Source organism: Ochlerotatus camptorhynchus, unplaced genomic scaffold (assembly GCF_037179485.1).
Source record: "Ochlerotatus camptorhynchus isolate MF236.1 unplaced genomic scaffold, CSIRO-AGI_Acam_v1.1 ptg000459l, whole genome shotgun sequence".
Lineage (NCBI taxonomy): Eukaryota > Metazoa > Arthropoda > Insecta > Diptera > Culicidae > Ochlerotatus > Ochlerotatus camptorhynchus.
In genome coordinates, this window is record NW_027040945.1 from 30735 (window position 1) to 174913 (window position 144179).

At 40.2% G+C, this 144179-nt stretch overlaps 1 protein-coding gene across 3 annotated transcripts; it reads left to right on the top strand.

Moving 5' to 3' along the window:
- The first annotated feature begins 17903 nt into the window (after positions 1 to 17903).
- On the top strand, positions 17904 to 96714 carry LOC135712160 (zinc finger protein 157-like). Of its 3 annotated transcripts, none has more exons than XM_065235125.1 (12): positions 17904 to 18616; positions 40262 to 40579; positions 56752 to 56880; positions 57215 to 57275; positions 57341 to 57424; positions 57876 to 58014; positions 58083 to 58129; positions 58435 to 58521; positions 94706 to 94789; positions 94857 to 94926; positions 94991 to 95368; positions 95453 to 96714. In XM_065235125.1, exons 2-12 carry the CDS (start codon positions 40397 to 40399, stop codon positions 96012 to 96014), a joined length of 1824 nt encoding a protein of 607 aa, XP_065091197.1. In that variant the 5' UTR covers positions 17904 to 18616; positions 40262 to 40396; the 3' UTR covers positions 96015 to 96714. The 3 variants fall into 3 exon arrangements, with proteins under 3 accessions (XP_065091197.1, XP_065091199.1, XP_065091198.1); XM_065235126.1 differs by lacking the exon at positions 17904 to 18616 and adding an exon at positions 18878 to 18965; XM_065235127.1 differs by lacking the exons at positions 57876 to 58014; positions 58083 to 58129 and having other exon boundaries at positions 17907 to 18616.
- The last annotated feature ends 47465 nt before the right edge of the window (positions 96715 to 144179 follow it).

The following is a 144179-nucleotide window of genomic DNA, read 5'->3' on the forward strand; positions in this document are numbered from 1 at the left end:
GTGAAATTACGATAGAAATCATTCCATATCGCAGTCATAGTTTTTAAGTGATAATCTAATGGAATCTATCAATCATCACATAGAATGAATAAATCTGCTGACATTGCTAGGTTATAAGATGGATCCAATAAACGGTACATGTCGATTTGTTTCAGTGCAGTTAGCCCATGCATTATCTGTAAAAAAAATCCGAAAACGTATGCATTGTGCGCCGGCCTTTAGAAGTGCTGATGCAGGTGGAAGCAGGTGGTGAATATTGAACGTAAACTCACCAAGATATCTTCCGATTTGGAGGAAAGTCAAACGTCGTTGTTTTTAAATCGAATTCGAGAGCTCTGCTGATCAATTCTATTCTGGGTGATATGAGCAGACTAGCTTATACAGGCACAAATCAGCTCCATAAGGCAATATTTGCCTGCATAAGCTGATCTGCAAAAATTGTTTGTTGGGATGGGTCTACTCCAGGGCTCATGTTTAAGCCCTCTTCTTTATAAATTTTATGTAAAAGACATTGATGGTTGCCTTGATGAAAATTGCTCGCTAAGGCAGCTTGCAGATGACGGCGTTGTGCCCGTTATAGGGCCAAGTGCACCGGACCTGCAAGGACCATTGTAAGATACCTTGGACAATTTTTCTACTTGGGCTATGAAGCTGGGCATCTAATTCTCTCCGGAGAAAACTGAGTTGGTTGTTTTTTCTAGGAAACATCATCCTGCACAGTTACAGCTTCAGCTAATGGGTAAAACAATCACTCAAAGTATTTCTTTTAAGTATTTAGGTGTCTGGTTCAATTCCAATACACATGGGGAAAAAATATTGCGTATCTGAAACAAAAATGCCAGCAAAGGATTAATTTTCTTCGTACAATTACCGGAACTTGGTGGGGAGCCCACCCGGAACATCTGTCAGGTTGTACCGAACAACCTTCCTTTCGGTTTTAGAGTACGGTAGCTTTTGCTTTCACCGCAGCAGAAACACACATCATTAAGCTTTAACGGATCCAATACCGTTGCCTTCGTATTGCGCTAGGCTGTATGCACACGACTCATACGATGAGCCTCGAAGTACTCGCGGGTGTTCTCTCACTGAAAGATCGTTTCACTGAGCTGTCTTTCCGGTTTCTCATCCGTTGTGAAGTAATGAATCCTTTGGTAATAGAAAACTTTGAGAAGCTGTTCGACCGAAATCCTCAAACAAGATTCATGAGTTTGTACTATGAGTACATGACGCTGGAGGTTGGTCCTTCTTCATTAATCTTCAATCGTGATTACTTTCAAGCAAGGTTGCAAAGACTCATTTCAGCTAAAACAATGTTTTTCTAAATTATGAAATAATTAGATGCCATGATCAAATTTTGAATTGGTAGGATACAAGAAGAGGTTGCAAAGAATGTGTTTGACATATTAAACCTGTTTATTTCACTTCATGAGAGTCACAATCAGCCATTTTTCACAAACTCACTCACTCACTCACTCAGCGATCAGCAAATCGCTGATTGTGACACATAGAAAGCAAAATTTACAAGTTTTATGTTTCCAACGCATACTTTGTAACCTCTTCTTGTAAGTTACAAGTAAAACATGCCATCATACCATCTTTTGGTTTTATTATTCCGAAAAACATTATTTTAGCTGAAATGAGTCTTTGCAACCTTGCTTTCAAGCCTTCTATAGTTCCTCTTTAAATTTTGATCTGACTATGATGCAAGAAATCCATGGAATACCAGATCCCCATCGGTCGATGGTTGTTCCCTCAATTTTTGCAATCAAGTACCACCATGTAAGTAACGATAAACAAAATTTCACAGATGGGTCTACTATAAATGCTTCCACTGGATTTGGGGTATTTAATCAATTTCATAGCGCCTCCTATAAACTGCAGAAACCATGCTCCTTATACGTTGCAGAATTTGCAGCCATATTTTACGAAGTAGAGCGAATTGCCTCACTACCTTCTGACCATAATTTCATTAGTCTTAGGTCATTGGAGGATATTCGTTCAATGAGGCCGATGAAGCACTCCTCGTATTTCCTGTCTGAAATACGATCTAAACTGAGTGCTTTATCCAACTGCTTCTATACTATTACCTTAGCTTGGGTTCCATCTCATTACTCAATTCTGGGTAATGAGAAAGCGGACTCGTTGGGTAAGGTGGGCATAGCGCCATGTTCCATAGCGGAAGGCGTTATTTTTGAGCGACAAATTGCCTTCAACGAATTTTTCTCCATTTCTCGTCAGCAAGTCCTCAACGGCGCCAGTAGTGTAGTGGTAAGCGTGATTACCTCTCACCCCAGCAGGCCTGGGTTCAATCCCAGTCGGCGCCGCCGGGATGTTCTGAGGCATAACATCTCTGATCACGCCTTCCTTCGGAAGAGAAGTAAAGCCGTTGGTCCCCGGTTCATGAATTGATGGGTCGATAGATAGGTGGGTCCCCAAATGTGGGAGCTGCCTCCCTCGCGTCGGTAGAATTGGTGCTCAGCACGGAAAACAAGATCGGCGGAAACAAACCAAAGGAAAAAAAAAGCAAGTCCTCATCAGTTGGCAACAAAAATGGAATGATGGTGATTTGGGAAGATGCCCAAGTAACCAAAAGTTCCGCATTCAACGAATAAAATCACTTCCAAGTTCCATAAAGTTCAAATAAAGTTCCGACCGAACCTTCAAGTCTCATAAAGTTCAAATAAAGGTCCGACAGAACTTTCAAGTTCCATAAAGTTCGAACAAAGTCCCGACAGAACTTTCAAGTTCCATAAAGTTCAAATAAAGTTCCGCCAGAACTTTCAAGTTCCATAAAGTTCGAATAATGTTCTGACAGAAGTTGCAAGTTCCAAAAAGTTCAAATAAGTTCCGACAGAACTTTCAAGCCACATGAAGCAATCCGCACAAGTCTTTATTAGTAACAAAATTTAATGGACGTAAATATGAAATGATCAGTGGCCCAAATAAATCATAATTCTTATATTTATGCAGTGCATCAACATTTTATCCAAGCATAAAAAAGAGTAATTTCCTGGATTCGAACCCGTGTATTCGGAATGCGATCTACGATTGCTAACCACTGCGCCACAAGTGTGTTGGAATACCATGCGGGCAAACACCAATTTAAAATTCATCAAGGTGTTGTGTTTCGTATTCAAGTCAGTGCTGGGGCTCTCACGCAGAAGGACTTGGTTTAATTCTTCAAACAGCTCCAATTGTACTACTAATGCTGATAAATCAATACACATTAAAACCTGCTTTTAGAAATAACTTTAATGAAAGTGCGAATTAAAAATAGAATTGGTGTAGAGGACAAAAACCTTTTTAAATTTATTTTCTAAAAGTTCTGTTCAAGTTCCGCCAGAAGCTGCTTAGAATGCTCTTCAATTATGGTACCGGAACTTTCAAGTTCTTATAACGACTTAAAAATGAGGCTGCTTAGAATTCTATAGACCACCTTCAACCAAGCTGCTTAAGCCTCAAATAGCCTTTTATCAGAACTTTTGGTTACTTGGGTGGTTACATTATATTCTCCCACAGGTGTCGAAAAAACCATTGTTCAAAGGGTTGGACATTATGCGCGACATTATACGCGTTATGTCAAGGTGTTGTTCGTTATACTCGCACTTATATCGAATTGGGTGTGCGTGTGGCAGTGGTTATCACGATATCGAGCATGTTGTTGGGTCATGTACCCTACACCGTATTGCCAGATCTGAGTTATCCACATCCCTCAGGGCCCGAGAAGAACAACCCGCGATACCCGTTAGAGATGTCTTGGCTAGCCGAGATCTCGACTATTTGAATTTAATTTATGTGATCTGAGGATTTAGTAGTAAGTGTCATCTTGTGTTCTCCCAAGTTGTTAGCTGCACATCGGTGTACCCCCATGTTTGGCTTTGTCGACTATACTAGGGTGCAAATCAAAAAAATATGTGTGGTGAAATAGTGTTAGGTTTTGAACACTTGTAACTTTGTCATTTATAGATGAAATTAAAATTAAAATACACCAATCGATAGGATATTACTTAAAAAATAATTTTTCAATTTTTAATCAAAAAACTTTTGAAAAATGAGCAAATTATAATTTTATTACTTGTTGCAGGTTTCCTCAGTCGGCAGAGCTGAGCTACCATAGGACACACAAAACAGAACACTAATGGGCAAGTGCACCAACAAAACAAAATGGGACCGAATGTTAGTTTAGCATTGTTTTATTCGCACCCAATCTCCCACATTCCTTCTCCTAATTCACGCTTCCTGCCACCTTCCTCTCCCTATCCTTCTTCCTTTTTCTCTACTAATTTCCTACACGCAGAAAAAAATATTTTAAACGTAATAATATTTGACGTAAATTTAATAAGAATTTCATTTTGTTTTGGCTGCAAAATGAAATCATTATTATTTCAACAATCCAGTATCTTTGTTTTTAAAAACCCATGGATTGTTAAATCAAAAAGAAAATCTTTTCGAATTTGCAAGAGCTTTTATAGTTTTGGCAGCTGGGTCAACAAAAAATATGTTTGTTTTTAAAAGAGATTTCTTGTTGATTCAATCATATTTATTTTATTAAGCCTAAAATTATACGCAGTAGAAATAAAAATATGTTTATTGATTCAATTTTTAATAATTTGCTATTGTTTTTATGTTTTGTTTTCTATTTGTTACCAACAGAATTACAATTAAATTAAAAAAAAACTTTCTGAGGCATAAAATCTCTCCGATTTATGAGTTGATGGGTCGATAGGTAGGATCCAGATGCGGGAGCGGCCTTCCTGGCGTTGGGAGCATTGGTACTCAGTACTGAAAATAAGATCGACGGAAAAAATCAAGGAAAAAAAGAAAAACTGTTTATATTTATTTTGCAACAGCAGCATACTTACTTACCTCTAGAGCTGAATCAAACGAGAAATTTTTTGTTATTGTTTACATTTTTGACCGGGTTTTCACGAGGGAATGGTAGGTAGTTATTTTTGCATTCATGGCCCGGGGAATTGACACAACAAATAAATGTTAAATTAAAATTAACTATTGGTGGCTTGATAAAAGAATATTGTTATTTTTACAATAGTTTCAGTTGAAGAGTGGCTTATGAAAACAAAAAGAATCTTATTTTGAATTTATTTGAATAAATATTATCGAAACAATAAAATGCAATATAATTTCAACCGGAATTGTTTGTGTAAATACAAATAAAGTTTTTTTTTGGTTCAATGCAAACAATTTTCTGTCCGTGTAGCTTATCGATATTACTCACATACATATCTTCTTCTTCTCGGTGCGGGGCCCCATCTTCGTTGCCGTACACATGACACACAGCACCGCGCCGTTCTCTTGCCTTGATCCATTCTCGACGACTCCGATGATGGCCTATCGCCCCTCCGACGTGGGTCTCGCACGACACGCCAACGTCGCGGGACTAAGACCCAGTGGCACAATCCACAAATCAGCTCCAATTGGGTCTCGCACGACACGCCACTGTCGCGGGACTAACACCCTGTAGACGCTTTTCCCACGCGATCCGCAAAACACAGCTCCAAAGTGGGTCTCGCACGACACGCCACCGTCGCGGGACTAAGACCCTGAAAGCACTCGCCTGGTATTGGTGCTTTGTTCAAGCCAAGGTAGAAAAAAGAACCCTAGAAAAGTGGGCTAGTTTACTTGTCTGAAGGCATTTTCCTCGAGTTATTTCTTATCTCCGTGGAGGGCCTCTTTCGCTCTGAATCCGGTCTGGTCCTCGCTTCTCTGCGTCAGCAATTGGCTCTATTCAACAGGAAAACACGTTAGTCGAAAGGCGAATTACTGAATGGTTTTCGTTACCTTATAATTTGAAGACAGCAGCCACTGAGCAGTTGCTGTGTTAGTGCTACGTCTGAACGGTAACTAGCAGATCGCAGATCGCCGGATTGTTTGCTGTGAAGTAATAAGCATGTTTTGAGCGTTGTTGGAAATCGCAGTAAATACGCGTATTAACTTTTCTGATTTGTTGCAACTTTCCTCCCGGGATGCGTTCTCGCCGTGCCGGACGAACGTTGCTGGACAACCACACTGACGTCGTTCAGGTGGAATTCTTCTCATCGTGCAAAATGTCACGGATTGGCAATCGCACTCCCGTCGTAGAGAATCGAGAAACCGCACTTCTCTTCCGAACAATTTAACGCCACGCGCTTCTTTCAACCAGCCAATTTGGTTTTTTGTTAACTGCGCTCACCGACGAAAAATTACCTTCTGCTGACCGGAAATCTTCCTGCTGTTGATGTGCGTGAGGAATTTCATCCACCAAGCAAATTCCTAGTATGTGCGACGTTTTTCAGCGGGTGTGTGTCATGACAGCCCTGTTCTTCTCTCACTTGTGTTTACGCGTGAAATATTTCGATTACGAACTCGAAATGATTCGCTTCCAACAAACGTATACGTAACACACTGTTTTCATAAAATAAACGTTTTCCCCAAACCCAGTCATCATAAACGAGTACCACTTGGTTGCACATCATTCTGCTTGAACCTAAAAAGATATAAAACAGCGCTGCTTTCCTGCCTCTGCTAATTACCGCTTCGGACAGCGTGGCACTAGGTTCTGCAGCAAGCAGGTCAGCGGTTCACATATATGCGGATAGTGTACTAGCACTGTGTCTAGCCATCCATCATCATGTAAGCAGTGCATCAGCGTCTACCAGCATGTGCTAATTGGCTAGTACACTAGCACTAGCTAATCCACACAGATTTAAAGATTCCCTAGAGGCTGTTGGCAATTATCCCATACCACTTTAAATTTTTTTGTATGGTCAATTGTCTACGCAGGGGATCGATCACCTTGACAACGATGTCGAAGGAGAGACGGTAACTAGTATGAACGACGGAAATTATGTACACAAAAAACACCCCCACTCTTACCCCCATAATGGCAACCTGAAAAAAGACATGAACTCCACCCGCTTGCCCTGACAAAAATTGTTCACCTAGGTCGATGATATTCTGTTTATAAATAAAATATATCAGGTACCGTAAAACGGGGTAACATTTATAGTTTTTCGGATGTTAACTTAAATGCATATACCGTGCATCACAGAAAAAGAAGTGCGTGGGGAACTTGATACGGTAGATGTATCTGTTAGCGGAAGTGAATAATCACTGAGATTATTTCTAATATAGTAGTTTGCGGTAACACACTATTCCTCTCAATTTTTTTTTTTTTTTTTTTTTTTTTAATTATAGTCACTTTAACACTCTTGGGTCATTCGTGACTTGTCCGGGGGTGAGATTTGAACTCGTGACTTTGGCGTGAGAGGTATGGATGTTAACCACTACGCCGGGGTCGCCCCCCCCTCTCAAAAATAATTACAGTGAATATTCACTTCCGCTAAGAGATACATGTACCGTTTCAACTTGCCCCGGTGTACCTTAACTATGAAGCTTACTATCAAAACATTGAACAGGTGGAGAAACTGTATACGAGCTGTTGCTCTGACTTTGAAAATCAATAACTGAATCCCCTTAATTTTCAATTGATGTTATACTAAGCTCCTACTTATTGGAAACCAAACGTTTGATTTGAGAAAAGTCACAGTATTCTATTTTGCATCATTCTACGAACACGCTGTTAAGTACATAATGATGATGCATGATAATTTTATGTTATGGAGAACAAATAGGTAACAACCGACGAACCGACAAGCTACTTTCAAATTCGTGCCCAAGACGCCATATTTAAAATACGTTAAACACTACCGACATCTACTCATCCGATCGCGTCATACCATGAGCACGAACACGAACCCACATATAATTTATATTGCCTTGGCTTGCGTCTCACCTCGTTTGACAGATCTGATCGCTCGTTTGAAAGTTCGAATCGCTCGTTTGACAATTCGAATTGTGGACAAAAGAAATGCTCCTGTGGCATGTCGGTGCTTTAACCCCGTATGATCGTTATACCCCTTCCTCCCCTACTTCGCTGACATATGCACTGATACAAAATCCATTGGCAAAAATACTATATTGCTGGTTTAAATTAAATACCCTCACCAATAGATTTGTGCAGAAAACAATTTCATTTAATTTTACTATTATTTCTATCAAAATTACTATGCATTTTGAGCAAGCATAGTAGTTTCGTCAGAATCATAGTAAATTGTTTTACATTCGTAGTCAACTATACTGAATTTATAGTAGATTTAACAGTAATAAGCGCGGTTATATTGATAATAAGTGTTTTCTGCAAAATAGTATTTCTAACTATGATCCTTGTTTCAGTGTGAACCAACATTTTGTTCAATATTGAAAGTACCGTCTTCTGATACACGGTAACCGCAAAATACCCAATAATGACTACAAAGTAAGCATTTTCGAGGGAAACTGGGACTACCCATTAAATGAGTAAAATTTTACCCATTTATGAGTAATTACAACTACAAAAACAAGTAGTAAGTATTCATTTTTGAGTAACAAATACTTATAAATGGGTAATATTTTTACTCATTTAATGGGTAGTCCCAGTCTCCCTCGAAAATGCTTACTTTGTAGTCATTATTGGGTATTTCGCGGTTACCGTGTAGGGAAAACTATAGATACTATTGGAAAATTGGCGTAAAAGCTCAACGCAGATGTCGCCACTGCAAGATGATGATAATGTTGACAGACTGCATATAAAATTCGTGAAAATTAGCATTAAATCATAATTTTCATCAAGCATGTGTAAAATCCTTCCAATATAACATTCGAATTGAAGAAGAAAACGTTTTTACGATCAGACTGATGTGCATCTTTGACTTTTCCAGTTGAACTTTCATAAGATATATTAATTTCATTTCGCGGCTGCATCAATGCTGCATCGTAAATATGATGGTAAACAGAAGTAAATTGCTCAATTACTCAAAATAAAGATGATTTGTCATCATGTTATCACATTAAAGACCATCTAGCACCATTTTATAGTATGGTGCGTGTTGAGTAAATCAAGTTCCGGTGCGTTTTCCGTCGAAAATTGTGAGTATCAATATGTTTGCTTAGAAAAGGCCAAAATGAACATTTATTGAATATTGGCGTCCTATACAACCAATTCTCCATTACCACCAGCATGATACAACCTTTCCTAAGTAAATTAACTTAATTTCCACTTTCATCCTAGTGGAAATCGCACATATTCACCATTTTCCGAAAAATGCAGCTGCGCAGGAGGTAACCTCTCGCTGTGGGTGCAAACTTGTTATGCATTATTTTCCATGAAAACCTCTCCGATCCATACCGAAATAATAACAATTAGTTTTCAAACACGTTTTCTTACACGATTCAAGCAAAAGTTTTCATGGGAAATTATTAGTTTTTCTTTATGGACCGTTTTGCCGCAAAAAGCGTCTGTTTTACTTGGAAAATTTGGAAACTATCCTCTTTCTAGTAGTTCTCACTTCGAAATGTAGGAGGCGAAAGCTTGGAAAAGTTTCACTGCAAGACGCCAATAGATTCCATAGATAAGCGGAGGCAAAGTATAATGTAACCATACGAACTGTGTGTAAGTTTAGCCAAACGAGCATGACGTCATCAGGGTGTTGTTTGAGGGAGAAGTATTGTAATATTATCAGCACAAAACGCTTTCCACTCTCCACATTCCGATTTATTTCGCAGACAACGGAAGAAGGACAGATAAAGTCGATAAAGTAAACTATTCCTCGATTCATTGTTGCAAAGATTTGCTTTGCACTTCATTTTGAACTTTTGCGCACGAAACAAAACAAAACTGCACAACGAAGAGATGATAGCATGAATTTTTTCCACAGATGCCAGTAAGATCATTTATTTTTCATTGTTGCCAAAACATCTTTTTGTGCCTCCGCTTATCTATGGAATATATAGTATCTATAGGGAAAACAGCTGCCTGTTGCTTTATCATAAAATGCAACCTTCACTCTTTTCTCTGCTTCAGATACCTAATTCAAAACTTTTAAATTGTTTTATCCCACAACATGCATGGAGGTATTATACTGAGGTGCAAATCAACAAAAAATGTGTGACGAAATAGTGTCAGTTCCTATTGTAGTCGATGTCAAATTTAGTGCACATTGATCACAGCGAAATAGATCGACATTGATCACAGCAAAATAGATCGACATTGATCAACCCTATGTAGTTATGTAGGGAAAATTCTGTCAATTCTTAACCATTACATTAAATTTAAATACATTATGATGAACGGTGGTGCTAACATGAATTGTCGCGAGTTTTGAACCATAACGGAAACATTGAAATACTTGAAAAATTTAAGATAAAGTATAAAAGTCGAAAATGCATGACATATATCAATTTGACGTAGTTCTACGTCATACTGCGGTCGTGTCTAGGACACAACCCTTTAATTTTTTCATCAGTATGTCGCACATTGCTCTCCAAACCTTGTGTTCTCAATCCCTATCCTGCCATCCAATTGTTACAATTTGTTACCCCGCATTACTAACGATAGTTTTAAGTAATTTTGTGGTTTAAACAATGAATATCGGCTCCACAAAGCTACAGCAAATGAGCCTGGAAAAATAAATGCATTATAAAAAAAAATCAAATTGACAAAATCGCAAACCAAATACGGGTCCCGATGGAAATCCCGTAGACGGATCCCGATGGGGATTCCGTAGACGGATCCCGATGGGGATTCCGTAGACGGATCCCGATGGGAATTCCGTAAACGGATCCTGATGAGGAATCCATAGACGGATCCCAATGGGGATTCCGTAAACGGATCCCGATGAGGAAACCGAATATGGGTCCCGATGGGGAATCTTTAAACGGATCCCAATGGGGATTCCGTAAACGGATTCCGATGGGGATTTCGTCGATGGATTCCGACCAGGATTCCGTAGACGGATCCCGATGGAGATTCCCTAGACGGATTCTAATGGTGAAACCGAATACGGGTCCCGATGGAGATTCCGTAGACGGATTCCGTAAACGGATCCCGATGGGGTTTCCCAAGACCAATATCATTCATTCGTGATTCATGGTTACTTGCTGTGCTGCATTTACAGTGTAAGAATAATAAAAGTCGACCTAGTCAATTCCTATTAAATTAATTCCGTCTACTGACACATAGGTGACAGCACGGCTTTGCACACGGCAAGGTGTTTTTAAGAAAGGGTGTGTACCTGGCGAAGCAAATGCAAATCAATTTATGAAACCAACGGTACAGCTTTGTGCTGGCGTGGGGTTTTTTGGTGCTCGCATTTGATTAGTTTTGTGTTCCAGGCGCGATAATTTGATTTGGAATGGTGATGTTGTTTTCCCTCTGTTGCTAAGGTTCCTGGTGTGCTCTCGCTTCCCTTTGTTGCCGGTGTGATGCTAATATATTGTTAGATTTTTGTGATGTACATTGCTTTTGTACACAGAGTGATTTGAAAAATAAAAGTGATATTTAGTTATTGTGTGGTTGGAATGGCTGGAAGAGGTTTTTTGAAATTACTAGAGGAAAATATGTGTGGAAATATCGGGAACACGCTCCCGGATATATTTATTTGGTGAGTACGTCCCAGTTGTTCTTGTACATTTCTGGATTGCATTTTCGAGGGGACGTGTATGCTTTTGTGGCCAGCACGTTTGATGGTCGGTGTGGTATGTCTGGTGGCTTGCCCGCGCGTGATGGCACCCCTATCAGATAGAGGAAAAATTTCCTATCTGATGGTGGTGTTGGAATGCGTTGGCGGGATGCCGTTTGTGCTGGATTGGGGTCGCATGCTTTGTTTACGGGAGCGGATGCGTTCCTTCGAGGGAGTAATCTAGATTTATTTTCATAGTTTCCCATTTTCCAGAGGGATGACCTCGATCGCTTGAGGCATGTTCCTCGGTTTTTACGGTTAAGTGCCTACAAATAATGCATTATGATCTTTTTTCATGTTGAAGCATGATTCGTTAAAAAAATAAATGTCGTGCTTAACACGATCATGAGGGCCGTGGATGAAGACTTACGGTAGTCACGGCAGGTCACGTTTGATTATGTGGTTTGGTGGTTTTGATGCAGTCGTTTTAAAACGCAATAGATTTCGGTCGAGATAACTTAAAAGATGTGTAATATTTGTACGCTGGTAAAAACATCGCGTTAGTCGTAGTTTACTTTGTGAAGTAAGGGGCACGGTAGCCCAAAATGTGGAAGTTTTATGGATTCTGTTCCCGTCTTACATAAGGACAAACAATGAACGTACAGCGTTTTAAACGCTGGCCAGACTGAGCAGTTATAACATGTTATGACGGTTGTCAAATAATTGCAACACAGAAACCACCATCAAGATAGCGCAAAACCTTGAAAGCTCTTGTAAATTCGAAAAGATTTTCTTTTTGATTTAACAATCCATGGGTTTTGTGGAACAAAAATACTGGATTGTTGAAACAATAATGATTTCTTTTTGCAGCCAAAACAAAATGAAATTCTTATTGATTTTACGTCAAATATTATTACGTTTAAAATATTTTTTTCTGCGTGAATACTTATAACATATAAATCAATACCGTTTTACTTATTTAATCTTGTAATCTATTAAATGTACAATTTGAGGTACTAGCTTAAATCATAGACCGGTGCATTAATATAAAGAAACTGATATCGTAAGTATAATATACCGAAAAGTTACTTGTAATCATCGAACAGAATGATTCTTCTTACTAAAAATATAATTTCAATGCAAATGATGCGTGCCACAATTTGGCTTTAAGCACAGAACAGATAGGTAACTCAGAGCAAACGGTTTCATCTGAAACTGAGCTCATGCTTTTCATGTAATTTTTGGTATTCCTTTCTATTTTCATTTCGCAGTGCACATGATGATTTCAAATCTTGTATAAATTGGTATAATTACCGTTAAAACATTTTGCTTACAGTACGCTTCTAATTGTTTGAACATGCAAAAATTAAATTTTCTTTTTTTCAATGCTTGGCAAAAATAATCATTATTGACGCAATTCTAGCGGTTTTGTTGGAATACGTGAATAGGGTATTACATTGCTTTGCATTAAATTACTATTAGTATCACAATTTGTTTGAACCAATTAAAAACATATTTGATGGGATGTTGGTGAAATGTCTCGTTTTTAATTAAGGTGATTGCAAATGTGTTTGTGTAACAACTATGTATGTATGTACAACTATGCTACTTACTGTTCAGACTCTGTATGATAATAATAATAAGGTTCGGTCAAGGTATGGTCAAACAATTGGTGTATTATTTGTTCAATTCAACTACACAACAACGAAAACGCAACGTAAAAGTTTAAAGTCCGTACGCGGACAAAATGATATGGTTCAAAAGATCTGTCTGCAGGTTTGTGCCAAAGAGGAGTCTCAGATTTTTTTTAGAAACTTTGCCCACAAGTTTACGGATTTTTACATTCGTCACTTGCTTTGCAATTTTGCCTTGAGGGTGGCATTGTAAAAATAATGTTTTATATTCAAATTTTCAATTAGTTAGATTTTTGATCTTAACACAAAAAAATAAGAGAATCCATCCTGAAGTTTTCACCAGTGAAAGATAAGAAATCTTCAAGTAGGGTAAGTGTGTCAGTTTTAAAACTAATGCTCCAGTTTTGTGCTCTAACATTGTAGCGAAATAAATAATATAATGAATGAAAAAATCTGAAATTCAAAATAGGGCCAATTAGATGACAACTAGGGTTAAAAACTGTCACACTTATCCTTCGAAAAAATATTGAAAAAAATTGATTACTTAGAAAATGGTTCTTTCGGTTTTTCTTTGCAACTTTTCTCAATTTTCATGGAAAATATTTTTCAAATTATATTTTTATGAATTTCTGAGATAATTTTCACCCCTATATTTTGACCATAACACATTCCCATTACAAGTGCAAAATAGTACATTTTACTATGTTTTATTAATTCGGTATGTTCTTTGTTCAAGTTACAGATTATAAAACTATAAAACATGAAAGAAACTGCACAATATTTTGAATTACATCTCATTCACCTGCAAAAATAGGTAAGACCCAAATCAAAAGCATCAATGATCCACTAATTTTCTTGCAACCGCTGATTATATATATGAGACCGGTAGAATTTTACTGAATTTTTGAACATCTAAATAAGTCGATAAAATATTCAAATTTCCGTTACAGGTGAGTAATCAGTCAAATTGACAAGTTTTATTTTTATTTTTTATTATTAAATGGGGTTAACTAAACGAAGTCTGTAAAAAATAATAAATTTATACGGAACATATACATACAATGTTCCGAATAAATTTATTATTTTTTTAATTTTTCACTGATTTTTAAACTTTTACTAAACAAACCGTAGTTCAAAAATTTACCGAACAGTGGAGGCCTGGAATAGTGTGCACGTTTTTTTCTGAGAGAAGTGTGTTCACTCCATTGTAATTTGGTATAAAACCTTCTAGATCGTCAAAAAATTGCACTATCTACACAATAATCTTCTCTGAAAACGATGATTAAAAAGTTACAACTGTTATTGTGTGTGCACTTTTTTCGGAGACAATTCTTAACGGTTTATTTTGCTTCAACAACAAACTCAAAAAATTAAATAACTTTCTTATTTTGCAACCAAAATTTCTGAAAGTTTCATAGCACATTAAAAAAAATGCAATATTTGTCTAAGAAATAAGCAAAGCTCCACGAATCAATAGCAACAAAACTAAACCAATTTCCTTACATAACCACTGATTTCAATGTTAAAAGTGTAAAGATTTGTTTAGAGAGCCGTTGTTCTGTTGAGTGTAATAAGGGTGCGTTCCATTAATTTAGCATGAAACAAATGTTTTATGTCCACTAATAAGCTAAAGCTATACAAATATGCTAATAAAGATCATGTGTCAAATAAGCTGTCCATGCATAATATAATTATAATCCGTTGCGTTTGGCTTTTCAATACTAGCAATCTTTAGTAAAAAAATAATTTAACGTACTTTAATAAAACGGTAAAGTTTTCATTTGATTCACACAAACAAAATATTAGGATAGTACTGTACGATTCTTGTTGTCCATTATACTAGTACCAGCAATGCCAGATTGAAAGAAAAATATTAAATCCTAGTACACAACTAACCTTGGATTCAAAAATGCTAAAGCCACTATGTACTGATGAGCATTCAAATGTTACATGTAAAAGAAACATGACAACATTTATTTAATTATTTCATTGAATTATTCGATCAAAACATCAAAGGCGTTAAGCAAAGGAATGCAAAAAATATTATTACACACGCAGCGAATCGAAAAGTCTGGGAAAACTAGCAACAAGGCGCCACTGAGTTGCCTATATCGAGTGTATAGTGTCCCACTAAGGGAGCATCCATAAATGACGTAGCATATTTTTGATCAATTTTAGACCCCTCCTCCCCCCCTCGTAGCGTATTTGGCTATATCCAATACATGGCCGGTCACAAGTTCTGAAACCCCCACCTTCCCCCTCAAATGCTACGTCATTTATGCATGTTCCCTAACTGCTACCAGGAGGACTGAAAGAACAAAAGAGACGGCATGTTACTATATGCTACATGACTGATAGGCTCGTATTAGCTTTCCCTCTCATAAATCCTAAACAATGGGGTCATCCGTCGTGAATGTAACGATTTTTTTCTACGACGAAATGCATTATGATTTCACTTTTTCTGGACGACGGTTTTTACGCATAAAAAATGAAAGACGGAAGATGTTTTGCTTTTTAACACAAACGCACACGGCCATGAGAAATGCCATTGGAGTAAAGAGAGTTTCCCTGCCATTCCTTCGACATATCCTCTCACAACCCAAGATATTTTCTAATCCTATAGGTAGAGCGATCTGCATGTGTATTGAATATAGTTTTGAGAATTCAGGATGAATGAAAGATTGGATATTTTTTAATTAGGGGGAATGTCAGCTTCGGCACTTCTTTCCCTTTTATCGCAACGGGGTTAAATGAAGTCTTAGAGTGTTAATTGTTTGCAGAACAATACATTGGAACATGATGCAAATAAATACCCGCTGATGATAATATTTCCTATCGTTAAACTTCGGATATGTCTTATTCTAATTGTGTTTTTGAATATCAAAGTGTACGGAATTATGATAATCGTACTAGAATTAGCAAAACAATCATAAATACAGTTTTTCTTTTATGTGATCGTCTCACTCCACAATTAGCATTTTACTTACCCTTTGCTTTTGCAGGAAGCATTGATGAAATCTGTGGGTAGGAAGTGATCTGAGCTGTCAAAGACTCGTGCTTATTCCTGCTTACACTACACCAGTGCTGCACCGCAAAAACGAAAACGACATAAGCTCAGAGCATGCAATAAGCTTATATGCAATAAGCAATAAGTTTAAATTCGAAGAAGAAGAAGAACAAGAAGAAGAAGAAGAAGAATTCAAAACAATCATATAATCTAAAAAATAAATAAGATTTTCTCATCTTTCCTAAAGACACTCTATACATAAGCACCAACAGAAGTGTACACACCTTTCAATATATGAATCTTGGGTATGTTTGGTATAAATGGTAAAAAGTGGTATAAGTGTAAATAAATTTTGAGTGTAAAAAGCGTTCTCTCCACCGCTAGGTGTCACTACCAATTGAAATTTAAATGGCTCCGTTTCTGATTCCCATGTTACCTATCTGTTCTGTGCTTTAAGCGAAGACAACAAATCAAGAAGACTGGCAACTCTTCCATTTTCTCATACAAACGCTGTGAGACAGGTACAATCGCGTCATCTGCTGCTCAAATGTAAATGCTTCGAACGAATTTGATAGCAAAGATTACATCCTCAGAAGAAGGGTTTGTGTATTTGCTCATTTTTCTATGCGTTGCTTCCACCTTCATTCAAGCGCAGCGCCACTGTGTCTGTCGCTTGGATTCTGGCAAAGTTGCCAGTCTTCTTGATTTGTTGTCTTCGCTTTAAGGCACATTCAAAAGATATATAATAGGAATGTTTTTACGAATACAAACTGCTGAGGGGCTGTCCATAAACTACGTAGACCGTTTAGGGGGGGTTGGCAAATATCCACGGTCCATACCAATTTTTTTGTATGGACCGTTGTATACGCAGAGGGAGGGGGAAAAAACTTTCAACGTAGTTAATGAACAGCCCTTGATTACATCTGAAAATGCATTATGAATCATATTCAATACTTTCTAGAGGAATTCCGTCTCCAAAAACGTTTTCAACCTTGTGAATACGCAAAATATCGAAAAGCGCGTATATCTGTGCAAAAATTTCAAATTCAAAACATTAATTTAAAAAAAATGAAAATACCGTTGAATATGAGCTTAACTAAGGAAAGGTATGCTCTAACAAACGTGCAAGACTACTGAAAAAGTTCCATTCACGGGAAAGTAGTGTTTTTTTTTAAAGCGAATGATTATGTTATGTGTATGGAAATGTTTTCATCATAAGCATAATGGCCCACCGAATACAATGATCAGATTGTATTTTTTCCTCAAAATGTTGATTTTCTAGTAGCGTTGAATCATGAAATACTACGTTGCTTAATAAATGAAGCACTAAAGGGTTAGAGTTAATCTATTAAAAAGAATGCCTTGTGTAGATGGTTGAATTCTATAAGATCTGTGTGTGAATTTAATGAAATCCAATCACCCATGTCTGTACTATTAAATAATCAAAGAACGCTGTATAAGTATGATTACTAGACTAACTAGTGGCACTGGAGAAGTTATTTAGTCTGGAAAAGATGATGATGTATGTGACTACAAGTAGTAGTAGGCACGAATCGAAAACATTTCAACACAAGCATGATCTGAATTTGACGGCATGCCGCCGCTCGCCAGATAATCACCATGCTCTCGTGAAGCATTCTCTACTATACTGTATTCTATTGCAACGCGCATGGCAAATTAAGACTCCAGTATACATCAATATTATTTGTTTACAGTTTTTCTTCGCGATTCGGTCGAAAAACAGTTCTAAGCGTTTTTATGTTGTTCGTTATTTAGGGAAAATAATTGAAAAACCAACCCAAGTTTTTATTAGCCAGGTCTTGCGTTGCAATGCATCTGTGATATGAGAGTTTATGAAATGCATGATGCTTAAAGTGGATTTATAAATAGTTTTGGGTGTACCTGTACTACTCTTATACATCGCTATAGTTCGTTGGTGTGTGTTTGCATTAAATAACAACTACATTCTATACATATAATATCGAAAAATTATGTAATCAGTAATCCAAAATTATAAAACCGATAGATTCCAACAATTAATAGTTTATGTCGTACGGGGCCATATATCCAGAACAGCATAGTAGAACGAAAAGTATATCGCAGCGAGTATTGTGAGAGTATTCGGTTGTATCATCAGTAACGAGAATAAGTGGCAAATTTGCACATTCTCGACACGGATACTAAACACGTTCAGAGAGAAGCGATACTATGAAATGAAAACTATGAGCGCAGTGAACAGTGTTTGCTTGTACAAGTACATTTGCTACTAATGTGTGATATTAGATTTGTAGCTCAGCGTGAATCAAACAGATCTCGAAGTGACACTACTTGCTATAGTTACAGTTCAACGCAAGTTGATTTTCTAGTTAATTAACAAAAATATTCAAGTGTTTCCTGTCCAGAAACGGAATGGGCCCTTATGAGTGAAAGGAGCAGCCATATCGATTTGATCGAATGATGAAATTCAACGAAAATGAAAGGTACGATGAGTGCACTTTAAGAAATTTGCACTTACTGCAAACGTATCCAGCGAATGTGATAGTGCGTTTGCTTCTATACTATTAAAATCTATTTTAATTACATCAAGCTCGTTTCTGCGAATCTCACCACTTTCAAAAGTTGCAATTTACAAGGTGAAAAATGTATCTATGCCGGCATTACTGTGAGCTGTAAAATTATCGATTTTTTATTACATCGTCGTTGAAATCGATGTAAGTGTCACAGTAGGGATCTAGTGTATAGGTAGTTTTCTGAATAATTGAAAAATACCAAACCTCAACAATAGTTCATCAATTAGGTACATGAATCTAATGGAGATACATATTTTAAGTAAGTTCTTCTATGTATTTATTTTTTTTATTTTAGAAAAGACTAGATAACATTTGTACTATCACCTCGGTATGAGATACATAGGGAGCATCCATTAAGTACGTCACGCTCTAAGGGGAAGGTGGATTTTACAAATGTGTCACAAGCAATGCATTAGGTATAGGGAAAATGTGACGGGGGAGGGAGGTTTGATTTTCCCTAAATTTCGCGTGACGTACTTAATGCATGCTTCCATATGTAATTATTATTTTTAATACAATGGTGTACGCACACATTTATGCATTTATGGTCTTGTTTCGTCCCTAAGTCGACTTAGTGCGTTAACTAGGCTCACAACTATTTATCCCATCAATTTCCTACACTATTATCTATATTTTATGCATGCAAAATAGAACGATACGCGTACGATTTACGATAAGTTGCAATGTTTTGTGTGCAGGAATTATCTTAGTAAATAATGAACTAACCATGGCAGATAAGAGTATTTCGCCTATAATGGTAGACATCAATGTATCAATGTGTATGGAAACTATTGCAATCGCAACCCGAAGAAGCTATGAAGAAAACAAAATCTAAGCAACTCTTCAACAGGACAAATCTTCAGATTAAGTATATTCATTCAGGAAGCCTTAGTATTTAATGCAAAGAAAAAGTATAGAGGAGGGTAGTGAGATGGCAGAAATAATTAATCACAATAGCTTTGTACTCTAATTAAAGCGACTGACGAGCTTCTTTGAACACCATAGAAGATTTGTTGTCTAATTCTGATGATTTTGTTATTTATTTATTAGCACATAACATCAAAAAGCCATCAACATTAGCGGCGCCGGTGATGTAGTGGTAAACGTGATTATCTCTCACCCCAGCAGACCTGGAGGTTGCTCTCACCCCAGCAGACCAGGAATTGCCTATAGTGGGGCAAAAGTTCGAGTCGTGTCCCAAACCTAATGTGGTCATATATAAACACATATCTAAAACATATTTATTTACTCTAAACTATCATAAATGGAGCACAAAGTTTGCAAACTGGGGCAAAAGTTCATTTTGAAAACTTTTCTGAAAAAAATCTAGCAACGAATAGAGGGAAAACTCATCAAAATACTGTAAAAGAAAGTTGTAAACCTTAAATGAATTAGTTTGATTCCAAATGCTTGGAGTTTTGAGAAATTTAAAATTTTACAGCTAATTTCAAACTTTTACCCCACCTTACTTTACTGATTTCGTATGGACGTAAACAATGCCAACGAAAATAATTCGTGATTCGCGTATAGTACAAAACTATTCGTCAATCTACGAAAATCGCGAGTTATTCGTGAACGTTACGAATAGACATCATTTGTGGTACACAAATTATTGACAGCCATAGCCAGAAGTTTTAAATATATATGTGACTGTATGTGATAGTGTGTACAGTGCGGATTTTTGTATTCGTTCGACTCCATTATATCAGCCTTTTACACTCCAAATAGTAGGTTCACGAATCACTCGGTACTAAATGTTCAATCAGCTAGACCTCGGTGGTTTCGCAACCAATTTTCAAAACTCTTTCACAAATGTCTCACCCATCTCTTCTAGTTTAAACCTAAAGAACATTTTGGGTTTTTTTGGGTGTTCAAATTTCCTCTGATGTGCAGCTGTGAGCGTGACAAGTACCAAATAAAACTACATATTATTTATATAATAGGTATGCCTAATTTTACTGAAATCGTCATCTAGCTCCACAGATCTTCCATACATTTCACTAGGGCAGCGTGAGGACCCGAACGCTGTATGGGATCTCGCAGCTACCAGCTGCCACTATAAAGAGTCTCACCATGAACCATTGACCAGCGTTCTGGGATCAGCGAGATGCCCCCAGGGGAACCAGTAGTATTGGGCAAATGAAGTTTTCACGAAAAAAATGTTCGGCGGCTCTATCTTAATGTTTTTTCCATTAATAGGCTATTTATATTCTTGAAATGGATCATTGACTCTCGCACCTGGGGAACCTATAGTGGGGGAAAATTACAGTTTTTTACCGAAACATGCATTATTTTTCATAAATAGGCTATTTATTGACTTTAAACAGGCAATTGACAACATTCGCCATTCCAGGGCCACCGGAAAAACCTGTAGTTAGTATAATTACAGTTTTCAGTTGTGATGACTTATATGTCAGACACATACTTAATATGTGTAAACATAAAAGCCATGTGTAACTACACATAGGGTAGAGAACTACTTCGGCCTAAGCGCCCATTTTGGGCCTATCAAGCAGAAAACATCAAATAAATCCATGATTTCGGCGTTAACAGGTAAATTATGCTTTTGGTACGATACTTTAGTTCAAATGCTACCGAACGAAGTCAATAAGAACGCGTGATATGAATGTTTGCACCCAATATTCTCAAAAACAAATGAAGCGCTCCGACCGAATCAATCTTTATCTTCATCCGATAGCCCGAAGTGAATGCATTGGCGTTTCAATGCATTAGGCCGAGTTTAGAATCCGTAGGCCGAGTTTGGCGTCAAGAAGCAGTGTTAGACTTTTAACAATATCTCAACAATTTGTTTCTCTTTATCAAATCTTACGGTACGTACGGAATGGTCAATAAATTTAGAAGCCATCAGTTATAATAACATTCCGTTTGGTGCTCTACTACGCTAGATTAACACTCCGAATACGGTGGGTAAAAAACTTTACGCCGACTACGAAGCCTCAGAAAAACGTGTACCGTAAAACGGGGTATCTTTGATAATGCGGGTAACTTTGATAGTATAATGTAAAGATTAAATTTATTCGCTACGCTTTTTCCAAATTAGAAACATTGATTCCATATTGTAGCTTATGGTATTTCCGTTGATTTCGTATATAGTTTTTATATAGTATGTGTTACATATTTAACAAATATATTAAAAGACAATTTTCGTGTTTTTCACCTGTTTGAAAAAGCACTCAAACCATCACTTATGAAATGTATTTCCGATATAGACGCATTTCGCGCCAAATCGTATTCGGAGCTGGCAGCACCCTCTCAGATTTCAATGAAACTTTCTGGATGTGTGGACCTTGACTAAATATGCCACTTTGCATACTTAGCTTTTCCAAAGTTTATCTAGACTAACATTTGAGAAGGGCCAAACTTTATCTGCCGATTTTTTTCAAAAAAATATTTTGGAAAAATGACAACTCCTACAAAAATATGTTGTATCGATGACTTTTAGGAAATTGTCCAAGTTATCGAAAAAAAAAATACTGGAAAAATTTCATTTGAAAGTTACACTGAAAAAAATCGATTTTTAAAATTTAAAGTCGATTTAAAAAAAATGGCCATGTTTGATTTGAATGAAACTTTGCCTCAAGATAGGTAATTATGTTTACTACCAACCGTCCATACGTTGCGAGATGGGCACTTTTAAGGAAAACAAGTTTTTCTTACAAAAACTTTTTCATGTCTAAGCTGATTTTTTTTATTTGCCATTTTCACACAAAACTAAACCGGTGAAGCTCAAAATCATCTCAGAATCCAATGAAGCTCAATTTGCGATTCAATTTTATCTAATCAGCACTTAAGTTCACTTTGATTAATCGAGAATTTTATATAAAAAGGGCTCATGATGCATTTCTCGCCAAATCGTATTTGGAATTGGCAGCACCCTCTCAGAGTTCAATAAAACTATTTGGACATGTAGACCTTGTCAAAAAAAAATATCATTCCTTTATTCTGTTGTCTATTACTTATGCCAAATTTGATAATATGTGAGAGAAAACAGACAAGATTTTTCATATATCATTTATTTATATATTTTCAATGTTTTAAACCTATTTTCATACATGCTATTTTTTCCTTTTTCCAATCAAGTTAAATATTTTTGGTTCATCTTCTGAATTAGAATACCTTTTTGCCGCTACTTTGTCACCAGTTATAGGCACAAAACTGTGGAATTTCTGTGTGTCAGATATTGTCTTTGTGCTGTTATATAGTTCTTCGAGTTCTTCTGACATTTCGATGTACTGTTCAGTGGATATGTACTCGAAACGTAGTTTTGTGATATTTTTATCTGTTTGTTCAACTGCCCAGTTATATAATTCTCGTGGAGTTGTTATGGTGTTTCCATAATCTCGAGCAAGACTAGCTCTCTTTGCCATTCGCTTGAGAGTGCCACCAATGGCATCACAGGGACCTTTTCCATGAGACGTTGCAAAAAATGCCATTCTGCTTGAAATCATGCTTTGACTGAAATCTACACAGACTAGCAAAGTTTATTTTTATTTTTGTATTATGATGCTGCCCCATCTGACATAAAAGTAATTTTAGAAAAATCTGTCGATTGTTTAATAAAATCTATCATTTTAGAGATGAACAACTGAACTGCAACTGTATCGTGAGTCATTACTTCTGATATGATAATGAAGCTAACATTTTCAAGTTTATTGTCTTTCTTATAATAAACTTCAAATGGATGTATTGTTGCTTGAGAATTATTCCAGTGATATCCTTGAGCAGCGTTTTGGATAATGAATGAACAATTTTCAGAAAAATTACAAATTGCTAGAATTTTGCCTTCTTTTAATGTTTTTTTTTTTTATTTCTTAGAAAAGATGACTGTTGTTTGTAAATAAAGTCATGAGTTATAAGTTTGTTAATTTTATGAATGAGATACGGAACAAATTCATCAACAGGCTTGATAATCGTTTCCAAATTACAACGATCAGTATTCAGCCACTGTTGAAACACAACATCTTGTTTGTCATTTGATTCTAATAGCAAAGTAAGTTCCTCTTCAATATGTTCATTGGAAGCACACTTTTTGCAAGCACGGAAAAAGCAATCAGTTATTCTAGTAGAAATATTACAAAGCATTTTTTCTATTATTGAATCTTGTGACATAATTCTTAAACTGTTGATCATTAATTTTACATTTTCATGAATTGTACAAATACATAAATTATGTATACCAGTAGAATCAAGCAAAATGCAATGTTTTGGTCGGAATTGTGTAAATACAGTGAAACCAATATTAATATCTTTATATTTATCAACAAAAATCATGTACGCTTCTTTGAGGGACATCATAAACAGGTGTTTTTGAACGTGTTCTTTTCGTCCATTTCTAAACTCGGAAACAAAATCATTTGTTCCGGGCATAGGGCTACTAATATCATTGTCATCAAAAAATTCCCTTACTAGTTTTTTTTGTATCATCGTTGATCCCATGCCCACTTCTTTTGTTGGGTGTGCTTAGAATACCCTGCTCATTAACAAGGCTCTTCACTAGCCTCACCATGTACGTTGGTGCGTTGAATTCTGCTACAACTTTATTCACGGACCAAGACTTTGGCAATACTGATAATACTGTTATCTGATCTTTTCTGTCAGCTGTAGGGGAATTGAACTTCTCCTTTAGCTGTACAATCATTTCTTCGTATGCCTCTACTCTGCTAATGTCTGCTGTATCTAGGCCAAATATATTTTTTCGCACTGCTTGTGTAATTTCTAGAGATTTTATTTGACGATAATCCATGCTCCTCATGTTCCTCGATGAAATTGGAGATAAATTCAACGTTTCCACTGCTTGTATGAAATCAACCTTAGTTTTATAGTGCTCATAAGTAGAATGAAGTGGTTGGTATATAATGTTAATGGTTTAGCTATAAATAACAGAAGGGCCTATAGAATTATGATGCGATACGTTGACTTCCCAAATCGTTGTTGATTCGAAAGAAGATCTCAATTTAAATTTTATTCATACCTAATTCTTTATGGATAATTTGAGTTAAGAATTCTAGGTTGCTATAGGAGTATCGAATTTTGCCTCAGTAGTAGACAATATAATCAATTATATTATTTTCTAATGATATAAGCCCTTTTTATATGGAATTCTCGATTAATCCAAGTGATTAGTTGCTGATTAGACAAAATTGAATCACAAATGGAGCTTCATTGGGTTCTGAGATGATTTTGAGCTTCACTGGTTTAGTTTTGTGTAAAATTGGTACGTTAAAAAAATCAGTTCAGACATGAAAAAGTTTTTTTAAGAAAACTTTTTTTCCTTTAAAGTGCCCATCTCGCAATGTATGAACGGATGGAAATAAACATAATTACCTATCTTGAGACAAAGCTTCATCCAAATCAAACATGGCCATTTTTTTAATCGATTTTAAATTTTAAAAATCGATTTTTTTCAGTGAAGGTCTCAAATAAAAAAAAATTTCAGTATTTTTTTCGATAATTTGGACAATTTCCTAAAAGTCATCCATACAACACATTTTTGTAGGAGTTGTCATTTTTCCATAATATTTTTTTTGAAAAAAATCGGCAGAAAAAGTTTGGCCCTTCTCAAATGTTAGTCTAGATAAATTTTGGAAAAACTGAGTATGCAAAAGTGCTTATTTAGTCAAACTCTACACATCCAGAAAATTTTATTGAAATCTGAGAGGGTGCTGCCAGCTTCGATTCGATTTGGCGCGAAATGCGTCCATAGTAATTCCCATACAAACTTCAAATGGTTTGTGCCATCTCAGTTACTCACCAAATGGGTTCAAATTGTGAGAGGTTAGTCAGGATCCGATTTGGAAGCGTTTAAGTATTGTGGAGCGAAAATTTCAAATTTTTCATCACTCTAATGGCCATCCAATTCTGTCATGTATCACAGTTCCTAATGTTTTTGGAAAAAAAAAACTGCGGAGCTCTAGGATCAGTTTCATTGATTGACCTCTTTTACGGATGTTTTGGACTTACCAGAGGATGGCCCCATGGCCATTTGGGTCCATGTTTATTTCATGGCCCCAAATTCTTTCTTATATCGCAGTTCTACATGCTTTCGAAAAAACCGTGGAACTCTAGGATCAGTTTCGAGGATTAGCATAGCATAGCATAGCATAAACCAGGTTGCACAATGTCGTAGGTGGTACGAGCTCCAAACTGTTGTTAAGAAGGAGACCCACCTTCATCCGTTGCTGTTAGATAGTAATTTGTGATTAATTACTACCTCTTGGATAAAGGATGTGTCTCCTACATAGCAGAGCTGTCCTGGCCACGTCCTTGCATCTGGTGGGGAAAGGGGAGGAATGTTAGTTCGACACTTACTTAAGAGAGATGCAGAGAACTCTACGACCCCTCATAAGTGTCACGGGAAGGGTGGATTTTTGTTAGTAGGGAGGGTAAGCCATAGGATACGCCCAGCAACGCCGGCAATCGTTATATCATGCATTTAATACATAGAAGCTGTAAGAAGTTTATATGTCCGTATTACCTAAACATGTTATTCAAAACAGTCTTCAGATTATGGAATTAAGAAACGTTATCAGTTCGATCCTGTTGCTCTTTTGGGCCTGAAAATTTTTGTTGATCCTAAACATATGCACAATTAATTCTGATGTGTAAAAGGTTATTAATAGTATGTGGAATCATAGTATTAGGGTATTATGCTCGGTATTATGGATTAAATGTGCATGGAATCATTTCTTATGAATGCAAAGAAGCTTTAACCCGGGAGTTAGAAGGTGACAGCTCTACCGCAGCTACAATAGCCCATTTCAAGAACGCAAGCATTCCGAAGCCACTTTCACATACGATAAGCCCCGCTCCAATACATTATCGATGCAAATATACACCATTGATAATGTACTGAAACTTTCAATCAAGCAGTAGTGCAATACTTGATTGACGCGTATTTAGTAAGTTTTGAAATAATCGTCTTGAATTAGATGGATATTTCCTATCTAGGTACATGTTTATGTCACGACCGCAAATTAATTTATATATGACAGTTCCAAGTGTTTTCGAAAAAAACCGTGGAGCTGTCGGATCAGTTCCATACACTTCCACTTTCCACTTTCACGGATGTTCCGGATCTTCCAGAGGACGGTCTCACGGCCATCAAGGTCCATGTTTATGGCACGTCCCAAAATTCATTCTATCATCTCAGTTCTTAGTGTTTTTCAAAAACTTGGAAGCTCTAGGATTAGTTTCATGGATTGACCACTTTTACGGATGTTCCGGATCTTCCGGAGGACGATCCTATGGACATTCAGGTTCATGTTTATGTCACAACCCCAAATTCTTTCTATCATCACAGTTCCTAATGTTTATAAAAAACGCGGAGCTCTAGGATCAGAATCGTGGATTTACCACTTTTACGGATGTTCCGGATCTTCCACTGGACTCATTCTTATATCACAGATCCTAATGTAAAACAAAAACGTGGAGCTCTAGGATCATTTTCATGGATTTTACACTTTTAAGGATGTTCCGGATCTTCCAGTGGACGGTCCCATGGCCATCCAGGTACATGTTTATGTCACGACCCCAAATATTTTTTATATCACAGTTCCTAATGTTTTCAAAAAAACCGCAGAGCTCTAGGATCAGGTTCATGGATTGACCACTTTTACGGATGTTCCGGATTTTTCGAGGACCGTTCTGTTGTCTCCAGGATCCATATATAGGAACCATGACTGTATTTTGGCTAATTGTGAACATTTGTGCCCATTAATCTAAATTACAGATCGTGCGCCACTTGCAAAACCCTACAAACACACCTTTAAAAAAACGTGTAACAACTCGTTTCGCTTTTTAAAAAAGTAGCCGACTCTATTTCCAATCTTCCAACAATCAAAATCATCTATAAACCTTAGGAATTCTAAAGGTACCATAACTTGTGAAATTCATTAAGAAATGGCTAAGTTATGCCATTGCAAACTTGCCGTTACACGTTTTTCGGAGGCATCGTATTCGGAGTGTTAAGAAAGACTAAGTGCAGGTTGTGCTTAATATGCCGGAAATGGGGTAGTTAGCCCTACAATTCATTTGACTCATAAATTTCATATGTGCTTCTGGGTGAATTCTGTTTATGTGTGGTCACATGAAAATCATGTGAAATTTCACATGGAAATTCGTCAATACAAATGTGTGGAATTTTATTAGTGTATTACAGTTTTTCGCCGAAACATGCCTTTCGACGGTTTTATCACAGACAAATAGACATAATTCTTAGAAGAAAATTAAACAACATCTCTGATCAAGGGAAGTAAAGCCGTTGGTCCCCGGTTCATGAGTTGATTGGTCGATAGGTAGGGTCCAGGTGTGGGAGCTGCCTCCCTGCCTTCTGTGTACATCATACAGCGTAATATTACACAACAAGCGGAATGATCAATCGACTGTTTGAGTATAATTTTCAACAACTTTTTTCTGTTTTCGTCAGATTAAAGCCCGATTCAAAGTAAATTTGGACGCATTCAAGGGATCATAACTCAAGAATTAAACAACATACACGGTTGATCAAAACGTCAAACAAAAGGGTATTTATTCAGATTTCAAACGATACATAACAAGTTATTACATTTCACCGTTTCGAACGAACTGTCGCACTTTACCTGTGATCGATGCCATCATGATCTGCAAAGTCGCTGGTGACACTGTACCGGCGAACTTATTCCACTTTAAACGCATTTGTTGTGCATTTGTCACTTCTTTACCGCATCCTCGAAGTTTTCGCTTAACAATTGCCCAATATTTTTCAATCGGTCTGAACTCAGGGCAATTCGGAGGATTAATCTCTTTGGCGACGAAATTAACATTGTTTGTAGCATACCATTCTAGTACCTCCTCCTTCGGCCAAAACATAACGTTGGTCTTGTGTTGCTGAATGAAGGTTAAAATCCGCTTTTTCAGACACTCTTTAATGTAAACCTTCGACGTCATTGTGTAAGATGTGATGAAAACCTTGGTTTTAAGGCCACAACTGCAGATTCCTTGCCAAATCATTATTTTCCGATCAAACTTATTTGCAAAAACAAATTTATACCTGGAAGGAACATCATCACGACCAGTTACCAGGTAAAATTTTGTCCGGGGATTTGTTTATTATATATTTTGACATAAGTTTCGTCATCCATTTAAAAACAGCCATCAAATTTCGTCAAAACTCGTTCGTATAGTAATCGTGCTCGCTTTTTGGCCACTAAATTTTGTTTCCGGGAGCGATTCGGATGTTTACTGGCACAAAAAGACTTATATCCTTCTCTTGAAAGGATGTTACGCACGGTGGAAAAGTTGGAATCGTATTTCTTTGCCATATTACGTATGGAGACACCTGCGTTGTTTTTCACGTACCTCAACACCTTTCTCCTCAGCTCTTTGTCCCTAGTGCCACTTTTATGATAGATGCGCTGTGCTCTATTCACACTCAGAGTATCCTTGTAACGTTTGATTACAGGACTCACCGTTGACTTTGGGAATTTCAACACTTTTGCTATTTTTAAGGCAGACCACGAAGGGCTCTCTAGATTTTTGAGCACAATTAATTTTCTTTTCTCAAGTTCCATGATCCGTTATTTCGGGATGCGTCGATCAATGGAGAAAAACTTTTAACCAATTTCTTCGTCAATGAAACATCAACAAATGCCTGTCAAACATTTTTTGTTCCAACCACCAGGGGCACGGTGGTGTATTAAGCCGTACGTCCAGATTTACTTTGAATCGAGCTTTAGTATGTGGTACAGTAATGACCCGATTTTGTCGATCCCTCCGCGCATTAGACTTTTATCATTAAATAATTTCATAAAATCGCAATTCCAAATCATTCTCATGCATATTCAAGATGGGTATTTAAGGTATACTTTGGTCCAATAAGACCACTGAAAAAGCTCATGGGTTACGTAGAACATTAGAAAAAAAAAATAAAAAAGGGGCTGGCAAAATCGGGTCATTCCTGTGTATGTCTCCAGTGGGATCCCTTGGACCCTTATCTTTATCAAGAGCTGACATATACTAAATTTGAAAAATAACTGGCATTACTGATAAGTTCGAAATGTAGTGGCTTGCTTAACGCTTCAGTGGCGCCACCATGACAAATGCAAGCACATTCCCAACTAAAACCTTATTTGCGAAGAATGTGATGGTGAGTGTTATGTCTGTTTGTCTGTGGTTTTATCTTCATGGTTTTTTATGACTGTGGAAATTGTGCGGCCATCCATTGCTCGTGAGGCTAACCTAGACTTGCCTGTGCAACTGCTGGAACGAGAAAGAGGCCGAGAAAGGAAGATGTGGTTTCACGTACCGGTCGTTCGTTGTTGGCGCGTACCCGAAGTCGGTTGGACACGACGTTGGTGATGGATGCCGAATCAAGAGCTGTCAAACGGTGGTAGCAGCGGAGGGATAGGACACCGCATTCTTGCTATCCCACAATGACTATGCTATGTATGGACTTTAAACGGGTAATTAATTATATTAGCCGATCCGGACCACAGGGATGCCTCCGGGAGAACATGTAGTAAGGACAATTGGGTTCTTTAAGGGTATTGAGGTAAATGCATATTCGTAATCTGCATTAAAAATGGAATCCAAACCCAAAATTTCATCAATTTTGGTACACTGGAACTATTTTAAATAAGTACGATTACATTTGCAAAAATCACCTTATTAGCGCCCCTCGGTGCCACTTTGTATGGGAGCGAGCTGTCAGTTTGTTAGTTTAGTGTCAAACAGTGAAGTTATTATTTTGCTTTAAATCTTGATTTAAAAATCGAGATGAAAGTGTGTGGGTTCGAAAAAAATATCGCTGTGCTCCGAAAACGAAGCTCTTTCAGATGATGTATAAAAAAACGATACATTTTTCAAAATTAAAGAGCCCAATTGCAGTTTTCACCGAAACATGCTCTATCTTGTTACCAATTGCTTACCAACATGACTTTCCAGTCTCTTAGTCCACAAACATGTTAAAATTCTTCTTGTTTTTTTTTCTATTCAACTTATTTGAACATATTATGTAATTACGATCTTTACACATTATTCATGGCTTTTTTTTTGGAGGTGAACCAGTCCAAGGCTGAAAGCCTCCCTAATAAAGATAAATAATAATAATAATTATTCATGGCTCGTATAATTATTATTTGATTATTTTAAACTAGATAAACTTTTGATGAATTAATGAAAACAAAAATATGAAATGCTTTGTAAATTAGTGTTAAGAGTTATGGGACTTTTTCTATCATGGGATTTGGCATCTCCTCTAAGTAGAATGAATTCGATGGCTTTGCGTGACAATCGAAGAGGCACCAAATTAAAAAAAAAAAAACTATTTGTAGGGCGCCCATGGCTATATAAAAAATTGTTAAAGTACACTTAAGGTGAATCGCTGTGACATCCTTACTATCGGAACCACTTCGAAACTTTAAGTGCACAAATATCAGCTTCTACGACACATGCTACATTCAAATTGTTACTCCACGTTTGCTGCACTGCAGCATACATGAAGTAACAATTTCAGGTGAAATTGGGCACTGATTTCCGAGATTTTTGTGATTGAAAATTCAAAGTGTAAGTGCATGTATAGCCTACGTGGCGGCCATTTGTGGACTCTACAAGGAATCACCTTAACACAAACTGAACTAAAGTATAAATAAATATCCTTACAAATAGTCAACCAGCAATAAAAATAAAACACATTTGTTAACCTTTGCATGTAGGACAACATATAACAACAACAAAAATATGAATATAAAGTTCGTTTTCTTAGTTTGTTCCATCGTTCACCTATGTAAATAACAAAGAAGACGGCAAAGCTCCGCAAATAAATTTTACCACCCTATTAAAAATTACTGACGCCTGAACTGTTCGCATCTCTACCTCATCATTGACGAATTCGCTGAGGATATGGATAAGCGATTTCGTCGCATCGAAAAGAAGGAGGAGGAAGAAAAAGGGAGGCCAGGCAGTGGATTTTGGTAGAGTCGGTGTATAATGAGTCACGCCAAGAGAAAAACAGTTGAACTCGCATCACGGTTTTCGAAAGATTCCCTTTCTTTTCACTTGGCAACAGAGGACTTCTGCATCAACTTCAAATGACTTCTAGCTAGGAAAAAAAGTAACGACTGTAGTACATCATTAAATTAGTGATTTTGTCGAAAAATAGTAGAAATTCTTTATACTGACCATTACAAAACGTATCGCATGACAAATGTAATGCCCACTGCGTGTTTATGATCATTTCTTCGATTATATTTTATATTTAATTGCAATACCTTTCGTGGACCTTTCATAGCATCGTAATGCTTGTTTACTTTGCACGATAGGTAGCCGGTTTGACAGTTCAATAGGTAGACTTGGCTTCACTCTTGGCGTGACTCATTATACACCGACTCTAGATTTTGGGCCCGACCAGTGAAGACGTCAAAAAGGTGACTGTGCGGAAAAAAGAGTAACTTTGACTCGGGGCTATTAGAGGGCTAGAGACCGACCGCGAGTGTATTACGCCGCGTTTGTAAACTCCACGAAGAACGCGTCTAGGATCAGCGAGTTTCACCTGTATCCGAACGAGTTGACGGAACATAGTTCTTTTCGAAGCAGTAGATAGAATAGAATGTAAGCTTGTTATAGATATGTAAAATAAATTAGATTTTAATGCTAGTAGTAAACTGTATTTCTTTTGCGTTGTAAAAATGAGGTGAGAAATGCTTACTACACATCTCGGAATTTAAGTGTTAAATTGATTAGTGTTGATTCAAATGTTAAGGTTTACCTAATCTTCGCATATTTATAGTATGAGCCTAATTTATCAATTACTTTAAAGAAAAATAAATTTCAACATCTGAGTGAAAAGTTATTACCAAATTAGCAGTTGGTGTGTACAACTGTGCATGCCCACACCTGGACCCTACCTATCGACCCATCAACTCATGAACCGGGAACCCCGAAGGAAGGCGTGATCAGAGATGTTATGCCTCAGAACTTCCCGGCAGCGTTGACTGGGACTGAACCCAGACCTTACCACTACACCACGGGCGCCGCTGCTCTCTAGAGTTGTAATCTTGTAACCAAACTTGGAAGCAGGGGATACTCTAAAGGGTGATACGGTCAAAATTTGGTCAAGGGAAAACGCGTGTAAATCGGTGAAATCGTTTATTTAAAAAATCAAATTAAATTTCTTTTTCAAGTTCAATTAGCATAAAATTCAGGAAAAATATTCAGTTAGGCTTCCGCTTTTCCAAATCCGAATTGCCGGGCCTTGCGCTTGACCCCTGCCATCAGATTTTGTACAGCCACCTTGTCCATCTTCTTCGCCGCAGAAAGCCAGTTTGCCTTGAACTGCTGCTCGCCCTTAGCAGTTTTTTGGTCTTCTTTAGGTTCCGCTTGACAATAGCCCAGTATTTCTCAATTGGGCGGAGCTCTGGCGTGTTGGGAGGGTTCTTGTCCTTGGGAACCACCTGCACGTTGTTGGCGGCGTACCACTCCATGGCCTTTTTACCGTAATGGCAAGATGCCAAATCCGGCCAAAACAGTACGGAACAACCGTGTTTCTTCAGGAAAGGCAGCAGACGTTTATTCAAATACTCTTTCACGTAAATTTCTTGGTTGACAGTCCCGGAAGCTATGAAAATGCTGCTTTTCAAGCCACAGGTACAGATGGCTTGCCAAACCAGATATTTCTTTGCGAACTTTGACAGTTTCATGTGCTTGAAAACATCTGCTACCTTTCCCCTTCCTTTTGCCGTATAAAACTCCTGTCCCGGAAGCTGCTTGTAGTCGGCTTTGACGTAGGTTTCGTCGTCCATTACCACGCAGTCAAACTTCGTCAGCATCGTCGTGTACAGCCTCCGGGATCGCGCTTTGGTCGTCGTATTTTGTTTATCATCGCGATTTGGAGTCACTACCTTCTTGTAAGTCGATAGTCCGGCTCGTTTTTTGGCTCGATGCACGGTTGTAGACGATACACCCAGCTTATTTGCGGCATCTCGGAGAGAGAGGTTAGGGTTTCGCTTGAAACTACCGGCAACTCTCTTTGTCGTCTCAGCGGCTTCCAATTTTCGATTTCCCCCCGATCCAGACTTCCTGGCTGTCGACAAACGTTCCCCAAACATTTTAATTACATTTGTAACGGTTGATTTGGCAACTTTTAGCGATTAGCCAACTTTGCGTGCGAGTAGCTCGGATTTTCGTGATGCGCGAGCAAAATTTTGATACGCTGCTCTTCTTGCTTGGACGGCATTTTGACAACTGAAGAGTGAATTCCAAAATCAAAATAGGAGCAACATTCTACACACACACACCTTCAAAATGAGGGGTGTTCAGGTTTTTTAAATGCAAAATTGAAAGAAATACGTCAAGTTGATATTGACCAAATTTTGACCGTATCACCCTTTACATAAATTCTATTCTAACTCTTTTCTGAAATGAACTTGATGGCCCTGAAAAGGGCCGTTTTGTTACATTGGCGATAAGTTTTAACCTCCGAACCGTACAGAATGCGTCCCTGTCGCTTCAGAGCGTAGATGACATCCATGGCCGTGACGGTTTTGCGCTTGGCGTGTTCAGTGTAGGTGACGGCATCACGCATATTTTCTAGGAACACCTTCAGCACACCTCGGGTTTCCTCGAAGATCAGACCGGAGGCGCTTGACATAACCACGTCGAGCCAGACGCCGAAAAGTTATTCCTATTTCCAATTAAACACATATAATCTCATAGTGATAGCAATGTTTAACATATTTAGCAGGGTTTTAATCATACAAATGTCACAGTTGACGATCTGATTTTCTAGTAGAAAGACGCTTTGTTTGCTTGCTGTGCTGTTGTTTCGCGCTAGTGGTAATAATTCGTGCACAGAAAAATGTCGAGTGGTATTTCGGTTACAAACACCCTTGGTTTCCTTTTTCCGGACAATGCTGCGCAGCCAAAACTGGCTGAGATGGTCCGCTTTGTAAAAGGACTTGCGGGTAACCAGGGAACGATGGATACAGCCTACAAAAATGCAGAGGAGAGAATGGTTTATATAAAATACAACTCTGAGGAGGGCATGAGAGAAGCCCTTGCGCTCAATGAAAAGAAGCTACTTTCCATTATTCTAATGGAAAAAAAGTGGATGTCTACATGTCAGTAGCCGGTAGTAACATTCAATATGTACGAGTGTTTGACCTACCGCTGGCACTAATCAAGTACGGAAAAATCAAACGCTGTGTTCGAGAGAAGTATCCCCCAGAATATCAGCTTGATTTATTTACTGGTGTCCGTGGAATCTACATGGATGTAGAAAATGAAATCCCATCGGTGTTGTACTTCCACAATAGACGGGAGAGAATTTTTTATAATGGAAACAAACTTAAATGTTTCGCTTGTGGACAGGAGGGGCACCTAAAAAATGCATGCGGAAAGAGGAAGAACAAATCGACAGGAGAAACAGAAGAAGGTGCTGGGCAAAAAAACAACACATTTGCTGCCGTTCTCGCAGGCACGAGTACTTCGGACAAGCAGACAGTAGAACTCGAAATAGAGATGCTAGAAGAAGAAAAAGAAGCAGAAGAAGAAAAGGATGCAGTTGTAGCTCCAACTACGACCATGGACTTAGAAGTGGATAACGGAGGGCAGCAGAATAATCAGCAGAAACAGACGGTCCTACACTACCAGCAGCGACATAAACAAACAGTTGGAAATTGGACAGAGCACGTGAAAATACACACCAAACTGATCAAAGAACAACAAAAACTACAGAAGCACGCCAGTGAAAATTCACCACCGAGAAAAACTTTACGCCCCAACTCTCCACGCTCCGGCTCTGAATCCGAATAACTTTTAATTCTAATGAACTGTAAACTTATTCCCTAGACTATTGGCTCCGTAGAGTTGATTTCGACAGTTGAGCCTAACAAATAAATAAAATGAATAAAAAAAAAATCATACAAATGCAAATCGCTAGCTACCTAACTAATAATAACCAAAGATTTAAGTAAAGTAAAGGAGCAAACTCTATTCAAATCTCTTATAAGGAAAAGTTTCCAAAGGCTTGGTAGCCATCATTATGAAGTAATGAAATTGGGTTGTTAGCGGAATGCTTAAATAAAACAGCAAGAAAAGATTATCTTCAATTTAATTCCACTTAATTAATTTTGGTATCCATGACAGATACGTTTTTCGACTACAATGTACAGTCTTCATCAGTGTCATTCCAGCGGCGCCGGTGATGTAGTGGTAAGCGTGATTACCACTCACCCCAGCAGGCCTGGGTTCAATACCAGTCGACGCCGCCGGGATATTCTGAGGCATAATAACTCTGATCACGCCTTCATTCGGAAGGGAAGTAAAGCCGTTGGTTCCCGTTTCATGAGTTGATGGGTCGATATGAAGGGTCCAGGTGTGGGAGCTGCCTCCCTGGCGTCGGTAGCATTGGTGCTCAGCACGGAAAACAAGACCGACGGAAAACAAATCAAGGAAAACAATTAGTGTCATTCCCACCAATGACATATTGAAAATTCAAAATAATGGAGCAGTAAGTTCAGTTGCTAAAGTTTTCATAAAAACAGGGCCAGGACCTTTAGATGCATCTAAATTTTTTAAACCCTTTAAGATATCTTGAACGTTGACTTGACTTACGCTGCTTTCACATGAAAATTCTGTATAAATGTAGTATAGATTTCTTGGAAGAAATTTGCAAACAAATTGCATATATCTTCCGAGTTCTCACCTACACTGAAGAAACTTTAACTACGATTTTCATAATATGTTTCGTATGAACGGTCATTTTGAGCTCTGGAAATTATTATATACAACTCGTATGGTTTCCATAGAATGCTTATGCAAATCACACGACTCAGTAACGATTTACATTCAAAACGCTTCTACATTTCATACGAGGCTGCAATAAAATTTATTAGTTGATCTTTCATTTTTCATTTTGCAGCATTTGGTGGGGCAATTGGAGCGCAAGTCAATCCAAAGCCGAGGATAAAGGACGGGTAATGGCTGAATAGTCTATGCGGACCACTTGAACGCCATGGGAAAACGAAGGGATTGAAGAGGCCGGTTATTGGGGGATTTTGAGGAAATGACACATAGTGATGCTAAATGTAAAGAAACCGAAAATCCATCTCCCACTGATTCATCTTTTCACATATATACCAAATTGATATTTTAAAACAATAATCAAAATAAACAGACAATACATGAAAAGGCTAGTTGCCAGTTGCTTTAAAGGCTAGTTGCCTCCCTAAGCGGACCCTCCGCATCCTAACTCTTCTGTTAATCCACTTAATGCTACTAGGCTGTCTAAATTTTCTTATTTAAGTTCGTTTGATGATTATGATATCTCTAGTCTAATTTAATAAATAATTGAAATCTCTAATCTACCTACCATACTTTATTAAGTACCTGCACTTGTGAATGTAATCTAAAATTTAACGTGTTTCAAGTTGTTTTTGACTTTGACCTATATTTAATATATATTAGTTCGTCCCAGGTGACACCTTCAAGTGACTAAAATGCTTCACTTTGAAGTTAGTTTCCTAGCTGATTTTTAAATTACATAGGGTACATGCTTCAACTACGCTCACACGTTTCCACTATGTCGCACCACAAAAATACGTATGGTTATGTCACAATAGAAGCACGCCACAGTGGAAATCCCGAGCCATAGTTCAAACACTTATCCCAAATCAAAATGAAGCACATATAAGATTAATTGCAATACCATGTACAAAAATGGCGTTTAACATTGTTCCCTGAGTAATACCTCAATACGAAAGCTTGTCACGCAAATAGAAGGAGCTGTAACCAGTTGGTTACAATCCGTGGATTTTCGTTTGTATGAGTTGTTGTTGTTTGGAAAATTCACGTTTTGTTAAACCTAAAACAGTAGACACACACAAGAGCGAAAGGGTTTGTGCCGCTGCAAACAACAACGTAACGTTACTGAAGGGAGGAATATCTTGGCTTTAAAATAACAATGGATGCGCAAATTGGATGATGAATAGCTAGCCATCTTAGATTTGGAAGATTAGGCAGAAGTAACCAGGCGACCGTGTAGACCAGTTAAGTGTTAAGTGTAGTGAATATATAATACAATGTGAATATTTCTGTGTTTCATACTTTGTCCGCGGAGCCCCTCGGAATACCCAGTAGCATGCCGGCCCTGCGACACAGTTCAGGGGTCTCATGCTACTGAGCTAGTTACCCGGGAGTGCCTGGTCATGCAATAGTCACAGAGCACTGTTGGGCACTTTCTGAAATATTTCAATAGTTTAATTCCCTTGTAAACCCAAATAAATCTATCTGCGTAAAAATAAATAAAATAAGAGTGATTTGCGGCAAAACCCGCCAGTATCGCACCCAACGTCAGTGCCTATACGTAAGCGTACTACAACGCGGCTTTCAAAAAAAAGGAGTAACAAGTGTGATACTATCACTTCAGGCTAGAACTTTGGTTCTCTTATGCAATGGTTCATCAGAGAGGGGAAGCTCAGTAATCCTCATCGCATGCTCATGACGCTATTCTGTCACGGCATGAGCCAACGAGGAAAATTGTCAGATTTTTAATTGCATAATTGCTTTGGTAAGCAAATACAGGGGATACTCAAAATAACTAGGATATTCAAATTTTCGGTCAACTGTGATGTTTTTAACTTCGTAAAATGGTCCAATTTTATTTTTTTCAAAAGCATTCGACTGTGTAGCCACGAAAATAACCTTTGTCACCGGACACCGGAGATATTCTGGGTTTCCGTAGGGCTTGTCTAACTTGCTAAAATGAGATGATATGATAAAAATCGACATTTATACTAAATACACAGAAAGAAGAACCATTTCCCAAGCGAATGATATGCCAAGAATTAAAATCGGTCTATAATCAACCGAGATAAAGCATTTTTTTCTTGGAATTATTTACTTGAGAACAATATTTGCTTAAAAAATTCTTATATCAAAATAACACTTTTTCCTCTCCTCTCAACTTTATGTGGCTCACGTAGAATGTATGTGATTTACCTTGAATTTCACAGGGAGTTCCTTTTTAACACAATGAAATGTATGTGATTTTCACATAACACTGAGATTATGTGCGTTTCACGTAAAGCTTATGTGATTTCCACATCTAAAAAATGAGTGGTACGTAGGTACACTCAGAGCGTTGCAAATCATGGTGGCATCACGACATCCTTTGTTCCGTATTTTTGAAAGATAGTGGCAAGATGTAAGTATAAAATTATGCTTATGACATTTATAAGTTTATTTGCCTCATTGTATTGGCGAATCAAAGTTAGCCCCCATAGAGAATAGAAGAACTACACGGATAGAAATCTCCTTATACCTTTTGGCAAATTTCTATTGCTGATTATTCATAACATGTATAAGTCAACTAATAAGCAGACGACTTGCAAAGAGTTAATGAAGCTCATGTGTCAAATGAAATGTATAAGCGGTCACACATACCTTTTATGCATTCTTATAGGACCTATGTGGTTTGTCTTATGGAATGTATAAGACTGATGTTTTGGCAAAAATGTATAAGTGAAACACATGAATAAAATAATTGATTTTCGTTTCGTGTATGAAAATGATAGATTTAAAAATTTCACACTTCTGCATTATCCACAAGAAACATCCTTTCGCTACGCTGTTCCTCGAAAATTTTCAAGATAAAATTTGGAAATTCTAAAATATTTTTTTATCGAAAAAACGACTAAGTGCTTGTAAACAGTACCACCATAGAGGTAACTCTAAGACCAGAAGGTCCCGAAGAAACGTGCTTAACTTTTTGGCTCAGCTCTGGTACTCTCTTCGGTTCCAAGCTAATCGATGCACCCCTCAAAACATAGAAAAATCCACGAACCCCTCATTTTATCGGTCAAACTTTCATAGCGAATCAAAACAAACATAGTGTAGTACTAGAATTTCGAGTAGAATGGGGTACGTCAATCGATTTGCTTGGGACCAACAGGTTAGTCAAGCATACTATATTGTACGTAGACACCAAGTTGCACAATTCTGTCCCAAAAAGTTGCGGTAACTTGTTTATAACTGAAATAAGTCATATATAAGTTTTCGAGACCAATTTATAACAAGGGTGTTACTAGGGCCCCCTCTTATCTAAGGGGCTACCCCCTATGACCTCCACATGCCAAATTTAGATCTTTTGCTTGATTAGTTTTCGAGTTATGCAGAAATTTCTGTTTCATTTGTATGGAAGCCCCCCGTTACAGAGGGGGAGGGGTCTCGAACCATCATAAGAACCTTTCCCTGCCTCGAAAACCCCTGCATACAAATTTTCACACTGATCGGTTCAGTAGTTTCCGAGTCTATAACGGTCAGACAGAAATTGATTTTTATATACATAGATAGACATTTATTTTCCAACAAATATGCAAAAATAAGCACGTAAAACCAAAGAAATGCCAAAATATAAAGCAACGATTTTTTTAATCGGCAATCTCCTCGGTGATTATTGCGTAATTGAAATTCTCAACGCAAAACTCGTGGGCGAATAATCTCATGCATGAGATTTGATTTTTCCATATGATTAATGTTCGATATTGTTTTGACTAATTTCAGCTTGGATAACATCATCTTCAACTACATTATGGGAACGTTATAAGAGATCAACAATTCAAGATTAGTTTTCCTAGTCATTGGGGGGTCGGGCGATTGCCTGTACCCCCTACCACTGAGATTTTAGCTACAATTAGTATGTTCGAACAAATAAAAACCGAACCAATGGGATTCTACACCGCTTATCCACCACCCCAGGCTGCACAGGCACCAATTACAACAACTGCACGCGACCAAACCCAACAAACAGTAATAGCTGTCAATGAGAGCAAACCCACGGTCAACATTAATGAACCAGTAGTGTCTACCCAACCGGTAAATGTAAGTAATAATAATATGAAAACCATAACTTGCAAACCACCAACTTTTTTTATCGTATATTTTAAACACTTATTTTTTGATTCAGCAAACAATCTCAGTAAGGGGCTGTTCATTAACAACGTTGACTTTTTTTTTGGGATTCTTGCCCCCCCCCCTCCCCCTGCGTAGACAATTGTCCATACAAAATTTTTTAAATTTGTATGGGCCGTGGATAATTATCAACCCCCCCTAAAATGTCTACGTAGTTTATGAACAGCCCCTAAGATACTGGCACGATCGATTTCAGCAATCCACCCACCCGTAGATTCCTATTAAATGTTGTGGATGTAAAACCTTCTTTGTAACTTTGTATACTTCATCCTATAGACCTTTTCGACGTTTAATCGTCTTTCTCTATCTAGCGCACATCAATGAATTGACGGTTGGTTTTCCCACTAATCTGTTTCCCTCTTGCTCGCACTCGTTCGATTTAAATGGTGCAGTAGTGTGCGCCGATTAAACGTCAAAAAGCTCTATCGGATAAATCTAGACTACCATTTGAAAACGGCTGTATTTGTTTTCGATTTTTCTATAATAAAAATAAACAAACATAAAAAATTTCAATCCTTCACTGTAGAAAACTTTCAAATCTAAAAAGTGATATATTCGAAATTTTTTAAATAATTGTGCTGTGAAAACGTCATTTCTAATCATGAGGCAAAGTTGTTTGGAAAAATAAAGTCTTTCTAGGAAAAATTGATAGTAATTTCTTATCAGTTATTTCGGCTTAAAATTAAATAAGTGATAAAAACTTAAAAAAACTCATACGTCCTTGTTCAATATATTTTTAATATTATTATAGTAAAGTTTATTATAATGCACACTTTTGAATATTTAAAACTTTGGACACTTAAAAATTTACAAAAACGGCAAGACAATCACTTTTGATAATGTATTTTCAACTGTTGCCGATACAACAGGCAGCAACAGGAATTCTCTCGGTGTAGATCACGTAGATGCAGATAGAACGACAGTGAAGGTACATATGTCGCTTGGTGGAAAGTAGGGTAAAATGACGATTGGTCATATGGGGCAAATGGGTCATTAAATCACAACTTTTGACAGTTAATTAGGTAGAAATGTGTCTAAGCCACCTCGTTAGTAAGTCGAGCTGCTTACAAAATGCCCTATTAATTAAGTTTAAATCGGAGGAGTCTCATATATGACATATGTCGTCTGGGGGTGGCAAAATTCAATATGTGCGAGTGTATGATTTGCCACCAGAGGTACCGGATTACTACTAGTACTAGTTTTGGTGTTGGGGAAATACGGTGTTAAAAGCGTGTTATTTTATAAAACAAGGACTTTTTGAGTACCTAAAGTTTTTATCACGTTTTTTTTTTAATTTTTAATTAGAAATTACTGATAAAAAAAATACCGTTATGGCACTAGTGCTCTCCTAATTGGCCATACACCAAAATAATGAACAAGGCCACATTCAGTTATTTAAGTAAAGCACAGTTACGACAAATTTATGACAATAGTAAAAAAATATATCGGACAAAATTAAAGCTATAGTTGTTAATGAACAGTAACATTTCATGAAACATAAACTCTTTGACGGCTTCGTCCACTTAGTGAACTTTGCATACTTGTTTATTACAAAAATAAATAATAGGTTTACTGTACACTGAAGTCGTTTTTTTTTTTTTTTTATCTAGTTCGTTTATTTGGAAGGCTCAATCGCGTTAGCTTTACGGAGCCGATAATTCATTGTTCACTGTGTGTAACAAAATTCACTTAATTCTATGTCTAGTAGGAGTTGGGCCGATTACTCGCGGCTTATTCGAGGTTAGAAGGGTACATTTTCGAAGGATAGGATCAGGGGAGGAGCTTGGGGTAGGGTTTTGTTGTCTCATCAGAGCGTTGTCGCCAGTATGAACGGTAGTGCTGTTCTAGCTTCGTCCGGAGTTCGACCGGCTATGGTGACCATTGGGCGACGATGAGACTCATCGAGACGGGGGGACAAGACAAACAAAAACTAATAAAGAGAGACAAAATACAAAAGGAATTAAATTCTTATACTAGACATTTGAAGAAAAACATAAACGGACTGCATATAGCAGAGATCACGGGTTGCCAACACGTCTCTGATAGGAACATAGGGTTGTCTTCCTTGGGCCTCGAGGGTATTCAAAAGTCGCTCTCTGGCGGCGTCATTATCCGTACATTGCCAAACTGCGTGTTCGATGTCATCGTAACCGTTTCCACACCGACAGATGTTGCTGTCCACGAGGTTTATTCTATTGAGATGAGCATCTAGCGAGTAGTGGTTGGACATAAGTCTACTCATCACGCGAATGAAGTCACGACTTAAGCCCAAGCCTTTAAACCACGCTCTCGAAGAAACATTAGGAATAATTGAATGTAACCACCGTCCAAGATTTCCAGTGTCCCAATCGGTTTGCCAACTCGAAAAGGTACTCTGACGCACTAAATGGTAAAATTCATCGTGTGAAATTTGCCTGTCATACAATTCGCCTTCCTGCGCGCCCACCTTTGCGAGAGAGTCCGCCTTCTCATTGCCTGGGATTGAGCAATGTGAGGGGACCCATACAAAGGTAATCATATATGATCTTTCGACCAGCACACACATCTGCTCCCTTGCCTTTGAAAGGAAATAAGATGAGTGCCTACCTTGTTTCATCGACCGAATAGCCTCAATCGAACTGAGACTATCCGTGAAGATGAAGTAATGGTCTGCGGGCATGTTGGAAATCATCCCCAATGCGAAGTTGATTGCTGCCAGCTCAGCAACAAAAACGGAACAAGGTTCCTGAAGTTTGCGGAAGGCGCTAGAGTTTTCATTGAAGACACCGAAGCCAGTGGATCCATTGAGACGGGACCCGTCTGTAAAATATCTTTTCATGCAATTGACTTGTTGGTACTTTTCAGTAAAAATACGCGGAATAATAATAGGTCGAAGTTGATCGGGAATCCCATGAGTTGCTTGTTTCATGGTCAGATCATATTCAATTGAGGAACTGCGATTGGTGAAGTGAACACGGTCTGGAGTATAACAAGCAAGACACATATCTGATGATATGTAGTGGTGGTAGATTCTCATAAATCGAGATTGTGTGTTCAGCCTAAGAATTTCTTCAAAATTAGCAATTATAAGTGTGTTCGTCACTCCGCATTTGATTAGTATTCTGAGAGAGAGCTCAGAACCTCGAGATTCATGTTATGCGTTGAGTGCATACAGCCTAGAGCAATACGCAGACAACGATATTGAATTCGTTCCAATTTTATTAGGTGACTTTTTCTTGCCGAGAGAAAGCAGAAAGAGCCGTACTCTAGAACAGAGAGAATAGTTGTTTTATAAAGCGTTATGAGGTCTCCCGGATGAGCACCCCACCATGTGCCGCAAATTGAACGGAGAAAGTTGATCCTCTGCTGAAATTTTTGCTTCAAATACGTAATATGGGCATTCCAAGTGCACTTTGAATCAAACCAGACCCCAAGGTACTTGAAAGACAATGATTGGGTAATGTTTCTGCCCAAAAGATTAAGCTGCATTTGGGCTGGGTACCGCTTTCGAGTAAACACTACCAGTTCAGTTTTCTGCGGTGAGAATTCGATCCCTAGATTCATAGCCCAAGAAGACAAGTTATCTAAGGAATTTTGCAATGGTCCTTGCAAGTCCACGGCATGTGGACCTCTTACGGAAACCACACCGTCATCTGCAAGTTGTCTTAGCGTGCATTGTTCTGCCAAACAGTTGTCGATATCTTTGACATAAAAGTTATAAAGAAGAGGGCTGAGACATGAGCCTTGGGGCAGGCCCATGTAACTAATTCTGGAAGTTGTCAGTTGTCCAAGAGAAAAGTTCATTTGCTTTTCTGACAACAAATTGTACAAGAAATTATTTAAAATTCCAGAAAGTCCACATCTGTGCAGATTGTCTGACAGAATTTCAATGGAAACTGAATCAAAAGCCCCCTTAATGTCCAAGAATACTGAAGCCAATTGCTCCTTGTGCGCAAAGGCCAGTTGAATATCTGTGGAAAGCAGCGCTAGACAATCGTTTGTTCCTTTGCTCTTGCGGAACCCAAACTGTGTATTTGATAGCAAGTTATTTGTTTCGACCCACTGATCGAGTCTCCGAAGGATCATTTTCTCCAACAATTTCCTAATGCACGAAAGCATAGCAATCGGACGGTATGAGTTATGGTCAGACGCTGATTTGCCAGGTTTTTTAATGGCTATTACTTTGACCTGTCTCCATTCAGGCGGTACAATGTTGTTTTCTAGCAAGGAATTGAATAAATCTAGCAAGCGTCTTTTAGCGATATCTGGGAGATTTTTCAGAAGATTGAATTTAATCATATCGCTTCCCGGTGAGGAGTTATTTGATGAAAGAAGAGCCATAGAGAAATCCAGCATTGAGAATGGTCTATCCAGAGAGCCGCCGCTAGGAGACGCTTCTCGAAGAATATTTTGTGCTGGAACTGAGTCCGGACAGACCTTTTTAGCGAAATCGAATATCCATCGGTTGGAGTATTCTTCACTCTCATTGAAAGATGAGCGGTTACGCATGTTGCGAGCCACCCTCCACAAGGTGTTCATTGAGGTTTCTCGTGAGAGTCCCTCGACGAAATTGCGCCAATAACCGCGTTTTTTTGCTTTGATTAATTGTTTCAGCTTTGTCTCAAGCTTTGAATATTCCTCGAAGTAAGTGGAGGTTTTGTGTCTACGAAAAGCTTTGAAAGCATCAGATTTTTCTACATACAATTTTGTGCATTCCAACCAGGTGTGGCTGGTCTCCTTTTAAAGGGTGCACTTGGAACTTTTCTTTTTTGAGCTTCCAGTGAGCTTTTGTAAATCAAATCGGCTAGGAATCGATATTCTTCCAATGGTGGAAGCGCATTTATTGATTCGACACCGATTGTCACCGCCGTTGCATATTTCTGCCAGTCGATGTTCCTTGTAAGATCAAATGGAACCCGAGATGGTTCTGCAGAGTGAGGGCCACACTTTATTGAAATGATGATTGGCAAATGATCGCTACCATGGGGATCATTGATAACCTTCCACTGACAATCCAATGATAGCGATCTTGAACACAAAGATAGGTCGAGTCGGCTTTCTCGAGCCGGAGGTTTTGCTATACGTGTCGCTTCACCAGTGTTCAAAATAGTCAAATTGAAATCGTCACATAAATCGTAAAAAATAGCCGCTCTATTGTCGTCATATAGATCACCCCACCCAGTACCATGGGAGTTCATATCACCCAGAATTAATACTGGGGATGGAAGAATCGAAACTAGATTCCAGAGTTGACTACGGCTAATGGAGGTTCTTGGTGGAACGTATACTGAAGCTATGCAAAGATCTTTGTTCTTCACATTTATTTGGCAAGCGACGATTTCGACGCCTGATAGAGCAGGAAGGGAAATTTTGTAGAAAGGGTAGCACTTTTTGATCCCTAAAAGTACTCCTCCATAAGAATCGTCTCTATCCAGGCGCATAATGTTAAAATCGTGGAAGTTGAGTTCTTTATCGGAAGAAAGCCATGTTTCACAGAGAGCAAATATATCACAATCAGAATTGTGAAGTAAAAATTTGAACGAGTCTAGTTTAGGCACTAGACTACGGCAGTTCCACTGTAGCACAGTGATCATATCTTCAACCTCGTTCGACGAATTATCCATCGAAAGATATGATTGATGCAAGGAGGGGCCATGAAACAGTCAATTGCTTAAGATATGATTCTAACGTTGGAAGCAAGGCAGAAACTAAGCTTCTTAGAGGGTCTTGTATGTTGAACATGTTTAATATGAATTCCACAATGTCCGAAAAAGCTAGCAAACCTCGTTCGGACTTGGATTTCTTTTGAGAAGTTTGAGGAGCAGCTTTTTTATTTTTTTTATCTTTGTTGGGCAATGGCGGAAAATTCTTGCTGCATCCAGGTATTGGATCAGCAGGAGCCTTCGGTTTTGTTTTTTCATCCCCATTACCCTGGGAATTTGGCAATCTTCTGGAGGTGATTTTAGTTTTCTTACGGCGCACTTTCGGGGAGGGGCATTTTCTTTTTGAGGATCCGTCCATTTTTGAAGGTGCGTGTACCACCGTAGAATCACCTTCATCCGATGAGTCAGAGTCCGATTCTTCAGCTGACAAAATCGAAAATTGGTTTGCATCTTGGACGGCTGATGCAGCCTTCAACATTTGCGCATAAGTCTGCTTGGAGCGTCCAGAGATTGAACGCTGCACTTTATCGGAGTGCTGCTTGTACATCGGGCACTCCTGCAAGGGGTGAGGATTCTCGCCACAGTAAGCGCATTTTACTGATTCTTTGTGGCAAGAATCCTCTTTGTGGTTTTCACCACATTTGCCACAACGAGTTTTGTTGCCGCAATGGCTGGCCGAGTGTCCCAGCCTTTTGCAGTTGGTACAATTATATACCCTCTGTACAAACAGCCGCACTGGAAAAAAAGCACCATCAATTTTAACAAAGTTTGGGAGAACTGAACCTGCGAAAGTCACCCGGAACGAGTCTGAATGTTGATAAACTTTTTTACCGTCTAGCAAAGATGCTGAATGCAGTTGCCTTACATCCAGTATCTTCACTAGCGCGGTAGCGAATGTCGAGTTTTTAAAAGTTCCCGAGGCATGTTTCAAGTCCTCGACAGTCAGACTCGCGTCGGAGACCACGCCTTCTATCTCCACATCTCGAGAAGGGATGTAGATGTTGTACTCAACACTAAACAACTCGTGATCAGCAATTTTATTTGCCACATCATAAGTCGGTGCTTCTACACGCAGTTTGTTGAATCTTTCTTTGTGTACCAAGATTCCCGGATACTTACGCAGCAAATCTCTCGTTATGTCGAGAGTTTTCAAAGGTTTATTTTTGGGCCGAAAAAAGACAACCCATGGTCCTTTCGAAGACGGTTCATAGTATCTGGTTCGCGTAACGTAGGCATCGGAAGATGCCATAAGTGTTGCGCAAAAGCGGTGCGCAACCACTTAAGAAGGAAAAAAAAAATTTAAAACCTTCACTAATTAATTAATTTTAATTACTAGTAATTAAATTTTTTGCCCGACGTACGAACAAATCAAAAAGAAAAAAAAAATCGAAACAAAAAAAAAAAAAAAAACTTATATCTACTTGCAAAAAGTTGTCTCACTATGACCCATACTCCCCTACCAGGGGTGAGAGACAGAGTCACGCGCCACGAGGCAAAATTAAACTACAATAGGGAGGCAATGGACTTGCAAAATGTATTGTCTAATACTTATGCCGGTTGTAAACAACCTATCAGCCGTTGCAGCTAGATGGTCCGTTTGCTGCTGCTGGTGGTGATGATTGGTGTTGGTGGGTCGGCACGATGATGGCTTGACGACCGGATGGATTACCGGGGTGAACTAAAGCTGGATGGCAACTCCAAGGGGCTCGGCCCATGGAATTCCACTTCCTCTGTTGCACACTGGTCACTTGGGGCACCCAATGGGGGGGTGAAAAAACCGCTCGGGCGGAAAAAAAACACCGAAAAAAACTAGATGCCGCGCGACTGAGACCGGGACGTTGTTAACCGACTGAGTGTTCAACTAGGAATGAAGTCGTTTTTTACACGGTTTGTTTTACGCGGTTTTTTTACACGGTTTTCCACGATTTACAAGGTACGTTTTTAACGATTTCTCGACAACGATACAACCTATCGATTTGCTTCCAATCACATTATCCGTTTCAAACTATAGGTAATCGAATGGCATACTTAAAAAAAATCACAATTTTTGGTGTAAATACAGATTTTTTTTTTAAATATGTCTATATGGACCATATCATGCTTTAATTACAAATGGCATCAAAATCCGATTTTTAAAAACATTTAAAAATGCGAAAAATCAAAATCTCGTAGGTTTTTTTTACACGGTACGTATCCCCCGTGCAAAAAAAGACCTGAGTGTATTTGTGTTTATGTGTTTGGGGATTCGATATTTCCGTGAAACGAGATTTACGTGATTTTCAAGGAACGCAAAAAAGTCAATATGGCGTCACCAAACGTGGTGGAAGAACACCTCAAAAATTCAAAATTTCGCAGCAGCTTGCTACAAATATTGGACGGTAATTTAATTCATTTACATTAATTTATTTATAATTATATGTAGCCTTTTGTAAAGGGTGATACGGTCAAAATTTGGTCAAGGGAAAACGCGTGTAAATCGGTGAAATCGTTTATTTAAAAAATCAAATTAAATTTCTTTTTCAAGTTCAATTAGTATAAAATTCAGGAAAAATATTCAGTTAGGCTTCCGCTTTTCCAAATCTGAATTGCCGGGCCTTACGCTTGACCCCTGCCACCAGATTTTGTACAGCCACCTTGTCCACCTTCTTCGCCGCAGAAAGCCAGTTTGCCTTGAACTGCTGCTCGCCCTTAGCAGTTTTTTTGGTCTTCTTTAGGTTCCGCTTGACAATAGCCCAGTATTTCTAAATTGGGCGGAGCTCTGGCGTGTTGGGAGGGTTCTTGTCCTTGGGAACCACCTGCACGTTGTTGGCGGCGTACCACTCCATGGCCTTTTTACCGTAATGGCAAGATGCCAAATCCGGCCAAAACAGTACGGAACAACCGTGTTTCTTCAGGAAAGGCAGCAGACGTTTATTCAAACACTCTTTCACGTAAATTTCTTGGTTGACAGTCCCGGAAGCTATGAAAATGCTGCTTTTCAAGCCACAGGTAGAGATGGCTTGCCAAACCAGATATTTCTTTGCGAACTTTGACAGTTTCATGTGCATGAAAACATCTGCTACCTTTCCCCTTCCTTTTGCCGTATAAAACTCCTGTCCCGGAAGCTGCTTGTAGTCGGCTTTGACGTAGGTTTCGTCGTCCATTACCACGCAGTCAAACTTCGTCAGCATCGTCGTGTACAGCCTCCGGGATCGCGCTTTGGCCGTCGTATTTTGTTTATCATCGCGATTTGGAGTCACTACCTTCTTGTAAGTCGATAGTCCGGCTCGTTTTTTGGCTCGATGCATGGTTGTAGACGATACACCCAGCTTATTTGCGGCATCTCGGAGAGAGAGGTTAGGGTTTCGCATGAAACTACCGGTAACTCTCTTTGTCGTCTCAGCGGCTTCCGGTTTTCGATTTCCCCCCGATCCAGACTTCCTGGCTGTCGACAAACGTTCCCCAAACACTTTAATTACATTTGTAACGGTTGATTTGGCAACTTTTAGCGATTTTGCCAACTTTGCGTGCGAGTAGCTCGGATTTTCGCGATGCGCGAGCAAAATTTTGATACGCTGCTCTTCTTGCTTGGACGGCATTTTGACAACTGAAGAGTGAATTCAAAAATCAAAATAGGAGCAACATTCTACACACACACACCTTCAAAATGAGGGGTGTTCAGGTTTTTTAAATGCAAAATTGAAAGAAATACGTCAAGTTGATATTGACCAAATTTTGACCGTATCACCCTTTAGTTTTATAATTTCAGACGGTGGCATCAGTATTTTGAGTCTGCAACAGTTATTAATGTTTTGACAGATATAAAAAATCTCATTAACATTTTTAACTACACATTTTATTTTTAGTAGTCAATAATTTGCAATATTATGAGTAGATATAAGTATCCATTTAAACACTTGGAATTTATATTTGTTCGATGAAAGTGCATAATATTGACTGCTTTTACATATAAGTTCCATTATTCTCATGCAAAATTCACGTAAAAACGACATGAAAAGCATTTTAAACAAAACGGAAAATCACGTAAAAGTTACCAGTAGTTTTCACCTCGATTTCACGTAAGCAGTACGTGGAAATCAGGTCTTATTAACCTGAATAATCACGTAGATAATCGAAGCTGAGTTTTGGTCGGCTACGTGGAATTCCGGTAAAAGTTGTATGTATGTATGTATGTATGTATGTAAGGTAGCCACCATCCCTTCAAAGATCTAGTCTTGTATGCAGCTCCACTTAATAGCAAGATCAATTTGAGCTACCGATCTGAATTCACAATATCGCTGTATGAAGGGCCAAAAACGGAGGTGCGGACCCGTAGGCAGAGACACACGAAATCCACGGAAATTTAAGAATCTCATTCCAACGATACGATCCAACAAATCGAATAACACAATTCGCAATACTTATTAAGCTTCCTACATGATGGTTTGTAAAGAAGGGCGCGACAATCTCACTGAAACTGTTGAAGTAGGATTCACATCACCACAATCGAATCGGTAGGATAAAGAAAATGATAGTGTTTATTCCCTCCTAGACTCCGGTTGTCATACCACTCCATCGTCCAGTCCCAGGTCAAATGATACCCTGATGCTCCCTCCCAACCCAGTATTTATTTATATAATGAAAATATATGTAGTGGAGAAATGAAATATATCAAAACATTAAATATGAAATAATGAATATAAATTTATATAGATAAAATAGTTGATATTCTGCAATGAAAATAATAATTATTTTACATATAATAAGATGCAGCTCTATGTTTCCTCAGCTCACAATATCAAGTGGATGTAACACTGAAATTTCAAGGTTATATTAAGCAAATATATATTTTTATCTCTAATTACTAATAATGTAAGGATGTAAATGTAAGGTGTAAAGTGTGATGTATAACTAACATGACTAACAATAAAATGGGATTACGAGAAAAATAAAGGAAAGATCTCATCCGATATGTTGCAAAGGAATCCATGACATCACGATGATTTCAAAGAGCTCCAATAGATATGCTGCCGCTACTTCTTCAACCGGTGTTAAAAACAGCACTCTCGCCTTTCGGTTCCCACACAGCAGAGCAAACCCCATCAACCACGAAATACACTCTAGAGGGATCTCAGCAGAGAAAAAAAGGACTGCATCCACTTTCCATCACCAATCACTCGCGACGGCAGCTCATCACCGGCCCAATCAACTCGCGACCAACGCCGAAATCAGAACCAAACCAGGGATGTGTTCATATTTTATTATATAAATAATGCTCATGTTTAAAGTTTGCCATACAAGTGTATCCGCGGCATTACACTGACCAGCAGACGATCACTTTTGTAAGCCGTAAACTCGCTGATTCACGGTAACGTCGACCACCGAATCACCACCAAAACTCGCGACGGACACATTATCAGCACTTTGCCCGGCTAATTTGCCAACCGGACCCGTGTTCAAACTCGCACACGGTGACGAGACTTTCGGTAGAACTACACGATGAAAGCGTGACATCCGAACACGGTGAACCGGACTCCCGGGGGCAATCGCAGGCACACTTACGCTAGTTACAAAAAAAAACATCCGTGCAAAGAAACGGTGCCAATAAACGTCACTCTCGCGAAAGCACACCCGTTGTCGTCGAACGGCACAAACGAAGTGACAGACGGAGCGGCTCGAAAACTTTGGTGACGAACCTGCTATTGCAATTTTTCAGTGTACCACATGGCAACACCACTACTACTGGATTGTACCACATGGCAACACTACTACCATAGAGGTAACTCTAAGACTAGTAGGTCCCGAAGAAAAGTGCTCAAGTTTTTGGCTCAGCTCTGGTACTATCTTCGGTCCCAAGCTAATCGATGCACCCCTCGAAACATAAGAAAATCCACGAACCCCTCATTTTATCTGTCAAACTTTCATGGTAAATCAAAACAAACATAGTGTAGTACTAGAATTTCGACAAGAATGGGATACGTTAATCGATTTGCTTGGGACCAATAGGCTAGTCAAGTAGTGAGTCAATTTAAAATCGATAGTTTCGTATTGATTGTTGCTACTACTGGATTGAACTAGCATTTTCATCAAATGTACTAGAATGTTTTGGTTCTATTTCTATCCTTTTCACTCTACTCAAAACTGAAATGCATAAAAAAATGAAAAAATTATACACTCTTTGCACACTGTCAAAGAATCATTGTACACAAAATCAACTTTGAGCAAAACCAAAACAAAAATACTATCCCATCTGGTGGATGATGGCACAAGCTTCTAAGAAAATTCTATTACAGCGAACCACATTATTTTAATTGATTTCTTCGTCAGTTAGTCGTCTGTTACTTGGTTTGTGGTGATACGGAATTTCCACAATAAACCGGGAATGCACGAATTTCACCACATCCAACTGCGAAACACGTTTAGGAGCACTTTTGGTACACTTTGGATCGAACACACTTAACTTTTTTTTTCAATAATAGTTGCGAGTGAACCAACATCATCACCGCGTAAATAAACTAAAATTAAAATTATCACTCGCGATGCCACAAATTTCTGGTCCGGGAGAAAAAATCAAACAACGCAGATAGCGTCAAATCTTCTGTTGCTTGCAAACATGATGAATCATGTTTTCTTTCTCGATTCTAAAACATCTCGGAAAGCGAGAAAACCACCAATCACACACGTATAACCGTCCGAGAGCAAGTCCGGGAGGCAGAGTGCCATCGCTAATCCGGCAAATGCAACCGAAAGTTATGAATGCGAACAAACGCACAAAATAGAGAACAAACTTAAAACACAACCGTATCCAAAGGCGTTCGAAACTGACGTGCAATTCCGGTAAAAGTTACGTGAAAAATAGGGTGGACGAAAACCACCTATGTTTTCACGTAAATCGGACGTGACGAATTTTCAAAGTGCAACACAGAGCTTTTTGACGTTTAATCGGCGCACACTACTGTATCATTTAAAGCGAACGAGTGCGAGCAAGAGGGAAACAGATTAGTGGGAAAACAAACCGTCCATTCATCCATGTGTGCTAGATAGAGAAAGATGATTAAACGTCAAAAAGGTCTACACGGAGAAGAAAAACTACTCAAAATTAAGTACTTTTTCCTCAATTCCGGGGTTCAGCCCAATAACCCAAATTTGAGTAAATCGCATATAGTAGTTTCCATTCAACACCAGCAAAAACATTAACTACTTTTAAGTATATTCTACCCAAAATTAAGTTTAATTTACGTAAATTTGAGAATATGCAATTTACTCAAAAGTAACTTATTGGGCTGAACTATATCGTTGGGTCGAATCTCTTGTTCCTTTTTTGACAACAATAACGAGTGCAAGTGAGAGGCTGAAGTCAATATTAAGTAAAAAGAACTCAAATTTTGGGTAGTATTTTTTCTCCGTGTATGGTGTAGTTAACCGTTCCAACCCGACGGCGGTGCCCCTTTCACCTAGGGTTACCATATGGTATCCTAAAGGAGGACATGTCCTCCTTTTTCAATAGTTTTTCTACATCCTCCTTTTGCCCGAAAATGTCATCCTTTTAAATCCTTGTATTTTTGCCAGTAACAGATTCATAAAATTGTTTTCAAAGACCGTTGTTTGCAGAGCTTATTTTTTTAATTATGTCGCAACCCCATCTTATCTAGCAAATGCCATTAGATGGTAGCGTAGGACTAAGCTCGGGACTAAAGCTGGGTTTAAACAGGGCAAGTCAATTGATCAAGTCAGTTGAATTCAACTGACTTGAACGCGAATTGAACGTGTAAACCATGCCATTCAACTGACTTGATCAACTCATTTGAATTGAAAAAAGTTAAACCAGGCTCAACTTTGCAAGCCAATTGAATTCAACTGAGTTGATCATTTGACTTGCCTAGTCTAAACCCAGCATAAGAGTGTACTACAGCTGTCAATCCCCCTACATTTAGGCTGTGTTCCATTTGGCGAATTTTCACTTAAACTTGACAGATGGAAAATTTCCAAATTAACCTGCTATTCCAGCAGACTTATATCTGACAGACAAGGAATCAATTTTGACACACACCTTCTCGAAAATTGGCCGATCAACAACAGAGGGATTTTCGAACATTATAATTTAGTTTCGAAGTGTCAAATTTAAGTGAAAATTCACCAAATGGACCACAGCCTTAGGCTGCGATCCATTTGGTGATTATTTTCGAAGTGTCAGTGAAAATTCATCAAATGGAACACAGTCATTACATTACATTTTTCTGAATGTTTACATAAATTTTATATTTCGAAAATAAATTATAATGTTCGAAAATCTGTCTGTTGTTGACCGTGTGATTTTCGAGGTGTTTGTCAAAATTGATTCCTAGACTGAAAATTTTCTATCTGTAAAATTTAAGCTAAAATTCATCAAAATTTAATGAATTCAACATGTGCTCGATTTTGACGTTCTGGTACTATGGTATTTTAGGTATTTTTTGTTTAGGCCGCTACCATACTAAGAGCGAAGAGGCACGCGAATCGTGAAATCGAATGTAAGGAATAATATCAATAATAGGAACTCTTTTGTATAGAACGCTAAGCGCGCCTCTTCGCTCCTACTATGGCAGCGGCCTTCACTTTTGTGCTGAATCAATTGTAAAATTAGCAGGTTGCTTAGATGTTCCATGAACATGGTAAACATTGGGATGATTCTAAGGCTGTAAAGCTGTAGTTTTCATGCAAATCAGCTAGACTAGATCATTAACAAGTATCAAAAATTTATTATGAAGGCTAGTTTGATACATTTTTCAAAAGTATAACGAGAAGATGAATTGAATTGGTAAATACTACAATTTATGAACAATCTCAATTGAACCTTAGCAAATCATGAATTTTGTGATAGCGCACATATTATTAAAACGATTGATAAAAACTCAGTGTCCTCCTTTAATGTTAAGAATGGGAATCATTGTCCTCCTTAATCTCCAAGCTTCAAATGAAATGTCCTCCTTTTCAAGTTTTTAATATAGTAACCCTACTTTCACCAGAACAAGCCGCGATGACTGACGATGAAGCTACCAAAAAGCACTTATGCCTTCACTAAATTCTACTCGATTTTCGTTATTTCTATTTGGTCTTTACGTAAGAAGAGAACAGTATTTATAAAGCCTTCATGTTTGTCGTTGATTTTTGATAATAAATTTCAATATTTTTCGATAGCGTCTTATAAATCTAATGGTGTGGAGTCAGTTGATCTAAAACTGAACTTTTCGGAACATGCTTTCCGGAATTCCGAATTATGTTTCAAATAACTGTCCGAACAATAAATCTCGCACGATTGAGGTCATTTCGCCGGGAACAAATGAAAATCAAGAACAATGGTGAAATCATTCATTTACACGAATGTTTTTCAACTGGAAGAAACTCACCATTATATGGGGTTTTACCAACAATCAATACGAAACTAACGATTTTAAATTGGCTCACCACTTTAGTAGCCTATTGGTCCCAAGCAAACGATTAACGTACCCTATTCTAGTTGAAATTCTATTACTACACTATGTTTGTTTTGATTCGCTATGAAAGTTTGACAGATAACATCAGGGGTGTGTGGATTCATGCAGAACATGCAGGGGTGAGTGAAATAGCTTGGGACTGCTTGGGACCGTTGTTCTGGTACTGAGTGAGCCAAAATAATAATGATTTTCTTCGGGACCCAGTGGTCTTAGAGTTACCTCTATGGTTTTACCCAGTTAAATTGGCTTTTCCCCATCACATTCATTAAGATGACAGAAAGTCAGATAAATAATGATGATAAATAAATGCCGAATAATGATCCCAAAATGCGCCACCGTTGAACTCACTTGATTCAGAAATGGTAGAAAATGATCCGGAACCCGTCCAACATATACAAAATGTATAAATTGTGCATAATCAGGACTGGTAGTGGGTACGTAATATAATAGTAGTGACTTTAGTGACTAAAATAACGAAAATAGTGACCAAATAGACCAATAAAAGCGTGACTAATAGTGACATGTATTGATAAAAAAATGGTATTCCATTTATTGCGATCCACCCGAGAAATTTTCTTAACTCACAATCACAACCCATTATTAGTATTTTTAATGCAGATTTTTAAGGAAAACAAATAATAATTTCAGAATGCCATAAATTTGGTCATAAAAAATTATTATTGGCATAATTATTATTAGGTAATCTTCAATAATTTTATTAATTCAATAAGCAAGTGCATTGCCCATTGGCGAAAAATCCAGGCACAGAAAAAAGGGAGACAAATTAGGATGTTTGGAAATATTTGATGATATTTTCAAATATATCTAAATTGTCATGCCCCTTGGAATACACCCTTTAGTAGAATTTCCCAATACTTTCCTGTCAAAAAATGTAATACATTGATTTCAACTGCAACTTTAATGTCTTCCTGAATTATATGAGCACAATTTGTTAGACCTATTAAACATATTTTATATCTCTTTCCAGAGTCATTCCACCGCACCAAGCCGAAGTAAAAGGCAAACCTGCAAAGTTTGTGGCAAAACATTATCTTCCCCCAGCAGCTATTACGTGCACATGAAACTACACTCGGGAACAAAACCATTTGCTTGTACCGTAAGTTGTAAAATGAACATTTCGACATTGAGCATGCATAAGGACGTATACGCTATGATCGATTATCTTCATCGATTTTCTCTTTGCTAAGCATTTCTAGAATTTATTCAATGCAGAGTTGTAACAGGTTGTATTGGCTATCAAAACCGTTCATTCTAGCGAGTTATTAACAAAAGAGAAAATCGACGCAGAGAATCGAAGTATTACGCCCTTATGCATGTGTTTACTTTTACTAGAGCAACCATTGCAATGATAGAGTTAAATAATGCGGCAATATCCAGCCGTTATGTATAGAAAAGATACGAAATAAATTAACTTTATGTTTTAATTTCAGGTATGCGATGCTGCATTTTGTAGAAAACCTTATCTTGAAGTTCATATGCGGACACATACAGGTAATATGATCGTATCTGTTTAATTTGTGTTGATCTTACTTATTTATTAATGCAAATTATTGCAGGAGAACGGCCATTTTCTTGTGATGTATGCCTGAAACGGTTTAGTCAAAAATCTTCGTTGAATACACACAAGAAAATTCACATGAGTAAGTAGTCTATTTTCATCTACGTAGTTTTCGCATTCAATTTTATTGTAAATAATAAAAGTTCATCAACGCTTGTGTTAGCATTTTGATTTTTATGACTTATTTAATGATTTGTAGCAAAACATTTAAAGTTTATTATGTACATAGTGCAACGATTCAACAGTATTGTAAAGAGCTAAGATTGGTCGTCCAAACAAATTTAAAAATTAGTTTGAAATGTTTATGTTATTTAAAACATACATGAACCGGAATTTCATTTGACTAAATGTATATTTTTGGTACATTTCACATCGTTGAAAGCATTGATCTCCACGAAGTCAAGCTACCGAGATTAAATCCAATAACTCACATTATTAACAACAAAAGTTCCCTTTAAGTTACGGCTGATCAATGGTGACAAGCAACTAATATAGTTTCTCTCGTATTCTTTCTGTTTCGACTATTGTTCCAGGATATTGGAGCATTCATAAACCGTTCCAGTGTAATCAGTGTAGTGCATCTTTTGGCCGAAAACCGTATTTAGAAATCCATCTTCGAACCCACTCCGGTGAACGTCCTTTCGCTTGCGACAGAGAAGGTTGCGATAAAAGGTGCTATGCCTATTATAGCTCAAGCATTGCAGAACATGTCAAATGAAATTTTCATCTCTTGTTTATAGGTTTTCACAGAAATCGACTTTAAACATTCACAAGCGTGTTCATGACCGTTAGTATATTTTCCTACTTTTTGAATCTTAATCCTTTAGTATCTTCGCATGGCCTAATACTCATTTTCTACGTACAGAGTTGCTTGTCGCCATTTATTAGCATAGTTTATCAATATGTTTTCAAGTAAATGGTCAAATCACTTATACATATAGCACAGTGCTAAGTGCTACAGCATTTTCGCTGACCAATACTATACACATAAGCTCTGGTTATATATTTTTTAGTTTAATATCGATGATTGATTTATATTGGAGCTACCTGTTCAATATATTTGCCAATTAATGTACACTTTTTAATCCATAGCGAACCATCGACCTTTTACATGTGAACATTGTCCAGCAACGTTTTGTCGGAAACCTTACCTTGATATTCACATACGATCACACACAGGTAAGCAAATCTGTTCTGACCTTAATTTTCATGAATTTCTCTACCCCATAAAAAATCCTCCCGATTTTCCCCAAGATTTAGTTGGTCTGCGTCGGTATGATCGACCTATTTTGGTTTGTACGAAGTTGACCGGTTGCATTGACGTATATGGGATTTTACAAGGAGAGTCTGCTGATAAAACTGTTAACAAAATCGACAGATGCAATCGACGTAATTTATCGACTAAAAGCTACTAAGGCTGTGAACCATTTGCCGAGTTAAATTTAACTCGTAGTTAAAAGTGACATTTCGCAAGTTATTTCTTATGTTCGAAAATCCCCGTGCTGTCGATCGACCGGTTTTCGAGCCACGGTCGTCAAAATTTAACTTCTTGTCTGTCAGAAATAACCACGCTCGGATAGCAGGGTTAATCGATAACTTTCCATCTGTCAAATTTTAACCAAAAGTTAAAATAATCCACCAAATGGTTCAGAGCCTAAATAGGCCGATTGGTTGGTGCACCAGTAAACTTTCGTAGAACCGACATCACTGACTTCCATCTGTTTTGTTTTTATTCAACATAGCTGACGCATTGACAGAACGAGGGAAAAGCAACTAGTGAAAAAATTACATGCTCTGGTTGCTAAGCAATGCTTCGGAATGTGCATGATAGAGGGTGCTAGCAACCGGTGGAAACTAACGATTTAAAATTGGCTCATTACTTGACTAGCCTATTGGTCCCAAGCAAATCGATTAACGTACCCCATTCTAGCCGAAATTCTAGTACTACACAATGTTTGTTTTGATTCGCTATGAAAGTTTGACCGATAAAATGAGGGGTTAGTGGATTTTCCTATGTTTCGAGGGGTGAATCGATTAGCTTGGGATCGAAAATAGTACAAGAGCTGAGCCAAAAAGTTAGAGGTTATTGGATTTTCCTATGTTTCGAGGGGTGAATCGATTAGCTTGGGACCGAAGATAGTACCAGAGCTGATCCGAAAAGTTGAGCACGTTTCTTCGGGACCTACTAGTCTTAGAGTTACCTCTATGGTTGAACGTACCCCATTCTAGTCAAAATTCTAGTACTACACTATGTTTGTTTTGATTCGCTATGAAATTTTGACCGATAAAATGAGGGGTTAGTGGATTTTCCTATGTTTCGAGGGGTGAATCGATTAGCTTGGGATCGAAAATAGTACAAGAGCTGAGCCAAAAAGTTAAGCACGTTTCTTCGGGACCTACTAGTCTTCAAGTTACCTCTATTGTCCTATCCCTTGAAAAAATATCACATTTAGTCTCGGAGACCTCTCGATTAGGAAATTTTCAATTATTTTAGTCATCCATCAGGTCATGACAATTCTTACTATTTTTAGCATACTTTACCATCCATCAGGTCATGGTAATTATTTTTCAAAATTTCTTCAAGTTACTTTTCCATCCAATTATTTTGCCTCAGAGTCCTGATTATAAATCAATCATAAATGCATATTTCCAAATATTACTAAATACGCGCCAGATTTCGCAACATCACTTTTCGAAATCTGGAGGTGTGTTTGCAGTACCATTATTCATAAGATAACGGTAGTGTTTACTTGCGGGGCTTATTGTATGTGAAAGTAAACTCGGAGTGGACGTGAAATGGGTTGCTGAATCTGCAGTAGAGCTATCACTTTCTAACTCCCGGACTAAACTTGCTTTAAATTATTACATCAAGGATTGTTGTATGCAAATTTCTTCCATAATGATTGAGTATGACGAGCACCTCGCTAATACACCTTACTACAAAAGGGAACTACGGAGAAAATGCATTTGAGCCACCTTTGTTGCTATGCAGCTTGAGTGCTATTTTTTCCTTTTTTTTTGCACACTGTACTTATGAATAAAAATAAACACATTTCGCTTGAGTTCCGTCGCATCTATATTTATGGGGTGTTTACACTTATGCTATTTCACTAGCGCTAATGAGCTAGCTGCTAGCAAAAAAGCTCACTAGCATAATGTAAACAGGGCATCAGCGTCTACCAACATGAGATTTCAGGAGCAACTGATATTCGTACTAGTTCTTTCTTCTTTCCTTTATTTAACGTCGGTCTCTGTTCCGCAATCTAGTGCCAATCACCGACGGACATCGATTGCCATCCATTGACGGCAATCGAATGAGCAGGAAGGCAGCTTCCACGCCTGCGTAGGATATCGCACCCATTCAACAACACACATTGGCCGCGACCAACGGCTTTACTTCCCTTCCGAAGGAAGACGTGACCAGAGATTTTTATGCCTCAGAAAAATCCCACCGACCTCGGCTGGGATTGAACCCAGACCCATCGGGGTGTTTGAAAGCAGTCACGCTTACCACTACACCACCGGCGCCGGCGTATTCGTGCTAGTTGGCGAGTACACTGAAGTGTTTTGGTGGAGTTCTGGTATTCCGGGAAGTTTCTGTGTATGCTTTCTGAAGAGATTTGTTGCGGCACGATACCTAGTGCGGAAGTGAAAAGACAATATGACCGACGGCTGGAAAGCATCGTTTGCTAACCTCGGCAGTGGAAATTATGCCTCTTGGAAGTTCGGTATGCGATCTTTGCTGGAACGTGAGGATTTCTGGGATACGATCGATCAACCGAAACCGGGAGAGATCGATTAAGAATTTCCGCAGTGGAAGAAAAACGATATCAAAGCGCAAGCGACCACTCTATTCGTCGAGGACAGTCAACTCCGCTTTGTAAAGAAATGTGAAACGGCTCACCAGATGTGGGAAAATTTGCGAGTGTACCATGAGAAAGCCACCATCGGTAACCAGGCAATATTGTTGCAGCAGTTATGCTCAAATAATTGGTGCGAGGGCAGTGATGTCGAGAAACATCTCGAAGAAATTGAGTGTATATATGAGCGCTTCGACAATGCAGAGGTGTAACTCGGTGAGCTGTTGTGGCAAAATAAAATGATGTTGCGCAGTCTCCAGCCATCGTATAGTAGTTTTGTAACGTCGTTGGAGAATTGGCCGCAAGATGATCTCATGATGGATCTACTGGTAGCTCGATTGCGTGACGAGGAGCAAAAGCGGGTGGGTCACAGTGGACGTGGTGACAACAGTGAGAAAGCACTGCGGGTTTCCGATAAAGAAAAACGTGAAAAGAAGTGTTTTTATTGTTCGAAACCAGGACATTTTCAGAGAAACTGCCGTAAATTTCTCGCGGAGAAAGATGGTGAAAATGGAAGTGAAAATCGTAAACCGACAGGATCCAACCTGGCTGCTAACCAGAAAGTAAAACAAGCCCAAGCGGAGGGCGGCGGTGGTGATCGTTCGTAGCTAGCGTTAGTGGGTAATGTTGGCTGTGGAGTCGTGTGCTTTATGGTCGGTGACGTTATTCCTGGAGCGTGGACGATCAATAGTGGCTGCACATGCCACATGACCAACAACCGCGAATTTTTCATGGAGTTCAAACGTGGAGCCCTCGTGAATGTGACCCTGGCGGATGGAACGACAACAAAATCGACCGGAGTAGGAAGTGACGTAGTTATGGGCGTGAATACCAAGGGTGAACGCATTGCAGTTACTCTCGAGAACGTGTTGTTGGTTCCCTCGCCTCACACACGGACAGAAAATTGTATGCATTGAACCAAAAAAAAACTTTAGTTTTATTTAAACAAACAATTCCGGTTGAAATTATATTGCATTTTGATGTTTCAATAATACTGATTCATATAAATTCAAAATTGGATTCTTTTTGTTTCAATAAGCCACTTTTCAACTGCAACTATTGTAAAAATAACAATGTTCTATTATTAAGCCAACAATAGTAAATTTTAATTTGATCAGTTTTTCGCATATTTTTTAACTGTACCAAATCAAACAAATATTAGTTTTCACGTGTGGATAAGTGTAAATTAAGATCTATCACGTCTTAAGAAGTTTTTTTTAGTGATATTGTAATTAACGTGAAAAATCTGGGACAAGAATTTGTTTCGAATAGCTGTGTTGCTGTGGTGTCGCGTCGGATTTTCATTTCGCTTGTTTTTGGTGCTTTGCCTCCCTCCACAGAAGAGTTTTACCAGAGAGGTAACTCTAAGACAAGTAGGTCCCGAAGAAACGTGCTCAACTTTTTGGCTCACCTCTGGTACTATCTTCGGTCCCAAGCTTGTCGAATCACCCCTCGAAACATAGGTAAAACCAATAACCCCTCATTTTATTTGTCAAACTTTCATAGCGAATCAAAATAAACATTGCGTAGTACTAGAATTTCGACTAGAATAGGGTACGTTAATCGTTTGCTTGGGACCAATAGGCTACTAAAGTGGTGAGCCAATTTAAAATCGTTAGTTTCGTATTGATTGTTGGTTTTACCATAGAGGTAACTCTAAGACCACTGGGTCCCGAAGAAAATCATTATTATTTTTGGCTCACTCAGTACCAGAATAACGGTCCCAAGCAGTCCCAAGCTATTTCACTCACCCCTGCATGTTCTGCATGAATCCACACACCCCTGATGTTATCTGTCAAACTTTCATAGCGAATCAAAACAAACATAGTGTAGTAATAGAATTTCAACTAGAATAGGGTACGTTAATCGTTTGCTTGGGACCAATAGGCTACTAAAGTGGTGAGCCAATTTAAAATCGTTAGTTTCGTATTGATTGTTGGTTTTACCGGGTATTTTTTTTTTCTTTTCTTGGTACTGGCGTGCTGGCGTTCTGCCTACCGGAGGATGCACGCGAATAAGGTGTCAAGCAAAAATTCGGTGCAAATGAAAAACTTCGAATGTGATTCAAAATGTCGTGTTGGGTTGTAAAAACAACGCGGAAGATTTTTTCGATTACCGCGAGTGAACAAACCGGTCCTTTTTCGGAGGCAGAATTTGGTGAAATCCATCTGATTTATAATAAATCATAAATGCATATTTCCATATATTACTAAATACGCACCAGATTTCGAAACATCACATTTCGAAATCTGGAAGTGTGTTTGCAGTACCATTATTCATATGATAACGGTAGTGTTTACATGCGGGGCTTATTGTATGTGAAAGTAACCTCGGAATGGACGTGAATTACCAGGCATTCTGAAATGGGTTGCTGAATCTGCAGTAGAGCTATCGCTTTCTAACTCCCGGACTAAACATGCTTTAAATTATTACATCAAGGATTGTTGCAAGCAAATTTCTTCCATAATACCACTGCCGGCCAGTGGGGGTTACATTGAATACACACATACACACACAACAATAGTAAATTTTAATTTAGCATTTATTTGCTGTGTCCAACTACCAACCATTCCCTCGTTTTCACCCGTACAAAAATGTAAACAATAGCCAAACTTGTGAATTTCGGGATATAAGTGCAAAATTTCCGAAAATCTTGAGACTTGAGGTAAGTAAGTATGCTGCAGTTCGAGCTGCAGTTGCTAAATATAATCAATTTTCTGTTTTTTTCTTTTCGTTTTTCCGTCAATCTTATTTTCCATACTGAGTACCAATGCTCCCGACTCCAGGAAGTCAGCTCCCACACCAGGACCCTACATATCGACCCATCAACTAATTAACCGGGGACCAACGGCTTTACTTCCCTTCCGAAGGATGATCAGTGAAAAAGAAAACGAAACATAAAAAAAATGCCATATTATTTCCGGAGTGATTTGAGATTTGGGCGTAATTGCATTTGTAAACAAACACGTCAATCACCGATTTCTCGCGAATAAAAGCTCAAATCAATTGAATCAATAAACATATTTTTATTTCTACTGCGTGAATTGTCAGACTTCATCAAATAAATATGATTGAATCAACAAAAAATCTCTTTTAAAAACAAACATATTGCTGGATCAACAATAGAAAAGGGCCCATCAGCATTTGTAAACAAACCGTTCCAAAGCCCATTCCTCACAAATCGAAGGTCGGCCACACAAACCAACACCATAATCGTGTAGGTAGAAGTTTCCCCTATCCGATGATGGTGTTGGTTTGCGTGGGTGGCCTTCGCATTGTGAGTAAAGGGCTTTGAAACTGTTTGTTTACAAATGCTGATGGGCCCTTTTCTATTGTTAATCCAGATTTGTGTTGTTGACCCAGCTGCCAAATTTGACAGCTTACGTCAAAACCATGAAAACTCTTTGAAATTCGAAAAGATTTTCTTTTTGATTTAACAATCCATGGGTTTTGAGGAACAAAAATACTGGATTGTTGAAACAATAATGATTGCTTTTTGCACCCGAAACAAAATGAAATTCTTATTGATTTTACGTCAAATATCATTACGTTTAAAATATTTTTTTCTGCGTGCAGTAGTCTTTGAGGCCACAGCACAGTGGTTCCTGGCTGGTCAAAACCTCAAAAATTAAAGTTGATATTTTTTTATTTCAATATTTTTTTATCATTTTTAGATGTTAATAGTATCTTAAATTGAATGATTTGTGCAGTTCTGTTGATAACATATTTGTTTATGGTTTTTATAGTGTAGCGATATCACAAATTTTTGAAAAAAATCGTAATGTTTCTTGTTACTGTTTTGCTCAAATATAGCAAAAAATATTGTGTTTATCAACTTGGTTGCTTGAGAAGAAATGTTCCTCGGCTTATTTCACGTCAAATGGATGGTAAAAAAGAGTGTATGCACTGTTTTAAGTGACAGTTTCAAATAAAAAATTAGCAAAAATATTCTTTTTTCACATTTAGACCAAGCAAAACATATGACGGACCCATCCGCCCACTATCCTTTAGTAACCAAAAGATAGCTGGAAAAGCTAGCTTTCAGATAGGCTTTATGTGTTTTGCGATTTTTTGCGAAAGATGTTGAAATTAGGAATAACAAGTAAAGTGTTCTTTGGAAAATATCCGTTTCTAAGTTAAATAATCTGCGGTGTATACTGTAGCAAGCTTCACAATGCCTTTTCAAAGCACACCAACACGCACACACATACACACACGTACCATATATCAATCTCTTATGGTTCATGCGTTATGACTTTTTTAAACAAGCAGGTTAGGGTGGCCCCTAGAAAATCGGCATTCTTTAAATATCTTTTTATCGTTCATTTCTCGTGATATTTTTATACTAGACACATTAAGAACTTTTTATGGCACATATTTTTGCTTAGTTGTTATCTCTTTTATTTGAAAAGTTATGGCAAGCTTTTGCTGAAAAATATTACTGTTTTTTAAATTAAATTAAATTAAAGACATCATATCAAGAATACTGACCACTTTACCAGAATCCAAGCGACAGATACAATAGCGCTGCGCTTGAGTGAAGGTGGAAGCAACGCATAGAAAAATGAGCAAATTCACAAACCTTTCTTCTGAGGATGTAATCTTTGCTATCAAATTCGTTCGAAGCATTTACCTTTGAGCGGCAGATGACGCGATTGTACCTGTCTTATAGCGTTCGTATGAGAAAATGGAAGAGTTGCCAGTCTTCTTGATTTGTTGTCTTCGATTAAATGCTTTAAACAGTAAAAGCTCTTGCAGTTTTTTACAAAAAAAAAATAAGAAAAAACGGTGTTTCCTATGAAATTAAATGTTTGAAAATCGGTTTGCTCCATTTTGAGATATTGACAATTGAAAAGAGCAATTTTTTCGAAGAAAATAGCCTTTAAGTTTCTAATCAAAAAAGATAGTAACCTAGTTGCTTGAGAAAAAATATGCGTTATCAAAAGTTCTAAATGTAATCAGAAAAATGTTTTTACGAGAAATTAACGCATGAAAATATATTCAAAGAAACCCGATTTTAGTGGCCACCCTAACCTGCTTGTTTAAAAAAATCATAACTCATGAACCATAAAAGATAAAAACGTTGTGTCTTCAACAAAGATGCTTTGAATTGAATGTTCTACAACTGTTTAGAACACTGCTTTGGTCTATCTCAAATAATAAAAAAGTTTGTATTTTTAATTCACCAATTTTATGGACCACCCTAATTTTACGAACATTAAAAGATTGAACAAAACATATGAAGCAAGTTTACCTAAGAAACCATATACCTAAAACTGACGGTTTGGGCGCAAACATTTTTGTCTTCCTAAATACGGCTTTGGGACCATTGTGCATTGGTTCTGGCTCTACTATACTCCTTTTTGTGACGTCTTGTATGTCAAGTTTTCTTCGTACAGCTGAAAAACATCTATTTCAACTGTTTTATGCCTATTTGCAACAATTTTGAGGTTTTGGCCAACTTTTGTTCTAAGGGAAACCACTGTGCACAGGCTGCTCAATTAAAACGACTGATGATACCACCCTGGAAGTATGCGAGCTGGACAGCTGCTAGTACAAGCTAAAGCTGGCAGAGCAGTGTTTGTCGGTCAGTGCTGTCAACAATGGCAATTAATCATGTTTTGTTGTTTTTGACATCATCCACATCCAGAGGGCCTGTCACTTCGAATGTATGGGAATGGTAGGAAACCATTTGGAAATGCATGAAAATTTTCAGTTTTTATTCATTATCGTCTTTATGGGCAGTTTAGGTGCACAAAAATTGCACGAGTACATTACTATGGTGATAAGGTAAACACTCGTTTATTTGTTTCCTTCTGTGAAAGCATGTTTAGTCACAAACCGTGGATTTTCTGATATTCTCCACACTGCAAAAATGATTTTCCTACCACTAAAGGGGCGACATCTCTCGGATCTTCAGTATAGCTACTACTCAAATCATATAATTAATTGATGAGATATTGGTCTAGCACTGAATTTCACTTCCGACACTGATATTCATAGTAAGCATAATATCAGGCGTACGGCTTTGATATTATCCTGGAGGTAACTCTAAGACTAGAAGGTCCCGAAGAAACGAGCTCAACTTTTTGTCTCAGCTCTGGTACTATCTGCGGTCCCAAGCTAATCGATACACCCCTCGAAACATAGGAAAATCTACGAACCCCTCATTTTATCTGTCAAACTTTCATAGGAATCAAAACAAACATAGTATAGTACTGGAATTTATAGTAGAATGGGGTACGTTAATCGATTTGCTTGGGACCAATAGGCTAATCAAGTAGTGAGCCAATTTAAAATCGTTAGTTTCGTATTGATTGTTGATATTACTGTCCATATGAATATCACTAGGGAGAAGTTGGAATTCTTACTTTTATCTCGATAAATAAACAACCGTTGCATTGTTTTAATATTACTGATGAGTTTTCTAAAGAACGGTCCTCGATTAGCTGGCGTTTATGAGAAACATTTGCGGCAGAGCTTTGAATATCAGTGGTCTCTTCACGATGTCAATGTCATTTGCGCACTGACATTGAGGAGAATGATATTGATATTTTAACTGTGTGAACTGATACTGACATGAGGTGGCTAGTGAAATTCAGTATTTTGTAGGTATTGATATTGATATTTTGCAGCACTGGGTTAAACCAACAATCAATACGAAACTAACGATTTTAAATTGGCTCACCACTTTAGTAGCCTATTGGTCCCAAGCAAACGATTAACGTACCCTATTCTAGTCAAAATTCTAGTACTACGCAATGTTTGTTTTGATTCACTATGAAAGTTTGACTGATAAAATGAGGGGTTATTGGTTTTTCCTATGTTTCGAGGGGTGATTCGACTAGCTTGGGACCGAAGATAGTACCAGAGGTGAGCCAAAAAGTTGAGCACGTTTCTTCGGGACCTACTTGTCTTAGAGTTACCTCTATGGTTAAACTGCCTGCATACGTGGCATAGGCGAATTGACCATTGTGACATTAGTGTTGTGAATGCAATCGTGACACAAGGTTTGGCCAGCGGAACAAAACTGACGGATTGCGGAGAACGGTTGGTGTGTGAGTGCTGTCTGATGGGTAAGTTGGTACGAAAACCGTTTCCACAGGTTCTAGAACGGAAGTCGAAGCAACCGCTGGACATCATACACACCGATCTCTGCGGGTCCATGGAAAATCCAACACCAAGCGGCAACAAGTATTTTATCACCCTAATCGACGATTTCAGTCGGTTTTGCGTGGTATTCTCATAGAGGTAACTGTAAGACTAGAAGCTCCAGAAATAACGTGCTCAACTTTTTGGCTCAGCTCTGGTACTCTCTTCGGTCCCAAGCTAATCGATTCACCCCTCGAAACATAGGAAAAACCAATAACCCCTCATTTTATCTGTCAAACTTTCATAGCGAATCAAAACAAACATTGCGTAGTACTAGAATTTCGACTAGAATAGAATACGTTAATCGTTTGCTTGGGACCAATAGGCTAGTCAAGTAGTGAGCCAATTTAAAATCGCTAGTTTCGTATTGATTGTTGGTATTCCTGCTATATAGTCGAAGGATGAAGCAGCCGATAATATTGTGGAATATGTTCGATGGGCACAAAATATCTTCGATAGGAAGCCTTGTGCACTGCGATCTGATGGAGGAGAAGGAGAATACGTAGGCGATAAGGTTTTGCAGATCGGTGGGCATACAGCAGCAGTTCTCGACTCCCTCCCCTCTCTATTGGGGAGAAGCGATTCTAACGACCCCGTTCATCCAGAACCGGCTTCCATCCAGAGCAGTTAATGGGACGCCATTCGAGTTGTGGACAGGCGTATGTTCGTATACCAGACGCAAAAAACAAGAAGTTTGATCCTCGATCGAAGAAGCTTGTGTTCGTGGGCTATTCAGGCTGCTATAAAGTTTATCGCTTTCTTGATGTCGAAACCAACCGCATAGTCGTTAGTTGATATGCTGAGTTTCTGGAATTCCCGAAAGGATCGGAGCAGCGTGGGAAGCAAGCGTGCTTCCGGATAAGCAGCTAGATGAGTGGATGGATCCAGATAATCCAATGACGGAGAGTGAAGAAAACCCAGTGATAGTGTTCGAACATGGTGAAGATAGAAAAACGCAGGAAGAAAAGATGCAGAAGATTCGATTGAAATTGACTTTCCTAGCTTTGAAGAACTGAGTGATGCACTGTAAGTGCCAGATGTATCAGTGTTGGACCGCCAATACAGGCGTACGCGTGGTGTATTATCAAGCAGGTATGAGGACTTTATTGTTGGAAAAGTCCTACATGGCGAAGAACCAAGTGACTTTCGTGATGCATTGAGTGTACCTGTTTGGCAACGCGCTACACAAAAAAAAATGTAATATCGATCAATGTAATTCAAGCTGATGTATGAAATAATGATGTAATAGCAAAAGGCAGATACAAAGCAAAATCGATGCTCATCGTACAACGTTATATTACACAACCGATGGATTGACCTGGTTGCAGCAATTTGGATGTAATATTCAACAACTTTTTTTCTGTGTATGCAGGAAGAGATTTAAGAACACACAGTGAACAGTACGTGGGAAATATTGGATCCTTTTTTTTTCCTTTATTATAGAGATTTTTAGCCATTGGCTAGTTCATCTCTTGAAATATTGGATCTGCCACCGTCCATTGGATGAGATGGGCAGCATAGTGAAGCATAAGGCCCGTATTGCCGCACAAGGATACTCACAGTATTTCGGTGTGGATTTCACGGAGGTGTATGCATCAGTCACGCGGCAGGCTACGTTACGTGCACTGCTCGCCGTTGCAGGGAAGAACCAGCTGTTGTTCCTGAAGCAGTACGATGTTCGAACGGCCTACCTAAACGGGACCGCCGAAGAAGAGCTGTATATGCCGCAACCTCCAGGTTTTGCAATTCCGGGACACGAGCAAAAGGTATGTAGACTTTGTAAAAGTATATACGGGCTGCGCCAGTCCGCAAGGTGCTGGAACTTATCATTACACTCTGTGCTCCTCGAGCAAAAGTTCAAGCCAAGCGCCGCAGACCCATGTCTCTACATACGATATAAGAAGCCGTTTGCTGTTATTTTAATCTACGTTGACGACCTGTTGATTGGCAGCGCAAGTTAGTCCGATATAGCCAAGGTATATGATAGTCTCCGCACGTTACTTCACCAGGCTCCGTGCGTCATTTTTTGGCTATGAGATTGGGAGAGAGGGACGTTTCTACACGTTAAAGTTGTCAGCGTACATTGACACATTGACTAGAATGGGATACGTTAATCGATTTGCTTGGGACCAGTAGGCTAGTCAAGTAGTGAGCCAATTTAAAATCGTTAGTTTCGTATTGATTGTTGGTACAACAGTGTACTTTGTATGTCTGTACAAGGTATTAGATCTACGCCTGTGTAATGCACCGCAACTGCAGAGCAGATGTTCCGAGGTTTCACGTTCTATGCTACAGAAACGGCAGATATCGCTCTGAACCCGACCAATGTTCTTCAAATGATATCTACTCGGATAGTGCCCAGTTACTAGGTCAGTGTATATACTAATAGCCCGTTAATTGAGCTCCAAGAGCTTTTTGGTATGTGTTACATTTGAAGATATAAATCTTTTCGACTGGTTGCACTTCGTGACGGCCATCCAGTTGGCCATCACCCTTTGTTCTTCCCAGCGTTTGAGTTCCATTTTTACCGTACAGTTTGATATTCCACAGTATGGTTCTGGGCCAATAAACGGTGAATTGGAACCTAATTTTGCGAGATCGTCTGCCCTTTCATTTCCTTCAATGCCACAGTGTTCAGGAACCCAATATAAGTCTGCTGAGTTCTGTTTGCACAGCTGTCGCAACAAGAGAATACATTCCCAGACAATCTTTGATGTACATTTGTAAGCACGAAGCGCTTTTAGCACAAACGAAGTGACAGACGGAGCGGCTCGAAAACTTTGGTGACTAACCTGCTATTGCAATTTTTCAGTGTACCACATGGCAACACCACTACTACTGGATTGTACCACATGGCAACACTACTACTAGATTGAACTAGCATTTTCACCAAATGTACTAGACTGTTTTGGTTCTATCTCTTTCACTCTACTCAAAACTGAAATGCATGAAAAAATGACAAAATGATACGCACTAGACTGATGCAAAATTTGACTTTTTCGCTCTACAATACTTAAACGATTCCAAATCGGATCCTGACTAACCTCTCGAAATTCGAGCCTCTTTGGTGAAAAACTTAGATGGCACAAACCATTTGAAGTTTGTATGGGAATTACTATGGTAAAACCAAGATTTTTGTTCATGTCTATCTAATAATTCACCATATCGGTCTGCTTCAAAAACTTTCAACTTTACTTGTAGAAAATTTTCCCAGCTACAACTTTGCCGAAGACCACTTTTTGATTAAATGCAAGGATCGAAAGTTATCAATGGTTCAATGCGCTGATGTCTAATGATCATGCTCAATCAACTGCTCAGCAGGCAACATTGCTGTTTCTGGGGCGTTGAATAGGACACAAAAATCATGGCTACTATGTCACACTGCAAAATACAGTGTTGCCTACAGAGCAGCTGCTTGATCATGTCATAAGTTTACCAATCTCTTAAATAATTAATAACTTTTTCCTGTCTCGTTTTACATAGAAACGATCTTCAGCAAAGTTGTAGCTGAGAAAATTTTCTTTAATAATGTCTATCGAACTGTTTCGCAGCTCAATATGGAAAAAGACTAGAAGGCAATGAACAAAAAGTTGAGATTTTCCATAGTAATTTACATGTAAACTTCAAACGGCTTGTGCGAAGTCTGTTTCTAACCAAATGAGTTGTAACTTTGGGAGACTAATAAGGACCTGATTTGAAACCATTTTAGCACTGTGGAGCGAAAAAGTCAAATTTTGCATCAGTCTAATACGCACTCTTTGCACACTGTCAAAGAATCATTGTACACAAAATCAACTTTGTTCAAATCAAAACAAAAAAACTAACCCATCTGATGATGGCACAAGCTTCCAAGAAAATTCTATTACAGTGAACCACATTATTTAAATGGATTTCTTCGCCAGTTAGTCGTCTGTCACTTCGTTTGTGCTTTTAGTGCTGCTTGACTGTCAGAAAAAATACAGATATTCGCACATCTACATTTTCTCCTTAGTCAAACACTTACACAGTCAAGTATAGCCACGATTTCGGCTTGAAACATTGTTGGACAATGTCCCATCGCTACTGAAATATTTGTCCCAGGGCCAAAGATTCCTGTACCTGTTTGTGTTCAAATTTTTGAGCCATCTGTGAAAAATAAGATTGAGCCTTGACGAACGCTAGGACCACCGACTTCCCGATCCAAACGCAACATTTCACATACGTTGAAGGGAGTGTCATAATTGTCCTCTGGTTTCACCAACTTTTTTATACCTTTTGAGCCTTAGAGCACTTCTTTCCGCTTCTAGTTGCACGTATTCATGCAAGGGCAGTAGATTGAGAATTGCATCTTACGCTTTTGATGGGGTGCTGCGCAAAGCACCCGTTATAACAATACATGCTATACGTTGTAGTTTTGCTAGCTTCTTCTGTGCGGTAGCCTCTTTCGTTTTTGGCCACCACACTAACGAAGCATAAGTTACTTTTGGACGGATTACTGATGTGTAAATCCACATTGTCATTGTTGGTTTCAAACCCCATTTTCTACCAACAGTTTTGGAGCATAAACACAGGGCACTGGTTGTTTTGTTGATCACAGAATCAATCTGAGCATCCAATATAACTCCTAGGTATTTGACCTGTTCACTAAGATGGATCTGTTCTCCTCCAAGCTTGAACTCCTTTAGGTTGAACTTCCTCTTTCTAGTAAAAGGAACAATTACTACTTTTGGCGGATTAATATTTAGGCCCTCCTTAATACACCAAGATTGGGTAAACTTTAGAGCTTGTTGCATTCTTTCTGAAATTATAGCGTCAAACTTTCCTCTAACTACAATGACTATATCATCCGCAAAGCCAACAACTTCGAAACCTTTCACCTCTAGGCTTCTTAGAAGATCATCTACAACTAAAGACCACATTAGTGGTGAGAGAACTCCTCCTTGAGGACAGCCTTTCGTTGCCTTTACTGTTATAGATGAGCTTCCCAGCCCAGAAGTGACTTTTCTTTTTGCAAGCATAATATGAATCCAGTTGATGATTGCGTGTCGAAGTTCCTTTTCTTCATTGCGTCAACTTGTAACGAGTTGGTTACAATCCGTGGATTTTCTTCTGTATGAGTTATTGTTGGTTGGGAAAATTCACGTTTTGTTAAACCTAAAACAGTAGACACACACAAGAGCGAGAGGGTTTGTGCCGCTGCAAAGAACAAGAACGTTACTGAAGGGAAAAACTATTATACAACATCTCGCACAAAAATGGTTGTGCGAAAAGAGGGAGAATGATAATTATTGGATATATTGGAGAGGCCATCTTTCAGTGGAAGATTAACGACAAACAAACAGGCGTCCGTGTGCAAAAGACCAGTATTTTTAAGTGCAGTGCCATTTAGTGTACCCCCCCCCCCTTGTGGGGTTTCTGGAATGTTGGACTGCCTCCGTTCAGGTAAATGGGTTAAATTATTGTTATCAACCAACCTGACGGAAATATTATCCTACAATAGGACCTCGTACCGTAAATAAAACGGTCTTACACGGCTCGGCTCTGAAGTCAAGATGGCTTCCGAGCCTAATAGTAAATGATCCTCAATCGTCCGTCAGGGACGATTCCCTCAGGCCGGTGGCCTTAATTACCAAGGAAGGTCCCGTCTCGACTCGACCAAGGTGGCCATGCCACGGTCAGCCGATGCCGTCAACGAAGGAAAACGCCTGCCAACCAAACGAGCCAGCAACGCCTGCTGAGCCGTATGTGGCTGATGAACGCCACCAGATCCGCCATTCTCCTAAAGCGGCAACAACACTGTCTGCAGCCCGCGCCGCAAGTTTCCGGCCACACGGTAGTGCAGGAGCAGCCGTGTGGGCCAACGCCAGCGTCGCGACGCCGAAGGAGAATCTGCTGCAACAGTGAGTACCGTACCGTTCATAAACTCTCGCATACACGCCACATATATGTGAAAACCAACACCCACACGCCACAGAATAGGGCAATAAATGTTTTAGAAAATGTGAATGTTCCTGGTTTCATACTTTGTCCGCGTAGCCCCTCCGAATACCCAGTAACATGCCGGCCCTGCGACACAGTTCAGGGGTCTCATGCTACTGAGTTAGTTACCCGGGAGTGTCTGGTCATGCCAAAGTCACAAACTATAGAAGAATAGGATGCGTTGTCAAAAGCTCCCTCAATATCCATGAAAGAACAAAGTGCGATTTCTTTAACTGAAAGTGATTTTTCGATTTTAGTTACCAAAGTATGGAGAGCAGTAACTGTTGATTTACCAGATTGATACGCAAACTGAAAATTAGATATTGGATGCTTTAACATGTAAGTTGAATTGATGAAGTCATTCAACACCTTTTCCATAGTCTTCAGTAAAATTTATGAGAGACTAAAGGGTGTCCACGATGAAATTGCCACACTATGAAATTGCTCTAACATTTTAACCGTTGGGTAGAATTTAATGAAAATTTGGGTGGATTTAGTTCATAGTGCATTATTTACATCCTGCAAGTTTTAAAGTCCTGTGATCAAAACTCGCGGAAATGGAGTCGAAAGAACAGCTCGTGCGTGATAAAATCTTGCGCATTCATCACGAGAACAAGGATCTCTCGCATCGTTCCATCGCTAAAACGTTGGGAATCGCGAATTCCATGGTGTCACGAGTGATTAAGCGGTTCGAGGAACGGTTGACCACCGATCGGAAGCCCAGAAGTGAAGGAAAAAGTATTCCGTACAACACCAAAAATCACAACCGCGTAGTTGGGGCCTTCAACCGAAATCCGAACGCCTCCGTTAGGGATGTGGCTAAGAAGCTGCACCTAAGCCGAAGTTTTGTCCAGAAGGCCAAAACTAAGGCTGGGCTTCGAACGTTCAAGGTACAAAAGGCCCCTAATCGCGACGAGAAGCAGAACAAGTCCGCCAAAACCCGTGCCAGGAAGTTGTACCTCAACATGCTGACGAAAGTTGAATGCTGCATCATGGACGACGAAACATATGTGAAGGCCGACTTCAAACAGATCCCCGGCAACCTGTTTTTCACGGCCAAGGATAAGTTCAGCGTTCCGGAGCATGTCCGCACTCAGAAGATGTCCAAATTTGCGAAGAAATTCCTGGTTTGGCAAGCCATCTGCACGTGCGGGAAGCGGAGTGCACCTTTCGTGACCCAGGACACGATGAACGGACAGGTGTACATAAAAGAGTGCCTCCAGAAGCGGCTGCTTCCTCTCCTGAAGGCCCACAACGTCCCAACAATCTTCTGGCCGGATTTGGCCTCATGCCACTACTCCAAGGACGTGCTGAAGTGGTATGCGGACAATAAGGTCAATTTCGTGCCGAAAATGTTCAACCCTCCCAACACTCCGGAGCTCCGCCCCATCGAGAAGTACTGGGCGATTATGAAGCAGCACCTTCTTAAACGACCTAAGGTAGTGAAGACAGTCGAGGAACTGAAGAAAGTATGGGTTTACATGCAAAAAACGGTTGATTCACAGGTTGTGCAGAATCTTATGGCCGGAGTTAAGGCCAAGGTGCGGGCATTTGCGTATGGACTGTAAATAAAATACGAGTAAAATGGTAAAATGAAGTTTAATAGTTATTTCTCAATCCCTGAAAATTTGATGGCAATCGGATGAAAACTCGAATTTTGCGAATCAATTTTGTGTGTGGCAATTTCATCGCGGACACCCTTTAATGGGCCTAAATGCTTTTGGCTGCGTTTTATCACGCCTCCCGTTTTTCGGTATGAATATAACTCTTACCAGTCTCCATTTTGATGGAATGTAGTTTAATCTTAAACTCGCCTTATAAATCTTAGTTAGAGACGTAATCAGCATTGCTTCACCGTTTTGAAGTAGTGGCGGGAATATGCCATCCACACCCGCAGATTTAAAAGGCTGAAAAGATCTCATAGCATTCTCCACTCTGGCAATTGTGAAAATTTCATCAGCTATACACAGCAAAAAAATAATTTTGATATCACGTCAAAGTGGATGCACTACAATCATGTCGAAAATATGGTGTAATATTACTTGCTAAAAAGGACAAAATTATCATTAATACAATGCATGAACTGACATTACGCTGCTTTTACTGCATTTGTTTATTTATGTGGTCATAAAAATTACATGAACTTTTCGACATGATTGTAGTGCATCCACTTTGATGTGATATCAAAATTATTTTTTTGCTGTGTATCTGGTATGGTGTTTTCTGTTCTCTGAGACACTGGCGAGGTCTCTATAGAACACATTTCACCAACATAATCCGAAATATCTGATTCCACACACAATACCGAACCTGGAAAATGTGTATCCATCATTAAATTTAAAGTTTCAGAGGGAGATTTGGTAAAACCTTCATCATGACATTTAAGATTACCAAGTTCAATTGTATGGTCTTTCGCAAGAGTTTTCTGTAATCTCGCGACTATAGGAGTACTGTTTATATTTTCACACATTTGAATCTAAGATCGCCTATTTGATTTCCGTATTTCATTATTATATTCAGATAGGGTTTTCTTATATTGAGTCCAATCAGAAGTGATTTTCGCCTTATTGAACATCTTACGTGAAACTTTCCGAAAGCGTTCCAATTTCAAATTCCACCACGGCACATCCCTGTTAGAAGACGACCGTTTGACAGGACAGCTACTGTTGTAGGAATTTATAATTCTTTCGTTTACCTTTTCAGAAAATGATTCCAATTGTTGGATAGAATCAATCTTTACGTCGTTTGTAAATATATCTGAATCTAAGCACTGTGCATATTGATCCCAGTTTGTTTTCCTAGGATCTCTAAATGCAGAAGGTGGTAAATCACCTCCACCCCATTCAAACATAATGTGTTTATGATCAGAAAATGAGATTTCATCTGACACACGCCAATTTCGAATCTTCTCAGAAATTGCAGTGTTGCAAAATGTCAAGTCTAAAACTTCCTGTCTAATGGCATTTGAAAAAGTAGGTTCATTTCCTTTGTTGCATTTGTCTATATTATAAGATACGAGAAATTCCAAAAGGCACTCACCTCGACTGTTGATGTCCGTACTACCCCACACGGTATGATGCGCATTTGCATCACAGCCAATGATTGGACTAATGAGGCGATCTCAGGAGGAGGTACCTCAGGAGCATCACCAGGAAAATAAGCCGAAGCAACTACAATCTCGGTTTTTCCCTTGGTGGTTGGTACCTCAACCATGACTGCGACGATGTCCCGTTTGATGAATTCTGTAATAGGGTAGTATTTCAATGTTTTATTAACCAGAATAGCAGTTCTAGGTGAAGTCTGCTTTTTGTCATATTATAACTTACATACGTTTATTTCAATTCCTTGTATTTTTTCTCTGTTGGACCATGGCTCTTGAATAAGCGCCATGTCCAGCTCCTCCTTTTTGAACCTCCGACTCAATACAGCAGAAGCACCTTTTGCATGGTGGAGGTTCACTTGCAGGAACTTAATGGGTTTCATTTTGTTTCTCATCTTTGCCTTTGGGGCGAGCGATATACCCATCGTTTGATACTCGAGTTTTGATTTTCCTTAGCTGCGTTTCACTAAATCGGAAGTTCAGTACAAAGTCACGTTCCGACAGTGTCTTTAGCGAATCTGCATCAACATTTAACGTCCACTCGGCATGTTTGTTTGCGTTGGAGCGATTCAATATTTTCCAGCCATTCGTGCTTAAACCATCATTTTGACTCTCAATGAGTCTCTTAAGCCTCTCATCACTGAAGTCATCACTTAGTGGGAAGAATGCGTGCAATAAGCTCGGCATTTTCCCAAGGAGTGAGTACCTTTGTCACATCTTTGAGTCAAGTCGCTGTTGTTTGATCCTTGCAAACCAGGGACAAATAACCTTGCTTGTAGCTGCATTTAGTGAACTTTGGTTTTATATTCTCATGCCTTTGCTCCTCGATTTTTAAGAGCAGAGCATCCTGTACAGCATCGAGTTGTCCTGTGTTCATTTGTTGTTCCAGGTATCCTTTTACGATTATTCTAATCTTAACTAAACTTGCAACATCTTTGAAGGAGCGACCACCTGAGTTAGAATCAGCTGACGAACTTTTGGATATCCTGAAGCTCCTCCATTTCCATCAGCTTTTCCTTCAATCTGGTCAGCCTCCTTCATTGATTTTGCCTGATTGCCAGTGTTGAATAATCCAGCGCGCACTTTTGAGCAAAGATTCGACTTTGTCCTCTTAACGCCCGGCTTTTCTCCACTGCTACCTTAATCGCTATCTCTTGATCACTTAGCAGTGTTTGGAGTCCCAGAAACAGCGTTAGCAAAAACTTGTTTCCGAGCTTCTTTCATGCTCATCCCTGATTCAATGCATTTATTAATTTTGTTTCTTTTTGTTTTCGAAAGATTTTTGCGCCACTTGATTTTCGACGCACTTTCAGTGGAAGGGTTACTTCCACTCCCACTAACGATAACCGACTTTATGGTGACGTTTATTCCATCATCATCTTCGTCACTCTCGCTTAACATCGGACCGTCTTCAAGTCGTCGCGTTTTGGAGTATCGAGGATAGAAGAGGAACAGGATTGCAACTCTGAGACAGAATCACTCAAGAGTTGATTCTCCATGAGCTCATCGGTACCAACGGATGTCTCAATCTCCATCTTTTCAGATTGAGGTGGGCAGCTTGTAGCTTTTCCGTTTTCAACAGTATTCATGTTGAAATCCTCCAATTGCGGTATCGAAATATGTTAGCTTAAAGCAACGATCTGTTGTAGCTGAAAATAATAATAATGCGATGGAATCGAAATTAAACTTAAACTCTACAAAAATAATATGATTGAACGATAAAATGTACCAGATGAATTAATATGTCTATTTCCGTGTTGAATTTGTTATCTACACTATAATAGTGCACATCCAAAATCAAAAACAAAACCTATTTTCATTTATTTATTTATTACTATTATTCCGCTTAGCACTTTAAGGTGAAACTCGCAGCACTGATTTGATGCAAGTTCCAACTGGAATACCATCTTTGCAAGTTTGCATGCAATATTCCATGTACGCATTTGACAGTTTTGTACTACAAGAATATTCTTGCAGTTACACCTTTTCTTGCATAATGGACGTTTTCTTTTCTCGGTTCCTTTCCTCTATTGTACAGTTAACAGAGGAAACAACACTTTATATCACTGTTTCTCACCTGTACACTCGTGATAATCTGCAACAGTAGCACCAATATAACCTTTTTCACTACCACACGCGATTTAACTTTTTGCAATTCACCGTGAAAAAACGATTTATAAAGCGAGCCAACACAGAGCCAAGGAAGACACTTGCGTACTTTGAGAACAGTGTTGTTAAATTGCAACCTAACCCTTACTATAATGATTAAAAAAACACACACATACAAACACTGGGCTACAAATAGTGAGTTGACAACCTAGCTCTGGTCCACACAAGTTCCTACCTAACACCTCAAAAACACACACACACACACACACAGATACCGAAGGAATACAATATTAGTTGTATCTGAGAACTGCTAATACCTCGGGCTAATACCCTATAACTACACGCTTACAATTATGTGAAATTCATCATCAAAGGTTGCCGACTGAGGGACTCGAACCACGAACGTGGCGATTATCAGACCTGTGCTTTCTCAACTGCTCTCTCTATGCTCATTTCCTCGAATACTCAACATCGTTTGCTTTTTTTCTGCTGGAGAGAATCTAAGCAAGTATGTGCGTCGTTCTACTATGTTATACATAAAAATCAAGGCAAATGCTTGCTTGTGTAGGTGAAAGCATACACCTCTATTCCCGTTTTCGTACGAATCGTTCGTTCGTACGAACGACTCGATTCGAACGAGTTCGAAAACGGCATTCTGGTTTTCGTACGAACCCGTTCGAACGCAAGCTTTTTCGAAAATAAACAGTGTTAGTGGTACCAGATGCACTTTGACATTTCTTAACAATTCGAAGCATAGACCGCGCACGAAATTAACATTATTCGGTCAAGTGGACTGTCAAACGATGTCAACAAAACAATAACATTGTTGAAATTTTTTGGTTGAAAATTTGAAAATCTCACTGATTTGAAAAGATAACTTCCTGATGTCTTCTGAGAAGTTGTTAAGCAGAAAGTTGGCCACCTTTTGGGATGATTCAGTTTCCGGTAGGATACAAGTCAGATCCTGTGGATGATCCGGAATATCCGTAAAAGTGGTCAATTCATGAAACTGATCCTAGAACTCCGCGTTTTTTAGAAACCACTCATAAACGTCTTATCAGAATGAATTCGGAGTTGTGACCGAAATATGGACACTGGGGACTACAGGATGGTCCACTAAAAGAACCGGAACATCCGTAAAAGTGGTCAATTCATGAAACTGATCCTAGAGCTCCGCGGTTTTTTCAAAACCACTCATAAACGTCTTATCAGAATGAATTCGGAGTTGTGACTGGAATATGGACCCTGCGGACCACGAGATGGTTCACCGGAAGATCCGGAACATCAGAAAAGTGACGTCTTATCAGAATGTATTCGGAGTTGTGACCTTAATTTGGACTCTGGGGACTACATGATGGTCCACCGGAAGATCCGGAACATCCGTTAAAGTGGTCAATTCATTAAACTGATCGTAGAGCTCTACGGATTTTTCGGAACCACTCATAAACGTCTTGTCGGAATGTATTCGGAGTTGTGTTCAGAAATAAGAATATGGAGACTACAGAATGGTCCACCGGAAGATCCGGAACATCCCTAAAAGTGCTCAATTCATGAAATTGATCCTTGAGCTCCACGATTTTTTAGAAAGCACTTATAGACATCTTATCACAATAAAATCGGAGTTTTGACCAGACAGTTTATACTGGGGACCACGGGATGGTCCATTAAAAGATCCGGAAGATCATCAAAAATTCCGTTAAAAGTGTCTAGAAGTTATTAACTACTTAAATACCACCTAGAAATCATCCATGATAATAAATAAAAGAAAATGTGTCTATGAGCAGTTCTGAAAACCATAGAGTGCTTAGATCAGTTTTCTTAACCTATCCACTTTAATGGATGTTCCGGATATTCCGAAGGACCATCCAATGGACCCTGGGGTCCATTTTCCAGTCACAACTCCGAGTTCATTCTGATGAGTTGTCTATTATTTTCCAGAGGAGCGTTCATGGTCTCCAGGGTCTGTTTTCCAATCATAACTCAGAATTCATAATTATAAGACGTCTATGAGAGTTTACGAAAAAAACGGAGTTCTTGGATCAGTTCCATCGACTGAGCCTTTTTACGGATGTTTCGGATCTTTCGGAGGACCATCCACAAAGCCGTATTTAGGAAGACAAAAATGTTTGCGCCCAAACCGTCAGCTTTAGGTATATAGTATCTTCGGGAAAGTTTCTTCATATTGTTTGGCCGATCTTTTTATGTTATTGAAATTAGGGTGGTCCACAAAATTGGAGCTTTGATAATACATACTTTTTTTTAATTATTTGAGATAGACCAATGCAATTTTCTAAAACTTGTAGAGCAATCAATTCGAAGCAATTTTGCTCAAGACACCAAATTTTTATCTCTTAAGGTTCATGAGTTATGATTTTTTAAACAAGCAGGTTAGAATGGCCCATAAATAACAGATTTCTTCGAATATCTTTTCATAAGTTCATTTCTCGTAAAAACCTTGTTTTGGTTACATTTAGAACTTATGATGACGCATATTTTTGGTAAAGCAACCAGGCTGCCATTTTTTTTTTTTTTTTTTTTTATAAAATTAATGGAGATTTTCTTCGAAAAAATGGTTCTATTAAAATGACAATGTCTCTAAATGGAGCAAACCGATTTTCAAGTTTTCGATTTCATTTAAAAGATCGTGTTTTTTTCCAGTATTTGTGGAAAAACTGTGAGAGCGTTTTTTGTTTAAAGTATTTAATTTAATTAAAAAAAAAAATCTTTTTTTATCAAAAACTAGCCATAACTTTTAAATAAAGGAAATGCAAATTAAAGGGTGATACGGTCAAAATTTGGTCAAGGGAAAACGCGTGTAAATCGGTGAAATCGTTTATTTAAAAAATCAAATTAAATTTCTTTCTCAAGTTCAATTAGTTTAAAATTCAGGAAAAATATTCAGTTAGGCTTCCGCTTTTCCAAATCCGAATTGCCGGGCCTTACGCTTGACCCCTGCCATCAGATTTTGTACAGCCACCTTGTCCACCTTCTTCGCCGCAGAAAGCCAGTTTGCCTTGAACTGCTGCTCGCCCTTAGCAGTTTTTTTAGGTTCCGCTTGACAATAGCCCAGTATTTCTCAATTGGGCGGAGCTCTGGCGTGTTGGGAGGGTTCTTGTCCATGGGAACCACCTGCACGTTGTTGGCGGCGTACCACTCCATGGCCTTTTTACCGTAATGGCAAGATGCCTAATCCGGCCAAAACAGTACGGAACAACGCAGCAGCAGACGTTTATTCAAACACTCTTTCACGTAAATTTCTTGGTTGACAGTCCCGGAAGCTATGAAAATGCTGCTTTTCAAGCCACAGGTACAGATGGCTTGCCAAACCAGATATTTCTTTGCGAACTTTGACAGTTTCATGTGCTTGAAAACATCTGCTACCTTTCCCCTTCCTTTTGCCGTATAAAACTCCTGTCCCGGAAGCTGCTTGTAGTCGGCTTTGACGTAGGTTTCGTCGTCCATTACCACGCAGTCAAACTTCGTCAGCATCGTCATGTACAGCCTCCGGGATCGCGCTTTGGCCGTCGTATTTTGTTTATCATCGCGATTTGGAGTCACTACCTTCTTGTAAGTCGATAGTCCGGCTCGTTTTTTGGCTCGATGCACGGTTGTAGACGATACACCCAGCTTATTTGCGGCATCTCGGAGAGAGAGGTTAGGGTTTCGCTTGAAACTACCGGCAACTCTCTTTGTCGTCTCAGCGGCTTCCGGTTTTCGATTTCCCCCCGATCCAGACTTCCTGGCTGTCGACAAACGTTCCCCAAACACTTTAATTACATTTGTAACGGTTGATTTGGCAACTTTTAGCGATTTTGCCAACTTTGCGTGCGAGTAGCTCGGATTTTCGCGATGCGCGAGCAAAATTTTGATACGCTGCTCTTCTTGCTTGGACGGCATTTTGACAACTGAAGAGTGAATTCCAAAATCAAAATAAGAGCAACATTCTACACACACACACCTTAAAAATGAGGGGTGTTCAGGTTTTTTAAATGCAAAATTGAAAGAAATACGTCAAGTTGATATTGACCAAATTTTGACCGTATCACCCTTTAGTGACTTCTGCAAAAATATGCGTCATAAAAAGTTCTAAAAGTATTTAGAATAATGTTTTTACGAGAGGTTAGGGTGGCCCCTAGAAAATCAGGTTTCTTTAAATATTGTTTATACGTTGATCACCAATAAAAATATTTAAAGAAAGATTTTCTAGAGGCCACCCCGTAAAAACAGAACCGTAGAGGTACAATGAAATGTGTTGTAACCATACAATAGAGTTCATTGTATTTACAATAAATCTTATTCTCCACAAAGATAAAATAACAATAGAATGTATTGTGTCCACAACAGAATCTATGGTAAATGGGGTAATATACAATGGAACAAGGGGGTCGTTATGTATCTTAACCATACGAAAAATCACTTTTTCCCGAACAAACTTGAGCCATTTACCATTAATTGAATTGTTGTTCTATTGTTGAAAACTCTTACTAAATAGTACGTATTATACATCTAATGTAATAACAATATGCTAAAATTTCGTGTACTATATACGCACAATAAGATCGATTGTGGCCAATAGGTTTGCTTGTAATTGTATTTTATGTTATGGTAATTGTATGGTTATTTTTATCCGGGACTCTAACCTATGTGTTTAAAATAACCATAAGTCATGAACCATAAGAGATAAAAATTTGATGCCGTGAGCAAAGTTGGTTCAAATTGATTGTTCTACAACTTTAAAAAAAACTGCATTAGTCTATATCAAGTAATAAAAAAGGTTGAATTTTCAATTCACCAATTTTAAGGAGCACCATAATTTCAAATCGGCTAAAAAATACGAATAACCTTTCCCCAAGACACCATATATCTAAAAGTGATGATTTCGGTGCTAATATTTTTGTCTTCATCAAAACGGTTTTTATGGATGTTCAGCACGGATAGAAATTTCCTTATACCTTTTGGCAAATTTCTATTGCTGATTATTCATAAAATGTATAAGTCAACTAATGAGCATGTGTCAAATGAAATGTATAAGCGGTCACACATACCTTTTATGCATTCTTGTAGGACCTATTTGGTTTGCCTTATGGAATGTATAAGGCTGATCTTTTGGCAAAAATGTATAAGTGAAACACATGAATAAAATAATTAATTTTCGTTTCGTGAGGATCTTCCTGGTGTACCATCTCGTGGTCCCAAAGGTCTATGTTGGGGAAACGGTTCACTTAGTGGCAGGATGTGGCCAATCTGGACCCTACTCTTCGGCTATGGCTCGCCACAATTAGTCAAATGGTCATCGATAGACCAAGCTCACAAAAATCCACTTTTTACACCACCGTTTAAACTTCAGTTTATTGGTTTCACTCACTTTAAATTGACTACAAATTTGGTTCTTGATCTTCACTTCTTGAGCTACTGATAAGGAATGTAATTTATTACTGATACTGTCGACTTAAATCTAATAGGAACAGCTGATGATGTGTATGTATTGTAAACTGCACGAAAGAAATGAACAGCAATAACTAAACTAACGTAGAGTTCACACTAGAGTTGGATTCTGCTTTTAGCTATATACCCGCTACTGAACATCGCCGCCACCTTGAAATGCTCAATTTCAAAAAGGATTAAATTCAAAATTCTAATACTATTTCTACCCGCTACCAAAAAACTACATCAATAATAGAAACAAAAGAGAACATAGTGTAAATGCTGCTTAACTATCTGTCACAATTTTCCTTTTCTTCATCATTTGGATTGCGGCTACTTCTCACCTCCGTTGAGTTCTCCGTCTTCGCTGGTGGTTGCAGAGCTGTCATCTCGGTCGGCGTCATTTTGTTTGTTGTTTTCTCCGGTTGGGTTATCCACGTCGTCATCGGATGGAAGAAAGCAAATTTTTGTAATTGGCCGCTTGATAACCCCACGAGACGTCTTCAGGGTCACTACACGAGTCAGCTGGTCGCGGCCAGGATGGATATCGATAATACGAGCGAGTGGCCACTTGACTGGATGCAAGGATTCATCGACGACGATCACGAGACGACCGGGAAGGATTCCTTTGTTCGGCTTGTTGTATTTGGTGCATAGCTGCATCTCGTGCAAATATTCCTTTCGCCAATGATGCCAAAACTGCTGAAACGTCCTTTGAATTGCTTGATATTGGTTGAGAATACTCATCGAGAAATTTGTGTAATCCGGCTCAGGAACTGCGTGCATCGTTGACCCAATCAAAAAGTGAGCAGGAGTTAGGCACGATAGATCGTTGGGATCCTCCGACAGGGGTACAAGTGGCCGGCTATTCATTGATGCTTCAATTTGAGTTAGAAGCGTCGCCATACCCTCGAACGTAAGGCGAGAGTTTCCCAGCTGGCGGTACAGATGTTTTTTCGCGACTTTCACCGCAGCCTCCCATAATCCACCAAAGTGAGGCGCTTTTGGTGGACTACATTAAACGTTTAAACTTCAGTTTATTGGTTTCACTCACTTTAAATTGACTACAAATTTGGTTCTTGATCTTCACTTCTTGAGCTACTGATAAGGAATGTAATTTATTACTGATACTGTCGACTTAAATCTAATAGGAACAGCTGATGATGTGTATGTATTGTAAACTGCACGAAAGAAATGAACAGCAATAACTAAACTAACGTAGAGTTCACACTAGAGTTGGATTCTGCTTTTAGCTATATACCCGCTACTGAACATCGCCGCCACCTTGAAATGCTCAATTTCAAAAAGGATTAAATTCAAAATTCTAATACTATTTCTACCCGCTACCAAAAAACTACATCAATAATAGAAACAAAAGAGAACATAGTGTAAATGCTGCTTAACTATCTGTCACAATTTTCCTTTTCTTCATCATTTGGATTGCGGCTACTTCTCACCTCCGTTGAGTTCTCCGTCTTCGCTGGTGGTTGCAGAGCTGTCATCTCGGTCGGCGTCATTTTGTTTGTTGTTTTCTCCGGTTGGGTTATCCACGTCGTCATCGGATGGAAGAAAGCAAATTTTTGTAATTGGCCGCTTGATAACCCCACGAGACGTCTTCAGGGTCACTACACGAGTCAGCTGGTCGCGGCCAGGATGGATATCGATAATACGAGCGAGTGGCCACTTGACTGGATGCAAGGATTCATCGACGACGATCACGAGACGACCGGGAAGGATTCCTTTGTTCGGCTTGTTGTATTTGGTGCATAGCTGCATCTCGTGCAAATATTCCTTTCGCCAATGATGCCAAAACTGCTGAAACGTCCTTTGAATTGCTTGATATTGGTTGAGAATACTGTGAATCCGAAATTTGTGTAATCCGGCTCAGGAACTGCGTGCATCGTTGACCCAATCAAAAAGTGAGCAGGAGTTAGGCACGATAGATCGTTGGGATCCTCCGACAGGGGTACAAGTGGCCGGCTATTCATTGATGCTTCAATTTGAGTTAGAAGCGTCGCCATACCCTCGAACGTAAGGCGAGAGTTTCCCAGCTGGCGGTACAGATGTTTTTTCGCGACTTTCACCGCAGCCTCCCATAATCCACCAAAGTGAGGCGCTTTTGGTGGACACAGGTGCCAGGTTATGGATTCGTTAGCGCAAAAGGAATGGATTTGGCCAGCTTGCTCGTTCTTCAGTAAACGGTAGATTTCTTCCAGATCGTTCTTCGCGCCCTCGAAATTCTTGCCGTTGTCCGAATAGACGTCGGACGGTCGGCCTCGACGGGACACAAATCTCCGAAATGCTGACAGAAAGGCTGGGGTTGATAAATCTCCTACCAACTCGATGTGTACAGCTTTTGTACTGAAGCAGACAAAGATGCAGATGTAGGCCTTGGCTGGAAGTGCTCTCTTGTGGATTGCTCTCAAGTAAACAGGTCCTGCGAAATCTACTCCGGTGATGCTGAATGGACGACTGATACGATGAACTGGAAGCTGTCCAAGTTGTTGGGTTGCTGGAACGGGACTTGCTCGGGCGCAGCGGAAACATGCGTGTATGATGCTTTTGATGAGTCGTCTTCCGTTGATAGGCCAGAATTTTTCTCTCATGGAGGCCAGTGTGAGTCGGCCGCCACCATGAATTAATCGTAGGTGGTGAAGTTTAGCAAGAAGGCGAGTATAGGGGTGAGGATTTGGTAGGAGGACAGGGTGTTTGTTTATGTATGGCTGCTCTAGTAAATTTAATCTCCCTCCCACTCTAATTATGCCGTCAGGGTCGAGAAAGGGGCTTAGGCGGCGAATCGGTGACTTATTAGATACTGCGTTGCCTCTGCGAAGATCCTTCAGCTCTTCTTTGAAACCATCGGCCTGGACTAGCCTGATGAGAATGGATTGGGCAGTACAGAGCTCATCTCGTGTTAGAGGACTACTGGAAAGCGGACCAGTACTGGGGGGCTGTGTACGAAACTTTTCACGACAGTGACGGACAAAGCGCAGACAGTATGCAGTTATGCGGATCATTGCAGTGTGCGTCGAAAAGTGAGCGAAGTGGGGATTGATAATGGATTCGGTTCTTGTTACTGCTACGACGAGTTTTCGGCGCTCCTTTCCGTTCTTTGAGTAGTCCTGTATGTTGTCACATGGCCATTGCCGTTCGGGAAGAGACAACCAGTTGGGTCCGTGTTTCCACAAGGTGCAATTGACGAAATCTTCGGTCTCCATTCCTCTCGATACCATGTCTGCGGGGTTTTGTTTGCCGGCTATATGGTTCCAGTAAGCTCCGTGAGTGGCTGACTGTATTGAGGAAACTCGATTGGCCACAAACGTTTTCCAGGTGTTGGGTGGAGCCTTGAGCCATTGGAGCGTGACTGTTGAGTCAGACCAAAAGTATGAAGCGGAAATTTCAATTTGCAATGCCTCGGATACTTTGACGAAGAGCTTTGCAGCTAGGTCAGCGGCACAAAGTTCCAATCGGGGAAGGCTGACGCGTTTCAGTGGCGCCACTCGGGATTTCGATGCAAGTAAATGTACAGCAACATTACCATAGGAATCAACGGATCGTGCGTATGTGCATGCACCATAGGCAGTCTCGGATGCATCGGAGAATGTGTGCAGCTGGATGGTAGCGTTTGGAAGCAACGCGTAACGTGGCACCCGGAACTCGGAAAGTTTTGTTAGTTGCTCGGCGTAATTCTCCCATTTCTTCGCGATCGATTCTGGAACCTCATCGTCCCAGCCAAACGATTGCAGCCACAGGAGTTGCATCAGCATTTTGCCACGGATTACTACAGGAGAAACTATTCCGAGGGGGTCGAATAGCTGCGATACCCCAGATAAAATGCTTCGTTTAGTAGGCGGTCCTTGCGTCGGTCGAATGATGGTCTCAAAACGGAACACGTCGATTTCAGGTTCCCAGCTGATTCCCAACGCCTTGATTGTTTCGTCCTTGTCGAATTTCAGAGCGGATTGAGTACCGACTTGGTCAGCAGCTAGTCCCTGCAGCACTTCCAACTTATTCGACGTCCACTTTCGCAAGCAGAATCCACCCTTCGCCATCAATTCTCCCAATTCGGTCCTCAACTGGATTGCTTCTTGAACCGACTGAGCACCACCGATGAAATCGTCAACGTAAAATCCCTTTCTGAGCGCTGGTCCTCCCAGCGGATAGGCATCACCTTCATCGTTGGCCAACTGCAGTAGTGTACGAGTTGCAAGGAAAGCAGACGGAGCCATACCGTACGTAACGGTAAGAAGTCGATAGGTTTGTACTGGGTCGGATTTGTTGAAACGGAATAGGATTTCTTGAAGCGGTGTATCCTCTTCATGGTTCAGGACCTGGCGGTACATCTTCTCGACGTCACCCACAACCGCTACAGGAAAGGTTCGAAATCGCAGGCTAATGTTAAGTATATCGTCCTGTACTACGGGGCCTACGAGCAGCGCTTCATTCAGAGAGTGTCCTGTAGACGTTTTGGCGGAAGCATCAAAGACGACACGTACTTTTGTCGTTGTGCTGGCCTCTTTCAGCACTGGATGATGGGGTAGAAAACATTCCTTCGACCTGCCTTCTTCCTCCTCAGGAACCAATCGCATATGCCCTAAATCCAAATACTCTCGCATGAACTTGCAGTATTCTTCTTTCAGGTGTACATCTCGGTCGAGCCTGCGCTCGAGAAGTTCAAAGCGTCGTAAAGCAGTGGCCTTCGATTCTCCAACTAGTTCGTCGAAGTTTGATTTACGTGGTAGTCGCACTATGTACCGTCCTTCGGTGTTTCTGGTAACCGTGGATGTGTAGAATTCCTCACATTTCTTCTCCTCTGGTGAGTAGGCAGATCGAGCTGGCAGCTCTTCGATTTCCCAAAAGCGTTCTAAGCTTTCTTCGAGGGACATTAGTGAAACGGTCGTAACAGAGCAGGCAGAAGAATCGGAGGAATTTTCAGCAGCGTTGGCGGTTCCAGAGACGATCCACCCGAAGACACTATCAACTAGCAACGGAAGGGAATCGGACAATTGAATTCTAGCAGCGGTCTTGAAGCAAGAGAAGAAATGCTCGTTGCCGATTATTAAATCAATCCCGGAGCTCTTGTGGAAGTTTGGATCGGCGTAGAACAGGTCCTGTGGTAGATTCCAGCCTTCAACGGAGACGTCACGGGACGGAAGGTTCGGGATGACCTTGTTCAGCACCAAGAAGTCGACATCTAGGATGAATTCTCCTTTCCGGGAACGAACTTGCGTACGGACAGAGTTGCGGGCATGTTGCGGTTTCTCTCCTACTCCATGGATCAAAACATTCACTTTGTTTCGTTTCAGCCGCAAAATTTGGGCCAAGTTTTCGGAGATGATGTTCGGTTGGGAAGCGCAATCCAAAAGAGCTCTGGCAAAATGCTCTTCACCATAACAGTCGACGATTTTCAGCAGTACGGTGAGCATGAAAACGTTTCTACCGCAACTTTGCATCGGAATACTGCATACTTGCTCTTGAGATTTCACCAATGTCGATGCAGACAGCAACGGAACGGCCTCGGAAGTGGCTATGTTGGTTTGAACGGATGCCCTAGAAGAACTACCAGAAGAGGAAGCGTTGACATTTGTGCTGGATTGTTTGGAACTATCCACGTAGGCTGCATGGATGAGGGAGTGGTGGGTTTCTGGCAGAACTTGCAGCTGTACTTCGACGAACAATTTCGAGCGAGGTGGTCATTGCGGAAGCAATTGAGACAGAGACGCTTGGCATTAAGAAGGTTCAACTTTTCGGAAATAGGAAGCTTCTCGAATTTGTAGCACTTTACTAAAGGATGACGTTGATCGCAGGCGTAGCACTTCATAGGAGAATTTTCGACGGCAGCATGGGACGAGACTTTCGTTGGAAACGATCTTTTCGAAAACGGAGGTTTGAATTGGGTTTCGGCTGGGACAGACGAATAGTGTTGGTTGACGGAAATCGATTCCAAGACGCGCATACGACGTTGCAGGAACTCGATCAGTCGCTCGTAGGTTACTGCGTCCAGAGTGGAAGCGTGATCCTCCCACGCCTTCAGGGTGTCATCGTGCAGTCGCGTACAGAGGACGTGCTCCAATATGGTACTCCACGAATTTACTGGCTCACCCAACTGACCTAGAATTTTGACGTGTCGCTCGAAATCATCGACGATGGTATGCAAGATGGACGCTGACTCTCTCTTCATCTTTGGGCACTCCAACAACGCTTGAAGATGACGTTTTCTCAGGAGGTACTTGTTGGCATATCGGTTGACAAGAGCTTCCCAAGCGAGCGAATAATTAGCAGCACTGATTCCAATTGATTCGATTAACTGAGCTGCTTCCCCTTTGATAGCAGCCCGTAGGTAGTGAAATTTCTGGATGTCTGCCACATCCGGATTCGCATGGATAAGAGCCAGAAAAGTGTCGTGGAACGCAAGCCAGTCTTTGTAGTCCCCAGAAAATTCAGGCAATGAAATGGTAGGCAGTTTCAGACCCTTTAGAGTGTTAGCCCCAGAAGCAGTATGTTGAGGGAGATTGTCGTGCAGATTGATTGGAGGAGGAAGTTTAGAGCGTAAGAAGGATTTTATTTTAAAGGACAGAGTTTCGAAATTGGAACGAAACTGTAAGTTTCTCACCATGCCTTCGTTGGTGTCCTCCATATCCTCCAGTTCCGTCTGCACATCCTCTAGCCCCTGTAGGATCACGTCGAGATTCTCCAATCGCAGATCGACCTCGAGCTTGTCCCGTTCCTCCTGGTACTGCAGCATAAATTTCTCCGCTCGTCCTAGAGACGCAAGCAGAGTGGTTCGTCGGGATGTCAGCACATGTTTCCGACGATCTTCCTCCATCGTGTCGAAGCGAGACGTGCAATGAAGTTAGGCAACGATCTGGCAACGAAAAAGACCAGGAAGCACTGGGGGAAAAACAATAAATCACTTGGAAAGGTGCTCACCTGACCAAGGCGGATAAGTGCCTTGTATTAATGTATACGCAGGAACAAAAAAAAACGATCCAAAATGGCACCGGAGTGGTGGGATTCTTTGCTCGATTGCACCACGGCGTGGTCGCAGAAAAGCACCAGGAAACGGCAGGGATTGCTTTAACGACGTATTCCGTTCCTTCGGTTCCACACACGGGCACTGGTTTCGTTTCTTCAGTACTGTTTGCACACACTTCAGTTCCGTTGATTCGTTTGGAACAGCAAGAACGTGACGATCTCACAAACTTCTGCCTGATCTCAACAGGCCTTGTATAAATTGATTGCTGCAACAGTTCTTCAGTTGGATCTTCACGGATGGCGGATGGCGTCACTCGATGGCAATGGCACAATAGGATGGGCTTTGTGTCTATTCACAGTGCACTTCGATGGCGGACGATTGGCTTGTTCAGCTGGCTGAGGTGGCGTCTATAACAAGCTGGTATTGTCCACTACGTTGCTTGGAAGATGGCGAATAGAGCGGGCTTCTTTGTCCCACGGAAGAATGGCGAATCGGTCGGCGACCTTTTCGTACTCAACAATGCCACTATCCTGGTCACGGCACCAAATTGTGTTGGGGAAACGGTTCACTTAGTGGCAGGATGTGGCCGATCTGGACCCTACTCTTCGGCTATGGCTCGCCACAATTAGTCAAATGGTCATCGATAGACCAAGCTCACAAAAATCCACTTTTTACACCACCGTTTAAACTTCAGTTTATTGGTTTCACTCACTTTAAATTGACTACAAATTTGGTTCTTGATCTTCACTTCTTGAGCTACTGATAAGGAATGTAATTTATTACTGATACTGTCGACTTAAATCTAATAGGAACAGCTGATGATGTGTATGTATTGTAAACTGCACGAAAGAAATGAACAGCAATAACTAAACTAACGTAGAGTTCACACTAGAGTTGGATTCTGCTTTTAGCTATATACCCGCTACTGAACAGTCTATTTTCCGTCTAAGCATTCATATTTCGGTCACAACTCCAAATTCATTCTGATAAAACGTTTATGAGTGGTTTCGCAAACTCATGGATCAGTCTCATGAATTGACAACTTTTGCGGATGTTCCAGATCTTTCGGTGGACCATCCTGTAGTCCTCAGAGTCCAAATTCTAGTCAAAACTCCGAATTAATTGTAATAAAACGTTTATGAAAGGTTTAAACAAAAACACGGAGCTCTAGGATCAGTTTCATGAATTAACCACTTTTCAGGATGTTCCGGATCTTCCGGTGAACCATTCCATGGTCCCCAGAGTACATTTTCCGAATACAACTCCGAATTTATTGTGATAAGACGTCTATTAGTGGTTTCAAAAAATCCGTGGAGCTCTAGGATCAGTTTCATGAATTGAACACTTTTGCGGATGTTCCGGATATTATAGTGGGCCATTCCGTAGTCCCCAGGGTCAATTTTTCGGCCATAACTCCGAACTCATTCTGATAAGACGTCTATGAGTGGTTTCTAAAAATCCGCGGAGCTCTAGGTTCATTTTCATGAATCGGCCACTTTTACGGGTATTCCGGATCTTCCACAGGATCAGACTTGTGTCCTACCGGAAACTGAATCGTCCCAAAAGGTGGCCAACTTTCTGCTTAACAACTTCTCAAGAGACATCAGGAAGTTATCTCTTCAAATTGCTGTACAATCAGTGTTTGGTCCCAATTAGCTTTAATCCCATATGCTACGTGTATTCGTTAATGCCGGATCGATCGTACTATAGGAATCCAGTGGCATCAGTACTATAGGAATCCGGCAAGAACGAATCCGCACTATACGAATCTTGACTGTATATGGCAATGGCAATGTTTTGGAGTCATAATTAAATACATAAATATTTGTTATGTAAGCTGTTACAGAAATGCCTTTGTCCAAAATTTTCTAGTTGTTTCGATCCTTTTTTTAATCTAAATTATATTTTTATTGCATGATTTTTCAATCAATTTCCATATGAGATCTTTAACTTCACGTAATTTTAAGTAAAATTATTACAATCAAATACCAAAAATTTGGTTGTAGATTTTTTTGTACACTAAGCCCATCCCTAATAAAAAATACCATACACGAACGATAACCCACATGATTGAACTATTCCACAAATAGTTTGCATGATACCCCGAACACGTTGGAGGTGAACCAGCCTCAGGCTGAAAGCCTCCTTAATAAAGATAAATCAATCAATCAACCCCGAACACGTCGTTAAGCAAATTAACCATAACATTTTTATTAGAGATTACAAAAAATTTCAGTTTTTATCTCTTGGACGTTTGGAAAGCGGACAAAAAACGCATTCGTACGAAAATGGGAATAGCAACATCGTTCAAACGAACGATGTTCGAAAGTAAGAATTGCTTCGAACGAAAACAGGAATGGGAAATTGCTTTCGTTTCGAACGAATCATGTTCGTACGAAAACGGGAATAGAGGTGAATATCATTGCATCGTCTGCAAGGTCAACTTCTAACATTCGCTGCGATGTTTATGAACAAAGGATGATAGGAGACGGAACTAACATTCACTGTAATTTTTTTTTTTGTTTGCGCATATTAATTTATTACAATAAAACCCCAATCTCTGTGTATAACGCACCGAGACAACCAGGTGTAGAAGCGACGACCACAGATCATAGACCTTGATGTGGTTGAAGTGGAAAACTCTAAATGATGAGAAAAATGTTTCGCGGTGAGGACATGGAAAACTAGCTATATCGGGCGCCACGGCATTCACTAACCTATATTTCCGAACGCTAGTTTTTTTTTTTTTCTTTAATTTTATCATCTTTTTTATCTTTGTTATAGGAGAAAGACCATTTGAGTGTTCAACTTGTTTGAAGCGATTTTCCCAAAGATCTACATTGAATATTCATAAACGTATACATACAGGTAAGTTGGAATTGTTGAAAATTGATGAAAATGTATCGACTATAACTCCAACGATCTTTTTTTACAGGTGAACGACCTTACGCTTGTGATATTTGTAACAAAACGTTTGCCGTTAAAAGCTATGTTACAGCACATCGGTTAGTATGAATGAGCGAAATCAAATCCATACAATAGTTTATAACCTTTTAAGCTCTTTTACAGATGGTCCCATGTTTCAGAGAAGCCCTTGAATTGTGATCGCTGTTCGATGACTTTCACTAGTAAGTCACAATTTGCTATTCATATTAGAACTCACTCGGCAGGGCAAAACTTTGAGTGCCGATTATGTGGCCGCACCTTCATTCGGGATAGTTATTTGATAAGACATAATAATCGCGTGCATCGCGAAAACAGAATAAATACCAGCAGTGTCAGTGCCACCATTAATAGTGTTGCCATTGGAGAGATTCCATCTCAGCATATCGGAGGATCAAATGCTAATAATGTAACACAGGACACAGGAGACCATAGTACAGGTCAAATCGCTTCCCAGCCACGTGAGACGTTTAGTAATCCAACAGTACAACCCTGCAACTTCAGGTACGTTTAACCCTAGATTTGTAATAATCGTGAACGTGAGCTGTTAACGACATTTCACTTATTACCCATCATATATGATTACAGATATGTACCAGAGCTTCATATGACCGAAACGATATCATCCGTATCCCACATTTCTTCCCCGGATATCAGCAGTAGTCATAATCTTTCCCCTAGTATGACAAGTTCCAGCCAAGAACACGGAATGACCACCAATCGGGCAATGATAATCAATAATGGACCCACAGGTGTCCATATGAATGACGCTATCATTGGCCAAGGAGGTGGACGCCTTGTACATGAGCTTCACGATCGTGACCGCATCGAAATGGACAGAGCACTGCAACATGAGCGAACCGACCATGAAACTCGCAATTTGGCAGAAAGATTTATTCAGAATGCTGAGCGGATGGCTCAAGATCATGCAGCAGCCCTACAGCAACATCAACAACAGCAGCAACAACAGCAGCAGCAGCAACAACAGCAGCAGCAGCAACAACAACAGCAGCAACAACAACAACAACAACAACAACAACAACAACAACAACAACAACAAGACCATCACCAAAATATGATGTCCCCTGTCCACCGTATGGTTAGCGATAAAAACAGTATTCCCCATCTCCTAGAACCAAAAAATGAATAGAATCTCTTGCTATTGATTACTAAACGTTACCGTATCATAGTGAAATCATATATCAAATGATACAAACCATACTGTACAATTATTCAAGTATACCAAACTAGACATAACAAAAGAAACATAGAACAAAAGTTTAAAATAGTAGGAATATTCTGTGACCGTAACATAAGAACAACAAATCCCATTGCAATATCGCAGAAATATACGAGAAAGGCGATGTGAACAGAAATACCACGATAAACGTAGCAAATTTATGACTTACATAGTACCACGCATTACAATATATTCACAAACAAGCAACAATATTAATCATTAGTAGTGATAGCATATTACCTATGATGATAGTAAAAAAATACCAAATTTTTATACAGTCAAATCGAAGGCAGCGCCATTGGTATTAACAAGACAGGATAAGTTTTCTTTTGGTTACCCAATGTTCATGTATAATTACAGAAATAAGTCGATACATTATCTCGAGAAAACGTTCTTCTCTGGTGGAGAGAATGTTATAAAACATAAGATAGACACCATGAAGCTTCCTAGAGTAGTCATTTCCAAAATGATGTGATCTGTAGCTGCCTTCGGCGTTTTATTTTCGACGTGAGTTTCCAACCATTGCAAACAATGGAAATGATTGTGTAAACGCCCGATTGTAACGTTAGTAGTTATTATGAAATATATTTATTTTATTTAACGGACCATATCAGTTGGCTTTTTGACGGTTAATTTTCGTTTATCACAATCCGGCGGTTCCTAACCTATATTTTTTGGAAATGCACAATCTTGCCGCAGTATTTAGCGCACCCTATAACCTAAATAAATCATTGACCATCATTGTCCCTCGTGAATCATGGTCGTTTTTGTTAGCGAGCAAACATCACGTTGAATTTTGCGTAAACGCACCGCACTTTTATAGCCAATTCCGGTAATTCACTCCCGATGCAGGTGTGAATTGAAATTAATAGCACAGACAAACAGACATAACTCTTTGAATATTTCTCACTGTAAAACATCGTCGCTAAAACATTACCGCCAGTACACTATGGTAGGTAGTAAGCAGAACAGATGGCGGTAGTGTGTAAACGTTAAGCGTAAGGGAATTGACTATGCGCGCCACAGTTGGCGGTACTACCAACTACGATACTTTTAAATTTACCGTTAAATGCTTGTTCGACGAACAACTTGCGAGTGTTATGTCTGTTTGTCTGTGTTAATAGTGTGCAGTGCTGGTAGTTACCCCTTCCTACAGTTAGGCCTGCACCACCCGACTACAGGTGCCGTGGGGGAGCAAGGGAGTTACTATGAGAAAAAGGGTAATGTTGTGCACGCGCTGGTCTGTATCAGATACTGAGATGGCACTCTTTTTATGAGTTCCGACTGATGACAATATATCACTTAACAGGACTTGTACAAGGGTTTGGTATGTGTAATGAGTTAAGCTTTCGTTTATGTTAAGACATGATGCGTTTTGAGGGAGCAAATAGATGCCGGAATTTGCATACTGACTATGGAACGCTTATCCCAAGCCTCATTCATTTTGTTCTTTGTGTGGATTTGGCTGGATCGGTCATCAGTGCACATTAGACTGATGCAAAAGTTGAAATTTTCGTTCTATAGTGCTCAGACGGTTCCAAATTGGGTCCTGATAAGACTCCCAAAATTTGAACTCATTTAGTAAGAAACAGACTTGAGACAAACCATTCAAAGTTTGTATGGAAATTACTATGAGAAAACCAATTTTTATGTTCATATCTATCTCAAAATTCACCTTTTACTCTGCTTTAATTTTTTTTCTTGATTTGTTTTCCGTTGATCTTATTTTCCGTGCTGGGCACCAATACCGACGCCAGGGAGGCAGCTCCCACACCTGAACCCAACCTATCGACCCATCAACTCATGAAACGAGGACCAACGGTTTTACTCCCCTTCAGGCGTGATCAGAGATGTTATGCCTCAGAACATCCCGGCGGCGCCGACTGAGATTAAACCCAGGCCTGCTGGGGTGAAAGGTAATCACGCTTACCACAACACCACCAGCGCCGATTACTCTGCTTTAATGATAGCTGTGGGGCCTCCCTTAGCTCAGTCGGTAAAGGCGCAGCTACAAAGCAAGACCATGCTAGAGGTGGCTGGGTTCAATTCCCGGTCCGGTCTAGGAATTTTTCGGGTAGGAAAATGTCTCGACTTCCCTGGGCATAGAAGTATGATTGGACTTGCCACACAATTATACCAATGCAATAATGGTACAGGCATCGAAAGCTCTCAATTAATAACTGTGGAAGCGCATCTAGAACACTAAGTTGAGAGCACGCAATAAGCTAATATGCGATATGCAATAAGCTTGAAATGCGAAGAAGAAGAAGAAGATGATAGCTGTGCTTGTTGAAAATTTTCTCAGCTACATCTTTGTTAAAAAACACTTTTCTATCAAATGTAAGGAACAAAAGTTATTAATGATTCTTGTTACTGATGTCTAATGATTATGCTCAATCAACTGTTCAGCAGGCAACATTGGTGTTTCTGCGTATAACAGAGCACAAAAATCATGGCTACTATGTCACAATGCAGAATACAGTGTTTTCCACAATATACAGCTGCTTGAACATGCCGTAAGATTATCAATCTATTAAATAATTAATAATTATTTAATTTCAATTTTGGCTGAAAAACGACTTGCCGCAAGTTGTAGCTGAGAAAATGTCCCATAGAACTTTTTAACAGTGCAAGAAGAAAACGAAAAAAATGTTGGTTTTCCCATAGTAATTTCCATATAAACTTTAAATGGTTTGTGCCAAGTCAGTTTCTTACCAAATGATTTTGGGTGGCTAATTAGTACCAGATTTGACCAGTTGCCTTCGTCGGGTTTGAATGGTTATAGCGCAGACAAACAGACATAGGGGAATTTACGTATTCTCGTCAATCTAAGCAGCGTCTGCACTTCTACTAGCATTTTCTCAGCGTCACGCACATATATGATGTGTCTGTTTGTTTACATTCATCTGCTGCTTGCTTTTCTATCCATTCCAATCGACAGAATTTTTCAAAACGTTTTGAAAGCGTTTTTACAACGCTCCAAACTTCTCAGGTGAGTGTGACTATTGTCGGCAGCCTCTTTTTCTTCGGCAACCTTCCCATTAGAACTGCGTGTTAACCAGCTGTTCTATTATCGGCAACTCGAAATCAACCCCATTTTGTAGTGCGTATACTTTATTTGAAGAAAAATGTAGCATTACTGGATTGCTCGATCGTTCAAATATAATCAGATTGAAGCTGAAAGGCTAAAAAATCGTTTGGTCACATTCAGGGAAGTGCGTTGATGGGAAAACATAGTGAAATTAACGTTTAAATTTTGGTTGCCGAAAACAGTCAATGGGTGCCGAAGCCAACATTTACCCTAGCTCATTGAATATTTTCATTTTAAAACATCGTCGCTACAACACTACCGCCATATGTTGAGTATACTGTGATGGGCGGTAGGCGGTACGCTGAACATAAACAAATAAAAGCATTTACATTGACCGTTAAATGCGTGTTCGATCAACAGCTATGTCTATTTGTCTATGGTTATAGCATCAACTCTATCATGTTGTGTTGTTATTGAGTTGCTCTGCTTTTTTTAGAAGTAATTTTTACTTACTAAGCATAAAATCGTGGGTTCAATCACAGTCCGCTTATCTATTATAGGTATACAGGGTGTTTGGTTCCGGGTTTTCAGGGTAGATAGGGCTCCTAAAGTTATGAAAAAATCCCCATGAAGCATAGGCACTTTCACTGCCACTTCGAGTTTTCTAGGGAGTTAATCTCGGGCACTATTGCGATTTGAGGCACTAAATTATCATCACAGTTTTGTTATTGTATGTTTTCCGATAGCAGATAATGGACTCCTGGAAAAAGCGAAGTGGAATCAGCGCCCGAGGTTCTGGATCGTATCACCTTAAAACAATTTCTATGTAATCCCTTCAGACCGATCGCGTTTGTCATAGTGGTCTTTGGTTTTTTGTTCATGATTCCGTTATAAAAAATCTGGGACTTTGCACAGTTATCTGAAGTCTATGACTTGGAAAATTGGTAACTCGCTACAATGCTCATTTTTGTTTGCAAACTTTGTAAACATATCAAAGAGAAATGAATAAACAAATAACGGCACCGGTGGTGTAGTGGTAAGCGTGATTACCTCTCACCCCAGCCGTCCTGGGTTCAATCCCAGTCAGCGCCGCCGGGATGTTCTGAGGCATAACATCTCTGATCACGCCGAAAAAAACAAACCAAAGGAAAAAAAAAAAGAAATGAATAAATAGTGTATTACTGAATTATAAGTGGGGATGGATGGCATTCACTAGCCCGAGAATACCCTCCACATGCTAGCCTCTTCACCAACCATACATCAGTACACACTTATCCAATCAGTAATGTTTACCGAGTGTTTGAATTGCGAAACTCTTCGGTAAAATTTAAAAAAAATCTGTGAAAAATTCAAAGTTGTGAAAATGTGTTACGAAAATTTACAAACTAACTTCTGTTAACCCCGTGTAATGATGAAAAATAAAAATTTTCGATTTTATCCAATCTTTACGAATAATAGTCATTTGAATTTTAACCGAGCCAGTAATCCAAAAATCCAGTAAAAACACTAACTCCTGTAAAAAAATCTAAGTGTGTATACAGAAGCAGCGGAGCTCCACACTCCTCCATCGAAACAGCACGGCAGCTGAGCTGCGAGTGCTATGAAATAAAAAGGACATCGACTTATTACCACTACCTACTTCTCTCCCTTCCGCTCTCAGAATTCGCCGATCTGGTGTCTCTCGTTGTGTTTTCTGCTGAGACTGAGCAATATTCGATACCGCGAAACATCGAAACGTCGAAACATCGACGCAGGAGATGTGCGGTAATCAAAAGTTAAGAATGTATCTAAACTTGTACAATAACATTCTACCAAATTTTCATGTGCGTAGTCCACTGCAACAGCCGAACGTACGAACGAATAGGGTGACTAAAGCGCATTTTATGAAAACGTCACAAGTTTTTATGGCTGTTTTAAATCAATAATTACGAAGAAACCATAAAGCCTACAAGGTTACTACCAAAGGTACAAATCTAGGGAACTGCATGGAAAATGTTTTGTAGAACAACTAAATAAACAGAAATGAAAATTTTCAACTTAAAAACACTAAAATGTATGAAATTTCACCAGTTTTGTTGGTACTTTCAACATACTTTTCAATTTAAATGTATGATAATTAACTTTAATCGAGTTCTTTTTCAAAGAGCATTGATAGCTAAGAGTTTAATCTTTCATTTCAAGAGCAAATTTTCATTATGTCGTAAGTAACATTCGCACCAATCCGAGAAAAATAAAGTTTTGTTTTGATGACCGAAAAGTTATTCCTATTTCCAAGTAAACACATATAATCTCATAGTGATAGCAATGTTTAACATATTTAGCAGGGTTTTAATCATACAAATGCAAATCGCTAGCTTTCATGCTAAAAAATACTGGTTTTTGAGTCAAAAGTTATTATACGTCGTTTGATGGCCCCTATTGTTACTTAAGTCAAAGTGTATTTACCAGGATATTCGGGAGAATTATCAATTACGTCTCCTTACGTGCAGCCCTCATCATTTTAGGACCACCGAAATCATCTTAGCAACCAACAGTTCGATTTATTCACTTTAATAATGAGAAAGTGAAACGACGAACGAACACTTTTCACGGGTTTCTCAGCGCTGTTACTTAAGTCAAACGGCATCTCCATAGAAATTGGGTGACTTAAGTAACATCGAAAACTATTTTGATCGGAAGGTGATTACGTCAAAAAGCAATTTGACTGGCTACTAAATTTAAAAATGGGATTTGATCCTATATTCGGACAGTTTATAGTGTAATAGCAGGAGAATCGATTGACACTGATAGCTCGACTTTGTTTACCTTTGTTACATTCGACGTAATGAAAATTTGCTCTTGATTTGATATGTTGAAATCAGAAAACCACATTAAGATTAAAAAAATATAGCTAACCAAAGTTGGCAATACAAAAAAACATAAAATGTTGATTAACTCACTTAGCAGTCATTTCCGACCCTATGTTTCATGGGGATTTTTTCATAACTTTAGGAGCCCTATCTACCCTAAAAATATGTAAAACCCGGAATCAAACACCCTGTATATATAAATGAATTTCTGTCTGTCTGTCGGTGTGACCCTTATACAATCGGAAACTACTGAACCGATCGGCGTGAAAATTTGTATGCAGGGGTTTTTGGGGCCGGGAAAGGTTCTTATGATGGTTTGAGACCCCTCCCCCTTCTGTAAGGGTGGGGGGGCATACAAATGAAACAGAAATTTATGCATAACTCGAGAACTAATCAAGCAAATGAAACCAAATTTGGCATGTGCAGGTATATACACTATGATTATTTTACAGATTTCTTTAAAATTTTGCCGAAATCTCAGCACCTGAACGTTCGGTAAACAATTTTACAGTTTCCCTGTAATTATTTACAGATATCTGTGACAAATTCACAGAAATTTGTGAAAAATTACAAGAAATCTGAGACACTTTTTACCAAACGTTCAGCTGTTGAGATTTCGGTAAAATTTTACAGATTTCTGTAAAAAGTTCTAAGTGTGTAAGGAGATGGTAATAGGGGGTAGAAACTACAATGAGAATCGGAACCTACCTAAGGGGTCACCCATAAATTATGTCACACATTTAGGGAGGATGGGGGTTTTTGAAAACTGTGACGAGCAATACAAAAAAAATTAAGGTCCATGCAAAAATGTGACAAAGAGGGGAGAGGAGGTTGAAAATGGGCCAAATTTGCGTGACATAATTAATGGACCATCCCTAACTAACAAAACCATAGATTTAAATAAAATAAAGGAGAATAAAATAATAAAAATAATAAGAAACGTTCCCAAAGGCTTGGCAGCCATCATAATGAAGTAGTGAAATTGGGTTACTTGGGTACTTAAGGGGGTTAGATTTGTCAAGTCTTTAGTGGGAATGACACTGATGAAGACTGCACATTGTAGTCGAAATACGTATCTGTCATAGATACCAAAATTAACCTTTTTTGCTGTTCAACTTTTATTTTTTTTTTTTTTTTTGATTTCTTTGGTCGGAAGTAGGCTGTGCCGGCGAACGGACGCGTTCGTTTTTGCTGTCAAGATGTTTTCTCGTGATTCCCCGTTCTGAAGTGCATTTAATGAAAAACAATCCCCAGTTTAGTTTTCGAGAAGTGGTAACGGAACCAACGGTTATGGCTCAGGTAAGGCCGGTACTTTTCCGAGACCTCTTCCATCCCGACAATTTGTGACGTTGCGAACAATTTCGGCCTGAGAACCCTTTCACATCGGGAAGCAGCCGACCAACGGAAACATGGATGCCATCTCGAGAGCGGCAGAAGAACCCAGTTTACGGACAGTCAACTAAATTGGTGAGTTCGTTCCAGTTTAATATTTTTTTTGCCATATACTTAGGTAGGGTAGGATGGTCTAGGACCCGCCCTGGGGTGAATTCTGCCACGTGGAATCCCGGAACTGGTAGTGAGAGTGCGGCGAGGAGCCACGTGGGGCCGTTTTGGTCTCGCCTATGTATTTATAAACATTACTTACATTGGCTTTCCTTCGAGTACGGGCAAGGTAATCGACGAGCAAAGACCTATCTCTAAATGTTTTAATGTTTGCAAATTTACAGAATTTTTAGTTTCGTGTTTCGCGATCGCGAAGCAAAATGGGTATCGTCCAGTAAAAGTTCGAATGGTGTTGGAATATTGGTTCTTCGAAATGGCAAAGAGTATTATTTTCTCGCTTTCCAAGCGGCAGTACAGGCAAAGGTGTTATATCCTAGACAAAAAGTGAGATCCAAAATCACTGTTGTCGTCATCGCCGTCGTCTTCGTGATAGTGTAGGTTTTTTTTTTCCTTGATTGCGTCGATCTTGTTTTCCGTGCTGAGCACCAATGCTACCGACGCCAGGGAGGCAGCTACCACGCCTGGATCCTACCTATCGATCCATCAACTCATGAACCGGGGACCAACGGCTTTACTTCCCTTCCGAAGGAAGGCGTGATCAGAGATGTTATGCCGCAGAACATCCCGGCGGCACCGACTGGGATTGAACCCAGGCCTTCTGGGGTGAGAGGTAATCACGCTTACCACTACACCACCGGCGCCGCTGATAGTGTTGGTTGAACCATACGTATATTTCAAATAATCAACCGTTATTTCAATATCCTTTTATTCAAAAACGATCGTCGTTCATAGTGATTTTACTCTGCTTACTGAGCAGAAAATCATGGGTTCAATCCCAGACATCTTTACAATAAAGAGTTGATAATATTGGTTCGTTTTCTCATAGCTCCGCATTCGTGTATTTATCAAACTGCGATTGTATCAAAGCAATCATCACATCACTTATCAAGGTGAATCCTGGTCCAAAGAACCCCACCTTACTAACAAAACCTCCCTCCTGTGACCTTTGTGAGGACGCAGAGGTAAACACGGTCCCCATAACAACAAAGGTCACTTTAACTTTCTTTCCCATCTCCCACCTGGTTGCAAAGACGTGGCCGGCGTCATCATTGATCTTTAATATAAGGAGTCACTGAAACTTTTAGGGGAAATGGATGCAATGTCGGCAAAAATGACCCTAATTTGGGCCCATACATAAATTCAGCAATCGATTAAATTTTCAATAGCGATCAAAAATATCCATTAGTACCGTCCCAATGACGCGTTCATCTAGATAAAACTGATAAAAAGCAGATTTTTAGCTATGGGCCTAATCTTAAACCCATAGGCCAACATTAGAGCCATTTCCCCTACAATGAGAATTTTCGGTCACTCCTAACCCCATTCACTGTGCAATTTCACTGATTCTGGCCAATCACGGAGTAGCAACCATTGATTTGTGGAGTCAGTCTAAGCCGTCTAAGCATGTCTGATGCAGAGAAGCAAGCTACTGATTTAATTTTCAGATCTGTATGACAAGGTTTCAAATACTCATTTCAGCTAAAAAAATGTTTTTTTTTTTTTTAATTATGAAATATATTGGATAATCCAAAGCTATGTTGATCATTATAACATTAAATTTTGAATAACAAATGATAAGACAATCTTATTAAAATGTCGTAATAATACCTCTGACCAAGGAAAAATGATTTATATAATTTTCATAAAAGTTGACGATACAAATACTAATGAGGAAAGGAATTCCGCATTTCCTTTTCCCAAGTCCTTTTCCTCTCCTTCCCTTCCCTTCTTCTCTTTTCAGAAAGCGAGTAATGGCGCTATAACCATATGCCATATAGGGCTAGGACAAGAGTTAGTGCTCAGGTCCCAACCGCTAGAAGAAAATGGTAGCGAGCAAGGGCGCTATAACCTAGGCGAATACAGCATTCCCTCCGTATAGGTTACGTCCGCACACCGCTCTCTGTTGTCCTTCGACTGAGGTCGGCTGGAGATCGGACAACCAAGGAGTGTACATTAACTTTCTTAGCTCTGTCACTCCCAACGATTTATATAGCCTATTTTCAAATCCTGCATACGGAGCGGTTGGTACGGTATGTCCTCGCTCTTTGATTACCTGTGGATTAAATGTTAACCACTGTCTATACTTATTAAGTAGACATGGTAAACATCCCTAATAAAAATTGTATGGTTAATTTGCTTAACGACGTGTTCTGGGTATCATCCAAACCATTTGTGGAATAGTTCAATGATTTGGGTTATCGTTCGTTTATGGTTATTTTTTATTAGGGATTCACTTCCACAAAAATTAACTAAACGCTACACAGTAGGCCTGGCCGCTTTATTGTTTGTTTCACATCCTTGATGTGCAGCAGGCATTAATAATGACAAGAAAAATGATAGATGTATCATTTTCCAGGATTCTTTCAAGTACTGGCTGTGTATGTGTAGACTTTAACTTTTTTTTTGATTTCTTTGTCAACGGTAACGCGACGAGGTATCTTCATGTTGTTTATTGCACACAACTTGGATCTCAATATGTTCCACACCTTGAACTCTTCAATGGGAAACGGCTCATCCCAATCGATTTTTCCACGATAGCTGTTGCATTACACAGACAAACAGACATAAAAATTGATTCTGGATCATTATTCCCGTATTTAATGATTGATTTGAATATTATCATTTCCGCTGGGATCGGATCACTTTGACGTTTCTATATATTCTATTAACCTTGCATGTAACATTGTTTGCAACTTAGTAGGCAAGCTTGTTTTCCACGAGAAGCTCGAGAAATGTCGTTACTGAGGTCTTATTTTTTGAAGTACAATGTTTTCAAGCAAAAGTTATTCAAAGAGCTACGTCTGATTGTCTGTGGCATTACTATCATCGCCAAAACAGGCGCCGGTGGTGTAGTGGTAGGCGTGACTGCCTCTCACTCCAAAGGGCACCGTCGGCATTATCTGAGGCATAAAATCTATGATCACGCCTTCTTTCGGAAGGGAAGTGAAGCCGTTGGTCTCCGATCCATGAGTTGATGGGTCGATAGGTAGAGTCTAGGTGTGGGAACAACCTCAAAAGCATTCAGGAAATCCTTCTGTTCATCCTTTGCCTGTTGCACCAGCGATCGCGTTGTCATGAATTCTGCAGGACCAACACCGTCTGTTACTCTGAGCAACTCCAAATCCAATATTTGTTGCGTTCGGTCATCCCGAAATAGACATCTCAAGCAGGGTTGCTTCCACTCACTTGCTATAAATTTTTTTTTTCGGAACTACGCAATCATTAGATGTTATAATGATATGTTGTACTAGAAAGTAACAAGAAAAGGGGGTAAAGTATGTGTTTGACTTATAAAACCTGTCAATTTCGCTTCCAGAGCGTCACAATCAGCGATCATATGATTCGTGAGCGTTCACTCAGAGTGAGCGCTCACGAATCGTAAAATCGCTGATTGTGACGCACTGAAAGCAATATTGACAGATTTTATGTGTCAAACATATACTTCATGACCTCTTCTTGTAACTTACAAGTACTAATTAGCATTATACTATTTCATGATTTCATAATTCCGAAAAACATTTTTTTATAGCAAGTGAGTGGAAGTAACCCTGATCTCAAGTATTTCCTATGTGCAACATGCATCACAACTTGTCTATACATCTGCTTAGCATAAATCGACAATCTCCACCGCAGCATGATATCGAACAATGGGCTCTACACGACAGGCGCCTCCATAAAAACAACGTTAAGTGATAAGTAAGTTCGCCGTGGTTTTTGCGGATGTAGGGTAGAGAACTACTTCGGCCTAATCGCCCATTTTGGGCCTATCGAGCAGAAAACTTCAAATAAATCCATGATTTCAGAGTTAACAAGCCAATTATGCGTTTGGTACGATACTTTAGTTAATAAGCTACCGAACGAAGTCAATGAGAACGCGTGATATGAAGGTTTGTACCCATTATTCCCAAAAACAAAAGAAGCGCTCCGACCGAATTAATTTTTATCTTCATCTGATAGGCCGAAGTGAATTCATTGGCGTTTCAATGACGTTTCAATGCGTTAAGCCGAGTTAGGCGTCAAGAAGCAGTGTTAGACTTTTGACAATATCTCAACGATTGGTTTCTCTTTATCAAATCTTACAGTACATACGGAAAGGTAAATAAATTTGGAAGCCATCAGTAATAATAACAATCCGTTTGGTGCTGAACTGCGCTATATTGAGAAAGAATAAGTGCGGGTTGTGCTTAATAGGCCGGAAACGGGGTAGTTAACCCTATCGAACAGCACTCGTAATTTTGTCGACGAACTATCTGGGTTCAACACACAATGATGCGGAAAGCAGTATGCTCCATCGACCTTAATCTCATATTCATTCAGAATATTTGCGTGTCCGAGATCTGGATACTCGTATATGAAATCAGAGTAACGTAAAACGCCGTTAATATGAACGACACTTCGTGCATATTACAGGGGTTCATTTTTTGTCTGAACTTCTAGTAACCCTATGGCCATCAGAAAAGGGAGATTCTGGTTTGCTGTTTTGTTTTAATTGTGAGTTCCGTTTCGCATTTCTCCATTCTATCTGCTAAATGACATTTGAGCAACTTTTAATTTGCACGGCGTGCAGATTGGCGGGATTCAAACTAAAAAGTGTTCAGATTAAAATTGGTCAGGCCGGCGCCGGTGGTGTAGTAGTAAGCATGACTGTTTTCTCACCCCAATGGGTCTGGGTTCAATCCCAGCCGAGGTTGGTGGGCTTTTTCTGAGGCATAATAAAATAATCTCTTGCCACATCTTCCATCAGAAGGGAAGTAAAGCCGCTGGTCCCGGCCCATGTGTGTTGAATGGGTGCGATATCCTACGCAGGTGTGGAAGCTGGCTTCCTGCACATCCGATTGCTGTTAATGGATGGCAATCGATGTCCATCGGTGGTTGGCACAAGATTGCGGAACAGAGACCGACGTTAAATAAAGGAAAGAAGAAAAAGAAGAAAATCCGTCAGATTGCAGCGGTGGAATAAAACACGCACACCAACATCTATGCATGTACGAACACACACCACTGAGCGGGACGGTAAACAGAGCAGTGTCATCACTCATCGTCATCGTTCAGCTTCCGTTTGTGTTTGCATTCGCCGGTAGGGTAAACGCTCCTATAGTTGCGGTACGTTAGAAGCGTTAGGTTCCTATAGTTGTGTATGGAGACTCCATCCGCAAATATAGGAACCTAACGCTTCTAACGTACCGCAACTATAGGAGCGTTTCCCCTATTTGTCAACACAAACGGAAGCTGCCGAACTTGAATAATGACGATGAGTTATAAATAGTAAAGTAATCATTATCAGTCCACATCGTGCTCTCTTGCCGTGCGGAGCTATTTGCTTTTTGCTGAAGAAAGTGTTACCATAGAGGTAACTCTAAGACCAGAAGGTCCCGAAGAAACGTGCTCAGCTTTTTGGCTCAGCTCTGGTACTATCTTCGTCCCAAGCTAATCGATGTACCCCTCGAATCATAGGAAAATCCAAGAACCCCTCATTTTATCTGTCAAACTTTCATAGCGAATCAAAACAAACATAGTGTAGTACACGGACAGAAAATTGTTTGCATTGAACCAAACAAAACTTTAGTTGTATTTAAACAAACAATTCCGGTTGAAATTATATTGCATTTTGTTGTTTCAATAATACTTATTCATATAAATTCAAAGTAGGATTCTTTTTGTTTTAATAAGCCACTTTTCAACTGCAACTATTGTAAAAATAACTATATTCTATTATTAATCCAACAATAGTTCATTTTAATTTCGCATTTATTTGCTGTGTCCATTCCCCGGGCCATGAATGCAAAAATAACTACCAACCATTCCTTCGTTTTCACCCGGACAAAAGTGTAAACAATAACAAAACTTGTGAATTTCGGGAAATAAGTGCAAAATTTCCGAAAATCTTGAGACTTGAGGTAAGTAAGTATGCTGCAGTTCAAGCTGCAGTTGCTAAATATAATCAATTTTCTGTTTTTTTCCTTGATTTTTTTTTTTCGTCGATCTTGTTTTCCGTACTGAGTACCAATGCTCCTGACGCCAGGAAGGCAGCTCCCACACCTGGACCCTACATATCGACCCATCAACTAATTAACCGGGGACCAACGGCTTTACTTCCCTTCCGAAGGATGATCAGTGAAAAAGAAAACAAAACATAAAAAAATGCCATATTATTTCCGGAGTGATTTGAGATTTAGGCGTAATTGCATTTGTAAACAAATACGTCAATCACCGATTTCTCGCGAATAAAAGCTCAATCTCGAAAAGTATTAACACTATGAGGTAGAGGAATGATTCCTCTATCATTTGGTATAGTTTGTTTGTGAGATTGAGCTTTTATTCAAGAGAAATCAGTGATTGACGTGTTTGTTTTCAAAAGCAATTACGCCCAAATCTCAAATCACCCCGGATTTTTGAATCAATAAACATATTTTTATTTCTACTGCGTGAATTGTCAGACTTCATAAAATAAATATGATTGAATCAACAAGAAATCTCTTTTAAAAACAAACATATTTTTGTTGTTGACCCAGCTGCCAAATTTGACAGCTTACGTCAAAACCATGAAAGCTCTTGTAAATTCGAAAAGATTTTCTTTTTGATTTAACAATCCATGGGTTTTGAGGAACAAAAATACTGGATTGTTGAAACAATTATGATTTCTTTTTGCAGCCAAAACAAAATGAAATTCTTATTGATTTTACGTCAAATATTATTACGTTTAAAATATTTTTTTCTGCGTGTACTATAATGTCCACTAGAATGGGGTACGTTAATCGATTTGCTTGGGATCAATAGGCTAGTCAAGTAGTGAGCCAATTTAAAATAACTAGTTTCTACCGGTTGGTGTTACCAACCGATCCGCACTCGTGTTTATTTCAGTTACCATGGGGACGTAATTTGTGATTAGCCCCAGCCTCTTTCAAATGGTATCATTATTTATGTACGGCCGTAAATTTGAAATGACGTTTCACATTCATCTAGTGATGGCCTATTTGCATTCGAATAATCGATTAATCGATTAACGAACCGAAAAGTAAAATATTTGTAATCGGTTATATCGCTGATATAAGCATTAACTTCTCCAGAGGATCATCACTCATCGTTTCAAACATATGCTGCACTCTTATTGGTGGAAAAATGACAGCACAGCGAACAAAAAAAATCGATTAGATGTTAAACGAATAATTTAAAAAATGGGACATCTCTGATTTTGTTGTGATTGTTTTGATAAAAAAAAGAGCGCAAAATTTCATCTCTACCGAGGGGGCAGCAAAACCACAAAATTCCTTGCATACGGGGGTATTCATTGGATGAAAGGGACCGTGAAAGAGGACACTAAAATAGAAAGTTTTTCTTCCGACTGTTTCATCTTATTATTCTTCTTTGGTGTTACTGCTACCTAAAGCTACAATAAATTTAAACAACACTTTTCATTTCATTGCTCAATATACCTGTAAATTTTCTACCTTGTTTGACTCTTATTTCTTCAATCCTTGTGTGGACCCTACCAGAGGTAATCCTGCTTGGATATCGATTTGGAAAATTCCTCTTCAATCCTTCAGATTCTTATAGTAATCTGCTTGGAAGTCGATTTGAATAAAAGTTTTACCAACCGGTGGAAGCTAACGATTTTAAATTGGCTCACTACTTGACTAGCCTATTGGTCCCAAGCAAATCGATTAAGCTACCCCATTCTAGTCAAAATGCTAGTACTACACAATGTTTGTTTTGATTCGCTATGAAAGTTTGACAGATAAAATGAGGGGTTCGTGGATTTGTCTATATTACTACAAATTTCAGCTTTAATTACACGCAACATAAATTAATTACATTAACTACAATGTATTCATTCATTAAGTACAACGAGAAATGTACTTTAATTACCCCCCTTCGATTCTTGCGTTATTATTACCCTATCGTCAGGAGGGAAAAAGAAGTCCTTGAGTGCTCATTTTTTGCATGAGGATGCATCATGTTTAAGGGCATCGATTGACAACATTTGAGCGATCAAAGCCTTTGTTTACCTCCTTGACAATAATAGGTGAAGGTATTGCCGAAGCCTTCATTTTCCCTATGTGTCATTCTCATATTCTTGAAATACCGTTTTTTTTCCTTGATTTGTTTTTCCGTCGATCTTGTTTTCCGTGCTGAGCACCAATCAATGCCAGCGACGATAGGGAAGCAGCTTCCACACCTGGACCCTACCTATCGACCCATAAACTCATGAACCGAGGACCAACGGCTTTACTTCCCTTCCGAAGGGCGTGATTATCACGCTTACCTAAATAAAAAGTTGTATACAATTTTCAGAAGCTATCGAGATATATTTTGGAATTCCTTGGGGTTCCAACGTAAAACATCGTACTTCACGTTGGCACCTCAAGGAATTATGGCCTCAATGACGGAAAAGGGTACATATAGTTTAAAAAGCAAATTAATTTGATACATTTTTCAAAAATGAAAACCAAGCAATCTAAAATAAAATCAATAAAACCTAGGTTTTTATTTTTGACAAAACGCACCGAAGTAAATTGCCCATATATTTATTTTTATCAATGAGCAGTATTATTTTGCTGGCTTCTATGGTTCGTAAAATTCATCTTCAGTATTACATGCATTGTACGGAAAATCCGTAAATTGGATTCCTTTACGTCATCCTCCTCCGTTCTACCTCACACACTTGACTTCAGAAATTTGTGTGTAAAAACATGTGAACATTACTGAAATGACTGAAAGTCAACGCAGGAGTGCAGAAACATTCACGGAATTGGGCAGTTTCTGTACCAGAAACAGTCAATTGTGTGTAGTAGAGCTCCAGACTTAGGCACGCAATCTGGCATTCCATTAAAAATTCAAACCACGAGAAAGCGTTGAGTGCTCAAGCTGAACTGTAGCTCAGGATTAGTTTAACAACATCTTTGATACTCCTCCTCAAAGCAAATGAACCTTTGTCCCGTAATAGAAATCAATAAAAATCAGTATAATTTTATTTATTGCTTATATTTATTTATTTATTCATCAAAATACTGAAATAACAGAACTGAAAAATTCAGAAAAAATGTAAACAAATAAATTACTAAAATAAAACATCATTTTTTTACTGGCTGAAACGATATTTTTGACATTTCAGGGATTTTTCCATTGTGTGTGTGTGTGTGTGTGTGTGTGTGTATGTGTATGTGTGTGTGTGTGTATGTGTGTGTATGTGTGTGTGTGTGTGTGTGTGTGTGTGTGTGTGTGTGTGTGTGTGTGTGTGTGTGTGTGTGTGTGTGTGTGTGTGTGTGTGTGTGTGTGTGTGTGTGTGTGTGTGTGTGTGTGTGTGTGTGTGTGTGTGTGTGTGTGTGTGTGTGTGTGTGTGTGTGTGTGTGTGTGTGTGTGTGTGTGTGTGTGTGTGTCCTCCTCCATCCCCCACCCACCCGGGGGCGTTGGACAAGTAGAACTGCGAATAATTTGATCAAATCTCATGCTCCGTAATGGTGCCCTTTATGTTGTGAAGACTAGTACTTCAAAAAGGGTAACTTTTAAGGCAAGACAGGGTGACCTCAACAAGTTAAGGGAACAGGATGCACTTAATGTCCACAACAGGTACAGCAAAACATCACATAGACGCCCTTATTCACACTCACTACTCAGGGGGTAGAAGGTCAAGAAGAGCCACCGCCGCCAACTAAAGCTTGAACCGGGTACCTAGGACTCCCACGATATACCCGTGGCAATGGTCAGCAGACGATGCCCTGTACGTATTTTGTATGTAATATGTTTTATTTGGATACACAAAATGTTTGAAGCCATGCGTCATCTAAACCATAATTTGCATCACCACAAATACACTTGTCAACAATCTTCAACTGAAACGTACTCACCAAATCACTTCACCCGGGAGCGCATTCCCGATGCTTCCACGCATATTTTTTTTCCCTCCACTCCAACCACACAACAACCAAATATCACTTTTCTTCACTTTTCTTTTTCAAGTCACTCCGTGCGCAAAAGCAATGCACATCGCAACAGAGAACGAACTTAACACACAACCGTATCCAAAGGCGTTCGAAACTCGACACATTTCAGGGATTTTTTTCCATTTACCGAGTTTTCAGTTAAAGAAAAAAACTACTGAGTTGATGACTGAAAACTCAGCTGTTTAAAAACCCAGTGAAATTTTACCGTCTTCGATAATCTAAATTATGTGTACACTGAAACAAAGATCATAGTTAGTAATACTATTTTGCAGAAAACACTTATTTTCAGTATAACTACGCTTAATATCGTTAAATCTACCATGATTTCAGCATAGTTGACTATAAATATAAACAAATCTACTACCATTCTGTCAAAACTACTGTGCTTACTCAAACGGCATAGTAGTTTTGATAGAAAAAATTGTATAATTTAATGAATTTCGTATCTGCAAAAACCTATTGGTGGTAGTATATAATTTAAACCATCAATATAGTATTTTTGTCAATGGATTTTGTTTCTGTGTATATACTACCAATTCTAGATAGCGCTGAAATTAGGGCGTAACAGCTTTTTTAAACAATGACTTCTCTCGATGATTTCTAAGAATTCAAGGTACGTCCACGCAAACCAACACAACCATTGGGTAGGGGAAGTCTTCCCCTACCCGATGATGATGTTGATTTGCGTTGGCGAGCCTTGATTTTCTAGAAATCATCGAAAGAAGTCATTGTTAATAAAAGCTTTTACGCCCTAATTCCAGCTCAATCTAGAATTATGCATATGAACTGTGCAAGAATGATAATTAGCGAATTCGTTTATTATCGGGGTTGGAACCAGTTCCAACCCAGTGCGAAACCGAACTTTTTGTCAGTGCGAACCTCAACCTGAGCTAGGTTTTAAAAACAAACGAGCAAACTGACGTTTGTCAGAAAACAAGCAGACCCAATCTTGATACCCGATCCAGGTTGGAACTGAATAATAAACGAATTCGCTAAATGTTAATGTCTTTTTCAATTTCAGTTAATTCAAAATCATCGAAACTTTATTTCGCCTTCAAAAACCCTGATGGGAGAGAAGTTTATATCAAGAAGTACACAATGGTATATCTATATAACAACGTTAAGGATACTATCAGCTCTGAAAGATGAAATGAATGAAAACAATTATTGTTTATGATACCTGGTTCAACGAAACAAATAACGAATTTAGGTGGATGTGAACGAAAATAGAATGACAATTGAGAATTATGATAAGCACGTTTTGCCTCTTCGTATTTAAACCTCATGATGTATGAATGGTAAATAATAAATCAAAATGTATATAATAATAATAATAATGCATAATAATGTATATTAATTATTATTTTTTATTTTATTTTATTTATTTATTTATTTTTGTAGGCTACAGGTTGCAGCCCTTTTGGGGCTGATTTGTCAAGGCCTGCGCTATCCAATAAATCCACTACTGGAACGCCAGAAGAGATAACCACTGGTGGTCGAATATGCACTGTTAACACATTTGAGTAGGGACCTATTGGGAAAGCATGTTAATATAACGATTGTGTGAACTTACCTTTGAATTTTGGCCCAACAGCTAAGTGTAAAATTTAAGACATATAATTTTTAGTAGCTTGACAATGCTTTCCTAGTTATTTTCGTTTGTAACTGTAGTAACTGTAGTATATGTAGTCTATATGTTCGAGCTACAATGTGACAGCTCGAATGTTTTATGGGAAGTGAAAGCGACCGAACCCCCGACTACTGCGATTTGTCTCCACACGCAATAACAGCGGTACTACCAACCTTTTCGTACTAATCGAATGTGTGGAGAGTGGAAGAAAGGGAAGGAGGACGACGAGTGAAGAGCAGCAGCAGCCAGCCGGAATTCGATCGCCCGCCATTCGAGTTTCAAACGCCATCTTGTAATAGTTGGCAAGCAAGACTATTATCAACAATCAATACGAAACTAACGATTTTAAATTGGCTCACCACTTTAGTAGCCTATTGGTCCCAAGCAAACGATTAACGTACCCTATTCTAGTCGAAATTCTAGTACTACGCAATGTTTGTTTTGATTCGCTATGAAAGTTTGACAGATAAAATGAGGGGTTATTGGTTTTTCCTATGTTTCGAGGGGTGAATCGGTTAGCTTGGGACTGAAGAGAGTACCAGAGCTGAGCCAAAAAGTTGAGCACGTTATTTCGGGACCTTCTAGTCTTAGAGTTACCTCTATGCTATTATGCCGTGGCCATTAGTGGAAGTTGAGTAAGAAGAGTGGTCACGGTGAAGAATAGTGCGCACATGTAAACCAGTGTGCTGATGAAAATAAGTGTTAAGTGCTTAGATGATTGCAAACTTGGTTGCTTTCATTCTAAACTGAAGGCTTGAAGTGATCATGTGTCCCCAGTGACATGTCGGAAGGTAAGGTTGATCCAGAAGATATTTCAAGTACGCCTGGAAGCACTGCACTTGGGCAGGTGAATCTGGATACCACAACCCCGAAGAGCAAAAGCAAAAAGAAGAAGCAGAATCTGCAAGAAAAATTGAAGAACATGGAGCAGGTCAATCTACTCGTCCACCGTCGAGGCCTTGCAAAAGGTAAGGTAACCAAAGTTTTAAATGCCATTAATCCACCAAATGATGAGCCTCCTGCACTGTCAGAGGCCCAAGTTAAAGTCCATCAGCGCAATGTGGAATCTGCGTACCAGGAGTATAACGATCTCCATGACAAAGTCCTTGCACTGCTTAACGAAGATGGACGGCTCGCTCAGGATGAGCACTATGCTGCATTCGAAGAGCTGTACGATCAAGTGTCGTTGATCCTTGAAGAGCGACAAAATGACCTTCACAGAAACGCTAGAGTACCGAATGTTGGCGCACATCCCCAAGCTCCAATGATTGTGCAACAACCTCTTAGAATGCCCATACCTACGTTCGACGGACGATACGAAACATGGCCCAAGTTCAAGGCCATGTTTAAAGACTTGGTTGACAATGCACCGGATCCCCCAGCAGTGAAGCTCTATCACCTGGACAAAGCGCTGGTGCGATCAGCAGCTGGATTGATAGACGCCAAAACCATTAATGAAGGTGATACTAGAGGAAAGATACGAAAGGTACGAAAACAAGCGACACACGATCGGCAAGCACATTGATGGCCTTTTATCCTTGAAAAAGATGACTAAAGAGAGCCATACCGAGTTGCACAAGGCACGTCGAAAGCTTGAAATTCCTCGAGCAGGAATTCCTGGGTGTATCGGATCTGTTCCTGGTACACGGATAGAAATCCCCTTATACCATTTGGCAAATTTCCATTGCTGATTATTCATAAAATGTATAAGTCAACTAATAAGCAGACGCCTTGCAAAAAGTTAATAAAGATCATGTGTCAAATGAAATGTATAAATCGTCACACATACCGTTTATGCATTCTTATAGGACGTATGTGGTTTGTCTTATGGAAAGTATAAGGCTGATGTTTTGGCAAAAATATATAAATGAAACACATGAATAAAGTAATTGATTTTCGTTTCGTGTACATCTGCTAACTGCAGCATTGGACAAGGATACGCGTAGACGCTGGGAGTCAACCATAAAGCATTGTGAACTGCCCACCTACGAAGGAATGGTGAAGTACCTCAAGGAGGATGTGCGGTATAGAGTACCCCCCGCATAGAGATGCTAGCCGCTCCCTACCTACTACCAACATAACCCTGCGCACACCACAGCAGACGTGATGGGAGACGACGAGAGCACGCAGCGATCGTCTCTCTTCCTCTTCCTCATCGAACCGTCATCGCGTGTGGACGCTTGGGTAAGTGGCTGGCAAAACCGGCAGTCGGATTCCTCAGTGAACGGCCGAACTTTACATTGGCGATCCTGCCAGGTCATTCCTGGGACTATTACTAACGGTTTCACATTTTCATGCAGTTCGTACAAAAAAAAAAAAAAAAAACAAGTGAAATTTTGGTTGTGGTTAGGAACGCCACAAGGTGTGTCTGGAAGACCACCGGAGCTTTGATTGAAAGAATTCAGAATTCTGGAATGAAGCATTGTGCAGATTTTTTGGTTTGTGGTTAGGAACGCCACAAAGTGTGTCTGGAAGACCACCGGAGCTTTGATTGAAAGAATTGAGAATTCTGGAATGAAGCATTGTGCAGATTTTTTGGTTTGTGGTTAGGAACGCCACAAGGTGTGTCTGGAAGACTACCGGAGCTTTGGTTGAAAGCATTTCGTATTAATTGTACAAATTTCTGGTTTGTGATCGAGAACGCAGCAAGGTGCGTCTAGAAGACCACCGGAGCATTGATTGAAATCGTTTTGTAGTCTGGCATGACACATTGTGCATCTGGAAGACCACTGAAGCATGTGCAGTATTATTGTTGATGTATGTGTCTCGAAAAGCATCGGAAATCGACATAACAAAAACAAAATGCAGGTGCGTCGGAAAGGCCATCTGAAAATTGATCGAACATGGTTAAATAATCCCCTCGGGCGGGTTGCAGGCATCACTTGACGTTACTGTTTGACCAGACTCCAATGTAGTTGTGAATTGCAGCACTACTTTGTAAACAAATAAGGTCACAAAACCAAAAAAAAAAAATCATTACTTTTGACAGATGCTTTCTGTGTACACGCTTAAAACATTATACCCAGCTATGAGTAAGGATTTAATTTCGAATAAATCCAGAATATGAGTAAACGGTATGTATTTGAAGCTCAACGAATCACTGAACAAGAAGACGTATAATTTTATGAAACTTATTTACATAAAGTTCAGTCAAATTCATTGGCGATATAATAACCAAGTGGTATGTGTGACAAAGTGGGATTAATTAAGCCCTTTAAAAACCCGTACAGAAGCAAATTTAAAATACGGGTTGAGCGGACAAGGAGGCTTAGGTATCGTAAGTTGGACGCAAACAAAGTAAATAATCTAATTGTCAAACGTACCAGTGAAGGAAGATGATGGCATAACATCTGTGATTAGTTGGTCCCCGGTTCATGAGTTGATGGGTCGATAGGTAGGGCCAGGTGTGGGATGCTGCCTCTCTGGCGTCGGTAACATTGGTACTCAGTACGGAAAACAAGATCGACGTAAAACAAAGCAAAGAAAAACAAAAAGGAAGGCGATCATCCCAAGTAACCGATAAGTATTAAAACGTAGCCCTAATTCTACTTTAAATCCGAATATGAAGCAGCCATTTAATGCATATGAAGTGTTGTATGCTAATATAGAACTGATATAATGCTAAAAAGGCGAAATAGCGGGCCTTTATAATGCTAGTATGGTAGCCCGTTACTAGCACTGTTAATGCTTACTTAGGGCTGATGTGAGAAACGTCAAAAATTTGAGTAAACAAATACCACTCACCGCCCCCGATGCCAAAAATAAGAAGACTCGTAAACGGAACAAAAAAATGAAAACTAATGATTTCTTTATGTTCCGATACCTTTTGGATCAAGTATCATCATTTGTGTTTCATATTTATGATTATGATACGGATATAGATGCTATGAAACTTACATCTAATGAGACTCGAACCTGGACATTCTGGAACAACAATCATGTGCCTGTACTCCCTTAGTTATAGATCATGATGGTTATTGCTTTTTAAATTGGCTTATTTAAGCACACGATTGGTAGAGGTCATCCATTTCGCGTTTTCATGGTCTCGGATCTCATCATCAAGAAGCTGTGAGGATCTCATAATTTAATTTTATGCACACTTTCCTGATGCAACACTGAGTTTTATTTTCAAATGCATACATTACGTAGATCTAGAGATTTAAGGATGAGAATATACGAAGTGGTTAAACCAAGGGGTAAGTCACTCAGCACATTGTGTCGAAATTATATTCGGCACAGATTGGGCACATCCATCGGCACATTTTCGGCAAACCTTCGGCACAATCCCATAGGCTTTAGATTGTTGTAAATAAAATGGGAGCACTGTTGGTCAACTGTCATTGAAGTTGTTCAGAACATTACGTGCTGTTTGACTGTATGTTCAGGAACATCTTCTAATTGAAAATACCAGAGGACCTCAGACCAGCAGTTCACTTATAGATCTAAATACGAAATGTAGGTTCCAGAGTGGGCTCAAGAGAAAGAGGCAATCAGACCTCATTAGTACCCTTAATTCAAACAATGCTGCAACCGAGGCTGTAACTCACACAAAACAAACTAAAGAAATCTATTCATCACCCTCTATAGTCGGTCTCCAACAATGCTCCCCACCGGTTCCAACTCTTTCCAGCCGAAAGGCTAGGTTTCTGGTCTGCCTTTGAGGGCAATATAAAACACTAAAACACAGGACTTTATTACCCTATCGATCACATAACACTGAAAATTCACACACCCGTCATTTCCCGCTCATCCTCAATCCGATTTATCCTTGCGATTTCAAACCAAAACATTCAAGGTGTCAGAAATACCGGGTTGCCGGGATGGGTGTTTTTACAAACAATTGCAGCTTGCTCTATGACCGGCACAATCGGCATATTTGCGGCACACTGACAAAAAAGATGACCCAAGATTGGTGTGCGGAGTGACCTACCCCTTGGGTTAAACAAATCGCGTGTGGACGCTTGGGATGGTCAGTCTCTATCCCGATAATGTGGAGCAGTCACTCCGATATATTTCTATCACGTGGTCAAATGGCCAACCGGGCAGCATCGGGAATGGACCATGTGTCTAACAAAACAAAAACTTCAAGTGGAATCTTCCACTTAAGGAGCTCTTCTGTGAAAGCATGTTTAGTCACAAATCGTGGATTTTCTTATATTCTCCATACTGCAAAAATGATTTTCCTTCCACTGAAGGGGCGACATCTCTCGGATCTTCAGTATAGCTACTACTCAAATCATATAATTAATTGAAATGGCGTTCTGGACTGACGATTGGATCCACCGATAATGATCGTTTTTAGAAGCGAAGACGACGTTTCGCAGTTCAGATCAAGACAGCAGATGGATCATTAATCACCTAAGGGTGTGCGATCGATGTGTGCTATTCTTATGATCTAGTGAAAGAGTGAAGGTGAGTAAAGGTAACGAAAAAAAAAACGTTTTTCTTTCCTAGTTTTCCCGAGAAGCCATTCTTTTCAAGATTCTACTAACGTTTTCTTTGAATTTAGTGATGTTTTTTTAATGGAGAAGGGGGATGTGCGGTATAGAGTACCCCCCGCATAGAGATGCTAGCCGCTCCCTACCTACTACCAACATAACCCTGCGCACACCACAGCAGACGTGATGGGAGACGACGAGAGCACGCAGCGATCGTCTCTCTTCCTCTTCCTCATCGAACCGTCATCGCGTGTGGACGCTTGGGTAAGTGGCTGGCAAAACCGGCAATCGGATTCCTCAGTGAACGGCCGAACTTTACAGAGGAGTGCTTCGTCATGGAACGGTGCGAGTCTACGAGCCACAAGCAAACTCAGGCCAAACCAGCACCATCACCCAAGTCGTTTACCCAGAAGGTTAATGCGGCCGTTACCTCTGGGAATGAAACTAAGTGTGATTTCTGTGGCAAGGGTCATCCAAATTTCGCTTGCCCAGATCTCAAAGCAATCGCCGTTCAAGAAAGACTGACCAAGGTTTGAGAGCGTAATGTGTGCTTCAACTGCCTTCGGCGAGGGCATCGTGGAAAGGATTGTACATCCGAAAAAACGTGCAACAAATGCAAAAGGCGTCACCATGGTCTTCTCCATGCCGAGGATGGAGTGAAGGCAAATACGGATAGCAAGAACACTACCAGCAGACCGGAAGAACCGAAGCCAGAAGAGCAAGCAACTGATCAAGCTCAGCTGACGAGTGCCACCTGTTCCAGTGAAGGAGTTTCAATGCAGCAAGTTCTACTACTCACAGCAGTTGTAAATGTTATGGATCAAAACAACAAGTCCCACTCATGCCGTGTTTTATTGGATTCCGGGTCCCAAGCGAATTTGGTAGCACGATCCACGGCCGAAATGCTTGGATTGACGCAAAGTCCGACGTCGGTTATCGTGGCTGGAGTAAATAGCACCAGCAGCAAAGTTTCCAACAGTACCGTCGTCCAGATCCGATCCAAGTACTCCAAATTTAGAGCAAACGTCCAGTGTTTGATTGCGGACAGAGTTACGTCAGACCTTCCTACGTCCATGGTAGATGTTAAGAATTGGGAGTTGCCTGTAGGAGTGCAGCTCGCTGATCCTTAGTTTTATGAGCCTGGGAGGATTGACATTCTGTTGGGTAACCAGTGGTTTTTGAGATTACTCCTACCGGGAGAATATTCAGATGCTGATGACCTACCGGCATTACGTGAAACTCAACTTGGTTGGGTTGTTGGAGGTGTGTGCGGTAGAGTGGTGAATGCGAACTTCACTCATTCGCACGCGGTAACATTGGAAGAGTTAAGTGAATCGATCCAACGCTTCTGGGAGTTCGAAGGCGTACCGGAAGACCTGAAGAAAACTAGTGAAGAAGAAGAATGCGAGGCGCACTTCATGGCAACCCATTGGCGTGATGCGTCTGGCAGGTACGTGGTTCAAGTTCCCCTTCGGGATTGTGTGGATAAGCTTGATGACGGTCGAGCTCTTGCGTTGCGAAGATTTCATGCTCTGGAAAGAAAACTCGATCAGCAATCAGATAACTAGTTCGTTTATTTACTAGGCTCAGTCGTGTGTGACACTTTGCGGAGCCAAAAACAGTTATGTTTGATTTACATTTTAAATAGCAGTATTTCTAGGTTAGTATTGGGTACCAATTACTCGTGGCGGGCTCGAGGTTAATGGGTAACAATTCCAATTGGAAGGATCTAGGTAGGAAACTGTGTTGAATTTAGTTCAACTTGAAAGGGAATTTCCAAAATTATAATTCTCTGGCGCGAATAATAACACACAATCCGGGTGATTTTACCAATTTGGAGAATATAATTTTCCTGTCGAATGACAATAAATTAATTACATATTTTAGTATGATTGTAGATGTTCGTTTGCTTCACATTGAGCAGAGTATCAATGTAGAGTTAAGTTTGGTTCACATCCATTAGGACATAAGTATAGATGTAAGTTTGCATAATACTGTTCTCAATCATTTGATGGACCTACATATAAGTTTAGATAATAATTACTTACGTTTAGTTTCCCTTTTCTAGCGTTCAGGATCTAGTTTAAGCCTAGCGTGTAGTTCTTTAGTGATAAGTCCTAGTTAAGGTAATTGTAGATTAGCTCAAGTATTTCACGTTCTTTATATGTTTAGTTTTCCTTTCTTACCGATAACATACAAGATTAATGTGTAGTGTATGGCGGCGGCAACAATAAATTTAGGTTACCTAGTGTGTAAGGCTACTTTTAGATAGGATTAAGCATTTTTATGGAATCTACACTTACCAGTGATTGTAAATATGTATGGAGACCTTACTAGACTAAGATTGCTTTAAATTCACTGTATAATAGAATAAATTAACTGTAATTAGCCGTAATGTAAGTAGGGAGAAAAGGTTTCCACGTTTGTTTTTTTGTGTTTTGTGCTCGGTTTCTGGCGTTTTTCTTTGTACTCACCGGACCGTGACAGATTACCAAACCTGTCACTCCGCAGTATTCGGAATTGCCGCAGGGGTGCGCCGCGCGCGATGCTGTCGGTTGGTCACAAGGTGCACAGTGTTGAAGGTGTGCGCGCTGGCCATGCAGGCCAACACTCCCTCCAGGGTACGCCAACTTCCGGTTGGCTTACGGCTCGACGCGCTTAACATCTAACACTGCTATTTTAGCTGCTGGGCGTTCGTAGACTCCGGAGGCTGTCTTTACGGTCACGGACCGGACCTGGCCATCTCGACTGGCGGTTGTGTTGATGACCCTCCCTTTTGGCCAACAACTCCGGGGCATCTTAGGGTCGACGATGATCACTACATCCCCAGTAGCGATAGGCTTCGTAGACTGGAACCATTTCGACCGGCGGGTGATTTCTGGGAGATAGTCGGTGACCCACCGCTTCCAGAACAAATTGGCCAGAATCTGAGAGGTGCACCAGTTCTGCTTCAAGGCGAAACGACAGTCGTTACTCGTGACTAATGGTTTCGTTCCGTTGGATGAACCGAGCAGGAAGTGGTTCGGGGTGAGAGCTGGGGCAGAATCGTCATCTTCCGGCACGTGTGTTAGTGGTCTGGAGTTTACCACGCTCTCGATTTCGGTGAGAGTGTTTCGAAGCACTTCGTCGGACGGTTTTCTTGTTGTGCAGACGGCCATAAGGTTACTTTTCACGGTTCGTATTAGCCGCTCCCAACTTCCGCCCATGTGTGGTGCCAGCGGAGGATTGAACACCCACTCAATCTCGGTACTGGTGAACTCCTTCATGATCTCATCGTGGTCGATCACTTCTTCAAGCTTCTTCATTTCACGCTCCGCTCCGACAAAGTTGGTTCCTCGGTCGCTGTAGAACTTACGAGGTCGGCCACGCCGAGCGATGAAATTCCGGATTGCCATGATGCATGAGCTAGTGGTCAGTGAGTGGACTACTTCAATGTGTATCGCCCGGACGGTCAAACAGGTGGCCAGCATTCCCCAGCGTTTCTCGACCCTTCTGCCGACGACGACCTCAATTGGTCCAAAGTAATCGACTCCGGTGTGCGTGAACGGACGAGAGAATGCTGCTAGGCGACCAGGAGGTAGGTCGGCCATGAATGGAGGATTCGGTGCTGCACCATCGTTCTTACATCTCTGGCAATCTCTGCGTACTTGTTTGAAGCACGAGCGTAAGCGGCCGATTTGATATTTCTGCCGCAGTTCGTTTATCACTGTTTCGTGATTTTGGTGGTGGTATCTATTGTGGTAGTGGGATATTATTAAGGTAGTGATGTGGTGCTTTCGAGGTAGGATGATGGGTTTCTTCGCGTCTTCAGTGGCGTACTGGCATGCTGCGATACGTGTTCTCATTCGTAATATACCACGTTCGTCTAGCCACGGTGTCAGCTTGTAGAGCGAACTGGATTTCGGAAGCGGCACTGGCAGATCTCCCTCGATTTGCGGCGTATTCCGTAGGATAGAAAGTTCCTCAGGATAGCCGTCTTGCTGTGCCATGCGGATCAGATACGTTTCAGCTGTGCCCAATTCACTTGCGGCGAGCGATCCCGTTTTAGTTGGCAGCTTCTGTTGTTTGAGACGGCAGTTTGCTGTGAACCGTTGTACCTGTGCGACTATGTTTCTCATTCGTTCCCAGCTGGAGTAGTCCGCAGCGCAGACGATCGGTTCTGGAAGAGTGTAGTGGGTTGAAAGACTTGCTATGAGCTCGGCATCTGTTGATTCGTTCCGGATTGCAGATTGCGGCCACTTGTCTTCGGTTGACCAGAGAAAGTCAGGTCCGTTAAACCACCTGCTGGCGATAGATAGATCAGGATGCACGTTCCACTTTGTAGCATCATCCGCTACGTTTAGTCTGCTTGGTACGTATCGCCATTCATGCGCTTCTGTAACTTCCAGAATCTCGGTGACTCTGAATCCGACAAACTGACTGTATCGTCGATGGTCAGAGTTGATCCAGCACAGAACGTCCTGTGAATCCGACCAGTAGAATTTTTCCGTAATCCGCATGGAAAGCGTTTCGATGACCGTACGAGCGAGCCGTGTGCCTATTACAGCTGCTTGCAACTCTAGTCGAGGAATCGAAGTGAGCTTCAACGGTGCAACTCTGGCCTTCGAGGTTACGAGGGAGCAGTGGATTTTCCCGTCCCTGACGAAGCGAAGAAACGAAACGGCTGCCATAGCATTCTTTCCGGCATCAACGAAGGTGTGTAGCTGTACCTCATCGGCTTCGGTGACTGGGTAACTGGAACAGTAGCAGCGAGCGATCTGTACGTTCTCGACTTTTGGCAAGACTTTCAGCCAGGTTAGCCAACTCGCGAACGCGTCGCTGTCTATTTCCTCGTCCCAACTAATACCGGATCGCCAGATGTCTTGTAACAGGACCTTCAGGTAAGCTAGGAAGTGCGCTATCAGTCCAAGCGGATCAAATATAGTCATGAGGACTCGTAGAACTTCTCGCTTAGTGGGTCGTCTTCCACCTTTCAGCAAAGCTCCGTCGTAGCGATTCCAACCAACCTTGTATGTGAAGCTGTCGGTTGTTGTATTCCACCACATGCCCAAGACCTTCTCCGTAGATAACTCTGATGAAAGATCAAGACTTTTCTCCTTCGTGTTTTCTTCTTGCAGCGCCAATGTTACCCGTCTGGAATTGCTGATCCAGTTCCGGATCTCGAACCCGCCTTGTGCGTGAACGTGTCTGACGTCCTTCGCAGTCTGAATCGCTTCTTTCTCGGATGCAACGCTGATCAACATGTCATCGACATAGTGTGACTTCGTGATGGCTTCGTATGCAGCTGGGTAGTTACTTTTGAAGCGCTCCGCGTTAATGTTCTTCACGTACTGCGCGCTACTCGGAGAACAGCACGCCCCAAACGTCATGACTTTCATTGCGTACACAACGAGATTGCCTTCTTCATCCGTCCAAAAGAAGCACTGGTATTGTTGATCTTCTTCGCGAATCAGCACCTGATGAAACATTTCACGGATGTCTCCAGTTACTGCAACAGGATGCAGGCGAAATCGAAGCAGAATCGCGAGAAGAGACGAGAGTAGATACGGTCCTTTCAATAGAGCAGAATTCAGGGACTTTCCGTGCGCTTTTGCTGCAGCGTCCCACACTATCCTCACTTTTCCAGGTTTGTTTGGATTTGTGACTGGGAATATGGGCAGAAACCATGTGTGCGTAGATTGCTGCTGAACTTCATCGTCGGAAAGCTTGCGAACGTATCCTTTCGTTGTGTAGTCGGCGATCTTTTGCTGCAGTACTTTCGCCAGCTGCTGATCCTTCGCCATTCGTTTTTCCAAGGACTGATGTCGACGTAGTGCCATTTCTCGACTATCGGGCAGACGGATGTCGTCGTATTGCCAAAGTAAGCCTGTTTCGTAACGCTCGCCGTTGAAACGTGTACGGGACTGTAGAAGTGACTGGGCTCGCTCATCTTCGGACGATAGAAGCACCTTCGCTGGCTTTATAACCCCGAGACTATCAAGGGAAAAGTACTCCTTCATGGCTAGATGTAGGTTTTCGTCGGATTCTTCGTTGCACGAGCGTACGTGGAACGTGTAATGGAACATATTCGGCGTCTCTCCGGTACACAGTCCTCCACAAACAGTCCATCCCAGCCGGGTCTTCATCGCAATCGGTTGACCTAACTCTCCTTCACGGCTCTTCAGCGTCAGTCCCAGCTGAGCATGCTTCATTCCTATCAGGATGCGCGGACGAGCGTCGTGGTATGACTCGATAGGCAGTCCTTTAAGATGCGGATACAAACGCACTAGCTCATCGAAATCTAGAGTTTGGTGTGGCAGCTTTAGTTCGTTCACTGTTCGCACATCCTCCAGATGGAACTTCTTGGCTTCGTGATGTCTTGTAGAAACGTGAAGCTTGACAATACGGGAATTCTTCTCGTAGCGTTGAGTTCCTCCGGTCCAACGAAGGCAGAGTGGACTCGAGGTTCCATCTAACTTCAGCTCGTCAGCTAATTCTTGGTCCAGTAGCGTCAGTGCAGAGCCTTCGTCCAAAAAGGCATACGTATGTACCTCCTTTCCAGGTCCTGAAAGCACTACCGGGAGATAGCGAAACAACACAGAGCTTGATGTTGTCTGATGTATGTTGCAACCATGTCCGGAACTACCAGCTTCAGGTTGGGACGACTGTTGATTTCCGCTCGGAGTTGTGTTCTTTTCTTTGTTGTCATTGTGTAGCAGTTCATGATGTCTGTATGCGCATCCGTCCTTGCCGCATGGTTTGGCCTTGCAGTTTCCCTTGTGTTGTCGAAGGCATGTGCGGCAAAGTCCACACTCCCTCACTACAGCCCATCTGGATTCCCTGGAGAATTCTCGAAAACGTTTGCACTTGTCCACAGATTTGCAGTTCTCTTTGCATACTGGGCACACCTCCTTGGCTGGTGTTGGTGCAGGATCTACTTCCGCCTTTGGAAACGTATTTGATTTCTTGTCGTGGTGAACTGTTGTCTCGGAATGCGCATTAAGATAGGTGTCTCCCTTTTTGCTCCGACGAATATCGTTCCGCCCAGGCTTTGTTTCCAGCGGTATTGTAGGAAACGTTACTGAACTTGCTGCTTCCGCTAGAGTGTAGACCCATTCACTGAAGGTCACCAGGTTGACCGTTAGGTGCGTTTTCCGGTGTTGAGCCCAACTTAGCTTGATATTCGGTGGTAGTTTGCTGACGAGCTGGTGTAACAGGGTGACGTTATACATGTAGTCCTCCAAACCGCATAACTCAACTGTAGCACAAAAGTTCTGAACGCTCACTGCGAAATCTACCAATGTTTCCAGTCGATCTTCGCGAATCGCTGGTAGCGAGCTTATCTTTGCAATCAAGGAATGCACAATTACTTCCGGTTGACCGTACAGCATTCTCAGCGTATCCATAACTCCTTGTATGTTTCCTGGATGCATTAGCCGGCACTTGACGGCCTCGTAGGCTTTCCCCTTTAAGCTTCGTTGCAGCCGGACCAAGTTTTCCTCTTCCGTGAATCCACACATAGCTGTCGTGCTGTTGAACATGGACAAAAAGATCGGCCATTCTTCCGGATTGCCAGAAAATGTAGGCAAATCTTTCGAAACTGCTTGCCGTGCTGCAATTTGGGAGCGTGAAAGTTGAAACTGGTCGTAGTCATCTTCCATAACCGTGGAGTTCCTCGAGGATCTCAGAGGTCGTGTAGCACGCGCTGGATTGCAAGCTGATCGATCCACAGTTGAGCTGCTCGGATGATTTGCTTCGGGTTGAACTTGCGTTGACTGCGGTAGAGTTCCTGGACTGAAGTGTCCTGATTGACCGCGCATCGAATCTCGATAGGGATTACCCGATGCACGATTTGCCAGTGCAGTCGTAGGTTGCAGTGTTGGAAACTGTCTCGAAGGCACCGGATTTCTAAATTGGTTACGATTTGCTAGTTGTTGGTCGAGCAGACGTCTTTCCTGCTTCAACTGCTCTTCCCACAATTGGTTGACGCGGTCTTCCTCCTTTTGCAACTGTTGCTGTTGCTCCCGCAGAAGTTTCTCCTGTTGCAGCTGTTGTTGACGTTGTTGCTGTTGGTACTGTCGGAATTTGTCTTCTCTCTGCAACTGTTGTTGATCTTGTTGCCGCAGCCGCTCCTGCTGTAACTGCTGTTGTCGTTGTTGTTGACGAAGCTGTTCCTGAGCGTTAGAATCAGGTGCAGGCTCGGCTGTCTTCAACTGAGTACGACTCGCAGTTTTCACCCATTCTTCCACCCGACTTCGCGAAATGATAGAACTAGAACTCCGTCTTGACCCCTTTTCACTTGCCAAGTCCTCCAGAATCTTATACTTCTTGGTTAGGAATTCTCTGTGCTTTTCTGCTTCTTCGTGTTCAGCTACCCGCCGACGTTCCGCTTCTTTTTCTTCAGCTAACCGCCGACGTTCTGCCACCTCCTTTTCTTGCTTTTTGCGTCGCTCTGATTGCCGTTCTTCGAACTCCTTTTCTTCCTGCAGCCTCAGTAGCTGCAACTTGGCACGATTCCGAGCGGATCTCTGCGACGAGGAACACGAAACTTCTGAAAACGTCTTCTCCAACTCAATTTCGGGCAGTCCTTCCACTGACGGCACAAAAAGCTTCTCCTTCTGTTTGCCCATTCCAATATTCGGTTGAGAAACAGAATCTGGTTCCACCAACGGCGCTGGCCCTGACCGCTTTTTTGATCCACTTGGTTCTGGAACTGGTGGATTACCCATGAATAGTACCGCAGGCTCGGAGTGAGTGGATTTAAATTTACCACTAGATGAACGAATAGGCGTAGTCGCTGTAGTTTCCTTAACGGACGACGTACGTTTCGATTTGTGCTCCTTTCTGGTATCCTTCGGTGTTGATTGTTTGCCTGAAGTTGTCGTAGTTCGCTGGATCCATTTTGCGGTCTTGCAGTTGGTACAACTCCAGCTCTGGTTGACAACTTCGTCGGTTACTCCAACACAATCGTAATGATGCCATCCATCGCACTGATCGCATTGTACCATTTCGTCGGTATCAGGTCCTCCACAGCTCCTACAGGTTTGACCATCGACGGTCTTCTCCGTCTCATCCACCACTACCACATCATCACTACCATCACCACCATTCTCCATATCACTGTCACTAACCACACCACTCTCTACCGGTTTGGGCTGTGCACTCTTGCTACCCTCGGACTTCGAACCGCGACTTGACATGCTCGCGAACTGATCGGTATTCGTGATAAACGAAAATTATATAATGAACGTGAAATACTTGAGCTAATCTACAATTACCTTAACTAGGACTTATCACTAAAGAACTACACGCTAGGCTTAAACTAGATCCTGAACGCTAGAAAAGGGAAACTAAACGAAAATTATATAATGTTGAATTTAGTTCAACTTGAAAGGGAATTTCCAAAATTATAATTCTCTGGCGCGAATAATAACACACAATCCGGGTGATTTTACCAATTTGGAGAATATAATTTTCCTGTCGAATGACAATAAATTAATTACATATTTTAGTATGATTGTAGATGTTCGTTTGCTTCACATTGAGCAGAGAATCAATGTAGAGTTAAGTTTGGTTCACATCCATTAGGACATAAGTATAGATGTAAGTTTGCATAATACTGTTCTCAATCATTTGATGGACCTACATATAAGTTTAGATAATAATTACTTACGTTTAGTTTCCCTTTTCTAGCGTTCAGGATCTAGTTTAAGCCTAGCGTGTAGTTCTTTAGTGATAAGTCCTAGTTAAGGTAATTGTAGATTAGCTCAAGTATTTCACGTTCTTTATATGTTTAGTTTTCCTTTCTTACCGATAACATACAAGATTAATGTGTAGTGTATGGCGGCGGCAACAATAAATTTAGGTTACCTAGTGTGTAAGGCTACTTTTAGATAGGATTAAGCATTTTTATGGAATCTACACTTACCAGTGATTGTAAATATGTATAGAGACCTTACTAGACTAAGATTGCTTTAAATTCACTGTATAATAGAATAAATTAACTGTAATTAGCCGTAATGTAAGTAGGGAGAAAAGGTTTCCACGTTTGTTTTTTTGTGTTTTGTGCTCGGTTTCTGGCGTTTTTCTTTGTACTCACCGGACCGTGACAGATTACCAAACCTGTCACTCCGCAGTATTCGGAATTGCCGCAGGGGTGCGCCGCGCGCGATGCTGTCGGTTGGTCACAAGGTGCACAGTGTTGAAGGTGTGCGCGCTGGCCATGCAGGCCAACAAACTGGTTTCTGAAGCCTCCTTCAGATACTACTCTCGGACGGTTGACCAAATCCTGACTGGGCAGGGGCAAGTAGCACAGGAACAGGAGGATAATAAGACTGGGACACAATGGCGGGAAATTGTTTGGAAAGGAGGGGATAGTCACATCAAACTCTAACATCAGACAAACAAAGGAATTCGTAGATCGCTTGCATGTAGGGAAGATCACGTGTTCCCAATACATCTCTTACTTCACTGAAGGGTTGTCTACCTCGGGCCACTAGGGTATCCCATAGTCGTGCTCTCGAGGCGTCATTACCCGGGCAATACCAAACTGCGTGATCGATGTCATCATAACCGGTTCTGCACCTACATATATTGCTGTCAACGAGGTTTATTCTATAGAGATGTGCGTCTAGCGAGTAGTGGTTGGACATAAGTCTTGACATCACTCGTGTGAATACCCGACTTACATCCAGACCTTTGAACCACGCTCTCGAAGAAACATTTGGAATAATGGAATGTAACCACCGCCCAAGAGAATTATTTGTCCAATCGTTTTGTCAACTTAAAAGAGAACTCGGACGTACTAATGGGAAAAATTCATCATGTGAAATTCTTCTATCATAAATCTCGCCTTGTTGTGCGCCCACCTTTGCGAGAGAGTCTGCCTTCTCATTGCCTGGGATTGAGCAATGTGAGGGGACCCATACAAAGGTAATCATATATGATCTTTCGACCAGCAAACTCATCTGCTCCCTTACCTTTGAAAGGAAATAAGATGAGTGCCTACCTTGTTTCATCGACCGAAAAGCCTCAATCGAACTGAAACTATCCGAGAAGATGAAGTAATGGTCTATGGGCATATCGGAAATCATCCCCAATGCGAAGTTGATTGCTGCTAGCTCAGCAACATAAACGGAACAAGGTTCCTGAAGTTTCCGAAAGGCGGTTGAGTATTCATTGAAGACGCCGAAGCCCGTGGATCCATCAATGCGTGATCCATCAGTGAAAAATCTTCTATTGCAATTGACTTGTTGGTACTTTTCAGCAAAAATGCGGGGAATTGAGATAGGTCGAAGTTGATCTGGAACTCCTTGAATAGCCTGTTTCATGGAGAGATCATAGTCAATGGGGGAACTGTAGTTAGTAAAGCATACACAAGAGGGGTTATAGCAAGGAAGGCTAATATCCGATGACATATAATTAAGATAGATTCGCACGAATCTAGACTGGATGCTCAATTCGAGCATTTCTTCGAAGTTTTCAATCACAAGGTTGTTACTGACACTACAATTAAACAATATTCTTAATGAGAGCTCCCAGAAACGGTTCTGCAGGGGTTTTACGCCCGCTAGGACCTCTAGGCTCATATTGTGTGTTGAATTCATACAGCCAAGGGCAATACGTAAACAACGATATTGAATACGTTCCAATTTGATTAGGTGGCTTTTTCTTGCCGAGAGGAAGCAAAAAGAGCCATACTCAAGAACTGAAAGAATAGTCGTTTTATATAGTTTAATGAGGTCTTCCGGGTGAGCACCCCACCATGTCCCGGAAATTGATCGTAGAAAATTGATCCTTTGTTGACACTTTTGTTTCAAATACGTAAAGTGGGTACCCCAAGTGCATTTTTAATCAAGCCAGACTCCAAGGTATTTGAAGGTTAAAGATTGGGTAATGTCTCTGCCCAAAATATTTAGACGCAATTCAGTTTTTTGCGGTGAAAACTCGATCCCTAAATTTCTTGCCCAGAGAGACAGATTATTTAGGGAATTTTGCAATGGTCTTTGCAAGATTTATGCACGTGGACCTCTCATGGAAACCACGACATCATCTGCAAGCTGTCTAAGCGTGCAATGATTATCTAAGCAGTTATCAATATCTTTGACATAGAAATTATAAAGTAAGGGACTTAAACATGAACCTTGGGGTAAGCCCATGTAGCTAATTCTAGAAGTTGTCAGTTGACCTAGATTGAAGGTCATTTGTTTTTCTGACAGCAAATTATACAAGAAATTATTCAAAATACCGGGTAATCCACTACTGTGCAAATTGTCTGACAGTATGTCTATGGAAACCGAATCAAATCCGCCCTTAATATCCAAAAAGACTGAAGCCAATTGCTCGTTGTGCGCAAAGGCCAGTTGAATATCAGATGAAAGCATCGCTAGACAATCGTTTGTTCCTTTACTCTTCCGGAAACCAAATTGCGTATTTGAAAGTAGATTGTTTGATTCAACCCAATGGTCAAGTCTTAATAGGATCATTTTTTCTAATAATTTCCTCAGGCATGATAACATAGAGATCGGACGGTAAGAATTGTGATCAGACGCTGGTTTCCCAGGCTTTTGAATAGCTATTACTTTAACCTGTCTCCATGCTGGTGGAACTATATTTAATTCCATAAATGAATTATATAGGTTAAGTAATCGTCTTTTAGCGATATCGGGGAGGTTTTTTAGAAGGTCAAATTTGTCAAGACGGCTCTCTCGAGCAGGAGGGTTTGCTATACGTGTTGCTTCACCAGTGTTCAAGATAGTCAAGTTGAAATCGTCGCACAAATCATAGAAAATACCCGCTCTATTGTCATCGTATGATTCGCCCCAACCAGTACCGTGTGAGTTCATATCGCCCAGTATTAGAACTGGAGATGGAAGGATATTAACTGAACTCCAAAGCTGACGGCGGTTTATGGAAGTCCTTGGAGGGACATATACAGAAGCTATGCAAAGATCTTTGTTCTTCACATTTATTTGGCAAGCGACAATTTCAATGCCTGAAATTATTGGGATTGAGATTTTATAGAAGGAGTAGCACTTTTTGATCCCCAAAAGTACGCCACCATATGAATCATCTCGGTCCAGGCGGATAATGTTAAAAGCGTGGAAGTTTAGTTCATCTTCAGAAGAAAGCCAAGTTTCACAGAGTGCAAATATATCACAATCAGAATTGTGAATCAAATACTTGAACGAGTCTAATTTAGGTATTAAACTACGACAGTTCCATTGTAATGAAGTGATCATATCTTGATCCTCACTCGACGTATTATCCATCGAAAGATATGAATTCACCAATGAGGGGCCATGATGCAGTCAATTGCTTGAAGTTTCGTCGGGAAAGCCGAGGGCATTCAAAATATTATCCACAATGTCCTTAAATTTAATCTTTCCTCGCTTGGACGGGAGAGTTTTCTTTGAATTGCGAGTAGACGTGGTGTTTATTTTTGGTAACCTCTTACGATTACCTTTATTAGGTAGCGGCTTTTTCAATGAATCCCCGCTACCTTCAGATTTTTGCATGCTTTTGAGAGTGGTTTTATTTTTTTTCCGGCGCACTCCCGGGGAGCTAGTCGGCTTCCTTTTACCGGGGGCGTGTACCTCCGGAGACTCACTCTCATCTGCTATGTCAGATTCCAGTTCATCGGAAGGACAAAATCTCAAAAGTGTTTTCATTTTGAGCGGCTGATGCCAACGAAGCAGAGGTTCCATTTTGCAACTTAACCATTTCTGCAAACGTCAGCTTGGAGCGTTCTTTTATTGAACGCTTCACATTGTTGGTACGCTTCTTGTACGCGGGGCAGTCCTCCAAAGCATAAAGAGGTTCTTTGCCACAGTAAGCACATTTAGTTGCTTCCTGTTGGCAAGCACCCTCCATGTGGTCTTGGCTACATTTGCCACAACATTTGTCACAAAAAGCAGCTGTGTGTCCCAACTTTTTGCAGTTGGTACAATTATATACCCTTGGTACAAAAAGTCGCACCGGGAAAAAAACATTTTCAATTTCCAAAAACTTTAGGAGAACCGATCCAGCGAAAGACACCTGTAGTGAGCCTGAAGGGGAATAAGTCTTTTGACCATCTACTGTGGTCGCTGAATACAATATCCTGCAACCCAGAACGTCCACGGTAGATGTAGCAGCATTTTGAAGGCGCCCCATACCTTCCATGACGTCATCACACGTCAGGCTCACTGCAGAGACCACGCCGTCTATCTCCACATCTCGAGATGGGATGTAGACGTAATACTCTTTGTTATAACCCTCGTCGTCAGCAATATCATTTGCGATATTATAAGTAGGCGCAGTTATACGCAGTTTGTTCCGATTGACCTGATGAAATTCGGTCCCCGGGAAACGACGCGTCAATATTCTTTTAATCCCTAAGAAGTTAAGGGCTTTCTCTTTCTGCCGAAAATAGACAACCCAAGGCGAGGCAGAGGACGCCTGATAATGGCGCTTTCTAAGTTTATCATTGGGAGGCTTACTGCCCCCCTTTGAACCATCCATTAGAAATAAAAAATTGTCGTCAAAAAGTAATTATTATTTTACTTTTTTTTATTAACGAACCACCCTATGTGGAACGATTCTACTGGGGGAGAGACAGACGATTCACAAGCAAACAGTCAGAGGAATGGGAATACAAAAAAAGATACGTGCTACTATTTGCCCTTACCGTTTCTACTAATATACTGTTGCTGCTCTGCCACAATAGATGCCGGTCGTACACACCGTCCGTGCGGTGGCTCACTGCTTTCTGCTGGTTATTGTTTCCAGTCGTACACACCGTCCGTGTGGTTGTCGATTGCCGATGTGTATTACACGTCTCTTGCTGCTGACTATGGCTCCGATAAAATCAATTTGATTTCTTCGAGCGGGTTAAAGATGGACAGTCCGATCGTAGGCTTCGCCAGGATCGGCTGCTTCCTTTTGTAATGAGCGAGTCACCTGAGGCACAAAAACTGCTTTCAGAAGAAAAAAACTTTTCGCGGTGAAAACACTTTTAAAGCTATGCCATGTGACGAGACAACAGGCATTGATGTTGCTCATTCGCTAGCAGAACGAGGAATGAGCAATCAGATGTCAAGCAACAATATGTGGATTTCATGGAAGAATATCAAAGGCTGGGACATTGCAGAGAAGTCAATGAAGCCGACGATTCGCCTGGTATGGTGAAGTGTTACCTACCCCACCACGCCGTTCTTCGGCCATCGAATACTACAACTAAGTGTCGTGTGGTCTTCGATGCTTCGGCCAAATCGTCCGGCCTCTCGCTGAATGAAGTTCAGAAGGTAGGTTACAACGCACAAAATGACTTGAATTCCATCGCTATGCGCTTTCGCATACCACGATATGCTCTTACGGCAGATGGCAAAAAATGTTTCGTCAATTTCTGTTGGATAATTTGTACACTCATCTGCATGGTGTATTTTGGAGAAATAATCGCAACGACGTCCTGAAGGTCTTGGAGCTTATCACAGTAACCTATGGTACTGCTTCGGCGCCTTTTCTCGCCACGAGGGCACTCAAGCAATTGGCCAACGACGAAAGAGGAACGTATGCAAGAGCAGCTGAGATTGTCGACAAGGAATTCTACGTTGATAATGCTTTGTTTGGGTGCGATGATTTCGGCGAAGCAGCGGAGCTTCAAAGGCAGCTGGTGGAGCTTCTTGAAAGTGGAGGTCTACACCTGCATAAGTGGGCGTCTAATAACGCGAAGTTATTGGAAGGATTACCTGAAGAAGACAAAGAAGAACTAGTGAGCATTGACGAATCGGGTACAAGTGAGATAGTGAAAACACTAGGCCTGATGTGGGAACCTGCATCGGATTGTTTGTTGTTTGCATCACTGCCCACGTCTGACGTCCAGAATCCAACGAAGAGACAAGTACTGTCCGTTATCTCCAGGATGTTTGATCCTTTAGGAATTGCGGCACCCGTGATATTGATCGGAAAGTTGATGATGCAATCTGGAAGGAAGATGTTGGGTGGGTTGAAGTTATTACTGGACAATTGGAAAAGCAGTGGAAAGGCTTTCTGGAGTCCATAAATGGAGTGAATCAGCTTCGAATTCCACGTCGTGTAGTGGCGAATGGTGCCGCTTATTATGAGCTTCATGGGTTCTCGGATGCGTCACGAGATGCATATGGTGCTTGTGTGTACGTAAGGTCGATTATACCTGGATAGTCAGCAGAAGTGAATTTGTTGTGTGCAAAGTCGAAGCTGGTTCCAAAAGCTGTAACCACGATCCCACGACAGGAGCTATTGGCAGCCGTGTTACTAAAACGACTGGTGAAGAAAGTTTTGGAAACGATTCAGCTCAACTTTAAGGAAATAGTGTTGTGGTGTGATAGTCAGGTAGTGCTGGCCTGGTTGAAGAAGAGTCCAGAGTCGTTGGAAGTATTCGTCAAGAACAGAGTTTGTGAGATCAACACTACGGGCGAACAATTTGCCTGGAAGTATGTGTATACGTGTGAAAACCCAGCTGATGTAGTATCGCGTGGTCAGTCTGCTGCCATGCTGGCGAATAATGAACTTTGGTGGTCTGGCCCGATCTATTTGAAGTGTGAAGAATATGTGGTTGAAGAGCCGGTACCAATTCCGGATGAAAATGTTTCTAAATTGAAGTGTGCAGTTGTGATCCAACCGGTGATTCAATTTACGGAGCTACCTGTTTTCAAACGCTACGAGTCGTTCAGAAAGTTGCAGCGAGTTTTGGCTTATGTATTGAGGTTCGCCAGAAGGAGGCACGTATTCTCAAGCAGTTCCCAACGGTTTCGGAGCTGAGGGAATCGATGAAGGTAATTGTGAGAGTTCTACAGAACCAACATCTTGCTGAAGAAGTTGTCTTGGTCCAGTCAGGTGAGTCAACCAAAAAATTAAGGCCATTAAGTCCTTTCATCGACAACGACGGTCTTCTACGAGTTGGAGGTCGTGTGGCGAATTCGAAATTGTCATTCGACAACAAGCACCAGTTAGTTCTGCCCAGCCATAATCAAGTTTTGGAGTGCTTGATTCGATCCATTCATCAAGAGAACCTCCATACTGGTCCTCTAGGAGTTTTAGCATCACTTCGTAGGAACTTCTGGATCACCAATGCCCGTTCTGCAGTTCGAAAGGTGACTCGTGCCTGCGTGCAATGTTTCCGGATGAAACCAGTTACTTTGGATAAGTTTATGGGTAATCTCCCGGCTAGTCGGTGTGACAGAGCACCTGCGTTCCAGAAAGTGTGCATTGATTTCGCCGGTCCTATAATGATAAAACAAGGTGGAAGAAAGCTGGCACCGGTGAAAGGTTACATTTGTATTTTTGTGTGCATGGTTACCAAGGGTATCCATTTGGAGGCTGTGGAAAGCCTTTCCACGGAAGCGTTCATAGCAGCACTCCAAAGGTTCGTATCGCGCCGCGGTGTTCCTGAAGACCTTTTCTCCGATAACGGTACAAATTTTGTCGGAGCGAAGAAGGAGTTGAACGAACTGTACCATTTGTTCAAGCAGCAGCAAACCGAACGCCAAATATTCGAATTCTGTCAGCCCAAGCAAATCCGCTGGCGAACAATTCCTCCGAACGCTCCCCATATGGGTGGTTTATGGGAAGCAGATGTAAAAAGCGCAAAGACCATCCTTAAGAAAGTATCCCAAACAGCCCTGCTCACTGATGGAGTTCAATACGCTGCTGTGCCAAATTGAGGCTCTACTCAATTCTAGGCCACTGTACGCGCCATCGGACAATCCCAATGATCCTGAACCGCTCACTCCTGGACATTTTATGATCGACCGCCCACTGACCGCGATACCTGAGCCGACATACGATGAGATTCCAGTCAACAGACTTTCTCGTTGGCAATATGTGCAAAACCTCCGGAACGAATTTTGGAAACGCTGGTCCGGAGAATACTTGATGGAGCTACAAACAAGAAGCTAATGGAGAACAAAAAAACGAAACGTTAGACTGGGAATGGTGGTGCTTATAAAGGAAGACAACTTACCTCCACATTGCTGGAAACTTGGAATGATCGAAACCACTTTCCCAGGTAAGGACGATTTAGTGCGAGTGGTGGAGCTGCGTACGGCAAAGGGTGTCTTGAAGCGGCCAATCAGCAAGTTAGCTCCGCTACCCATTCTGGACAATCTTGCGTCTTCCCCGGGGGAGGATGTTCGAGCTACAATGTGACAGCTCGAATGTTTTATGGGAAGTGAAAGCGACCAAACCCCCAACTACTGCGATTTGTCTCCACACGCAATAACAGCGGTACTACCAACCTTTTCGTACAAATCGAATGTGTGGAGAGTGGAAGAAAGGGAAGGAGGACGACGAGTGAAGAGCAGCAGCAGCCAGCCGGAATTCGATCGCCCGCCATTCGAGTTTCAAACGCCGACGTGAAAGGTGCATTAAGGCACAGGTAATTAAATTAATTAAATAGATGTAGTAAATAGAAACTTGAGTGTGTTGTCAGATTCGATCCGAAAGATTCCGTTGTGTTACAGTCCACTGATCCAACACTATATAATCTGTACTTTTTTTTACAACACATCATTGGGACTATTTCTAGTCTGTTGATGCAAACAAAACAAATAAACAAATAAACAAATTATGGGCTTACCCCGAAAATAGTTTTGATGTAGCTTCTATTTAAAACGCAAATGATTTTCATCCATAAACAAAATTAATGGAATTCATCTGAATTTCACAAAACATTTATGCGATCACGTTAATTTTATATGATTTTTTTTTCATCGGCCTCATAATATTCACGTGATTTTGTGGTGGGATTTTTAGCTATGTGATCACATGAAAGTTATGTGAAATTTACATGGTTTTCATCCATTAGATATGTGATGAATTTTTTTAGTGTACTTGTGTTGCTGAATCACCATCGGTTGACTGGGGATGTTTTGTGGGTTGTTATTGCTGGCTGGGGATGCTTTGTGGGTTGTCATTGTCGTTGCCTCGGACCGACCTCGTCATCAGAATCGGTTCCTCTCATGATGGGGTCCTCATCACTAAATCCGAGGAAGTATGATGGAACTAGGTCTTCTGAATTCTTAGAGGAGGGAGTTAATACGACCGGTTGGGTTGAAACATGAGACTAAACTATACTTTATTGATGCAGTAGTGACATTTATAGCATACTAGGATTATTATAATTTCACCGAGTTGCTTCGATCTCCTTCACTCCTCCTCAAACTCGGTGAGTTGCTTCGATTACTCCTCATCAAGCTCGGCGGGCATCTTCTTCATCTTGACGCGAGCCAATGGTTTTGTTAGACCATCGGTAACCATTTGTTCACTGGAGCAATAGCGAACGTCCATCACACTATTATTGACCAACTCCTTCACAAAATTATAGCGAGTGTCGATGTGCTTTGTTCGGTTGCTACCGCCGGCAGATTTCAGCATCGCAATACAGCTTTGTTTGTCTTCGTGTACAACTACAGGAGCCAGAATTGGTTCTCCGACGTCCTTCAGTAGCTTCTCATGTCCGGCTTCGTGCCATACCACAGCTCGTACGGCGTTTTCTTCAACGGCTTCGTCGGCAAAGGGTTTTGTAGATAGTTCGCAGTATTAACCGCTTCCGCCCAGTATTTCAATGGCATTCGGGAGTCCAGTAGCATGCATGTAGTAGGCGGCGGTAAATTGCTGACGTATCCCCTGCGTTCGGCAGAACGCATCCAACACGTCACTCCGAAATTCACCTCCCTGGTCGGAACGGGTGATCTTTGGGGTTTTTCCAAATTCCGTCTGGGCGAACTTGACGTACTCTTGAATACGCTGGGAAACCTCGGACTTCTACTTCAGGAAATATACGACGGTAAACCGGGTGAAGTCGTCAATCATTGTGAGAAAATAACGACACCCACCGGGTGTCACGGTTCGCATGGGTCCACACACATCGGTGTGAATAAGGTCCAATGGTTGCTTGGACTTTGGCTTCGACTTCTTGGGGAACGGAAGACGTTTCAGCTTGCCCTCAAGACAGCATTCAGCACGACTCGGCAGCCGCACTCTTCCATCTCGATTCCAGTTGCCATACCCTTGGTCACCAGCTCACGGACGGCTTCATGGTCACGATGCCCCAACACACGGTGCTGACAGTTTGACGTATGGTGCTTCACGGCCAGTGCTTTCCGGGGTTGAAGGAGATCGAAGCAACTCGGTGAAATTATAATAATCCTAGTATGCTATAAATGTCAGTACTGCATGAATAAAGTATAGTTTAGTCTCATGTTTCAACCCAACCGGTCGTATTAACTCCCTCCTCTAAGAGGTTATGGGCCATTGCTAGAGAGGACGTTACCATATCACCGAAACAAAAACAACTTAAATTTTTTCACGATGGAGAGATTGGGAATAATGAAACTCAACGGAGCGAACTACAGCGTTTGGAACACCAAGGTTGAGTTCCTGCTAATTAGAGAAGACCTGTGGCAGTACATTACCGGTGACGGACCAGTGGACACCACGGCCAATCCGGCCACTGAAGTTACCAGGGCAGCTTGGAACAGCGGTGACCAGAAGGCGCGGGCGACGATCGGCCTCCTGCTAGAGGATAACCAGCTGAACCTAATCAAGGACTGCAAAACGGCGAAAGTGACCTGGGAGAAGTTGCGGGAACATTACGAGAAGGCAACACTGACGTCCAAAGTGTCGATTATCGAACGAATCTGCGAGAAGCGCTATTCCGACGGAGAAGACATCGAGCAGCACATTTTTGAAATGGAGGGTCTGTTCGAGAGGCTAACGCTGACTGGAGAGGAACTGAGCAAGAGTCTACAGGTAGCTATGGTGCTCCGGAGTCTTCCGAAATCGTTCTCGACTCTGACCACGACGTTGGAAAGCAGGTCCGACGACGAGTTAACGCTGGATCTTGTCAAATCCAAGGTGGTCGACGAGGTGGCAAAACGTTGCTCGAGCGGGGGACTGGACTCGGTACTCAAGACCCACGTGAAGCGGAAGCAACTTTTGTGTCACTTTTGCCAACCGGGGCACAAGCAGAAGGATTGTCCATATCTGGCCGAGAAGCGGACAAGCGAACGGAAATCATCAGATGGCCAGCGTGATAAGCGAAACCAACCACGGGTGCGAGCAGCTCGCGAAGAAACGCGACGAGAGGAACTGCAACGGTATCAAATTCATGGATCATTGATTCCGGCGCAACGTCGCACATGTGTGTGGATCGGGCAATTTTTGTTGAGCTGAATGAGAGTCATAAGCAGGACGTGATTTTGGCCGATGGTACTGCGACGAAGGCGCAAGGCATCGGTTCATGCCAGGTAACTAGGCTGTCTCCGGAGGGTGAGCCATTAATAGTGGAAAGGAGGTGTTGCTGGTACCGAATTTCGAATCGAGCTTGGTTTCCGTGAAGAAGCTAACGGCAAACGGAGCTACGGTCATTTTCGACGTCAACGGATGTCGAACCTTGAAGGACAAGGAGGTAATTGCGGCAGCAACGATTTCTGGGGGACTGCCCAAGTAGCATTTCTTGTTTTATTGCACTCTATTAGTAGTTTTTGAGATCAATTTTATAAAACCGTCAATAAAATTAATAGCTCCAGCACAACCTTTTGATAACCGCTATAAAGGTCGTCTTCCAGCTTAGTGGACCACTCTTGATAAGGTTTATAAAGCATATTTAAGAATCACAATAAAGCTGTCTTAAAACCTTTTGTAAGAAAGCCTCATACTCTACAAAAGGTTTTCATAGCCTCTTTAAGAGTAATATTGTATCCAAGCAGTTTTATTACGCTTTGGTGAAAATCAGTTATAAATCCAATTTAATTTTTATTGCATCAAAGCAACCGCCATAAATTAGCTTGTTGTTGTTCTGTTCTGCTGAAACTTTTTTTTCCATATGGTAATCTTTAGCTGTAAAAATAGGTTTGAGTGTTGGTGTCAAGATCACCATGCAATCAATTTTATTTCAAGTGAAAATCTTAAAGAAAATATATGCCTTTTTAGAAGTTCAAAAACATATGCGCTTGAAATTTTATCGTGTATATTGGGATAATATGAGCGTTATAGTACGTTCAGACTACAGAGTTATAACATGTTATAGCGCTATCTTGATGGTGGTTTCTGTGTTGCAATTATTTGACAACCGTTATAACATGTTATAACTCTCCAGTCTGTACAGCGTTTTAAATAAATGCGCCTCAAAAATAATTCAAGTTAACAAAAAAGATTGTTTTAGAAATCAAATTAATTTGATGGAATCATCTTAATTTTACAGAAAATAGATCTCAATAAATAAAATCATACCAATGCTCACTGGAAATCAGTTCGGCTCTCTAATTTAGCCATTATTTTATTGAAATTTCTTGGATTTTTTCCCAAGGCTAATGGGATTTTCATAATGACAATATGGCGACAGAGGAGAGAAGGCAAGAAAAACACCAAGCGCAATTTCTTAAAATGTCTAATGCTTACTTTTTTCTTTTTTTTTGCTTTATTAGAGAGATTTTCCCTAATGCTTACATCGGATGGAAGCAGAACAGAAAAGCATAATGCATGATTTTATTTCGAGCACTATTGCATTTTTACAAGAGCAATTCATTTTTTTTTTATTTGAGGGTAAACGTACACAGCAAAAAAATAATTTTGATATCACATCAAAGTGGATGCACTACAATCATGTCGAAAATTTCATGTAATTTTTATGACCACATAAATAAACAAATGCAGTAAAAGCAGCGTAATGTCAGTTCATGCATTGTATTAATGATAATTTTGTCCTTTTTAGCAAGTAATATTACACCATATTTTCGACATGATTGTAGTGCATCCACTTTGACGTGATATCAAAATTATTTTTTTGCTGTGTATATTCCTATTCTACGGGTGCAACCGATGAATTTTACAAACATTTGGAAAAGTTTTGAATGGTACATTAAACTTTATGAAAACTTATGCGTGATTTCAACTTTTTTGTCCTACACTGAGGCAAATAGACTTAAGAATTTCATAAGGCTCGACTTATGAACGACACATATGAATTTCATAAGCGCGACTTATGAAAGATTTTCGTCTAACATAAGGTAGCTCTTATACGCGTTTAGCCATTCCATTTACCCAAGCGTCGACAGACGAGTGGTCCAGACACAAGACCCGTAATCTCAACGTCCATGGTTCGGTTCCAGTCTGCTCCATTTTATTATTTTTTTGTGGCTAAAATTCATGAGTGGTTCTTATGGAATTCTTACGTTCTTTTGCCTTGGTGTAGAACTGTCACCAATCCATGTATTTCGACCAAGATTCGACAGTGTCACCCCATGAAAAAGGAAAGAAAAGGAAAGAAAATTTTCAATACTGATTGTTGTATTGTTGTGACCATCCACGACTGTAAATCTGATAAGAGACGCAAGTTGGCATAGGTATCATCCTCCGACTCCAGATAATTATATATTTCCTCTTTATGAGTCATTTTTGGTGTAGCAATGTGTCCATTCGAAGTGAAGATGGTTCAGAATGGTAAGGAGGCACACTCTTTACAGCTTCCTATGTGACATCCGCAGAAAATGCAGCGGCATTTTTTTTTTCTTGGTTGGAGTTATTCACGAAGGTTTGCGGCTGACTGTAGCACATAAACAGGCTCATGCTAAAATTTTTGTTGATTTTCTTTGCGCTCCGCTTGGAAGTACCGGAAAGTTTTGAT

What these genes read in the sequence shown, in the direction of transcription:
- LOC135712160 (XM_065235125.1), top strand. Translation starts at nt 40,397, where the DNA reads ATGTTCGAACAAATAAAAACCGAACCAATGGGATTCTACACCGCTTAT. An exon ending in ACACAAGAAAATTCACATGA is followed by an intron (nt 57,425 to 57,875) that starts GTAAGTAGTCTA and finishes CTATTGTTCCAG; the next exon opens with GATATTGGAGCATTCATAAA. An exon ending in GTACAACCCTGCAACTTCAG is followed by an intron (nt 95,369 to 95,452) that starts GTACGTTTAACC and finishes ATATGATTACAG; the next exon opens with ATATGTACCAGAGCTTCATA.